The sequence below is a fragment of the Mauremys mutica genome, chromosome 9 (genome assembly GCF_020497125.1).
Source record: "Mauremys mutica isolate MM-2020 ecotype Southern chromosome 9, ASM2049712v1, whole genome shotgun sequence".
Taxonomy (NCBI): domain Eukaryota; kingdom Metazoa; phylum Chordata; order Testudines; family Geoemydidae; genus Mauremys; species Mauremys mutica.
This window is the reverse complement of record NC_059080.1, coordinates 40,659,109-40,802,116: the sequence shown is the minus strand read 5'-3', so window position 1 is coordinate 40,802,116 and position 143,008 is coordinate 40,659,109. Positions and strand designations below refer to the sequence as shown.

The window sequence follows — 143,008 nt, the reverse complement described above, 5'->3', positions numbered from 1 at the left end:
GGGCACCAGAGTCGTTCAGAACATAAGAGAGTCCAGGATGCTGCCGGGCTAGTGAGGAGATCCCACTGTCCATGAGGCTGAAAAGCGACTGTGGACATTTACATTCCCTCTGCAGTGTTAGCATTACTGTACTGAGTGTGTCCAATTGCTACAATGCTGGGTCTAAATGAATATAGTAATTCTGCCAATGAGCTCACTAAGGTACAGAGAGGTGGAGTGATTTGCCCAACATCACATGGTGAGTCAGGGGAATGGAACCCAGGAGTCTTGACAGCTGGCCACCTGGCTGTCACCACTAGACAACATGGCCTCCCAAACAGGGCAGGTACCAGAGGTTCATTTTGTGACAAGAATTCAGAATTGCACCCCCCATCCTCACCTTCCCCAAGGGTCTGCATCTGAGCTGGAGCTGGGCAGATGCTATTTCTTTTCCTGAGGCAAATAATTAACCAGAGAGCTTGGCAGGGATATATTTCCGGAGAAGGGAGCACCCAGAGCAAGTTGTTTCCTTGGCAACGGATGTTTCAGCTGGAGCAGAAATAATTTCCCTGCAGCCCTGCGATATGGATTGGCAGTAAGGGTGGCAACCGCTACCTTGGGGAGAGGTGAAAGTGCTAGAGCAAATGGGTAGGGAGGATGCAGCAACCACACCTCTACAGGCTTCATTGGCCAAAAGCAAAGGTGCAAGGGTGAGGGAAGCAGAGACCGGAGAAGAGTCCCAGATCAGAACCTTGTTGCAACGACACAGGCAGAGCCAAGTGTCACTGTCTCAGTGCCCAGAATACCCCGAATGTACCCACAGGGACGCATATATCTAAGTTTAGAAGGGCACTGAAAGTGTTAAGATCAGCTTAGAATGTGTTTTGCTTTTATTTCATTTGACCAAATCTGACTTGTTATGCTTTGACTTATAATCACTTAAAATCTATCTTTTGTAGTTAATAAATCCGTTTGTTTATTTTACCTGAAGCAGTTGTGATAAAGTTCCTCCTCTATCTTGGTGGGTCCTGCGCTTATTGGCGGATTTTGCTAGCCTCAGAGATCTTCCTGTGTTGGATCAGGAGTTGGGAGGTTTTGGGGGGAACCCGGGCCCGCCCTCTACCCCGGGTTCCAGCCCAGGGCCCTGTGAACTGCAGCTGTCTAGAGTGCTTTCTGGAACAGCTACACGACAGCTATAATTCCCTGGGCTACTTCCCCATGGCCTCCTCCCAACACCTTCTTTGTCCTCACCACAGGACCTTCCTCCTGATGTCTGTTAACGCTTGTACTCCTCAGTCCTCCAGCAGCACACCCTCTCACTCACAGCTTCTTATGCACACATCACTAACTGGAGTGAGAGCCTTTTTATACCAGGTGTCCTGATTAGCCTTAAATTAATTCTAGTAACTTCCCAATTGGCTACAGGTGTCCTAATTAGCCTGCCTGCCTTAATTAGTTCTAGAAAGTTCCTGAGTGTTCTGGAATAGTCCCTGTTATCTTACCCAGGGAAAAGGGACCTGCTTAACCTGGAGCTAATGTATCTACCTTTGACCACTCTCTTGTAGCCATCTGACCTGACCCTGTCACACAGCATTGAGTTTGAAGTGTTTCAGAGACTTCCCTTGGGATAACAAGCCCGGTGCATATCAATTTCTCTTAAATCGATGAACTCATATAAGGTTGCAGCATCCAGTGGGCATAACTGGACACTGCAAGACAGAGGTTCCTAGGGTTGTGTCTGGGTCCGGAGATATTGGCTAGTGTCATTCAGTTGCACAATCCAAGCAGCTTACATGCTAGAGGCTGTGTGTGAACAACCCAGGAGTGGGGGTTCTCACAGCAGAGAAGTGTAAGGCTGGCTCCCAGAGTCAAGGATTGGAGTGACCTAACAGATCACTGGTCCAGATAACAGTCAGGGGAATGTCACACCCCCCAAGCTATAACAGGCATTTCCTCTGTTCTGTGAATTGTGATTTTAATTAGGATGGTGGAGGAAGGCGTGACATCAGGAGTACAGGTATTGAAGGCTATGTGCTATTTAGGAAAGACAGAAATAAAGGCAAAGGTAGTGGAGTAGCATTGTATATCAATGATGAGGTAAACTGTAAAGAAATAAGAAGTGATGGAATGGATAAGACAGAGTCTGTCTGGGCAAAAATCACATTGGGGAAGAAAGCTACTAGAGCCTCCCCTGGGATACTGCTTGGGGTGTGCTACAGACCACCGGGATCTGATTTGGATATGGATAGAGACCTCTTTAATGTTTTTAATGAAGTAAACACTAATGGGAATTGTGTGATCATGGGAGACTTTAACTTCCCAGATATAGACTGGAGAATAAGTGCTAGTAATAATAATAGGGCTCAGATTTTTCTGGATGCAATAGCTGATGGATTCCTTCACCAAGTTGTTGCTGAACCAACAAGAGGGGATGCCATTTTAGATTTGGTTTTGGTGAGTAGTGAGGACCTCATAGAAGACATGGTTGTAGGGGACAACCTTGGTTCGAGTGATCATGAGCTAATTCAGTTCAAACTAGATGGAAGGATAAACAAAAATAGATCTGTGACTAGGGTTTTTTATTTCAAAAGGGCTAACTTTAAAGAATTAAAGAAATTAGTTAGGGAAGTGGATTGGACTGAAGAACTTGTGGATCTAAAGGCGGAGGAGGCCTGGAATTACTTCAAGTCAAAGTTGCAGAAACTATCAGAAGCCTGCATCCCAAGAAAGGGGAAAAAATTCATAGGCAGGAGTTGTAGACCAAGCTGGATGAGCATCTCAGAGAGGTGATTATGAAAAAGCAGAAAGCCTACAAGGAGTGGAAGATGGGAGTGATCGGCAAGGAAAGCTACCTTATTGAGGTCAGAACATGTAGGGATAAAGTGAGAAAGGCCAAAAGCCATGTAGAGTTGGAGCTTGCAAAAGGAATTAAAACCAATAGTAAAAGGTTCTATAGCCATATAAATAAGAAGAAAACAAAGAAAGAAGAAATGGGACCGCTAAACACTGAGGATGGAGTGGAGGTTAAGGATAATCTAGGCATGGCCCAATATCTAAACAAATACTTTGCCTCAGTCTTTAATGAGGCTAATGAGGAGCTTAGGGATAATGGTAGGATGACAAATGGGAATGAGGATATGGAGGTAGATATTACCACATCCGAGGTAGAAACCAAACTCGAACAACTTAATGGGACGAAACCGGAGGGCCCAGATAATCTTCATCCACGAATATTAAAGGAACTGGCACATGAAATTGCAAGCCCATTAGCAAGAATTTTTGATGAATCAGTAAACTCAGGGGTTGTACCATATGACTGGAGAATTGCTAACATAGTTCCTATTTTTAAGAAAGGGGAAAAAAGTGATCCGAGTAACTATAGGCCTCTTAGTTTGACATCTGTAGTATGCAAGGTCTTGGAAAAAAATTTGAAGGAGAAAGTAGTTAAGGACATGGAGGTCAATGGTCATTGGGACAAAATACAACATGGTTTTGCAAAAGGTAGATCGTGCCAAACTAACCTGATCTCCTTCTTTGAGAAGGTAACAGATTTTTTAGACAAAGGAAACACAGTGGATCTAATTTACCTCGATTTCAGTAAGGCATTTGATACGGTTCCACATGGGGAATTATTAGTTAAATTGGAAAAGATGGGGATCAATATGGAAATTGAAAGGTGGATAAGGAACTGGTTAAAGGGGAGACTACAACGGGTCTGTAGCAGGGTGGACCCCTGCTCCGGCCCTGAAGGGGTTAAAAACAGCCCTGGGAAGGGGCCGAGGCTTGAGAAAACAGCCTTTAGGCTGGGCTGATTGGGGAAGTGGCTGCAGCTGGGGCCACGCCCCAAACTGAACCAAGGGCCTTATAAAAAGGCCAGGGAAGCCAGAAGGACAGTCAGTCTTCCTCTGCCTGAAGAGGAAGAAGGGCCTGGCTGCGGGGGCTATAGGCAAGGTACCTAGAGTGAAGCAGGGCTAGGGAAAGGCAGAGGAGCTGGGGAGCTCCAGCCTAGAAAGCCCCAGGCTGCGGCCTAGCGAAGGGGCAACAGGTACTAGGGGTTGCAGAGGCAGCCCAGGGGTAGGCCAAGGCAGCAGGTCCGAACCCCTTTGCCTGTGATGAGTAAGCTGATACTGCAGTCTGCCCCAGGACGTGGGGCTAGAGACAATTGTTGTGTATTTGGTTGTCATGGGTTTTGTTACTATGGCAACTGAGTTAGACTATTAAGGGATAGCTCAGCCGGTTTCAACCGGCTGAGTGAGCTCTCTGTGTCTGTAACTAAAATGGAGGTTTTGGTTAGCTGTCTGCTCTCTGGCCTCAAGTGATTGCTTCCTACACCGGCTGCCTCAAGGATATAACACTGGTGACGAGGGTGGGATCCTGGTGCTGCTCCAGTAACAGAAGGAAGTAGAAGTCAAGGTAAAGACCAAACAAAGAAAAAAAGCTGCTTGTTTGCACTGACTGTGAAAGTGAAACTAAAAATCATGGCTACTCTGACCAGGCCCCTGGAGCCTTTTGATGAGAATACAGAGCAGTGGCATGTGTATACTGAGCGTTTTGAGCTTTTTGGTATTGCAAATGACATTACAGAAGCGAAGAAGGTGCCAATATTCTTAACTGTTGTAGGGGCTAAAACCTACTCTCTGCTACGCAGCTTACTACACCCTGTTAAGCCTGAGACTAAATCTTACAGTGACATTGTGGAAATCCTGGGGTCTCATTTCTCCCCAAAACCACTGGTAATTGCTGAAAGATATAGGTTCCACAAAAGAGACCAAAAGGAAGATGAAACAGTTGTACAATTTGTAGCCATTTTAAAAAAGCTAGCAGAACACTGTGAATTTAAAGAGATGTTAAATGATGCCCTGCGTGACAGGTTAGTGTGTGGCCTCTGCAGTGAAGCTATACAGAAGCGCCTACTGACAGAGGCTCAGCTTACATTACAGAAGGCTGTTGATATTGCTGTCTCCATGGAACTGGCTACAAGGGAGGCACAATACATCGGTGCATCCCCTAGGGTGCAAAAAGTGTCACAAGAACCGACCCACAAAACTGTGCAGAGTCAAGAATGTTACCGCTGTGGTAAGCCAGGACACCAGGCATCAGAATGCTGGTGTAAGGACCTGGTGTGTCGACACTGTGGCAAAAAGGGACACATTGAGTGTGCCTGTAAACAAAAGAAAAAGAGGCCTGTGGTCTGGCCGACAAAAAGAGGAACCTTGCATACCCTAGAGCAGACCCAGGATGATCAAGGTGACACCGCCTCACAAGAGGAAGTGCCACTGCATGTTTTGTCTTTGGCAGCGGGCTCACATGAATACTGGGTAACCCCCTTATTGGAGGGCAAACCTATACGCATGGAACTAGACACCGGTGCAGCTGTCTCGCTGGTTCCTGAGACTGTGTATAAGGAAAAGCTACAGCATCTTCCGCTTAAGGCAACAAAAACTGTTCTGAAGACGTATACAGGTGAAGCTGTGCCCATGTTGGGCACTATTGATGTTAAGGTGGAGCTCAATGGACGGGCGGCTAAATTGCCACTGTTTGTGGTGAGAGGTAACTACCCAGCCTTAATGGGTAGGTCTTGGCTTGGGAAGATTCAGCTGAACTGGGCAGAAGTGCACCGGATGACTAAAGAAGAAACCAGTCTAACCCCTATACTAAGGAAACATGCTGCTGTTTTTGGAGATGATTTGGGAAGTATGAAGGGAATCACTGTGACATTGAACATTAAACCTGGCAGTCCACCAAAATATCTGAAAGCCCGAACTGTGCCATATACCATCAGGCCAAAAGTTGAAGCAGACCTGGAGCGCCTGGTCACCAATGGAGTCCTAATACCAGTTACCCATAGCTCATGGGCCACTCCTATCGTTCCAATAGTGAAGAAAGATGGCTCTCTCCGGATTTGCGGTGATTTTAAAGTCACTGTCAACCCAGTGTTGTGTGCAGAGCAATACCCGCTTCCCCGCATCGATGACCTCTTCGCAGGCCTGGCTGGGGGACAAAAGTTCAGTAAGATTGATCTGAGTCAAGCATATTTACAGATGCACGTCGATGAAAAGTCCCAAGAGCTGTTGACTATTGTGACTCATAAGGGGTTTTATCGATACTGTCGCCTACCCTTCGGAATCACATCGGCTCCCGCCCTGTTCCAGAGGGCTATGGACCAGATCTTGTGTGGCTTGTCAGGAGTTCAGTGCTATCTGGATGATATCCTGGTCACTGGAAGAAATGAAGAGGATCACTTAAAGAATTTAGAGGCTACCCTACAAAGACTGGAAGAGTATGGCCTACGAGTTCGCAAAGACAAGTGTGAATTCTTGAAGCCCTCTGTTGAATATTTGGGACACATCATCGATTCTGCAGGTCTTCATAAGGCCCCTGCAAAAGTTAAAGCTATTGTGGAGGCTCCCCCACCTCGAAATGTAAGCCAGCTGCGCTCATTTCTAGGACTACTGAACTATTATGGAAAGTTCATCTCACAGTTAGCCACACTGCTAAAACCACTTCATGAGCTCCTTGGGCAGAACAAGGCCTGGAAGTGGACTGAAGCCTGTGATGTTGCATTTAACAAAGCTAAGGATGCATTGTTAAATTCTGAAGTTCTAACGCACTTTGATCCATCCTTACCCCTGCAATTGGCCTGCGATACTTCCCCTTATGGAGTGGGAGCGGTCGTGTCACACATTATGCCTTCGGGAGAAGAAAGACCTATTGCTTTTGCTTCACGCACTCTAAGCAAAGCAGAAACTAACTACGCCCAAATCGAACGTGAGGCATTAGGAATTGTTTTTGGAATTAGGAAGTTTCATCAGTACCTGTTTGGGCGAAAGTTTACTCTTCTTACAGACCATCGACCTCTGACATCAATTTTTGGACCCTACACAGGCATTCCCCCATTAGCTGCTAGTCGTATGCAACGTTGGGCATTGATACTTTCTGCACACACATATGAAATCAAATATCAGAAATCCACTCTACACGGCAATGCAGATGGCCTCTCAAGGTTGCCTTTACCGGTCAAACATCAAGATAGTGCCCAAAAGGAAATCTTCTACTTTGAACAGGTAGAGAATACACCCATCACTGCTACTCAGATAAAGAAGGCAACCCGCGTTGACCCAGTATTATCCCAAGTTATGGACCTGGTGATGCATGGAAAATCTCGACAAACCTCTCCGGTCTCACCCGACCTTGTTCCCTACATGTCCAGGCGGACGGAGTTATCGGTCCAATCTGGTTGTTTGTTGTGGGGGAGGCGTGTCATTATTCCACCACCCCTGAGATCACAGATGTTAGAACAGCTACATTCCGGTCACTGTGGAATAGTGCGCATGAAGGAAATTGCACGAAGCTATTTTTGGTGGCCTAGATTGGACAGTGCTATTGAAGAGAAAGCAAAAGCTTGTATGTCATGTCAGGGTGTAAGAAATGCACCCCAGTTGGCACCCCTACACCCATGGGACTGGCCTGAAAACCCGTGGCAACGTATTCACGTTGACTTTGCTGGCCCCCTTGAAGGAAGCATGTTCTTGGTGGCAGTAGATGCCCATTCTAAATGGCCAGAAGTCTCTATAATGCAGTCCACTACTGCAGAGAGTACTATTCAAAAACTACGAGGACTCTTTAGTCGTTTTGGTCTGCCAGAACAACTTGTGAGCGACAACGGACCGCAGTTCGTCTCTCAGGAGTTTCAAAATTTTATGAAGGCAAATGGGATACACCACATCACGTCAGCACCATATCATCCATCCACCAACGGATTAGCTGAAAGATTTGTGCAGACAATGAAAAACGCTTTGAAATCAGCAAAGGGACAACACTCCATTCAAAAGCGTCTGGATACCTTCTTACTTTCCTATAGAAACACACCTCATGCTACGACCCAGGCTTCCCCAGCCTTTCTAATGATGGGACGACAGCTGCGCACTTGCTTTGATCTGCTGAAACCTTCTGAACCCAGACAAACTGTGCAACATCAGCAGCAATATCAAGTCATCAGACGGGCACCCAGAGCAAAAGACCGAACCTTTAGCCCAGGACAGCCAGTTTTGGCTCGGAATTATACTTCCAGAGCTAAATGGGTCCCGGCCACAGTCATCACTCAAACAGGACCTGTTTCCTATACAGTCCGGACTGCAGAGAATCTTACCTGGCGGCGACATGTAGATCAGCTGTTGCCAGGTCATGCCAGTCTTCAGGACGCATCTGCAGTTGAGGGGTCTGACTTCACCCCTCCTGGTGAGACACCGAATCATGAGTCACCTGTTCCTGACTGTTCTCCTCCATTACCGCCGGCAGCTGAGATACCCCTTTGCCCAGCACGAGCTGATACCACCTCCTCACCTATTCGTGCTGCGGACCCTGAGCCCCTAGTACTTTCGGGTGCAACAACACCAGAAGTTCGCCGTAATCCACCTAGAGACAGAAGGCCTCCTCATCGGCTGGATCTTTAGTTAGGGCGAACCCACGGTTATGGGGCAAAATAATCCCCAGGGTTTAGCCGGGAATGGAGGCAGTCTACCCTCCTTCTCTAGTTTAGTGTGTGTTTTATTTTGGGGATGTTCTTATTAGGGGGGGAGGAATATGTTGTGTATTTGGTTGTCAAGGGTTTTGTTACTATGGCAACTGAGTTAGACTATTAAGGGATAGCTCAGCCGGTTTCAACCGGCTGAGTGAGCTCTCTGTGTCTGTAACTAAAATGGAGGTTTTGGTTAGCTGTCTGCTCTCTGGCCTCAAGTGATTGCTTCCTACACCGGCTGCCTCAAGGATATAACAACAATGACTGGCAGTAGCCACTACTGAGGCGAAGTGGGGATAGAAGATGGGGGTTCCCTAGGCAGGGGAAACCCAGAGAGAACGGGGTTACTGCTAGGGGGCAGCACCCCATGTAAAAGGGCACCAGGTCCAAGGCGGGACACGGTGGCCTGAAGACAGGCGGATCACCGGCCTGCAGAGGGCGCTCTGGACTGGAACTGAGCTAATTCCAGGAGTCACCAGCAGGAGGTGCCGCAGGGGTGAGTCGACCCGTCTACAGGGTCATACTGGGTGAACTGTTATGCTGGAAGGAGGTTACTAGTGGAGTTCCTCAGGGATCGGTGTTGGGACCAATCTTAATCTTTTTATTACTGGCCTTGGCACAAAAAGTGGGAATGTGCTAATAAAGTTTGCAGCTGACACAAAGCTGGGAGGTATTGCTAACACAGAAAAGGACCAGAATATCATACAGGAAGATCTGGATGACCTTCTAAACTGGAGTAATAGTAATAGGATGAGATTTAATAGTGAAAAGTGCAAGGTCATGCATTTAGGGATTAATAACAAGAATTTTGGTTATAAATTGGGGACATATCAGTTGGAAGTAACAGAGGAGGAGAAGGACCTTGGAGTATTGGTTGATCACAGGATGACTATGAGCTGCCAATGTGATACGGCCGTTAAAAAAGCTAATGCAGTTTTAGGATGCATCAGGCAAAGTATTTCCAGTAAAGACAAGGAGGTGTTAGTACTGTTATACAAGGCACTGGTGAGACCTCATCTGGAATACTGTGTGCAGTTCTGGTCTCCCATGTTTAAGAAGGATGAATTCAAACTGGAACAGGTTCAGAGACGGGCTACTAGGATGATCCGTGGAATGAAAAACCTGTCTTATGAAAGGAGACTGAAAGAGCTTGGCTTGTTTAGCCTAACCAAAAGAAGGCTGAGGGGAGATATGATTGCTCTTTATAAATATATCAGAGGGATAAATATCAGGGAGGGAGAGGAATTATTTAAGCTTAGTACCAATGTGGACACAAGAACAAATGGATATAAACTGGACACTAGGAAGTTTAGACTTGAAATTAGACGAAGGTTTCTAACCGTTAGAGGAGTGAAGTTCTGGAACAGCCTTCCAAGGGGAGTAGTGGGGGCAAAAGACATATCTGGCTTTAAGACTAAGCTTGATAAGTTTATGGAGGGGATGGTATGATGGGATAGCCTAATATTGGCAATTAATTCATCTTTGATTATCAGCAGGTAAGTATGCCCAATGGTCTGGGATGGGATGTTAGATGGGGTGGGATCTAAGTTACTACAGAGAATTCTTTCCTAGGTGCTGGCTGCTGAGTCTTGCCCACATGCTCAGAGTTTAACTGATCACCATATTTGGGGTCGGGAAGGAATTTTCCTCCAGGGCAGATTGGCAGAGGCCCTGGAGGTTTTTCACCTTCCTCTGCAGCATGGGGCACTTGCTGGAGGATTCTCTGAACCTTGAGGTCTTTAAACCACAATTTGAGGACTTCAATAACTCAGACATAGGGTAGGGGTTTGTTTCAGGAGTGGGTGGGTGAGATTCTGTGGCCTGCATTGTGCGGGAGGTCAGCCTAGACGACCATAATGGAGGCAGGTTTGAAAGCTTGAAGCCTCTGGTAATTGGCTGAGCCTTAATCAGTGGGCGGGGCATTCACTCAGGCCAGGGCTTTATAAAGCCACGCACAAGCGACCAGGGGCTGCTAACAGGGAGTTTCGCAAGGGAGTGTAGAAGGGGAGTGGGAAGGGAGCGGGAGTCCCTCGCCGGCAGTAACCCCTTCCCTGTGGCCCCCCCTTAAAATCCTAAAACCTATAAACCAAACTACATTCAAAACCTCTTTCTTTAAACCACCCTTACATTAACTAGGAGACAATGCAGGCAGAAGCCCAGCAGCAGGGTGGGGGCTATCCAGTTTATTGCACTGTGTGTTGCATGTATGATTACCTGCCCTGCGGGCGGTAGGCGTATGTGTGCAGTCGGTGCAAGGAGCTCCTGGCCCTCAGAGAGCATGTACGGACTTTGGAGGCCAGGGTAGCGGAACTGGAGGAGCTAAGAGAGGCAGAGAGGTATGTTGATGAGGCTTTCCGGGACACTGTAGAATTGTCCCACCTCCGCTCAGACAGCTCCTGTGCTGTTGAGGAGGAAGAAAGGCCCAGGGAAGCAGAGCAGTCGATGGGAGCAGAGGGAAACCTTCCCGTAGTTGGGACCCTCCTTCCAGATGGTGCTGGGGTTGCCTCTCGCACTGAGGTTGCCTCTCCGGGGGAGGGAACTCCAGTTTCTAGGAAAAGGCAGGTGTTAGTAATGGGAGATTCGATTATTAGAAATGTAGATAGCTGGGTCTGTGATGACCGGGAGAACCGTATGGTAACTTGCCTGCCTGGTGCGAAGGTTGCGGATCTCTCAAGGCATCTAGATAGACTTATGTGTAGTGCTGGGTAGGAGCCAGTGGTCGTGGTACATGTAGGTACCAATGACATAGGGAAGGGTAGGAGAGATGTCCTGGAAGCCAAATTTAGGCTGCTAGGGAAGAGACTGAAATCCAGGACCTCTATGGTGGCATTTTCAGAAATGCTCCCAGTTCCACGCGCAGGGCCAGGTAGGCAGGCAGAGCTTCAGAGTCTCAATGCGTGGATGAGACAATGGTGTAGAGAGGAGGGGTTCACGTTCATTAGGAACTGGGGAAACTTCTGGGATGGGAGGAGCCTATACAGGAGAGATGAGCTCCACCTAAACCAAAGTGGAACCAGACTGCTGGCACTAAACATTAAAAAGGTTGTAGAGCAGTTTTTAAACTAGGAGATGGGGGAAAGCCGACTGCTGCAGAGGAGCGTGTGGATCGGACACAGACTTCTCTTAGGGGAGAGTCTGATGATAGAGAATCTCCAGGTTATAGTCAGAAGCAGAGGACTGAAAAGTATAATGTAAGGGCCGGATCAGATGATAAACAGTCACATAAAAAAGAATCTGGCACATCAGAAAAAGGCAGGCTAATAAACAGGGACAAGTTTTTAAAGTGCTTGTACACAAATGCCAGAAGTCTAAATAATAAGATGGGTGAACTAGAGTGCCTTGTGATAAAGGAGGATATAGATATAATAGGCATCACAGAAACCTGGTGGACTGAGAGCAACCAATGGGACACAATCATTCCGGGGTACAAAATATATCGGAAGGACAGGACAGGTCGTGCAGGGGGAGGAGTGGCACTATATGTGAAAGAAAGTGTAGATTCAAATGAAGTAAAAATCTTAAGCGAATCCACATGTTCCATAGAGTCTCTATGGATAGAAATTTCATGCTCTAGTAAAAATATAACATTAGGGATCTATTATCGACCACCTGACCAGGACAGTAATAGTGATGATGAAATGCTAAGGGAAATTAGAGAGGCTATCAAAATTAAGAACACAATAATAGTGGGGGATTTCAATTATCCCCATATTGACTGGGAACATTTCACTTCAGGACGAAATGCAGAGATAAAATTTCTCGATACTTTAAATGACTGCTTCATGGAGCAGCTGGTACGGGAACCCACAAGGGGAGAGGCAACTCTAGATTTAATCCTGAGTGGAGCGCAGGAGCTGGTCCAAGAGGTAACTATAGCAGGACCGCTTGGAAATAGTGACCATAATACAATAGCATTCAACATCCCTGTGGTGGGAAGAACACAACTGCCCAACACTGTGGCATTTAATTTCAAAAGGGGGAACTATACAAAAATGAGGGGGTTAGTTAGACAAAAGTTAAAAGGTACAGTGACTAAAGTGAAATCCCTGCAAGTTGCATGGGCCCTTTTTAAAGACACCATAATAGAGGCCCAACTTCAATGTATACCCCAAATTAAGAAAAACAGTAAAAGAACTAAAAAAGAGCCAGTGAGAGATAAAAAGACTTCCTTTAAAAAGTGGAAGTCAAATCCTAATGAGGCAAATAGAAAGGAGCACAAACACTGCCAACTTAAGTGCAAGAGTGTAATAAGAAAAGCCAAAGAGGAGTTTGAAGAACGGCTAGCCAAAAACTCCAAAGGTAATAACAAAATGTTTTTTAAGTACATCAGAACCAGGAAGCCTGCTAAACAACCAGTGGGGCCCCTTGATGATCAAAATTCAAAAGGAGCGCTTAAAGATGATAAAGTCATTGCGGAGAAACTAAATGGATTCTTTGCTTCAGTCTTCACGGCTGAGGATGTTAGGGAGATTCCCAAACCTGAGCTGGCTTTTGTAGGTGACAAATCTGAGGAACTGTCACAGATTGAAGTGGCACTAGAGGAGGTTTTGGAATTAATTGATAAACTCAACATTAACAAGTCACCGGGACCAGATGGCATTCACCCAAGAGTTCTGAAAGAACTCAAATGTGAAGTTGCGGAACTATTAACTAAGGTTTGTAACCTGTCTTTTAAATCGGCTTCGGTACCCAATGACTGGAAGTTAGCTAATTGTCCGAAATAGATTGCGGTTCGATCAGCTTTATATTGGGAGAGGAAAATCAGGCAGGACCAGAATAAGGTGCAAAGCCAAGTGGCTGCGTTTATTTGGGGAAAAGTTACAACTTGGGCCAAGGGAGAGAGGCAATTTTTAGCTGGGATGTTGTTAGGCAATATAAACAACCCAAAAATCATTAACAGTACAATTCTATACTGCTCACTGCACCACACTGGATAGGCAGACACACCGATCACACAAGATGGGAATCGGGTTCGTCAGGGCGGTGCCCGGTGCAACACAGGAAAGAGACCCACAGGCCACTGCCTCAGCCGCCCTTGCTTTCACACTAAGGGTAAACCCAGAGTATGGTGCGGCTGCAGTTGGGCAGATTCCACTCACACAGACCGTGGGGACAGGAACCCCTTGGTCAGCTAATCCCCAGGTGGAGACAGCTCCCAGACACAAACACTCCGGACAAAGACAGAGCAGTGACTCACACACTTAAAACAGTTTACAATAAACAATTTATTAAAACCTTAGAACAACTATATACCTAGGCAATTGTGCAATTATGAGCTCAATACTTTAATCCTTAACACTGTGTACACACTTGGTACTGGGTTAGGGAGGGGAAAAATAGGAGGCTAGATAAGCCAACTGCCAGAAATTAGAAAACAAATACCGCACTCCAGGCGCAGCTGACCAGCAGAGCAGACACCAGAAGCATGATGAGGTGCCAGGAACAGGTCCAAGGCGACAACGAAGACGATACGACACGAGCTAGCTATACTGGGAGGAGACCCTGGCCGAAAGATTGATCAGGTCCTTCAGCTGACACGCAGATACTCCACACAGATTTTGGGGGGAAACCTAGTTTTATAGAAAGGGTCTCACTCACTCGTGTCAACATCTGATTGGTCCCTGGTTCCCCCTCCCTCCAGGCTCCGAGCTGTTGCCCTCCACGCCGGCAGGATTTGCACACGGCACACTGGGGTATCTGGGCAGAATTAGGTCTCTGTATACAGTACTCTGGAGTTGCTGGGCAGAACTAGCCTGACCTCCAGACGACCGGGCCCAAAAAGAGCGGGAAAATGCATACTACGGAGTTGCTGGGCAGAATCTGGTCTTTGCACACTGCACTAGCCTGACCTTTAGACGGCCCAACAGAAAAAAAAAGCAGGAAAGTACACACAGCACTTTAGTGTTGCTGGGCAGGATTAGGTCTCTGCCCTTTCCTATGCAACAAGAACCTGGTCCAAGATGGAGGCTGCCTTGTCCTTTTAACAGGACAAGATGGCCGTGGACCAACAATTGGCCATACAGAGCCATAACTGCGTATCAGGTTGTGACACTAATGTAACGCCAATATTTAAAAAGGGCTCTAGGGGTGATCCCGGCAATTACAGACCGATAAGTCTAACGTCGGTACTGGGCAAATTAGTTGAAACAATAGTAAAGAATAAAATTGTCAGACACATAGAAAAACATAAACTCTTGAGCAATAGTCAACATGGTTTCTGTAAAGGGAAATCGTGTCTTACTAATCTATTAGAGTTCTTTGAAGGGGTCAACAAACATGTGGACAAGGGGGATCCGGTGGACATAGTGTACTTGGATTTCCAGAAAGCCTTTGACAAGGTCCCTCACCAAAGGCTCTTACGTAAATTAAGCTGTCATGGGATAAAAGGGAAGGTCCTTTCATGGATTGAGAACTGGTTAAAGGACAGGGAACAAAGGGTAGGAATTAATGGTAAATTCTCAGAATGGAGAGGGGTAACTAGTGGTGTTCCCCAAGAGTCAGTCCTAGGACCAATCCTATTCAATTTATTCATAAATGATCTGGAGAAAGGGGTAAACAGTGAGATGGCCAAGTTTGCAGATGATACTAAACTTCTCAAGATAGTTAGACCAAAGCAGATTGTGAAGAACTTCAAAAAGATCTCACAAAACTAAGTGATTGGGCAACAAAATGGCAAATGAAATTTAATGTGGATAAATGTAAAGTAATGCACATTGGAAAAAATAACCCCAACTATACATACAACATGATGGGGGCTAATTTAGCTACAACGAGTCAGGAAAAAGATCTTGGCGTCATCGTGGATAGTTCTCTGAAGATGTCCACGCAGTGTGCAGAGGCGGTCAAAAAAGCAAACAGGATGTTAGGAATCATTAAAAAGGGGATAGAGAATAAGACTGAGAATATATTATTGCCCTTATATAAATCCATGGTACGCCCACATCTCGAATACTGTGTACAGATGTGGTCTCCTCACCTCAAAAAAGATATTCTAGCACTAGAAAAGGTTCAGAAAAGGGCAACTAAAATGATTAGGGGTTTAGAGAGGGTCCCATATGAGGAAAGATTAAAGAGCCTAGGACTCTTCAGTTTGGAAAAGAGAAGACTAAGGGGGGACATGATAGAGGTATATAAAATCATGAGTGATGTTGAGAAAGTGGATAAGGAAAAGTTATTTACTTATTCCCATAATACAAGAACTAGGGGTCACCAAATGAAATTAATAGGCAGCAGGTTTAAAACAAATAAAAGGAAGTTCTTCTTCACGCAGCGCACAGTCAACTTGTGGAACTCCTTACCTGAGGAGGTTGTGAAGGCTAGGACTATAACAATGTTTAAAAGGGGACTGGATAAATTCATGGTGGCTAAGTCCATAAATGGCTATTAGCCAGAATGGGTAAGAATGGTGTCCCTAGCCTCTGTTCGTCAGAGGATGGAGATGGATGGCAGGAGAGAGATCACTTGATCATTGCCTGTTAGGTTCACTCCTTCTGGGGCACCTGGCATTGGCCACTGTCGGTAGACAGATACTGGGCTAGATGGACCTTTGGTCTGACCCGGTACGGCCTTTCTTATGTTCTTATGTCCCTTCTGACCTTAAGTTTATGAATCTATGAATCTATGAATCATCCAACATGTGGTGTGAGCTAGACCTCCAATGGCAAGCCCAGAGACTGAGAGTAACTGGGGAATTCTGCTGAGCTCGGACAACACAAATTTGTGGTCATCACCGGCAACCACTCAGAATTAGAGATTTCAAAAAGAAAAAGCTGGTGTTTGAGATGGGGGTGGAGGTGGGGGGTGCGGAGCTGGCCAGGAAGGGCTACTTGGATGGATGGATGGATCTGACACAACTCATCCACAGCCTGTTGGAGTGTGCTGGATAAACAAGGGTACATCTGATCATCTCAACAGGGTGTAAGTTACCCCCAGAGTGATGCTACCACATTGTCTCAGGGGAGCAAAGAGGGAGACATTTGCTGGCTCACCTTTCAGGGGCACAATTCAAGAAGTGGGAGTGGGTTCCCAGGAAGGAGAAATGGTCAGAACTAAACAACTTACTTGACAGATCCCTTCCAAGAGCTGTGTGAAAAAGGAATCAGCTAAAGCTGCTCATGGGAGCTTTGAGATGCATACTTGCTCCTCCATGCATAGACAACAGCAGTTATGGGTGTTGGGGTGGGGTCTTTGGGAGACTCTGCATTCCAACATCTGACCCCTGTTACCCAATGTGGGTCTTTGTTCCCCTTTAGTGGCTGGACTTTATAAAGAGGTTTATAAGGACTGTCTACACAGAGACATTCAGGAACATTAATCCAAATTAACTAAAGGTGTAAATTTAAGTGGATTAGTTAAACCTTATTACACCTGTGTGGACACTCTTTTTCAGAATTAAAGTGGCCTTTTCTCAGGCCTTGTCTACACTACAAGACTATTTCGAATCAACTTAGTTCGAATTTGTGGATTCGACCTTATGAAGTCGAATTTGTGTATCCATACTAAATACACTAATTCGAATTTCTGAGTCCACATTCACGGGGCCAGCGTCGACTTTGGAAGCGGTGCACTGTGGGAAGCTATCCCACAGTTCCCGCACTCCCCGCTGCCCATTGGAATGCTGGGTAGAGCCCCCAATGCCTGCTGGGGGGAAAAATGTGCCGAGGGTGGTTTTGGGTAACTGTCATTATTGAACCGTCACTCCCGCCCTCTCTCCCTGAAAGCGCCGGCGGGAAATCTGTTCGCGCCCTTCTCTTGTCAGTTACAGCGCGTACGCCACAGCACTGCGAGCATGGAGCCCGCTGCGATCATCGCTGCACTTATGGCCGTTGTCAACTCCTCGCACCTTATCGTCCACCTCTTCCACAGTCAGCTGCTGAGAAATCGGGCGAGGAGGCTCCGGCAGCGCGGTGAGGACAGGAATTCACAGAGTGGCGCAGACCTCTCACAAAGCAGGGTATGCCGCGCCGTGGAGATCATGGTGGCAATGGGTCAAGTTCATGGTGTGGAACGGCGATTCTGGGCCCGGGAAACCAGCACGGACTGGTGGGACCGCATAGTGCTGCAGGTCTGGGATGAATCACAGTGGCTGCGAAACTTCAGGATGCGTAAGGGCACTTTCCTTGAACTCTGTGACTTGCTGGCCCCTGCCCTGAAGCGCCAGGACACACGGATGCGAGCAGCCCTGAGTGTGCAGAAGCGAGTGGCCATAGCCCTCTGGAAACTTGCAACGCCAGACAGCTACCGGTCAGTAGCGAACCACTTTGGCGTGGGCAAATCTACCGTGGGGGTTGCTGTGATGCAAGTAGCCCACGCAATCGTTGAGCAACTGCTCTCAAAGGTAGTGACTCTCGGAAACGTCCAGGACATCATAGATGGCTTCGCCGCGATGGGATTCCCAAACTGCGGTGGGGCTATAGATGGGACTCACATCCCTATCCTGGCACCAGCCCACCAGGCCAGCGAGTACATTAACCGAAAGGGCTACTTTTCAATGGTGCTGCAAGCACTGGTGGACCATAGGGGACGTTTTACCAACATCTTCGTTGGGTGGGCGGGCAAGGTTCATGACGCGCGTGTGTTCAGGAACTCTGGTCTGTTTAGACGACTCCAGGCAGGAACTTTCTTCCCGGACCACAAAATAACGTTTGGGGATGTGCAGATGCCTACAGTGATCCTCGGGGACCCAGCCTACCTGCTAATGCCCTGGCTCATGAAGCCCTATACAGGCGCCTTGGACAGTGAGAAGGAACTCTTCAACTACCGGCTGAGCAAGTGCAGAATGGTGGTGGAGTGTGCTTTCGGACGTCTTAAGGGGAAGTGGCGGAGCTTACTGACTCGCTCGGACATCAGCGAAAAGAATATCCCCGTAGTTATTGCTGCTTGCTGTGTGCTCCACAATCTCTGTGAGAGCAAGGGCGAGACCTTTTTGGCCGGATGGGAGGTTGAGGCAATTCGCCTGGCTGGTGTTTACGCTCAGCCAGACACCCGTGCCGAAAAACTATCCCAGCGGGAAGCGCTGTGTATCCGGGAGGCTTTGAAAGCAAGTTTCCTCGGAGAGCAGGGTAACCTATGACTCTACACTTGATTTTAAGAGAAGCTGATCCTGGGCCTGTGTCTCTATGTGTTGAGTGAGATCTGCGGTTACATACCCCGTTCTCCAAGTTTCCCCCACTTCCAAAACACGTTTTTAAACAAATTAAATGGAACAGTTATTTTTAATAAATCTTTCCTTTACTTTGCATTTCTGTTCAGTGTTTGAAACATGGACGCATACTGTGCTGGGTACGGTGTGCACTGATGTACAGACCGCTTGTACAATACAGTACGGACAGCCTCCTGCTCCTACATAGGTCTCTGGGGTGGGGGACGGTTTCAAGTGGTTGTGCATGTAGGGGTGGGTTTGCAGGAAGGGGCGAGTGGTGCCGTCTTTGCATAGGGATTTGGATGCAGGCTCTGGGCTGTGGGTTTGGGCGTAGGAAGGGGTGAGGGGTGTGGGGGAAGGGTGAGTATCTGTCCGTGGATGAGGGCTCTTGTTGGGGCTCAGGGCAGCGGAGAGGATCGCGCCTACGGTGGAAGTGCATGGTAAGGGCAGCATGCCTTAACATTAGGGGGTGGCAGGCGCTAGGACCGTGGACAAGCGTACACATCACAGAATGACACGGGGCAGCATACACCACACAGAGGGACCCTGGTGACTACTGAATGCAGTCTGTGTGTGCCCTGCAGTTGATCCTGCCCCCGATAGTCTGTACCCTGCTAATGTAGGCTATCCCGTGCAATTATAAATCCCCTGCCCCCCCCCTACATACACAGTCTTCTGACACGAAAGACGTGACGGAAAGAGTGAACAACAGCAAACAGCTTTTATTAATCTACTACATAGTGGGGTGATGAAACTTGGATTTGGGACTGGGTGATCCTGTAAGGGAAGCGCTTCTAAACAGTTATAGCGTCAGAGGTGTGTGGAACATTAGCGCTCAGCTGTGGTGCACTGACAGTTCTCACGGCCCCTACCGCCCCTCCGTCTTGTAATTTTCGGTGAGGGGGGGACAGGACTTCTTGGCGTTGGAGGGTGGTTGCAGATACAGTGCAGGGGGGCTCTCACCTCCTGCCTGCGGTCCTGTAGAACATCAACAAGGCACCGGAGCGTGTCCATTTGCTCCCTCATTAGCCCAAGCAGCGTTTGAGTCGCCTGATGGTCTTCCTGCCGCCACCTATCCTCCCGTTCGATGTGTGTGCGATGCTGTTGACATAGGCTCTCCCTCCACTGTCTCTGCTCTGCCGCCTCGGCTCTGGAACAGGCCATCAGTTCCGCGAACATCTCTTCCCGAGTCTTTTTCTTTCGCCGCCTAATCTGAGCCAGCCTCTGCGAGGGGGATGCCGGAGCAGTCTGGGAAAGAGCAGAAGCTGTGTGATGGAAAACAGTAAATGATTTCCTTGAACAGATACATGTTTGCGAACAGTGAACACAGTCTAGTCAGTTTCTCTGAACAAGACCATACAGGGCACCAAGTCTCACGAGATCTCAGGAAAAGTTCGAGATTTCGGAATACGCTCTCATTGGCGGCGCCATTGCACAGGAGAGAGGACAAGCGGGGAGAGACAGCATAATCCGTCTTGCAGACAGTCCTGGTAAGCCTTAAAGTAGATCATGCTTATCAGTTAGTGGATAGCTGTGCTCTCCTGCTAAAGGCAATCTGGAAAGCAGAAAGGCTGAGCCTTTTCCAGCCCCTCCCGCCAGTGCACGGGAAAGATCAATGTCTGCTTGTTCTCTGTGGCCTCCAGCACGTGGCTGTTAAGCGAGGGTCGTTGTTATGCAACCTAATTGTAAACCGTTAACAATAGTAACAATACACTAATTGCCCAACTTAGATGCAGCCTGTCCAGACCGACATCACCCTGAGGCGGGTCACTCGCAGTCAGAGAGAGCGGATGCTACTGGAAGCCCTGCACAGACCAGGACCATATGCAGCAATGCTGGTGGAGGCGATGATTCCTCTCTACATTAGGATCTCCTGGCACGGAAGAGTGTGCTTCCATGGAGCACAGAATAAGGCACCTCTCCCCAGGAACCTCCTGCGGAGGCTTTTCGAGCTGCTCTCTGAGAGCTTTCTTGAACTGTCCCAAGAGGATTATTGTTCAATCCCTATATGTGTGGACCTACTATTTATATAGTTTGACATGTAACATTTTGTATATAGTATTTCTATTTTTTCTATACCCGTTTTTAAAAAAATAAAAGTTTCCATGTTTATAGCACTTACCGCCTGATCCTTCCCCTGATTCTGAGTCCGGGTTAACAGGCGGGGAGGGTTGGTAGGGGATCTCTGTGAGGGTGATGAAGAGATCCTGGCTGTCAGGGCAAGCGGTATTGTGTTCGCTGTTGCCTGCGCCGTCCTCCACAAACCCTTCCTCATCTTCCCCATCGGCGAACATCGCCGAGGAACTGTCCAGGTACACTATGCCATCCTCAGAGTCCACGGTCACTGGTGGGGCAGTGGTGGCAGACCCACCGAGAATGGCATGCAGTGCCTCGTAGAAGCGGCATGTCTGGGGCTGTGCTCCGGAGCGTCCGTTTGCCGCTCTGACTTTTTGGTAACCTTGTCTCAGGTCCTTGACTTTCACGCGGCACTGCATCGCATCCCGGCTGTATCCTTTCTCTATCATTGCTTTAGAGACCTTCTCGAAGGTCTTTGCATTCCGCTTGTTGGAGCGCAGCTCCGAGAGCACAGACTCCTCGCCCCACACACCGATCAGATCCAGGACTTCCCGGTCTGTCCATGCTGGGGACCTCTTTCTATTCTTGGATTGGCCGGACTCCTCTGCTGGAGAGCTCTGCATCGTTGCAGGTGCTGCGGAGCTCGCCCCGATGTCCAGCCAGGACGTCAGATTCAAAGTGCCCAGACAGGAAAAGGAATTCAAATTTTCCCGGGTCATTTCCTGTGTGGCTGGTCAGAGAATCCAAGCTCGGACTGCTGTCCAGATCGTCAACAGAGTGGTGCACTGTGGGATAGCTCCCGGAGCTACTAAGTTCGATTAGCATCCACACCTAGCCTAATTCGAGCTAGCCATGTCGAATTTAGCGCTACTCCACCTGTCGAGGTGGAGTACCAAATTCGAACTAAAGAGCCCTCTAGTTCGAATTAAATGGCTTCCTGGTGTGGACGGTTGAGCGGTTAGTTCGAATTAACGCTGCTAAATTCGAATTATCAGTTAAGTTTATTTCAGTGAATACAGCTAAACTGAATCATGGCCATTTAAATTCTAAATAAGAATGTCCACATAGTGGTTTAATACAGTTTAACTAATCCACTTTAAAATTTAATTCAGATTAATTTTCCTGTCCTGTTTAGACAAGACCCAAGTCTGCCTCCAAGCTAATGGGTCTGGGTTTTCAGCACAAGAAATAGACATAGGTGGCGAGTTATATTCTTTTGTGGTGCCCGGGCTCCCGGAATATTCAGGGCTAAGGGCCCTGCTTCACCAATATTTGGAGCTAGGTCTCTCCCACGGCCCTGCCTGGAGCGGGCCCCAGCCCCCGCCTGCCACCCTTCCCTCCACGCGTCTTCCATGCCCCGCTGCGTCCCTGCCTAAAAGAAAGTGGCGCGCGCCTCTCCCATGCCTGCTTGTGCTGCCGGTGTAGCACATTCCTACACGGAGCAGCGTCCTATGCTACACCAGCTCCCGGCATCAACTGCTGTCTGCTGCCCCAGGGTCCTAGTGCCCCCATCTGCTAATGGCAGGGCAGGCTGCCCTTACCCTGCCCTTCTGCTCTAGCCCTGAGCCTCTCCAATGCCCCAAACCCTCATCCCCAGACCCAGCCAGAGCCCTCATCCCCCCGCACCCTAATTCTCTGCCCCAGCCCTGAGCCGCCTCCCACATCCCAAACCCCTCATCCTTAGCCCCACAGCCCTCACCCCTGCACACCCTCCTATCCTCAAACTCCCTCCCAGAGCATGCACCCCTCCCCTTCCCACACACCCCCTCCTGCCCCCAAACTCCCTCCCAGAGCCTGCACCCCTCACCCCCCTCCTGCACACCCACCCCCTGCCCCAGCCCAGAGCCTGCACCCAGCACCCAAACTCCATCCCAAAGCCTACACCCCTGACCCCTACCCAAACTCCATCCCAGAGCCTGCACCCTGCACCCCTCCTGCACCCTAATCCCCAGCCCAGGACCTGCACCCCAGACTTCCTCCCCCCACCCACACTCCCTCCCAGAGCCTTAGGCAGGTAGGGGGCAGAGTTTTGGGGGGGGCAGAGTTGGGGGAGGGTGGGTTCTGGGCACCACCAAAATTTCTACAAACCTGCCACCCATGGAAATAGAATCATGCTTTTAGATCCAGAGGTCCCTACTTCTGTCCCTATAAACAAACCCACTCATAGGTTGTCTTCTTTCAAGTGATTAATGAAAGACAAGACTTGTTTGTCATCTAGCTGTCATGCTGATCTAATGCCAATAGACATGCAGCGGGGCCCATCTGTACTGAGTTGTGCAGACTCCACTTGTACATCACCAAGTGCGGGGGTACTGTCTCCATAACAGACTCCTCAGCAGGGTCGGTGCAACCATTTAGGTGACCTAGGCGGTCGCCTAGGGCGCTAGGATTTGGGGGGCGGCATTTTCTTCAGCAGCAACCGTGGTGGCCGGAACTTTGGCCGCCCTGGTCGCCGCCGGCATTTAGGCGGAGGGAGCTGGGGCAGGGGAGCGCGGGGAGGGCCGCCTGCAGCAAGTAAGGGGGGGGGGCGGCATGCAGGGGAACTCCCCGCCCCAGCTAACCCCTGCTCTGCCTTCTCCCCGAGCACGCCGTGGCTGCTTCACTTCTCCCGCCTCCCAGGCTTGTGGCGCCAATCAGCTTAGGTGCCGCAAGCCTGGGAGGTGGGAGAAGTGAAGCAGCGATGGGGTGCTCGTGCTCAGAGCAGGGGTGAGCTGGGGCAGGGGGAGGTGCCTCAGGGCAGAGGGTTGGGGGTGGGGAGCTGCCGCAGGGGCTCAGGGACCGGGGAGGGTGCAAGGTGGAAGTTTTGCCTAGGGTGTGAAACATCCTTGCACCAGCCCTGCTCCTCAGTGAGTGTTATGGGCATTACTGTTTACTCAGTTTGGCATCAGGACCATCTACTGCCTCAGTTTACCTTCTGCCTCAGTCAAACATATGCTCCACAACTGAGGTTTTTGCTTTAACCCTCCCCTTGTGGAGTCTGTTTTTTTAACATCATATAACCGTTTAATCCAGAACTAATTTTCCAGCCTTTCCTTTGGCTTAATAGTCTGTTCAGTCCTTACCAAGAACAAGCCATTCTCAGGGCCCTTGGTCCTTGGTCAAGCTGCCTGGTGGGGGGAGGGGAGAGGGAGGGTTTCCCAAGATAAAATCCGCCACCAGTAAGAATAAATCCAAGGACATGCCCCTACAGGCAGCACATACTCAGCAGGTGCCTTGTCTACACTGGGAATTTGCTCTGAGTCTAACAATCAGTGACTGGCAACTGACATAGCTGCATCAGTGCATCCTCCTTTTATTAACTGACATTAGGGCTGCATTGCACTAGGTTTTCTACAGACACATAGTGAGACACTGTTTCTGCTCCAGGCAGGAGGGAACTCCACCAGTTCAAATCACAGTTTTCTTTGTCTGTGCTTGGAGAGACACAGGTGTAACTATATCAGTGCTGACCATTGATTGCTGGTAATTCCCAGTACAGACAAGGCCCAAGGCCTGAAGAGCGTCTGGCTCATTTGGAGGAAGTGATAGAGCCATATACTGTATCTGGATTTTTTTTCTAAAAAGAACATTATAGATATTCATGTTAAGAATGGGATGAACGAGCCTGATGCTTCAGGGCATCATCAGCTGATCACCTCCAGGGTGGAGGTTAGGGAGGAATGTCCAACCCCTTGCCAGTCCTCCCAGCACAGCAGTACACAGCATCCCAGAGGCCTGGTTGGGAAATTGGGAGGTTTTGTGCCAAAGGTATCAGCGCCACTGTGAGAGGCGGAATTCCAGATTGGATGGCCCCCTGGTCAGACTAGATACCAGACCAGATTGGTCTGATGAGGTTCCATCCCTATGATTTCTGTCTAATCTAATTCAGTATTTTTCATGCATCTGGAAGAGGCTTTAAAAATGATGTCATTGCTAGAGCCAATGCCGCTGGGATGGAAAATCCCCTAGTTTGGGGGAATCCCCAGCAGAGATTGATTTGATCTCCCAGAAAGTTACTTCTGTATCCCAGTCCAATTTAACCACAGCCACACAGTTGAAGCCTGTTATGTAATTAGGGGTATTTTTAAATCCAATGATATTGATTCCACATTCCATGACCAACTGTATTGGTCATCTCCTCCTGCAGAAGAACCAGCGTGGCTTTACCTGCTGCGTTGCTCCAGGGTCCTGTTGTCAGAGGGACTGGGAGTGCTGTTAGGTAGGGCTTGGAGTTAGTATAGCCTCTGTAACCAGTCCTACCCATTTGGGATGTGGTCACAGCTGGTCAGCATTACAATGGCTATCTCCCTAGGTTCCTAGTGTGACATTGCACTCCATATGTTTTGTGGAAAGATGCTTATAAGTGTGAATATGATGTAACTGGAATATGCTTTATGCAAAAGATCTCTTGTAAAGTATCATTACAAAGCTTATAGTCTACTGAATATATTCCTCCTATTTGTATGTATGTATCTTTCTTGTATCTGAAGCTAGAAATATGAACTATAACTCTGAGGTCCTATTTTAATTATGCAAAGTGTGGGCCATTAATGGTGGTTTGGAAGCTTGATGGCTCCCATTGACTAGGACAATTGGTTGTAAATGGTCTGTTTACTTGCAAACCTTCCTGGGTGCGTGCAGGCCAGCCTTGGAAGAATGGTGGCTGGGGGTCTCACAGGACATGTGAACATGTCACCTTATACTGGAATGCATCTTAAACCTGACGCTTTTCCATTTAGAAGGAGTGGTGGGGACCCAGAGAGACAAAAGATTCCCGCCTTGTGCCAAAGCTATAAAAGTCATGAGAAAACCCCTAATTTCCACCTAAGAGGTCTGCTAACAAGGACTGTACCAGGGGAAAGGATTGGGCCCAGACTAGGAAGGAGTCTAGTCTATGAAAGAAGCTTATTGGAACATCTCTGAGGGTATGTCTACACTACGGGATTATTCCGATTTTACATAAACCGTTTTTTAAAAACAGATTGTATAAAGTCAAGTGCACGCAGCCACACTAAGCACATTAATTCAGCGGTGTGCATCCATGTACCGAGGCTAGCGTCGATTTCCAGAGCGTTGCATTGTGGGTAGCTATCCCATAGCTATCCCATAGTTCCCACAGTCTCCCCCGCCCATTGGAATTCTGGGTTGAGATCACAATGCATGATGGAGCAAAAACAGTGTCGCGGGTGATTCTGGGTAAATGTCGTCACTCAATCCTTCCTCCGTGAAAGCAACGGCAGACAATCATTTCACGCCCTTTTTCTCTGGATTGCCCTGGCAGACGCCATAGCATGGTAACCATGGAGCCCGTGTAGCCTTTTTTCACTGTCACTGTATGTGTACTGAATGCTGCTGACAGACGCGGTACTGCAGTGCTACACAGCAGCATTCATTTGCCTTTGCAAGGTGGCAGAGACAGTTACCAGCCCTATTGCACCGTCTGCTGCTTTGGAAATTGGCCATGATGGTTACCAGTCATATTGTACTGTCTGCTGCTGTCATGGGTGCTCCTGGCTGGCCTCGCTGAAGTTGGCCGGGGGCGCATGGATAAAAATGGGAGTGACTTCCTAGGTCATTCCCTTCTTTATGTTTTGTCTAAAAATAGAGTCAGTCCTGCCTAGAATATGGGGTAAGTCTACTAGAGAACCGGAGAGCACAGCTGCTCCAGGTCAGAGCCCCAGATATCCTGCAGAAATGATGAGCTGCATGCCATTCTAGGGGGTGCCCCTGCAACAACCCCACCCGTTGCTTCCCTCCTCCCACACCCCTCCTGGGCTACCGTGGCAGTTATCCCCCCATTTGTGTGATGAAGTAATAAAGAATGCAGGAATAAGAAACACTGACTTTTTAGTGAGATAAAATGAGGGGGAGGCAGCCTCCAGCTGCTATGATAGTCCAGAATCTCCATTAGACATGAAAGGGGGGAGAGGGCAGAGGAGCTCAGCCTCCAGCTGCTATGATGAGGACAGTTACCAGCCCTATTGCACCATCTCCCAGGACTGAATCTCCAGGACACAAAGCTTAAAAAAGGGAATGACCAGGAGTCATTCCCATTTTTGCCCAGGCGCCCCCGGCCAACCTTACCGAGGCCAGCTAGGAGCACTCACAGGATGATGACAAGACCAGCTATCAGTCATTTTGTACCATACCATCTGCCGGAGGGGAGAGGATGCTGCTGTGTAGGGCTGCAGCACCCCGTCTACCAGCAGCATCCAGTAGACATATGGTGACATTGAAAAGAGATAAGAAACTATTTTTTTCCCTTTTCTTTGGGGGGGGGAGGGGAGGTAAATTGACAACATATTCCCTGAACCACTGGTGACAATGTTTTTGACCCTTCAGGCATTGGGAGCTCAGCCAAGAATCCAAATGCTTTTCGGAGACTGCAGGAACTGTGCGATAGCTCGAGTCCTCAGTCTCCCCTCCCTCCCTCCATGAGCATCCATTTAATTCTTTGGCTTTCCGTTACGCTTGTCATGCAGCAGTGTGCTGAGTCCCTGCTGTGGCCTCTGTCTATCATAGCCTGGAGATTTTTTCAAATGCTTTGGCATTTTGTCTTCTGGAACGGAGCTCTGATAGAACAGATTTGTCTCCCCATACAGAGATCAGATCCAGTATCTCCCGTACGGTCCATGCTGGAGCTCTTTTTGGATTTGGGACTGCATGGCCACCCGTGCTGATCAGCTCTCCACGCTTGGCAAGCAGGAAATGAAATTCAAAAGTTCGCGGGGCTTTTCCTGTCTACCTGGCCAGTGCATCCGAGTTCAGATTGCTTTCCAGAGCGGTCACAATGGTGCACTGTGGGATACCGCCCGGAGGCCAATACCGTTGAACTGCGGCCACACTAACCCTAATCCAACATGGCAATACCGATTTCAGCGCTACTCCCCTCGTCGGGGAGGAGTACAGAAATCGGTTTTAAGAGCCCTTTATATTGATATAAAGGGCTTCGTTGTGTGGACGGGTGCAGGGTTAAATCGGTTTAATGCTGCTAAATTCGGTATAAACGCGTAGTGTAGACCAGGCCTGAGGGTGGGATATTATCTGTAAACAGTTTCTTAATGGATTAGGCTTAGACTTGTGTGTTTTTTGCTTTATTTTGCTTGGTGACTTAATTTGTTCTGTCTGTTATTACTTGAAACCACTTAAATCCTACTTTTTATACTTAATAAAATCACTTTCATTTATTAATGAACCCAGAGTAAGTGATTAATACCTGGGGGAGCAAACAGCTGTTCATATCTCTCTATCAGTGTTATAGAGGGCAGACAATTTATGAGTTCACCCTGTATAAGCTTTATGGAGATTAAAACGGATTTATTTGGGGTTTGGTTCCCATTGAGAGCTGGGTATCTGGGTGCTGGAGATAGGTGATCTGCTGAGGAGTTTTTGGTTAAAGTCTGCAGCTTTTGGGGCATGGACCAGACCTGGATCTGTGTTGCAGCAGGCTAACGTGTCTGGCTCAACAAGGCAGGGTTCTGCAGTCCCAAACTGTCAGGGAAAACAGGCTCAGAGGTAATCTCAGCACGTCAGGTAACTGTCCCAAGGGGGTCTCTGTGACCGAACCCATCACACCTAGCCAGCCCCCATCACCAGCTGAGCACCTTATGGCCATCAGTGGAGTTTAGCCTTTCAAGAGCCCTGTGAGGTAGGAAAGTATTATCCACATATTACAGATGAGGAAACTAAGGCCACTGTGTGGCTTAATTGACTTGTCCAAGGTCACACAAAGGACATGTGGCTGAGCTGGGAATAAAACCCAGGTCTCCAAAGTCTTGGCTAAGTGTCCTACCTACTAGACGATGCTTCCTACCCAATAGCTGGAGAGTGTTCTTTCCAGAATCTTGATTGGGAGTTTACCAGCCCTCAAAGAATCTACCTCTGGGTTTACACTGAGCCTGCTGCTCACTGAGCCAGGATTTAGGGAGAGCAATCCATCCTGCATGGCTACCCCAGGCAGTGCAGTTGTGATCAGTAAAGCTCCTAACAAATCGGAAGCTGATCAAAGGATGGATGTTTAAACATGGTGCATAATTAGCCAATGGAGCTCATTGCCACAAGATCTCCTGGAGGCCAAAAGCTTAGCAGAATCCTCCCTAAAAAGGAATGGTTTTTTATATGGCTAATAGGAACATCCAGAGTTATAACAGGAAGGATTAACAAAGTAATTGTTTTGGAAGGGATATAAACTTGCCTGCTTCAAGGCATAAGCCCCAACCTCTGACTAAGAGGGGTTGGCAAGAAACTTTCCCTGGGGACAGGTTATCCCATAACTCCCTTCAGGGGCTTTCTTGCACCTTCCTCTGAAACAGCTGGGCCTGTCTGCTGTCAAAGCCAGGCCCCTGGGCAAGATGAACTATTGGTCTAATCCAGGATGCCAGTTCCTAGCAGGTCTCAGTGCCTTCACTTAAGGTTCTCCCTGTACACAGCCAGGTTTTGGATGGGTATGGGAGACCTCCAGGGGAAATCCTATGCCAGATGATGGCTAGCAGGTGATCCAGAAAATGGGGCTCTCTCTTCTGAGTTAGCACTGACTATATGCCAAAGTAATAACCCACTGAGGAATGCCTCCCTTCCCCCGCTGAACCAGGCTAAGCTGAATAGGAACAAAGCACCATTATTCTGGAATAAGAGCGTCCACACATGGAGTTAATCAGGAGTGGCTATTCTGGAATAATTCCATGCATAGACAAGCCTTAATGGCAGGGGAGGAACGCAGAGTCCTTGGTGCAGGCAGGAAGGGGAAATGGGGGGCACACAGCATCCCTCACAGGGGAGGAGAATGGGGGAAGGGTACATGGAGAAAACAGAGTCCCTGGCATGTGGTGGAGGGGCACACAGAAGGGGAGATGGGGGACACACAAAGCCCCTGGGATGGAGGATAGGGTAGGGGAGTTGCAGGGAGTCCCTGAAATAGAGGGGGACAGCAGGATGGCACACGGGGAGTGTGTGCAGGTGGAACAGAGGGATAGAAAGAGTGTGCGCCACTAGCTTGGCCTATACGGGACCCCTCATCAATTACTCGTTAACATCTCGACACCAGCTAACAATCACCCCTCTGTGTCACTGCCTTTGGAAATACTCCAGAGAAGCCTGCCTGGTTTCTGTTCAGACTGAGGCCGGATCACATGGTGTGGGGGAAACTTGGCACCAGTTTGCTTTAGCAAAGCATGGCTTCTACTGAGCTCTGGCATGCAAGAGACATTTAGTATCAGCTCCAAGGTGAGCTACCCACTTCCCTGTCTGAAACTGTGTGAGGAGCTGTGGTTTGGCCTTCAGCACAGAGCTAGATCTCCCTGGGAAATTCCCACTTCCAGGAGGTCTTCACCTCACTTCACTGCAGTCCAGGATCCCATCAGCTGCTTTGTGCCTTGGGGTTCAGATTCTGAAGGCAGGTGGGATGAGGCTAATCCAGAGCGGAAGGTAGGAGGAGAGAGCAGCAGGGAGGATTGGGCTGCAGGATGCAGTGGGGGACTGACAGCTGCTATTAGTCAAGGACCTGTTTGTCAGGAGTGCTGCACACTCTCTAGCGCCCACTGAAATCCACTGGAGCATCAGCTGCTCAGCACCTCTGAGGCCACGTCTACACTACATACTGTGACACAATTAAGGTCGGTGTACAGCCACTGCAGTTAGCATATCGCACACTTAGTACTGCGTGTACTCACCAGGAGTGCTCGTGTCAATGCAAAGTGTGGTGCACCATGATTAGGTATCCCAGTGTGCCATGTACAACCATCTAGTGCAGTGCCTTCTGGGAATGTTTCACAACGTGTTGTGGGATAGAAAGACTCGCCTAGGGATCTCTGGGACTTAGGGATCAAGTTCCAACCATGCATCTTATGAATCAGGTCTTGTTGCTTCTGTGCCTTGGATTGCAGAGAGGTAATTCTCCCACAGTGGACAAAATAACTGCATTGGCACAAAGTGTTAGCACTGCATGGAGCTGGGCACAGCGCTTGAAGTGTAGGAACTGAAAGCCATGCTGCAGGAACTGTGGCAATTGGGACAAGCAATCATCTGGGAGAGCCTCCTTCCCACAACCAATGAAATGTGTTGCATCCAAATTAGCTCTAGAGTCAGTGTGGTGCCTGGTGGAGTCACCTGTGATATCACAATGCTCTAGGACTCTGAGCAGACATAGACTCATGCCGTACTGTAGCCGAAAGCCCAGACTGTGATCCCAGTGATAACTGAACCTGGTGATATTCAGAACAAAAATTGCTCTCAGCCACTCTGCTAGCTGTTTCCATCGCTTCACACTGATTCAACAGACATTCTAGGCCTCAGAGTGACACACACAGCAACACTCCTGGAATCTTATGATACAGACTATGCCTGGTCGCCTATGGGCATGCCACCCTCATATGATCACTGTCACAACACAGCCTCGCAACACCCACTTGGGATTATGAGATGCTTGGATCCCAGCAGGTGGGACAGATCCATGGAGATTTGAACTGTGCTCTGAATAGCAGCTGAGATGGTCCTAGGGGCATTGTGCTAAGGAGCACGGCTCAGATACTCAAGCGATATTTAGGCACCTAACTCCCATTGAAATCAAAGGGTGTTAGGTGCCTAAATACATTTGCAGTTCTGGGCCCACAAGCCTAGGGACTGATTCTCAGTTATATGAGGCTCCTTTATGCCACTCCAGCAGTGTAAAGGGAATGTAAGGTAGGCAGAGATGGCTCCCTAAGGATCCCCTGGTGCAAGTCCCCATCCAGCACAGAGTTGGCATGAAGGCTCTGCACCAGCCCCTGGCATAATGGGGTGGGGGGATTGCAGACATGGCCAGGATGCACTGGACTATTGCTTTTCCCAGCTCTCCAGGGCTTATAGGGACCATGAAAGGGTGGGTAAGTTAGCGCAGCCTTGAGGCTGCTCTAATTTGCACCAGGGCCTGAGTAGGCTCCTGCACAGCCCAGAAAGCAGGGGCTTCCGTGCCCCAAGCAGTACTGGAGTAATTGAGAATCAGCTCTAGAGAATGCAGTGTCCTGAATGTCCGTCCCGTCCCAAGAAGAAATAATGGCATTCCCCTTTAAGAGGCGGGGCCCAAACAGAGCTGGAGGAACAGGACAGAAAGGGTTAAATGTGAATACAAAGTGTCTGTATTTATATATATCTACAGACAGATAAAAAAACAAGGCCAAGACTCTTCCAGCCCCTCCCTCCCTTTGCGGCATTGCTAGAAGACAGGGGAGGGGGGTGACTCCCCAGCTCAGCGGAACAAGCCACACTGATCTATTTATAAGCTGCACATGTGTGGGTGGGTGGTCTGGTGGGAATTGCCTCATTCATCTTGATACTCCCCCAAAGCCTGGAGGGTTTGTGGGTGGTGGAGACCTTGTTTCTCTTCCCTCCCCCGTTGATTCCACAGCCGCTCCAGCGCGAAGAGTTATTTACCAATAAGGGCCGTCACAGAGCGCAGGGCTCCAGGAAATGGTGCGGGTGCTTCTGCATTTTGGCTGCGTGCGCGCTCTCACCTCGGAGGCTGCTGAGTTGGAAATTCCCAGCCGCGGCCACTCATCAGATGCAAAACCCCTGGGTTGCTCCTGTGTGACTTGGACAGGAGAGGAAAGCAGAACCCAAAAGCAGAAACTGGTGGCTGTCCGGCTATCATGTGCTGGGAGTGGATCAAAAGGCAGCAAAGCCAGCAACCACTGACCCACATCATGGATGGCCTGGCTAGTCGCTGCCTAGATAGTGCTGGTAGTATTCATGTTCCAGTAGCACTTAGAGGCCTGGCCCAGATCTGGTTCCATTGTGCCAGGTGCTGTACAGTCACACAGTGAGTGACTGGTAGCTCCTGTCCTAAAGTAGAATGATCCAGTGGTTAGGGTAGTAGGGTGGGAATTAGAGAACCTGGGTTCAGTTTTCTGCTCTACCCTTGGCAAGTCCCTTAGCCACCCTGTGCCTCAGTTTCCCACCTGTACAATAGGGACCATGGAGCCTCAGGGAGCCCTACCTCACACAGCTGTTGGGGGCAGGGGCAGAGCTGTAAAGATTGGGGGCAGGATCCGGTATTATGGTGAGGGGGCAGAGAGGAGCAAGCAGCGGATTGGGGTCATGGGCAGAAGAGGCAGTGTGAGAGCAGGGCTTCGGGGGAAGAGACAGTGTGGGGGCAGGGCCTCAGGGGAAGGAGCAGCATGGGAGGTGGAGCCATAGTTCAGGTCCTAGTGGATCCCAGTTTTAGGGGGTTTCCACTGTTCCTGGTGCACACTGCAAAATGTCAGGGCTTGGACCCAAGTCACAGCAAGATTTATGCTCTGCCCCCCTTCCAGCGCGGTTGTAGGGGTTCTGAGTGCTTGCTGACCCAAGTCAGACTGATCTGTGTGTGGACCAAATGGGGGCTTGAGCTGAAACTTGGGTCATAGCCTGGGCTTAGTGTACAGTGTGGATGTACCCTCAGCGTTTAAGCAGTTCCAGGTTTCTGTTAAAGGAAGCTTTATTGGCACCAGGTGCTCACGACATGGAAGGTCCCTCACAGGGTCTCAGGGGAGCAATGTCTCTGCAAATGCTATAAGCAGCAGCAGTTAAATTGGGTGGGAGCGGGGGAGCAGAGGGGGCACAGTTTCCCTCTCCACCTGCTCCACCTAGTGGAGGGAGCACAAGGATACCTCTCCCCAGTGAGTGTAGGGAGAGCTCCCTCCCTCTACACCCCCACTCCTTCTGTTAACCCCTTCTAGGCAGTGCTGGAAAATGCCCACACTTGGGTGGGGTGGAGAGTCCCTAGGGAGGGCCTGAGCCACAACCCCAGAACCAGTCGCCCCTGAACGTAAAGACAATTGGGATCCAGGATCAGCTGCTAGAACCCATCTCTAGATTTTACCAGCCTACTTAGCTTTCAGCTGTCCTTGGACTGGACCCACCCTGGTTCAGTGTGATGGTCCTGGGTGCTCCTTCCACTAAGTGGCCCCTGCTGGGGAGGAGGGAGAGTGCTATACAGATGGTACTGGGGATGGCCTGGATCACACGGATTGCCGAGTACGTGGAGCAGCCAAACCTACTGAAAATGCGTCATTTACTGGAGTTTCTTCTCATACCAAAATCCCGAGCAGTCGTATCACTTGGGGTTGGTATGATTGTCCTTTGTGGCAGCCGAACCTTTATGCCTTGTCAATATACACTCTTTGGCCACCCACTGACGCCCCTTTCTGCTTTGTGGTTAATTTCACTCTTACCCACACCTAGATTATTATCACTGGGTAACTGGGCTGCTTTCTCCACTCAGAACTCTTTGCATCATCATTGGTTTCAGTTGTTTGCTTGCTTGTTACAGTATGTGGCGGATGAACTGTGTGAGAAAAGCAGAGGGTCTAGCACACCTCAGCTGAAATCAATTTTCATGCAGTTGGTATGACAGGGCTTACAGTGCACCCTTCAGTGGCCCGGCTTGATTGGGTTTTTTTCAGGCCTTGGACCCCTTGCAACTCTGTCCACTTTAAGCACCGATTGTGTCCACATGTATGACAGGAATTGCATGTGCTCTTCTGCGTCTGGGACTGGAGCTGGGCAACTAACTGATTTTTCAGTTCACTGGGCAATTTCAAAATGTCAAAACAAATTGTTTCAGGCTGGATTGAAAACAAATGTTTTTTTTTTAATTTCAGCCAATCAAAAAGAAAAAAAGTAGTTTCAAGTTGAATGAAGCATTTCACTTCAATTCTGACCAATTTTCAATATTTTTGACTTGAAAATAAAATTAGAGAATTTGAAACGAAAATTAATTCCAAATGAAAAATTGAAAAATGAAAGCTTTATTTTGAAGATACCCGCATGAAACTCTTCAATTATTTCAGATTTTGGGAAGTATTTATTTTCAGAAATGAACTGTTTGGTAGAATCAACAAAAATTCTTGACGTTTTGGTGTCATCAAATCTGCATTTTTTTTTGGAGATTGGCAAGTGTCAGCTAAAAAAATGTTGCTCAGCTATGAAATGAGGATGAGTTGTGTGTCTGCACCTGGTGTATGAATTGTGTGGAGTCTATAGCATGCAAGTATAATTTGTGTAATTTGTGTGTGCACTTGTGCCATTGCACCTCTGCATGAATTCTGTCTGTGCATGTGTGTGGGCACTGTGCGTCCCTCTTTGGGTGTTGTAGGTACTACTGTATGTGTGTATGAATCGTGTCAGAGTCTGCCTGTGGGTATGCGTTGTATGTGCGTGCGACTTGTGTGTATGAACGTGTGTGTTACTACACATGTGTACATTTGCATTGGGCGAATGCGACTGCATCCTGTGTGAACTGTTATGTCGGGAAATTCTCAATGAAAATATTCAGGGTACAAATATAGCCCAAAAATGACGTCCCTGGAAAATGTAACAAGGGTCTCCGCTCGCAGACCCCTGGAAAGGCCAAAGGTGGGATGTGCGCGCATCTCGGGGACCTTGAGTTTCTTTGCAAACTTCCCACTGTTGCGACACTGAGTGCGTGGGCAGACACCCTCTGCCCTTTGTGCGCTGGGGGGGGTGGGTAATGGAACAGGCTCCCTGCCATTGAAAAATTCACCGGCGCTGCGGGCGTGAGTAACTTTCTCTGCTCACCCAACAGCTGACGATGACTCCTCTTCCTCGGTGAAACTCCCACAGCGCCGCCGAGCGAGGAGCGACGCTTCCGGGTTGCGATCCGCAGCGGGACCCACGTGCGACGCCACCGACCCGGAGAGAGCGGGGCGCTAGGGGCGTGACCTTAGGGGCGTGCCCCGCGGCGGCTCCTTGCCTGGCACTCGGCTTCGCCCCTCCAGTGCGCCGGACAGCTCAGCCCCAGCATGGAGACGGGCCCCCTCCTCGCCCTGCCGCCCGACAAAGCAGAGCTCCTGCCTGAGCTGGATTTCTGCCTAGAGCAGGGCCCCGGGCTGGCCAGACCCCAAGACGCTCTGGCTCTCAACAGGTAGGTAAAGCTCCGGCGGGGCCGGGGGCTATTGGGAGGGGGCGTGTGGCGGGGGGAGGAGGTCTTAGGTCCCATCAGAGCTTTAGCCGGGAGGGAGCGACAGGCATCAGCTGTGACCCCCCTCTCCCCGGTTGTTGGAGGGGGGAGCTGGGAGCGGGCAAGGGAGCTGGGAAGTGAAACAAGCCCCAGGGGCTGCTTTTACCACCTCTTAACGCCCTGCCCTGTTCTTCGGCGCGGGGGGCCGGAGAGCCCCTCCAGGGGGGCCTTTTAAACGGGTGCTTCGTGGTGCCTTGAGAGCAGCAGGAAGTTTGAGAGAAGGGCTGAGGCTGGTGGCTGTGTGTGAAGGGGAGACAGGGAGTTAGGCTGCCAGGTTATGACATATATACAGAGCAGAAGGGGTGTGTGTATATACATAGATACACCCAGGCATGTAACCAGGCCAACAGGCACTGGTTGGCGGTTGTGGCCAAAGCTGTGACATCAGTGCTGCTGTGAAACAGGTGTGGACTGGGAGTTCTGTTCTGGATGGCTTGGCAGCTTCCCTGCTCACTGCTGAACCCCAGTGGCTGCTAACATGGTTCCTGTGCTCGCTGGCCCCCAACACACACACCTCCCCAAGGATCACAATATAAACCCACGTTGCTGGGAGGTAGCTGGAGACCAGCTCTTTGAAGGAAAAAACAGTCTTATGAATCTATCAGGAAGACTGTGCTAGATGGGTGTTTCCAGCAACCATTTTTAAAGGGCAGCCCGTCTCTGAGAAGTAACTGAACCAGTGGCTCTGCGCACATCTCTGTTTGTCTCAGTTGGCTTGGTCTCCCAGTCAAGAGATGAGTTTCTGTCTGACAGTCTTACAAACCTGGGAATCACCCTGGGCTCTTTCTAAATTGTGCATCATCATCACCCGTAATAAGGATTCGAGCGAAACTTAGTTATTAATAACAATAATGACAGATGAGCCAGACTAGAACCTCACTCAGCTTCCCATCGCTGTGGTGGCTTGGCGGAGCAGAGCATTGTCATTTGCAGGAAAGGCATCTATCTAGGTATTTATTACTGTACTCAGATCTGATTCTCAGTACACACAGAGGACAGTGCTGTGGGATTAGAGGGTAACTTTTCTCTGTAGTTATGTTCCTGCTCTTAACCACCCATCAAACACTTCTACCTAGCATAGCTTCAAATGCAGCATGTACAGGAGCTTGCTGGAAGTTGGGATAACATTTCAGGGAAGTAAATTGTTTTTGATCAACAGCTCCACTCTGAGCAGAATGACCCAGATCCCCAAAGGAATGTAGGTACCCAGTGATTTACATGGGAATGAGGCACCTAAATATCTTTGAGAATCTGGGTCAAAACCACTATAGCTGGAATTTTAGGGACACAACTAGGACCAGATTTTTAAAGAGCTAAGCATGTTGGGTGGATGTTGAGTCCTGAAAATCTCAGTCTGAAAATCTGGCCTTAGACTCACACTGGGAGTTCCTGGCTGCTGAACTGATCCATATTTAGGAGCCAGAATGGGAATTGGCTTGAGAATCTGGCCCCATAACAAACATGGCATCGCAGTGCATTGGAATAACCTGGGACGGCCATTATACTGCACTAGATACACCAAGATTCACATTTTAGTTTACTTTACAATAGGGGCCACTAGATAGATTGATAGAGCCAGTTCCTAAGCTGCTATATATCGGTGTCATTCCAATTACTTCAATGGAGTTGTGTCAATTTACAGCAGCTAAGGATTTGGCCCATAAAATTTTATTCACACACACACACACACACACACGCTTTTGTTCAGGTATTTGAAGATAGTAAATAGCAGCTTTCTGCCACATGCAGTGTTTGTTACTGACCTGAAATGCAAACAAAAATGACCAGCTACATGCCTCTGGGCAGATGGAGCCTGTACATTCTGCATATCAATGAGCAAGTGATTTGCATAAACCCTCTGTGAAGTATACACAGAGCCAATGATTGGTGAGTGTGGTAACCTCCAGGACCTACAAGCATTGTTTAGGTGGCCCATTGTTCTCATAGACTCAAGCAGGCCCCGTATTCACACATCACCCTGTTTTCTTTCATACACAAGATACCACACAATCACCAGAGATTTACATTATCATTATTTCGATTGCAGTAGCAGGTAAGGCTCCCAGGCAGGGACCAGGGCCCCAGTGGGCAGGGACCATCTGTCTATGCAGGAGACTGACTTTTCTCAGAGGCTGGTCTAACTAAGGGCCATCACAAGCTACCTTCCACTCCAAGTGCCAGGTGGAGTCGGGATTTGGACTACTCCTACCTGCCCTCTCTGACACACACAGAGCAGCATCAGCATTTAAAAACAAAACCCAAACCAAACCCCTCCCAAAACCAACCATTCCACTGTGCCCACAGTTCTCCTGGGGAGAGGATGTGAGAGAGAACAAACCACATGCTTAATGCATGACTGGAAAGTCAGATACTGCGGTGATGAAGGCAGGACAAGGGCCTCAATAGAACTGTGTGTGTGTACAGCACCTGACATGATGGGGTCCTGGGGCGTGCTTGGGACTCCTTGGCACTATCGCAATACAAATGACAATTGCTCTGGACAGACAAATAACACAAAAGCAGCCTCTGCCCTAGGCAGCTCACAATCTGGGATTTAGACAGAAGGTGGTAGGTGAATGGGCAGTCATGGAGGACAGGTTGGGAGAATAAGATTCCACTAGAGACAGGTGAGTACGTATAAGTTAGTAGTCAGGGAGGTCTCAGTAATCGCAAGTGACCATTTGCCTAAGCAGTGCCAGCTGGGCATGATTTGTAGGGATCAGCAAAGGCAGATGTTAAGAGGCTGAGGTCATGGGAGAAAGAAAAAGAAAACATGGGGTGAAATCCTGGCTCCATTGACTTCAATGGGAGTTTTCCCATTGATTCCACCATCACCAGGATTTCTCCCACAACCCCTCCAGTCTGGGATGGCAGTGGGAGCTGCTACTGCAGGGGAGAGGAAATCGAGTGGCCAGCTCCTCACCCCTCTAGTTTCAAGGAGGCCCTGGGAAGGAAGGTTGGTTTTTGTTTCAGGCCAGTGTGGTGACACATTCCCAGTTCCAAGGTGCCCAGTCCCCAGCCAGCCTGCCTGCCAAGTTTTGTTCTGCTCCACCTGTGACATTTCATGCAAATGGTTTAACAAGATCATGTGTGTGGTTGAAAGGAATTTGACTACGCATAAGCTTTTATGGTCAACACACCCTGCCCTGAGCAGTGGCTGGGGTGGGGGCTTGACAATGTGGGGGAGTGGGAATCCGAGTGAGAAGCTGGCTGGGTTGCTGCTGGGGCTAGGGAGGCATGGGGGGCTGACTGCTCGGTGAGTGCTACAGCAGCCTATAGTGGCCAAAAGATGCAACTGCAGAAAAATCCTCCCAGAAGAATGTGAGAGGTGTCAGCTGAGATGCAGGAATGTGTGACAGGGCTGCCTAATGCATGGCTGCCATGTGAGCTGTGCAACATTTGACAACCCTGTTTGTATTTATTGTTACTGCTTGTGCTGCAGACACAGCTGGAGGCCCCTGCGCCATTGTACTGGGTTCTGTGCAAACAGGTAACAAAAAATGGCCCCTTGCCTGGAAGAGATGACACAGGAGTGACTGCAGTGCTTGTAAAAGGTGCTGCACGGTTGGGTAGCCCTGGAGATTGATGTCCTATTGATCCCAAGAACAGAGGCAGCAAACGCAGGCAGTGTCTAAGATTCCCCACTAGTGTGCATCATTCTTGCCCTAATGGCACCATTAGGCCTCTCCACGCTAGGTGTGTGTGTAAAACCTGATAGCTAACACATCATAAAATCCTAGTGCAGCCACGGCACGTGGTAGTTGGTGCCCAGGCGAGGCAAACCCTAGCAGGGATTTTAGGGGACACCCACATTGCGATTCCGGTAAACTGCTACTCTATCCTGTCTACACTGGGATTTGAACACATAAGCTAGTATTAGTGTAAGCCACTCCCACTCAAAGCGGCACTGTGTGTGTCACCCCCTAGTGGTGGCTGTGTCACATACAGGGTGATCTCTGGCTACACCCTGACTAGCCCAACAAGGCCTTTTAGCTCAGGCAAGTAGAGGCTCATGCCTGTATATCCAGAGGTGCTAGGTTCTTTCCCTATTGCCAACAGCCCACTCATTTTAAAAACACCTTTTATCCTGGTGTGGACAGACCCTTTGAGAATGACAGGGGAATTCTTCTTCATAGCCAGTTCGATCTTTGTCCTCCTTGCTGGGACTGCCTATAAGGCATGTATGTGGTGTGTGTGGGGGGAAAGGGTCAGTGCTAATTGTAGTGAGAACTCCCTCCCCCCCCCCCCAAAAAAAAAACCCAACCCACATCTAGGCCTCTCCTGTGACAGTGCATAATCAAAGGGCTCACTGGACATGCACTCACTGATCTGTTCAATATGCATTGACATTTCTTACCTTTCAGCTTTTCGCTGAACCCTGTGGACAGGGGAGTCATTGTCTAAGCCTTCTGCCCATAGCAGGGACTGAACCTTACAGCCCAATCCAAAAATCGAAGGCCCTCACATGGGTCCTACTTCTCAGATTGGACTGGTTTATGCCTGGGCAAATAACCCACAGCGATGCTAATCTAGCTAGAGATGTAGTCCATGCTACTCCCATGCAGGGTGTGCTGGGGGGAAGCTAGCTAGAGTGCCTCGGAGAATATGCAGAATTACAAATAGACACCGTGACATCATTGCAATTAAAGCTCTGGCACCTGTCAGGGGGGATTTCCCAGCTCTGGTCTCCAAGGCTATTTGAACAACAACAGAGATTCATTTGCACAGGTGAAATCTTACCTGCAACCAGCAATTATTTAGTTCTTTCCAATCACAGGTTCCAGGGCTGATACTTGAAGGACTTGACTGTTCCTGAAATCATAGGTAGTATTAACACTGCTCAGCACTGACTCCGTGCTTTACTGCACATCTTCAAAGCACCAAGGTGGCTCTGATCCTAGTAGATCACAAGATGCCAGATGATAAAATCACATCACTCTGATTAGAATCCTGTTTCACTTACACAGAAAGAGAGAGAGCCAGATCTGCAAGCTCTCATACGTATAAGTTGGCTTTATTTTAGTGCGTCTATTTGTGTGACTGAGGGTTACCCACAAGAGTCAGGGTGTGCAGGACTGGTCCCATTACATCATGGTAGTAGTAGCTGATATTTAAGGAACTGATGGGGTGAATGTTATATGCTCTTTCTAAGCAGAGACCCAGGCTGCTTTTACAGGGCAGACAGAATTAAGCCCAAATTTAAAAAAAACTGACCCCGTGATTTTGGGTGCTCAACATGAGACACTGTGGCCTGATCCAAAGAAGTGCTGAGCACTCGTAACTCTACCTAAAGTGAGCGGGGGATGAAGATGCTCCGCACTGTTGAACATTAAGCCTGAGGTGTCTCAAACTACAAGCCTGAGTTGAAGCCCAGTTTAAATACAGTTGTGGTTCAATGGGGCTTGATCACAGGTTGGCAGCGTAGTGTGTGAAGGGCTAACCCTATGTGAGTATCATTCAAGAATCCTAAACCTTCCCTCAGGTTGAAGCCTGGTGTGTCTAATACACATAAGAACCCCACCACCATGGATCATCCTCTGGGATCTTCATTGCCAAAAGCACAAACTTCTACCACTCGCGCTAGTTAGTAATAGTAGTAGGCCACTATTCTCTATTCAGCCAGCCACTAGAAGGGAACATACAGTTGTGCCAGACAGCGTGGATAGTACTAACCATACCTACCCCTCGTTTCCTCTGGTTATCTCATCCCAGCCTGCAGATGGTGCCTCTCTGGGTGTAACACACTGGCCAAATTGTCGTTAGAGTGGGAGATGGGCCGAAGCGGCACCCAGATTCCATTATACCCTTTGGGACGTTTGGGCATGTTGGGGTGTGGATTTGGCTCAGGCCCATCTCCATTTACAATCCCACTTGACCACATTGGAGTTTAAATCCTTTTAAAGGGTGGTTGCTTACGGTAGTGTCAATGGTGCCTAAGAGACAGATTTCCAAAGGGATTTAGGGGCCTCAAGGTGCAGATAACAGGTGTGGCACCTAACTCCCATTGAAAGTCACTAACTCATTAGGTGTCTATTTGCCCCTCAGTTCAGAGCCAGCACCTAGCTCACCCTAGCCCTCCTTGAATGTTCATGTGCAACTCCCAGGAAAGGGAGATAGCTACACACGGTTACATCTCCCTACACACAGCAGTCTCATGACAGCTCCCAGCTAGAGATGGGCTTAATCTGCCAGCCCTCTAAACATCTGAACTAACGTGCCCAGAACACACATGCCAGGAGTGAACAGTCAGCCTTGAGCGGAAACAAACCATGCGGCCTTGTTCGTACTAGGACAGTGAGATATGTAGGATTTAAAACTCAATCTAGACAAACTAGGGCAGCTCCCTAATATAGGTTCACCAGTGAATTACCGATTTAAGCTGAAATCGATATAAGCAAGGGTTAAACCAGTTTGTGTGTGTCTGTATTGGGGGTTTGCACCCATTTAACTGGCTCAAGATTTTCTTAGGCAAGCACTTGAGTGCTCATTGTGTCTGGAGTGAGTCAGCCAGGGACAATGCAGAGCCAGTGAGAGAAATTCCCCTGGTCCATCAGGTTTGATAGTAGGATCACCAAACTACACTCACACTCACACTCACACTTACTTCCCTGTTAGTAACACACCTTCTCCCACCAGGTATGTCACTGATTATTCCACTGACAGGCTGCGTGAGAACAAATTACACAATGAAGATTGAGCTCTAACTGATGTACTTACTGACTTCACAATCCCCTGGGTGCTGGAGATCAATGCAGATGCACTTTGGAGCTCCCTCACACAACAGGTTGTTGTAGCACAACACAGCCAGGTACCCAGTCAAAGTATTGTCACTTGCATCATTACCGTGATACTCCCCCCATGGACTCAAGTAGAGAGGCTATTTTTAGGGATAGGAGGGCTGGTTTGGATGACATGAGAACCAGCGCCAAGCCTTTGAGTTTTGGTAGAAACGTGGAAATGGGGTCTGGATTTCACACTCCATGTTTCCAAAAACAAAGTGTCTTTCCTTGTATTACTGGCCCCCTTCCCCTGTCTCTGGAGTACCCCTGCTGGCCTTCCTTGCTGTATTTCCCCCCCCCCCTCCGCCCCCACACATTTTCTGCCTCTTCCCTTAAGCTGCCTCCCTCCAGCCAGCCATGCTAGCATGGTGTAAGTAACAAAGGAAGGACGAGGTTCAGCCACTGGGAATAAGGACTTGGAAAACCAGCAGAGGATATCAGTGCCAACTGCCTGGACTCTGCCTGCTACACCTGCTGGGAACCCAGACTCCCATGCTCTCTTATTGCCATGGTTTGAAAGACCGAGTATGAGAATGTACCAGCTGATGACAGCCCGTCCCCTTTGTCAGGTTCCTCTCATCAGCGACCGGGGTGAGAAAACAGACAGCACCCACCAGCTCCAAAATAAACCAAAACGCAGCTCTGTTCCTTTGCCTTTGGCATGTCCCCAGTGCGGTCTCCATCCCTGCAGGAGAAATGACTCTGCTGATGCTACTGCGGGCAGGGCAGAGGGCTGGGCATCATGGCTTCTATCCGTATCTCCCTGCATGAGGTCAGGCCCTGCCACTCTTTGTGCCTTTCTGTTTCTCATTGGAGTCACAATACCAAGTCCCCTCTGTAAAGCGCTTTGAGATCCCCTGCTGGAAGATCTCCTCCAATCATTACTGCCGAGGACTCTCCCCATGCAGGACTCCACAAGGGCCACAAGCTGGCCAGACTTTGTGTCACCAAGGGATGATCTGGCAAGTGATCCAAGCCCAGGGGCTGCCCTCCGTTTGCAGTCCCATGCTGTTAACAGCAAACAGTCTGCTTTTTCTTAACAGCGCTGTTATTTCAGTATTGTTACACCAGGTGACAGCATCCCAGGGCACAGGCATCATGGCAGGGCAGCATGGGAGAAGGTTGCTGTGCGGATAAGGAGAGGTCTGCAGTCCCCATGGAGATAAAAGGATCTCTTCCTCCAGCACTAGGTTAGCTTAGAAGCCAGGAAATAAAGGTTGCATTGGCTAGCCACATAACTAACAAAGGTTGGCCCCTTACACAGGAACCTTTCCACCCCAGTGGACTTTTCCTGCCCATTTACTGGGCTCATTAGCAAGATTTGTAGTGAGTGCGCCTTACTGGAAGTATGATTAGGGGAGCTTTCCACCCAGCAGGGGGAACCCCATCGTTGCTCAAGTAACTGGGAGCAGGGTGGGTTTTTCAAGCCCTAACTGTCTCGTGTCAGAGTTTCCTGTCACTGAGGCCTGTGCATCCTGTATCAGCATCACCACTTCCTTCCGCCATGAGACTGGCCTGGTGAAGCTGCTGCCTTGGAAACAGATTCTTGGGCAGAGGAAGCTGTGCTGCCAATAACGTAACCTCTGAGTTTTAGGGGTGGCTGGAGGCACAGGGCATGCGGGGGAGTCTGAGAGGTATCTGAGTACCTGCTTGCAGAGGGCCTGCTGATTTTGAGAACAGTGAGTGTGTGGGGGAGGGAGGAACCTGCTTCAGTGCTACCCCTCAGCACACCTGCAGGATCACAGTTCTGATCAGCTCCAGTTCCCAAACCCCGCTTCCCATTCTTCTGATAGATCTGGCCCAGGCTCTAATGACTGGCTGGTGTGTGGTCTAAGGACCATCCTAGAAAGAAGTGAAAGGCCTGGCTCATTTCTAAGAGTTGCCAAGTGTATGAGACAAATGCTGTTTGCACTGAGCACTGCCTCGATGGAAAAGACATTACCAGAAACGCTTCAGAGAGATCCGGCAAAGCATCCCCATGGTCAATCCCACCAAAGGACCCAGGAGAAAACCCTGACTGAAGAATTGGGCAGTGAGACTTTGGACGTGAGATCCAACATAAACATGGTGGTAAAGATCCCGGAGTTGAGCCTGCACATCTGTGTTTAAGTGCAACACACACATAGCCCATCCTGTCCAGCCAGGTGGCCTCGTAGCAAATGCAGAAACTCAGTGATGGGTAAGGTGGGTTTCATGCCCAGGAGCTTGGCTACGTGGACTGAACTGGCATCCAATACACACATGCATTTGGTACCTGGAGTGGGAGAGACTTCATCCATGCTCCTGATTTATTCCAGTGAAGATACCTGGGTGAGATTGGGCTGGTTTGAAGGGGAGTTGGGAATGGAACACAGACATTTCAAGACATCCCCATCCCAGGGGCATGAAGGGAAAGAGTCATGACGCTGTCCACTTGCAACATGCCTGGTCTGTGTGCATGGCATTGTGCCTAGGCCAAGGAAGCAATATAGGTTTCACTGGGCTGCAAGCAAAGGAGGGAGGATTTGTATCCGTACATGTGAGAAACAAGCCCAGAAACATTAGTAGAGCCATGGGCTCACTGCACCAATGGGCTGTTGCCTTTGGCAAGCCCACAATGCACCTATCTCTGGAAGGCAAAAGCAATAGCCCACAGTAGAGATTCCTGTCTGGAGCATGGGCATCAATGGTAGAAATACTGCTTTGGTACTAGGACACTTTTGCTAGGCACAACACATATCTTAGAAATGCAAGAGCTGGGTTTTCTCCCTGGGAAGACACACAAGCTTGGCAGTGCCTTAAGGTCTGGGCACTCATCAGCTCAATTTGCACCTTTTGGGACCCAAAGGGCAAATTGGGATGACACACTGTGCTGGATATTAGTGGGTGTGTTTCATCTGAGAGAGCGGCCATCGTTAGTGACCATCGGGGAAGCTGTGCCTAATGAAAACACTGTTGCAATTTAAGGCATTCTTCCATCAACACCTGAATGAATCCCAAAAGGCCTGGGACAGCAGTAATTGAAGATTACACTGGAATATGGTCTAGCACTTGCTATATTTGGCCAGCTAGTCCAAGGGACAAAAGAAGGTTGCAAGGTCTCACAATACATAAACCAGAAGGACCGGGAAAGATGGGTGAATCTGCCTGGCAAACTTTTGGGATTTCCAGCTCCCTGCTGGTACAAAGCAATCCTTTCCAGACCTGGCAGGCCAAGAGATAGCAGCCCATAACGTTCTTCTGATTCTCATCTTGCTTTACCCCTCAGAGTTGGTTTTAGTGCCCTGATCTCAAGCCCTGGCCCATTACTGAAATTCAAACCTCTCGGTGTTTCCACAAAATGCAAATATATGTTAATATTTGTACTTCTGCTCCAATTCCCCCTTCCAGCGAACTGCGAGGGGCTGTTTGAGTCCCACGAGGCAGCTGCTGCTGCTGTCCTAAGCAGTTCCAGTTTCAATCATCAAGGGCAGCTGAAATAATGAAATAAAGTGGAAAAAAGAGATCACACTGTGATTTCCACCAGGCAGTTTTCTCCCATTGCTGATGGTCCCCAGCTAGCTCAGCTCATGGTAAAGACTGTGGGGCTGCCCTGCTGGCACTGAGAAGGGATTTGACTTTGATTCATAACTTTGTGACCGTTCCCCTCCCCACCCTTAGAGGTAAATTTGCAGACAGATCCTCTCCTGCTTTTGGAAGCATGTGGGGAAAGGAGATAGCTATTCTGTGCTCAGTGACAGAGAGGTTTAAATCTCTTTGTCAGACATGACAACACCTCTTGGACAGAACCACTTACTCATAAGCAGATGGGTTGTTTTTTTGGAAGGCTACAAGTAAAACTGTTTAGGAGCCTGAACAAGTTAAAAATGGATCCTTTGAAATCTTAGGGCTGGGGTGTGTGTGTTGGATTTATAGAGATTTGAACAATACCTCTGGTGTCATCAACACCCATTGACCCCCAAATGTAACCTGACACTCCAGCTGTGTCACGTGCACTCTACAGTACCCCCATAGCATAACTGCAAAGGCACAGTGATGCTGTCTAGGTTACAAAAGTCACATGGAGTCAGTGAGAGGACATTTCACTACAGCACTGTGCTGGGCTGCGGGGTGGGTAGGCTGGGTGTAACTGTGCCTCAGTGGGTCACAACTGAGAATACCAAATTCAGGACAAACTGCCGAAAAATAGGGCAGGACCCACTCCCCCCCGCTTTCAAACTGGTGATTATTCTTCCATGAGATATGCCAAACCAGCAACTTTCTGTTTCACCACACTTGCTAACAAGAGTCAGAAAAGCAGTTTCCTTAGGTAATCCAGTCCTTGTATCACCACCAAAAACACTAGCCTTATAGATGAGTGGTTCTTTAAAACCAATTTAATCAGATAAAAAGTTGTTCTGATCCCAAAGGACAAGCTACACACCCAGGTCAATATATAAGTCAGCTCTAACCCAAAAATGATGCCGTTGCCAATCCTTTAGCATCTAAAATCTAAAGGTTTATTTATAAAAAGAAAAGAAAAGAAAGGTGAGAGTTAACATTGGTTAAAGGAATCAAATACATCCAATAAATGCAAAGTTCTTGGATCAGGCTTGTAGCCCTGATGGAATAAACTACTGGCTTGACAAGTCTCTGGTTGCTTCCAAATCATTGGAAGGTTCTCAGTCCTTTGGTTATAATGCTCCCATTAGTATAAGTCCATAGTCCAGAAGTTTGATGGAGATGTTTCCAGCGCCTTTTATAGCTTCTCTCAAGGGAAGGGAATCCCATTGTTCTTACTGTGGAAAATTACAGGTAAAAGATGGAGTTTGGAGTTACATAGGCAAGTCACATGTCCATGCATAACTTGGCTTAGTCATAGCAGAAAAGTCCATTAAGTGTAGATAGGCATCTTCAGTTGTAAGTTAAGTGTTCTCTAATGTGCCATGCTACTTGAATAGTTCTTTCATAATGTGCTGGCTAAACACCTTGTTGGCTAAACACCCAGAAGCAAACACCTTAAAAATACAGGTACATAGTTAGTATTCCTAACTTCAGCTACAAGAATGATACATGCATACAAATAGCACCATCATATTCAGCAAACCATAGCCTTTCCATAGACATCTTACATGCCACATTTTGTACAAGATTTGTTGCAGTTATATAACAGTGGTAGCAACAATGATCTACATAGTCATAGTTCAATCAGATAACCTGCAAAGCCAGTTTGACGTTAACACACTGAGAATTACTGTACAGGATGACAGTGGGTAGGGCGTGCTCATTAGCCGTGACCTGTTGGATCCCACTCACGGCTCCACTCGCAAACCTTCCAAGGGACAGTTTCTGGTGACACATTGTTGTGTGCGAGGGCCGAGGGGTGGCCCTGGGAGATGTGAGGACTCAGCAGCTTGCAGAATGAGGCCTGCAGGAGCGAACCTAGGCTCATAGTGTCTCAGTCTCACACACTTCTCTCTAGCTGAATTCCCCTTCAAAACCCCTTTTCAATGAAGTTGTTTATGCAAATCTAACATATGCAAATGCCACTTACCAAGAACTTCCCCAATTTGTGTGTGAAATCAATGTAACCTACTACTTTGAGCCCTCCTCAGTATGTGACTGTGTTCTAGTGCACAAGGAATGCATCAGAGAGAACTTGTTCTCTAGCTGGAGGCTTTGAGGAGCCTGCTAAGCTAGGGTGGGTCACAGTCCCCTATGTTGACACCCAGGTAAGGGGAGAGCTTTCCATGCACAGATCTAGCCCTGCTGTGTTTCTTGGGTGCTGCTCCTGGGAAGCCAGTGTGGGGGGAGAGCAGGGCATCAGCTGGGACTCTGATGTCATTCCCTGGAGAGGACACTGATGTGAGCATCAGGGCAGTGCTGGCAGGATGCCTGCACAGGGAGTGGGTGGGGAGGGGCACCCTGGGGTAAGGGCCCCAGAGAGGAGTAGGTGCTGCATCCAGGGCCACTAGTCTGGAGCCAGACACCTCAGTGAAGAATGGGAGTTGGGCCTGTTCCTTCCTCTTCCCCTTGTTGACTTTCCTCCTCTCTTGGTGATGCTGGCAGGGAGGGTGACCCACGAGTGCTCAGTGAGCCTGTCATCTCCAACCAGCACGACTCAGAGGAGATCGTCACCTACATCTCAGAGAGCATGACGGTGACCTCGGCTGACGAGGAGAAGCTGCTGCTGCTCAACAAGAACACGGAGCTGCGGCGCATCAACAAGGAGGTGAACAAAGCGCAGGCACCCCCCGCCTCAGCTCCCTGGTCCATAGACCGCCTCACGCAAGCTACAGGCAGGGGTGGCTCCAGGCACCAGCACACCAAGCGTGTGCCTGGGACAGCAAGCCATGGGGGCGCTCTGCTGGTCGCCGCGAGGGCGGCAGGCATGTTGCCTTCTGCAGCATGCCTGTGGAGAGGCCACTGGTCCCGCGGCTTCGGTGGACCTCCTGCAGGCGTGCCGCCGAATCTGCGGGACCAATGACCTCCCGCAGGCAAGCCGCCGAAGGCAGCCAGCCTGCCGTGCTTGGGGCGGCAAAATACCTAGAGCTGCCCCTGGCTACAGGCGTGCTCTGAGCCTTCTCTTCATGGCTGGTGCACACCCACACCCCATCTGTCCCCTGCAGTGTGATGAACCCTCAGCCCCTCCTCTCCACTGCCCTGTACTGAGCTATGCTATGTCAATCAGGGCCAGCCAAAGGGAAACTGTTGATCCTTCCAGGGTTTGCCCATGATAGCGAGGACCAGACTCAAAGATCCAGAAGGTCCCTTCCAGTCCAAATGAACAGCTCCCTCATTATCTCCTTGGCTAGTGGGGGTGGGGGCAGAATAGCTCCTGCATGCAGGTGTACAGTCCTCCTCACGCACTAATAGCCCTTCCAGATCTGCCCCTCTTCCCAGTAGCACTGTGTGGGTCTGGCTGTGCTCTGATCTCCAAGTCATGCCCCACGCATATCACAGTAGTGGGTGCAAGTACATCCCCATAGGAGCCACGTCTTCATCGTTAGTATCTTCCCTCCCATGGGACCATGCAGCTGACTGGTCAGCACCAGGTGACAGTGCAGTCACATACTGGACTTAGAGTACAGAGTCCAAGGCAGCAGCACTGGCAGAGGGTGAGCTCCCCTGTATCAAATCAAGCTGTGATCCTGCTGGATCTTGTCTGCCAGCTGGTCATTGTGTAACACCGACAGACCCCGGTCGTCAGCGGGCAGGATCCAACCTGGGACCTATGGAGCTAAATGCATGAGCCTCTACTGCATGAAGAAAAGCCACATGGCTCTTAGCTAAGGCTGTAGCAGGCTCATTAATCTCTAAGTGGTCTCAGAGCCACTAGAGGGGACAAATCACCACACTCAGGAGATGTGTGGGTTACAATTGCATGAGCTTAACCACAACCCCCAGAATTAATGCTGAGCACAGCTCGCCCTAGTCTACACCGGGTACCATCGTGTTCGCTACCATGACTCCCTAGTGTCATGTACCAACAGGAGTCAATGCTCTAGTGAAGACAAGTCCCTAGACTTACATCTCCCAGGCTCAGTCCTGCTCCCATGGAAGCCCCTTGGGGTCGGGACCTTCCATTGTTACATGCCTAGGAAGTGCCCTGAGGCTAGAATCTATAATAATTAAATAGCCCATAGCCAGAGCAGAGTTGTTAGGACAAGTGTCCTGGGCAGGTCCTATCCCCAATCCCTTCTGTCCCCATCATCTCCCCAGAAGCTCCAACACGAGAAGCTATTTCTCACTCGGCCCAGAATGGCTGAGTGACGTTCACCTGTGATGGATTAGCGCACGCGTAACCTGTCGGGGGTTAGTCTGGCACAGAGAACACTCGCTGCCTGTGTGGACAGAAGGGCAATTAAACTTACCCGTGGCTTTTCTGTCCCATTCTTGCAGCTCATGAAGCTAAATCAGGAGTGGGACCAAATTTACCATACCACTACCCTGGGGCTGCAGCAGAAGATGGGGGCCCTGCAGCAGGAGGTGGTTATCCTCAAGCAGCAGACGGAGAGGCTCTCCATGAAGCTTGAGCACGAACAGGTGAGCATAGGAGCCCCTGCTACTTTCTCGGCATGCAGCAGAGCACCTAGGGCTAGGCTTGTATTGAGAGCACATGCCGGCACAGGGGAGGGACTAAGGCAGCAAATCCTGAGACAGTGCCTTGGTGTAGATCTTCAAGTCAGCCAATCTCCTCCCCCCGAGTCTTACTTGGCAGGTCAGTTTTTCCGTTGAGTAGCAATATTCTCTTGCCTCCCCCAGCGGCTCTTCCCTACTCCCCCCTCAAAGCAGAGCAGCGCCATGCTGTGTTCATGCAGAGAGACTACGTGGTGTAGAAATGAGGCCCCGGGGTAGAGGCACCAGCCTCCCCTGCAGTCAGAGTTACAGCGGTAGGTGAGCCCCTGGGTTACTGCACTTCTCTTGCACTGGGAAAAGCCCTGATTCAATTCTGTCTTAGATGACAAGAGAAGTGAATCTGATGGGCCTTTGCCTAGTCCTAAAAATACTGGTGGCAGGAGGAAGGGATACATAATACCCAGCTTGTTTTCCAAACCTACTCTCCTCATCTCTAATATCAAATTCCTCAGGGAGTCATACCATCTAGAGGAACTGTACGGGGACAGAGAAAAGCCCAGCGAACGTGATTCAGAGCCCACAGAAGACACTTTTTATTTAGCACTTTACAAAGAAAGTCAGTATCATTATCTCCTTGTTAGGGAAACTGAGGCACAGAGAAGCAGAGCAACTTGCCTAAGGTCATGAAGCTGGCCACTGCTAGAGCCTTGTCCAGTGTACTACCCCCTCGGTGACACCGAAGACACCAGCGAGTTAGCTGACTGTGAGGCAGGTGGGGAGGTAAAGGACATAGGTTTGCTGCTTGCGAAAGACACACTGCAGCTCCCTTTTTAGCATAGATTTCCAGGAAGTAGCTCAGTAAGGCTGAGCGGAGAAAGATCAATGAACAGAAACTCCTTTCCTACCACATGTGAATTTAGGATGCTGCAAGTAGCATCTAGGGCCTGTCTGCTTCCTTTGAATGTTAGATGCTGTTCTGACTGTGTCCATCCCCACTGCAGAACAAGAGGGAGTACTACGAACAAACCCTCATCCAGGAGCTCAAGAAGAACCAGCATTTACAGGAGTACGTGAGGCAGCTAGAAGGCAGACAGCACCATGGCAGGGAGAAGAGGACCTCGGCTGTAAGTTCATTGTAAACCCTCCTCCTCCTCCTCCTCCCATAAAGGAGTCTAAGAACGGGGACTGTACCAAAGCTGCAGTGTTACAAACACAACTGAAAATGATTCATTGGGCTGGAAGAATCCAGCTTTGTTATTGCACAGAAAACAGCCACCACCTCCATTTTCACTCAGGGAGGGCATCCTTTAGACCAGCTCCTAGCTGTAGACTTAAAGGCCACCTGTGCTTGGAATTTGTCATATTGCTAGGTGTGAAAGACACCAGGTCAGTGCTGATGCACAGCCATGGCTTTGACGGTGTCCCGGAGCCATGCAAGTTGCTGCAGCATGTAGCCAACTCTATTAACAACAACGCACTAAGCAAGTTTAGGGTGACCAGATGTCCCAATTTTAAAGGGACAGTCTCGATTTTGGGGGCTTTTTCTTATATAGGCTCCTATTACCCTCCACCCCCGTCCCGATTTTTCACACTTGCTGTCTGGTTACCTTAAGTAAGTTTGACTCAGCCAAAATTACTGAGATTCGGGATGCAAAAATCAGAATGAAAGAAGCAAAGAAATATTCTCAGCAGCACAAAGAGTCCAGCTCCCACCACAATCCCGTCCTCTAACAACTGGGGACGCCCTGGTGCTGAGAGTGGGTTTAGAGGATATGGAGATCAGAACACTCAGTCTACACCAGCATTCTCTGGGTGGGGTTAGAACAAGTGGGGGAGAATTATTGACAATGTATATGCCTCATCATGTGACCTCACCAGCCGGTCAGCACCTATAATTTCTCTTTCTTCTCCTGACTTTCCGTAGGACTCCGGTTACATCTATCCTGGCTTTGAAGTACAGATAACCACACCTAGTACAATTGCACCCAAATGTGCTCCAGAGTTTGGCTGGCCAGCATGGATGGGGATCCAACTGTGTTAAAACAACAGTACTCAAACCTGGCTAGGAATCGAGGCTAGATCCAGGCTCCCCTATAGCTTGGCCCCATCCACATGGGCCAGCCAAACTGTACTAGATTATTTCAGCTACAGCCATGCTGAAGCTTTCAAACACTGCTTGAGAGCCAGTGCAGACATCTTATGTTGTTATTTGTATTAGAGTAACGTCTATGGGCCCCAGGCTGTGTCCCTGTTCTGCTAAGCCCTGGCCATACACAAGAGAGTTTACATTCTAAACAGGAGGGGAAACTGAGGCAGAGTGGGGAAGTGACTTGCCCACGGTCACACAGAAGGTCAGTGGCAGAACTGAGACTAGAATCCACACCTCCCAACTTCCAGGCCCCACCTATCCACTGGACCAGCTGTTTCCATATATCATACAATAGCCTTATTTTGCTAAGCCCATTGTTTCAGGTGGTTCTTAGATGGAGTTGCTGGTAGCAGAGAGATGTGGTCTTGAACAGTTCAGTTGCCCTCCTGTTGAAACAGCTCATGATCCAGAATTGTATCTGAAACAAACTGAAAAATGCAGAGGAGATTCAAAGCTCCCCGGAGAGACTGACAGTAAATGTAGGTCTTCTGGAGCAAGCTTCTCTGGTAGCACAGAACACCTTTGTTAGGCTGGGCACCCGGAGACCTTAAATTTATCTTCATGCTTTTCTTACCTGCTGACTCATGCATGGTACCATCTCCTACCATGGGCATGACTTAATTTAGGGCTTCTCAGGTGTTTCCATATCACGGTGCCACATGCAGCCACTCCAAACTGGCCTGTCTTGCTGGCTCCCTGAAGGCTGTAGGCTGGCTCCTGCAGCAGTGCTACAGGAATGGGAGGGTGGCTTGTGAGGCTCTGCTGCCCAAGAATGACTTTGCTATAACAGATTCAGTGTCAAACATAGCCCCACCCGGCCCCTCCCCCTATTGTCACCTAGAGACCAAACTACTGTCCCTTATCCTAAAGTATTGTGACCAGGAAGAGAATGAAACACCCAGGGCCCAATGTACATGTGACCATTTAGCATTTCTAAGAAGCTGGTCACCTGTGCGCTGGATGATGCCAACAGCTGACCTTTAAGCCTTTCCTTCCTTAGGGCTCTGAGGTATTGGTATCTGTGCCCTGGGAGGAATTTGTAGATGCCCAGTTCCCACTTCCCAGGAAGAACTTGAAGGAGAATTCACCCAAAAAGCACGAAGAAGCCAGTCAGAAAGTGCAAGGGGGTGAGACCTACAAGCCCAGGAAGTGCAAGCACTTGGCCCAGGTGAATAATAGCTCGGATCCTGGGAAAGAGGTGACTGACCTGAAGGACCAGCTGGAGGCCTTGAAATGCCAGGTAACCAGGGGTCAGCAATGTGTCCGTGGTAAAAATTTTGAAGTCTGTGGTAATTTTTCAAAAAATGGAATGACAATGACATAACACCCCCCACCCCAATGTCCGTCACTAAGTACCATAATTTTGTCAAGTGTCCATCGCGAAGCATGGCGGTGCTGACCCCTGCAGGTAACTTAGCATCAGTCATGAAGGATGGGTGCTCATGGGGAAAGGGACTGCTGTGAGGAGGAGGGGAGAAAAGAGAACCTCACTGAAATGTTTGCTCAGGCAGGTGGGAGAGGGAGCTAGTCTCAGGCGAACATCCAAGACTGGTACACTACTCCTCTCCAACCTTTTGCAGGAGGAACTGAGTATTGGCGCTGTGCTTTGCTCCTTCACCAGCTCACACCACCCCGCTGCATCATTTTAATCCCCCATCCTCCCAGCTTGGAGCAACCCTGGAAGCACCACCTTGTTAGAGTTCAAACAGTGTTGGTTAGTTGCTAGCGCGCTGGAGCATGACTTGTGAGACCTGGGTTTTAGTCCCAGCTCTGCCACTGGGTTGCTGGGTAACCTTGGGCATGTCACTGTGTCTCTCTGCTTCACTTTCCCCATCTGTAAATTGGGGATAATGATCCCTAAGTGCTTTGAGATGGCTATATAAGAACAAGATAGTATTATTGGAGTAGCAAAGGGAGGACATTAGCATGACCAGTCCCCAAAAGGTGACAATGACTTTTGCATGACAATTGGCATAAGACTGTAGAATGATCATCCCTCCCTAGTGTACTGGCCGGGTACCCGGCCGTGACAGGGCTTCCAAGGCCCTACTGACAGGCATCTCTTCCTGCTTTCACAGACAGAAATTTATGAGGCGGATTACAGGACGGAACATAAGGACCGGGAGCGAATCAAAGCAGAGAATGAGAAGCTACGGAAGAAGGAGGAGGAGATGAGGCAGCAGATGGCACTTCTGCAAGAGCAAGTGAGTCCCCTGAGTGCACTGGTCAGCCTGTTAATGCAACTCAGCTGCAGGGAAGGAACAGCAACAGCCAGCAACTAGGCTGTATTTGAGGCTCTCTCAATGGGGGCAGAATGGATTTAGGAACATGGGGCTTGCCATACTGAATCAGATCACTGATCCTGCTGATTTAGGCTCCTGGCTCTGGCATTGACCAGTGCCTGAAGCGTGAGAAAACGGGGAAGACTCTCCCTGATATACCTTGCAAGTTTTTCTGCCTCCAGTTAGTGTAGCTGTATGTGGAGGGGAATCCTTTCTGAACGCTGAAGGGACCACCCTAAGCATGAGACGTGATTCTCCATATTGTCTCTTGGTTTGCAAGTTACAACTGTTAGCAGGTTCCATTTTCTTATAGTGCGGTGAAGATAGAAGAGCACCTTCCCACTCAACAGATCTGTTCCTGATGTGTATTTAGAGCCACCACTGAGCACCAGTTGGTGCTGTAGAGATTAGATCTGCTGCTTTTGATGACAAAAACTTTACCAGGGAGCTGACACAGCTACCAGGGAATGAGCTGGGGTTGGGTTCGGCTCATGAATCACCAACTTTGTTAGTTAAGGTCCCTCTAAAATAACATGCTCTGTCCTCAGTTTAGAGCTGAATATTCCCAGTAAATACAACAGGTGCAGAGGAGAACTCTGCTTGACTTTCCAATCCCAGCACGAGGCTGAACTGGCAGTTAGAAAGACATCCCTTTCCTTGTGAGCAGTTAAATGGAGGAACCAGCCACAGTCCGAGTGTCCTTTCAGCTCCAGGCTACTTAAAAAATGAAAAAGGTTGGTTTTTGAAAATGATGTAAGAAACTCATTCCAGCCAGTCTCTTCTTACATCTGCAACCTCCCCCGATCTTCAGGGTTTAGCGAGTCTGTACCAACCGTTCATCGCTGCAATGCACTGCCAAGCTACATGCAGTTTAATGGCACAAGGCTGCCTGTCCCACTTGTCCTGAAACACTCTCTTGAAGCCAGAGGATTCTCACTAACCAGGGATGTGGATGCTACAAGGGGATTATTTCCTAATCCCTGATGCTCTAGCAATCTAGAACATAAGAACGGTCATACTGGGTCAGACCAGTAGTCCATCTTGCCCAGTATCCTGTCTTTCAACAGCAGCCAATGCCAAATGCTTTAAAGGGAATAAACAGAACAGGCAATTATAAGTGACCCGTTCCCTGTCGCCCAGTCCCCGCATCAGGTAGTCAGAGGTTTAGGGATACCCAGAGCATGGGGTTGCATCCCTGACCATCTTGGCTAATAGCCATTGATGGACCTATCCACCATGAACTTTAGTTATTTTCTGAATCCAGTTATAGCTTCAGCCTTCACACCATCCCTGGCAACGAGTTCCACAGGTTGAGTGTGAAGAAATACTTCCTTATGTTTGTTTTAAATCTGCCACCTATTAATTTCATTGGGTGACCCCTAGTTCTTGTGTTATATGACGGAGTAAATAACACTTCCTTATTCACCTTCTCCACACCATTCCTGATTTTATAGACCTCAATCATGTTCTCCCCTCCCCTTAGTCATCTATTTTCCAAGCTGAAAAGTCCCAATCCTTTTAATTTCTCCTCATATGGAAGCTGTTCCGTAGTCTGATTCATTTTTGTTGCCTTGCCCGTCTCTGTGCCTTTTCCATTTCCAATATATCTTTTTTTGAGATGGGGAGACTAGAACTGTACACAACATTCCAGGTGTTGGTGTACTCTGAATTTAAATAATGGAATTATATTTTCTATCTATCCCTGCTAGCTTTATTGACTTCTGTTGCATATTGTGGATAGTTTTCTGAAAACATCTGCTCCATGACTTCAAGATCTCTTTCTTGAGTGGTAACAGCTAATTTAGACCCCATCATTTTGCATGTATAGTTTGGACTATGTTTTTCAATGTGCATTCCTTTGCATTTATCAACATTGAATTTCATCTGTGATTTGGTTGCCCAGTCACCCATTTTTGTGGACCAACACAGCTGCAGGGGAATGAGCTGGGGTCAGGCCTGGCCTATGTATTTATATAGTATCCAATCACTCTGCCAAGTGCTAGGTAGCTGAATAGCTGAAATTGTTATTCTGATCTTTGGAAAGCACTGGCCACTTGGGAAAACAGATCAGAAAAGAGGGGATAGGAATTATTCCCTCCCCAAATCAGCGTGGTTTTACATCCCTGCCAATCCTCCCCAAATCAGCATGGAGTTTAAACTGTGTTCAAAATTGGTTCATGGTTTTAGCTGCACAATAGCTAGTGCCTCAAGTTGCACAGAGCTGGCCAGAGCCACCTCTGGGCTCACCTGCCTCTCCCTGCTCATTTTCGTTTTTCTTTTGCCTTCCCTGTAGCTTAAGATCTTTGAGGATGACTTCAGGAAGGAGCGGTCGGACAAGCAGCTGCTTCAGCGCCTCCTGAAGAGCAAGGCCAGCCCCAAGGAGCCCATCCTTGTTCATCGCTGCAACAGCCAGGAGAGGCCAGTGGTACCCGCCTCACCTGCGCACTCCACTTCCTCCACATCCAAACGAGGCAACTGCAGCAAGCACTGTGAGAAGCACAGCCACAAGCAGGGAGAGTGTGCCAAGCACCACTCGCGGGATGCTGAGGTGCAGGCATCCCCATTCAGCAGAGACTACTAGGAAGAAGAGACATACATCTTCCAGGCAGTACTTCTTAAGCTAACGTACATGGTCTCTCCAGCAGCCATCTGCTGCTGGGTGCATGTCTCCAGCCACAGGAACCAGCACTGCTCTTCTGCAGAGGCCATCGAGATGCTTTCAACACCATAGATGCTTTCAGCAGCCACGCCTTCCATTGGTTATAGCTCAGACCAATCAGGGCTTGAGGTTTCGGCAGCCCCGTAGAGCAGAAGCCCAAGTTAATTTACTTGCTTCCTCCCTATTTTTCTCCAAGCTACTGAAATAAGAATGGAAGGTTTGTACCTGGATTGGAGCTCATCTCTTAGAGCCATCCAAGCAGCTTCACCTTGCTCCTGGGCATCACCTGCTTAAATCCACCTTGCAAGTAATTCTGGGGCAGGGAAAGCAGCACATGTGTTGCCCCCCACATCAAGAAGAGTGTTGAGAACAAAAGGCCCTTGGACGCTGTGGGAGTGATTTTAGTGTCTGAAAAGGGCTCACCCCACCCTATCCCACCTTGAGTCCTTAACTGTAAGTCATCCTATATTCTAGCAGTGCTTCCCAGTGCAGCTGCTGCTCCAGCAAAGAGTTTTTCAGTGCTTTATCCAGTTTCTCACGGGATTTCAGCAGCTCCCCACTGCAGCCTTAAACTCAGCCAGCAAGGACTGGGGACAACTGTTACCTTTATTTATTTTAACCAATTTCCTGGATCCCATAGAGTTGGTACTTATATATATAAGTGATTTAAAATAAATACAAATGCCTTCATTTCTTCTGCTTTCTATTTGCTTGTAAGATACAAGAGTAAAGACATTCTTCCCTTCATTAACAAACAGTTGTGGATTTAGGAACCAGCTCCACAGCACTGGAGATAGATGCTATTTACCTACAATGGAAGCAAAGCATGGTCAGCAGCAGGGCAAACTTCCCCAAGCCTGCCCCGAACAGTCCCCTGCTAGGGGAGAATTCCGGCTGCATGGCCTCTCTCTGCCTCCTAAAGAAGTGGTCAGCAGGCAGCTAGTTGTGGCCACACTAGTCTGTTTGTGAGGTAGACTGTTGTCCATTAGGAACTGGACTGAGAACAACTAGTTACAGACTTGGGTTGGCTAGGTCCAGACCACTGACCTATGGCTAAAAGCCCCAAATTCCACTAAGGCATTTAAAATCCTGTTTGAGGCAGATCAGGCTCTCGTGATCCTAAGTACTGCTAACAGCTGAACCAGTTAACTTTGAATGGCAGCCACTGACTGGGCAAGGTTACCTGCTTTCCAAAGCAATGCCAGGAGGATTTTATTCAATGTTATTTGTGACACACAAGATATGCATGTGCTTACAAGATGAATGGACATCTCTACTCAGATACCACAGTGATAAAGCATCATTGACCTTGGTGTCAAGTGTGTCTCAACCTTGAGTTGCATCATAGCCCAGCACCTCCCATTAACGGTTGGCAAGGTTCAGTTTTCCTGAATGCCATCTTCCTTTGCTAGTCAGCAACATAAGAACGGCCATACTGGTTCAGATCCATGGTCCATCTAGCCCAGTATCCTGTTTCCCAACAGTGGCCAATGCCAGGTGCCCCAGAGTGAATGAACAGAACAGGTAATCATCAAACAATCCATCCCGTCACTCATTCCCAGCTTCTGGCAACAAGGGACACGTCAGAGCATGGTTTTACATCCCTGCCAATCCTGACTATTAGCCATTGATAGACCTAGCACCACTAAACTGGGCTGAGCTTGATTTTTTTTTTTTTGTCCCAGAGCAGAGCCATCTATTCTCCAATGCCTGTCTCTGCAGAGTATACATCATTTTGCACAGATACCTCAATACTCCACTCTGCCCATCTGCCTTGGCAGTACAAAGGCGGTGTCAGCGTGGCTGCTTCCTAAGACGTTGGTTTTTTTTAAAATAATTAGATGAGCCTTTTCTAAATGATTTTTTGCCCCCGAACTTGTATCGTGGCAGTTGAATACCAGCATGACAAGTATCTCAGAATTGCTTATTAAGTAGAAACGCTTTATTAAGTAGAAGAGCATGTGTCCCCTTCTTCCCAGCCGTTACCCTGCCTCTTGGCATAACTCCTGTAGTCTTTTAGAAAGATGCATTTTCCCAGATAAGTATGTTCAAATGCCACACAAGGTGGCAACACAAACCCAAAAGATTCAGTTACACAACTAAGCCTCTCCTTCAATGGCCATCTCAACCCATTTCCCTCACTCCATTTTATGCTAAACCCAACAACACTTTGTGATCCTCCTGCAGAAGGATGTAGAGGAGGGCAGAGTCCTTCACAGAAATTCATTCACACTCACAAAACCGCTGGGAGAAAGCTGTCCTTATCTGATGTTACAGATGGGGGAAACTGAGGCATAAAGAGACATGTGACCCACCCAAGGTCACACAGAGGCAAGGACCAGGATCTGGGAGGGTGGGCACATTAGTCATAAATTACTGTCCCTCCCCCCCCACAAAACCTGTGGATTGAAGTTGTGATTTGGCCATTTGAATCTCAGTTTATGATACAGCCACTCAGCCCCTCCAACTGGATCATTCTGCTGGTCAGAGACCCTTCTAGCCCAGCCAAATGCAGCACATTGCTAATAACTCTTGGTGTGCTGAGCATGCATGCAAGTTGTAAAATCAGCACAAATACAGCCTTCCTGATAACACTGCTTACATGCCACCCTTCAGTTCTGTTGGAGACAGCACCCCACTATTTGCATAACCATCCCAGGCACAAAAGTCGCAGCCATACGCTCACTAGGATTCCCCATCTCCTGCCCTATTGTACTGAAAGCCTCTTACTTTGCTATGGAGTTGTTCCCTATATGAAACACCTGATTTAACTATCAAGGAGGTTGTAAATTTCCTCCTTGCACTAATTATACAAGATCTTTCAATCAAATGTGCTTCACAAACTTCATACAGACAGAAATGCAGCCACCTCTGGGATAGAGCACAGTAACCCATCAATACAGAGCACACTGTACAACAGAGGGACATGGGAGGAATTTGGGGCAAGGATACTGCAGCAAACAGCAACAGAACCATGTGGAATAGATGAGTCCTTGATTAAAGTCACAAACCATGTACAGCATGGAACTTCAGGAAGGACAAAGGGCTGAATCAACACTGATGGCAGAATGATAAGGTGGTTCTTTATGTAGAGTACTTGCAGGTTGAGTCCTAGAATTTTTTACATCAAACATGTAAATAGTTCATTTGCCCTTCCGCAGCACCACTGAATAGTAGCTTGTTCTTTTCTATATACCCAGAGTCTACTGCTTGTAATGCCCTGAAATAAGAAGTCTAACCAGGTACTAGTTTAGGCCCAACAGTTGCTGGTGAAAGTCCGAACGTGGTTTATTGTTATAATAGTGACCATTTGATAGTTCAGCAGAGAGCGTGTCCTGGGCCAGTAAGTCTTTGGATGGCCCACATCCACTCATCCAAAAATCAGCAGCAAACTCAACGCCAGTTCTAATGGCACAGTGAGAGGCCAACCCATACAGGACTTGCTAATCTTCAAGTACACAGTGGGGAAGAGGAGGCGATGCCAACTGTTCAATAAGACCATGGTAAGGGTGGCTTATATCAGGAAACAAGGCACTATCACCCAACCAGAGATGCTGCTTTCAGTGGTTTGTACTTCTGATCATCACAGGAGATAGGGAACAAGAACCAAGCTAGAATTTTAAGCACCCTACCTACTAATGGGAAAAAAATTGCAAACTATGTTTGCCGCATTTCAAGGACAATGACCAGCCTTTGACATCCATTAAATGCCTACAGCCCCATCCTATACAGCGACAAGGGGCTGCAGGAGCAGCTTTATAAAATAAAAGGGGTTCTCTGAGAACCACCATACACACCTGTGTGATCATCAGATCAGTTGATCTTGCAAAATTCTTATAGGAAGTGAAGACTCATTTTTATAAGCCACATTTAAAAAAGGGTAAGAGTTCTACTTTGGATAATAAGTCTTTTCCTTGATGCTGTAGCCTAATTCAGAACGCAGGGGGAAGCAAGTATTTACAGAACAACAAAAAAAGTGATAGCACTAAAACTTGTACAAAAAAGACTATTATAACCTGTATTTTTAATTTAGAAGGGAACAGTGAGCCTATGACACCTGCCCCAGCCTCAGCCCTGGCAAAACTGTCTAGATTAAAGACAGGTTGCACAGGAGCATAGAGATGAGATAACGTGGGAAGAAAGGGTCAGGAGGAGCAGCTTGGAAGGAAAAAGTTATTAGCTACCCAGGTACACTGGGGTTTTAGTGAGGATTAAGAGTGTTTTTATATAGCCGGTATCTGAGTGGTTAACCCAATGCAGCATGGTATTCATCTTTAACCTGTTCCCTTAGCATGCAGGCATCACAGAGTAATGTTAAATCCTGCATATACCTGAGACACAAAGGCAACAGAGAGTAGGGTGACCAGATAGCAAGGGTGAAAAATCAGGACAGGGAGTGGGGAAGTAATAGGCACCTATATAAGACAAAGCCCCAAATATCGGGACTGTCCCTATAAAATCAGGACATCTGGTCACCCTAGCAGAGAGCCTTGTAAAATTTAGTTCCTGCAACATGATTTGCATTTACATCTTTCACCAAAACTTCTGTTCCATCCACGAGGTGGAGCCAGGCTAGCCACAGAGGTACTAAAATGGTGATTTAAATGCTGTTAGAACAGCTGTGCGTGAGGAGCTGATCTGGGTCTGTGAAACACTGCTTCTGTAACAGCTGCTGTTTCAGAATTTCAGCCATCATGTGGCAGGGCCTCACAGATGCCAAAGCTAAACACTGCCCCCCTGCCAGCAGCACTCTAGCGCTGACTAAGAGTGCCAACAGATTTTAAACTAATGGTTGCTATTGGACTAAATGCAGAAATAAATACCATCCAACGTACTGACAGATAGAGTAATCCAGTAGCAATTCAGCCTTTGGAGCAGCTGGGGGATGGCACCATTCAGAAAAGTAAGGAAAAACCACCACAGTTTAGTCCACTTTCATCACAATTCAGTGTGCAATTCGCACCTGTTAAACTGACATAAAAGCCCTTCCAGCTGAAGGATCCATGTCCAGTATGCTTTGGCATACTAGCATGAAAAGTGCATGTGTCAGTAGCCTGGCAGCCACAGAATAGCAGCCTGTTTGAAAGACCCCTTACTAAGCACAAGTGCACCTCGCATGACTTACAATGCCCCAGTTAACACCACTGTGGGTTTCTATCATAACACCTGCCCTGAGAAGTTTACAGTGTGCAAAGCTGAGCACTGGGCTTCATTTCAGGCTCACACTGATCTGTACAGTAAACAGATATGTGGAATGAGGAACAGAACTTATATCACAGGACCACTTCCAGGGCAGATAACATTTTCAATATTGTTCTGCTTTCACATGCTAGCCACAGCCTCATTAAGCTTTCCTGCATGGGAACCAGAGATAAACAGTTTTCAAACTCAGAGCTACTTTTCCATTTTTTAGCATTCATTTTAGTAATCATGGAAAAGTAACTGTGGAACTTTCTACTCCCGCCATCATCTCATAATATTTCATCCTTAGAGGTCCAGCATTCAAACATTTTCCCCAACACACAGCTCCAACCAGAAGAAAGTACTATTTAGCTGCATCAGGGGATGGTGAGATTAAATCTAAGTCAGAATGACAGATGCCTCAGCCTTCAGAGGAGAATGTTCAGAATTTGTAGCTACAGGCCATTTTCTGCTTCCTCAGCAATGTTTGAAGTTTGCAGAAGGAAGGCTCTCAAGTACAGGGTCAGAATCCTTCTTGCTAATTGTTTGGAGGTTTCACTAATTGAAGTTCCCTGAATTCAGCCAGCATGTTAGCATAGCAGATAAGCACTGAGTCCATCTGCTTTGTCAGAAGAGCACCGAGGACAGTTCTTGGGTGGAAAAAAAATCAGGAAGAACTCCACTGATTGAATTTAGAACAGAGATCGTAGTCAATAAGGTGGAGGGAGGCATGGCAATTTCACTGCTTGCTGCTAGAAGTAGGGGCCAGATTGAGTTTGTAGTGGCTGGTATATGCCACACCAACACTTCACATTCCTTGTCCTGCCACTGTCCTCCATATCCTTCTTCCCAGAAGCATTACAGACAGCTAAGAACCTTTATTGCACTTTCATAGTCCAGTCATAAGTCTCCCAGGTACTCAAATGCCTGACTCTTTAATATACACATGGGTAATACACAATTCCACTCTTGCTGGGATGCTGGCTTGACAGCTCTTTGGATTGAAGATCGCGCTAGTCACACAGGATCTTTATATAAACATGCCGGTTGAGTAGGCTGTTTGGGGCACTAGTATAAAATAATGCAAAGATTTAGAGATGTTAAAAATTTTGGGGCATCCTATTAGCTTGTCTTAAGCGAAGATACGCACTTCACATTATAGTGCTCACATAAACTTACCGTCTACTAGCTTGACTTTGAGGCAACATGACAGAATGAGGGATTATATAAAACAAGTGCCACACCTCTTTTAGACTCAATACGTCCTCTTTTTCCTAGAGTAACATCACTGTGTATGCAGAAATAATTGCTCAAAGGAACATCAGCCCATTCAACAACTCTTAGAGGTTATAGATTTTCCCAATTGACAGTGCTTTTGTTTTCCTATGTTTAATGGAGAATCAAGCACAAGTCCAGTAAAACAAATTAGACCATAATGTAGAGTCACATTGGTGTCTAATATTGTCAGACTGCCTTTTTGAGATCACAGATGACTGAGTGCAACATTTTCAGCGGGGCAATGAGATCTGTTATCTCATCTGACTTCTATACACTTGTCCCTTGCCCTTCTCAGCATCTCCCTGCTCAGAAGGAGGAAGACCTGAATGCAAGGACTATGATCTTGTTAAGTGGGAGTATTACTTTCAGCTACTTCCATATAACAAGGATGATCTTCATTCTGGCAAGCCTAAAATCATAGAGAAAAAAAAAAGAAAAGATTAAGATGACTAATGAACCGTCATTCTCACTATGACTCTTCTGGATTAAATGAATTTGTACACAGTAGAAACTCTCTCTCAAATGGGTATCTGGTTAAAAAAGGCCCAGGTAATAAGAAAGGAGAAATGCAGCTATGTACCTGTTTGCCTGTCCAATGGCAAAGCTTCACAACACTTTAAAAGGAAAAAATAACCACTTCCAGAGCTCTGGGAATCAAAAGTCCCTGGTAGCAAAAATTTATTTTCATGACTGAAGACAAGGAGAAATTTATAAATGTATCCTAGCAACTTGCTGATAAAATAGTAATATTCCATCCTTGTGATTTATATGATCATCTGGAATACAGGAAAACATCCACAAAGGCTTCAATGTGCGTGACTATGGCAACTAGGCTTATCAGGCCAAGTGCAAATCACCTGCCCTTGCATCTTCCCCAACCCCTAGTGTGCCAGGAAGTCTGTCTTAAAGGTCCACTGTGTAAAGTATCATCCAAGTGACTAGTGTCCAATGTTAAAAGGAGAAAAAAAATAAAGAAGATTGCGGTGGTAAGCAGCACACTCATTTTAAAGCCCACAAAGACACCCACATTGTTAGATTCTCCTAAAAAAACTGCAGTTCCATCTTTTCTCCCCCAAAGACCATGTGGTTTGGCCAGTGTTCAGCGCATGAGCAGACTGTGCTTTGGTCCATCCACTCTCTCCAGCTTCTCAAAGTGTTTCCTAGCGTTGCGGATGTTGATCAATGTAGCTGCAGAAGCTAGTGGGAAGAAGGGGCAAGAGAGGAAAAAACAGAAAGGATGTGAGTAATTAGATCACCAGGAGTTAAAAGCTGCCTGGAAAGGTTAGCTAGGAAGGTTCCCTGTAGTGTAAAACGCAGGAGTTTTGGTTCACAGCAGCAGGACTGAAGCCACAAAGCTCTGTGTGGTTTTGGTTCGTGTTTCCCCTAAAGCTCCATAGCTATAGGTTTCACCAGGAATGAAACAAACAAGGCAAGTTGTCGCCTTTTTTAGCACTGACAAGGGAATATTTTACATTGACCAATGTCAGATTTCACTGATCAAACTCTAGAGAGGAAAACTAACATATGGAAACAGGACCTTTCTTCCTAAAGGGCCCAGTGCTTATGAAAAAGTACCACTACTCTAAACAGTGAGCTTTACCAGATCTGTTCTGCTACTCCCAGGCCACTGAGGATGTAATGTAAGGGGCACAGCAGGCAAGATTGGGTTGCTGTGCTGGATGATCCCAGAGTGGTGCTGTCTGACACCCAAAGGGAGGTATACTGTACTGATGCAAGGTTTCTTAACAGGAATTGTGATTATGGAAGGAAGTTGCTTTAGCTTTTTCTTAGCTTCCCATCTGTGGGCTTCCAAAGGATGTCACAGCTGGTAGCAAGCCCCCAGTCTGGTAGGATTAAACGCATGGGGCTAACCAAATACAGAAAAGTAGTTTTTAAAAGGTATTTTCTGCTCAGGGAAGCCATATGCCGTATGGCTGTCTCACTTAAAATCCTCAAATAGTGTAATACAAAAAGCAGTTTCATAGCGAGCAATAGGAAAACATGTTACCAAAGAAGATACAAGGGCCTGCACTCTTTGGCTGTAAGCAATGTAATTTTACCCATAAATTGCTTCTTGAGTTAAAAAGGAAAATGCAGCCATAATTGGAGAACTAACAAAGCACAACAATTCACCTAGAAAATGCTCAAATTCAAAATTTAGGCCCAAAACTCATAGCCCAGCTGCCAGATTAGATCTGGCAAAGAATATTTACTGTGTTCAGCTCCACTAGAATAGACATGTTAACTGACATTGCCTGAATAAACTCCCATCCGTATTAATCACCATGTTGAGAAACAGCAGAGAAGAACTTGAGTTGCAAAGTCTGGTGCTGTTTGCACTACATGATCAAGCCATCTTTTAACCCATGTTCCCAAACCATGGTGCAGCACAGTTAACACGTGTTAGTCCTATCCACAATTCCAGAATTAAACTGTTTCAACTGTCCTGGGGGCTTAGCTGATTATACAGTGTAGATGGGTGCTCATTTATGGTATCAAGAGCCAAATGCAAGTTTAACTAGCTCTTGGTCCCTTTCAAAGCGACACAATAGACGCCTATGCTCTATTAAACTTACGTATGGAAGGATCAGACATGACCACCATCACATATGTATTTGATGTGAAGATGTCAATGAAAGCAGCAAAGTTAGAGTTCCTGACTTCCATGCTCTGGAAAGAAGCAGCCAGCTTACTGTAAGGAGGAAAGAAAAGTGAATTAACTCCTGTTATGTGACCATTTCAAAAGCAAGTGCTTTATTTACAAAGCACCTCATATCTAGAGATCACTTTAGTCACATCATGTGTACATAACTGCACAGCTTTGTTTGTAAAATAAGAACTAAGCCAGTATGTGACACTAGGTTGTTGGTTTTTGACAGATACAAAAATCTGTGGCTCTATTTTTGATTTACTTCATGGTTACAAAACTTGAATACACTTTAAGCAAGGCCCTCTGTTCAGTACCGACTAGCCACGGTAGGTTAGTGTTCTCTTTTTACATTTAACTCAATAAAAAAAGCTTTTGCACTGCACAATAGCGACTGCCACCTGTTTGAGTTTGCTACATCCCAACAGTCAGTGTCTCCTGACCAGTGCACACTGGAACCATTCAGCATAGACAGAAAGTCAACAATAGCAGAGTGACTCTGGGGACCAGCAACAGAAGAGAGTAGTAAACTGAAGACTCTGAAAACAGCCTACTAAAGCATGCATGTAGCTATTCAGCTGCTCCTACCCTACGAGTGTTCTAAATCTTTTAAAGTATTAGGGATGGAAGGGCAACAGTGGAGCAATTTTGGGGGGGGGGGGGAACTATTTCAAAGTTTAACTTTGTCTTATGTCTTCTGCCTTCCTTTTGTGACTGTTGCTAAATTTGTTTGAGCAAGTGCTTCCTCTCTCAAAACCAGCTTTTTGGTTCTCGCGCCCAAAACTAAGTGTTCATCTTAGGTTTGCAGTGCCACAAAGTGTTGTCATTAACTGCCAGTAGGTCACAAGCTCAGTACTATAACTTCTCTGCAGAACCCAAAAGAAAATGGATGGGAGGAAAAATGTTTCAGAACAAACCTCTTCCAATGAACACCAGAAAAAAAAAATTGATGAAAGGCATGAAATACCGAGTCATGATTAGACAGGATACATTCTAATACCTCTTTGAATAAGAGAACTTCTCTGGTGGCCTATTATCCATAGAACCATTACTCACTTCAAGGCCAGGATGCACTACAGAGAATTTACAAGGCAGTCTGGTTGACACAGTTATCATTTATGTCTAGCCAGCATAGATGGACATCAACACAGACAAATCGGGCTGATGGCACTCACACACAGTCTAGAGATTTCCATTTCTTAGTAACGTGACTACACAGATAATCCATCTCACCTGCAGCTCAGCTTGAACTGTTTAATAATATTGCTGATTTTCTCAAATCTGTGGATATCGCGCTGTTCTTTGCACTGATAATGGGAAATAACCTGCAAGGGAAATCACTATAACTCAGCAATCAAAGCAGAAGTTCCCACCTACCACCACATCTCGTAATGAGTCCCGAGGATCTTCTCTTCCTCGCATTGCAATTGCCCATGCTTCAACATGCCCCCACAAGAATAGACAGAATGTTTTTAGAAAGTTGTCAAGAACGCAATTTAAATAGTTTAAATTATTAAATTTAAAAAAAAATCTGATTGCATATTCAAACAAACATGCATGTATCTGGACTCAGCAAACCCTCACACTGTATGCATGTGCAGTATGATTGCATAATGATGTTTTTGAACAGTTTCTTCAAATATTTCAAAAGAATTTCTCCTCGAGGAGGACTAAGTCCACAGGGAAGTTATAAAGATATGAGTGTGCAGAAAAGAGAATCTAAAAATCCAGAAATTTATATTTTTTTGTAAAAAAGTCACTTTTAAGCTGTGAGCATGAGAAGCTTCTGTCCCAAAAATAGCTGTTTTCAAGAGTTATGTGAAAACAGGGGTGTATTACAATGCTGTCAATCACGATGATCATTAATGCCATACTCATTTACAAAACCCCTCAGAAACTAGTAGAGCATGTTGGAAGATGGCAAGTATTTACTAAGAAAATTTTCGAGACATATGTGGTTCCCTAAATTTTCCATTACAAAAACCCCCCAAAAAACCCCACAACAAAAAACCAACCCTTCCCCGCCAAAACAACAACTTTGTTTGTCGAAAAGTTTCAAACAAAATAAATTTCTACAAAAGTTTTCCTTTAAAAGTAGGACATTGTGTCAGGAAGAAAGTTTTGAGGAAAGTTTTCACCCAGCTCTCAGGATTAGGTTTATATTGGATCAGGTACTCAGCAAGACAGGGACTCTGAATGGTTAAAGTACCACCTGGGAGGAAGTGAAAATCTGCAGATTTTTCAAATCAGAATAAGGTTTTACCCTTGCGTGGTACAGAAGGAAATTCTCTGAAAATTCCAAGAATGGACCAGGCATTGGGGATGTGAAACTTCCTTACAGACTGGAGGAGGTAAAGGTGAATCATGCATTTAACAATGCTCACAGCCTAACTGCTCTGAGAGGGTGTTTCAGGAATGTCACAGGAGTACCTGGTTCATGTCAAAAGCAACAGAATTAGGCATTGTCTACACAGGGAACTTGCCCTGAATAGCTATTCCACCATAACTCTCCATGGGGACACAGGTTTCAGAGTGGTAGCCGTGCTAGTCTGTATCATCAAAAACAATGAGGCGTCCTTGTGGCACCTTAGAGGCTAACAAGTGTATTTGGGCATAAGCTTTTGTGGGCTAAAACACACTTCACCCATGGGTTTTAGCCCACAAAAGCTTTGGCCCAAATAAATTTGTTAGTCTCTAAGGTGTCACAAGGACGCCTCATTTTTTCACGTGAACACATTTATTCCACACTGAGTGCACCTTTGTTTGGTTTAGCTTAATCCACATAAATAGCTATTGTGCTTTAAATTCATATCCTACCTTATTTCAGAATAGCTTCCCTGTGTAAGCAAGCCCTTACTTCCTTTGTCATAAAGGCACTGAATGAAAAGTTCTGCAACCTGGAACTTCCACCTAGCATGCGTTATGGTCATCAACCCCACCTGAATCCTTTGCACCCTACAGTGTTTTTCATACAAGGAACCCTAAGCAATTTAGAATCATGAATCTGCCCCCTTAAGGGACAGAGCAGAGGAGCAAATGGACCCAGCAAAGAGCAGGGATGGCAGTTCTCACCAGGAAAGTGGCTCTCTCAAACAGAAGAACTTCATCTGCTTCTATAATCTGAGCAAAGTTCCTCAGGTTCATTTCTAGTTGCTGGACATTAGGAATCAGCTGATAGACTATACTGGACCAAGCCTGTCAGAAAACAAAATGTACAGTGAGTACTATGAGGATTGCATAAGGGCGTCCCCATCCTCCCTCTCTTGTTATGCAAAGTGCTTGTAAGAGTCAGCGAATTCAGGCTACAGTCAATGATAGCAAAGACATGAGTTATGCAAGCTTCTCCCATCTCTCTGTGCCCACACACTTCAATTATGGTTATGGCCCTCACTCGTGTTCCAGTCACACACTTTTTCTTGAACAATCTACCAGCCATGTCAAATTGTGACACGGGCAAAAATCTTGCAGGGACTAGTCTGATACCATCTAATTGCCAGGTGATGTCTGGGCTGAATTTGGACCCATGCTCCCAGGTAAAGACTCACAGTTTTCCATTTTCTTGCTTGTAAATAAGCAGATCTCTGCTGTGTACCCATAGAAGTAACAGCAGAAGACTCTGAACCACTGCCTTAACTCAGGGACTGATTCCAAGAGGTGCCAAGCACTCAATTACACTCAATTCATTTTCAATACAAGCTCTTATAGGACTATATCTAGAATGATGCAGTTCTGCCTCTGGGCATGTCAATATGAAGCATAAACAAGAGTATCCACAATGACTGACTGGCTGCAGGGATCCACTTAAGAAGAAAGGTTAGCCAATCTGTACCTAGTTGGCTCTCAAATGGGAAATGTGCTAACTGCCTACAGTATGGGACCAGTGTACACACTAAAGACACAGAAAAACTATTTTCAGGAGGGTGTAGCCTGGACCAGCTTCATTCAGGCTGAAGCCACATACTGTATCCTGGGGCATTCTCTGTACTCATGGATAGATTTTAAAAGGTGCCCAGCTTCACCTCCCATTGAAGTCAAAGGGATTGCCAGAAAATCAATGCCTGTGAATGTCAGTCTAACAAGAAGGCTAATGGGCTCTCGCCACCTTTGCCCATTGAGATGGTTGTGGCACATCTGTGACACTTGGAGAACCGTAATTTGCTCTCAATTTGACCCATTTAACATCCATCACCCCAATATCTGGAGAGAGATCTTAATAGGTAACTGGGAGCCATGAAGGTAAGGAAAGTTTAGGCTAGATATCAAGACAAGCTTCCAGTGTATGAAGTAGTCTCCCAGGCAGATGTGGAAGCCCAATCACTTGAGTCACTGAATACCTGACAATGTCCTAGAAAATATAACATGGAAACAATTCTGCACTTGGCTGAACACATTATTGTGTTAAGTGGGGTGGAGGTGCCTTCTAAATGAATTGGGCAGAGAGTGTGGGCAATGTTAACAGGAAGATATAGGACTATGAACCATAATACTGATGGGAGAAGCCAGCAATTTAACTGCCATCAACCCCAGCCCTTGAACAGCCAGAATGGAACCACCTGTTTCAGAAAACATTTCCAAGTTAAAGCTATGGAACTCTGTAGCGACTGACAATGCAGTTTACACAACAGGAGAGCAGGAGGAAGACAAATGGAAATGCCATACATGAAGAAAAGCAGCCATTCAAACCTTATAAAGTGTTTCATCCCAGATGGACGTTCTAAAGCATGCACACTCCAGGGGGCGGGACAGTCGCCTCAGGTCTTCCTCCCTCTCTTTAAAAATCTGGAAGACAGAAGTTTGATATTTTTAGATCAACGATACTCAGATCTCAGTGGTACAAGAGCCAAATCAGCGATTAACATTACCCAAAAGAGCAACAGTAGTGTGAATTCATTGTTTCATTTACTATTTTTATGTATCTAATTTTTTTCTTGGTTATTCTGACCAAGTATTATTTTATCAACAATTGGTTAATAACACAGTGAAAGCATCCTGGCTGGTTAATAGCTTAGATTGGTTAATAATTAAAATCACTCAGTGTTTTAATATCATGTGCTGCAAAGAGCCACAAGAGAGACATTGAAGAGCCACTTGCAGCTCCCAAATCTCAGTCTGAGTACCACTGTCCTAGACGAAACACACACATTCCTGTTTTTGGTGAATGCTTCTGCCGTGGTTATTTTACCGCATTTATAGTAAGAATTTTGCATTTCAAAACAGAACAAGGGCGCACAATGTTTTCCAATGCCAAAGCAGCTGAGGATGCTGCAGGCCAGGATGAAAGTGCACTAGCAGAGCTGCCTGAGGGACCCACGACTGCAAGAACAGGGGGCTGCAGATCAAGACGGAGTTACATCAGCAGAGCTGGGTGAGATCTCAGGACTGAAAAATTGTGGGTGCTACAGGTTAGGAACCAGGTGAATTGGCAGATCTGTGCAGGAGAAGTGTGCACAATTGCTGCTTGTACATGCCTGGCTCTGGCAATGATCATTAATCACGTTATATTTCATGAGTTCTAAATTCACTCTTAGGCCTAGTCTACACTACGAGTTTATCTCGAATTTAGCAGCATTAAACCAAATTAACCCTGCACCCGTCCACACAACGAAGCCCTCTATTTCAATATAAAGGGCTCTTAATATCGATATCTGTACTCCTCCCCGACAAGGGGAGTAGCGCTCAAATCGGTATTGTCATTTCAAATTAGGGTTAGTGTGGCCGCAATTCGACGGTATTGGCCTCCGGGAGCTATCCCACAGTGCACCATTGTGACCGCTCTGGACAGCAATCTGAACTTGGATGCACTGTCCAGGTAGACAGGAAGAGCCCTGCGAACTTTTGAATTTCATTTCCTATATGCCCAGCGTGGAGAGCTGATCAGCACAGGTGACTATGCAGTCCAAGAATCAAAAAAGAGCTCCAGCATGGACCGTATGGGAGTTACTGAATCTGATCTCTGTATGGGGAGATGAATCTGTTCTATTAGAACTCCGTTCCAACAGACGAAATGCCAAAACATTTGAAAAAAATTCCAAGGCCATGATGGACAGAAGCCACAACAGGGACTCAACACAGTGCTGCGTGAAACTAAGGAACTGAGACAAGCATACCAGAAAGCCAGAGAATCAAATGGAGGGGGGGGCGGTGACTGACGACTGTAGCTATCCCACAGTTCTCGCACTCTCTGAAAACCATTTGAATTCTTGGCTGAGCTCCCAAAACCTAAAGGGTCAAAAACACTGTCGCGGGTGGTTCAGGGTATGTGTCATTGCCCCTCCCCCACCCCCCGTGAAAGCAACGGGAAAAAAATCCTCTCTTGCCTTTTTTCAATGTCACCGTATGTCTACTGGATGCTGCTGGCAGACGCAGTGTTGCAGCGCTACACAGCAGCATCCCCTTCCCTTCCCTTGCGGACGGCAGACTGTACAGTAGGACTGATATCCGTCATCGTCGTCCCATGAGCGCTCCTGGCTGGCCTCGGTGAGGTCAGCCGGGGGCGCCTCAGCAAAAATGGGAATAACTCCAGGTCATTCTCTTCTATAAGTTTTGTCTAATGGAGATTCACTCCTGCCTGGAATATCATGGCAGCTGGAGGCTGCCCTCCCCTCCCCCCTTTGATCTCTGCTTGCAGAGGCAATAAAGTCAGTGTTGTTTCTTATTCATGCATTCTTTATTACTTCATCACACAAATGGGGGGATAACTGCCACGGTAGCCCAGGAGGGGTGGGGGAGGAGGGAAGCAACGGGTGGCGTTGTTGCAGGGGCACCCCTTTGAATGGCATGCAGCTCATCATTTCTGCGGGATGTCTGGGGCTCTGACCCAGAACGGCCGTTTGCCTCTCTGGTTCTTTAGTAGCCTTGCCTGATATTCTAGGCAGGACTGACTCTCCATTAGACAAAATTTAAAGAAGAGAATGACCTGGGGAGTCACTCTCATTTTTGTCCATGCGCCCTCGGCCGACCTCACCAAGGCCGGCCAGAAGCACCCATGCCAGCAGCAGATGGTACAGTAGGGCTGGTAACCATCTTTGCTAATTTGCAACGGCAAGGTGATGCTGCTGTGTAGCGCTGCAGTACCTCATCTGTTAGCAACATCCCGTAGACATATGGTGACGGTGAAAAAAGGCTGAACAGGCTCCATGATTGCTGTCCTATGGCGTCTGCCCGGGCAATCCAGGGAAAAGGGTGCAAAATGACTGTCTGCCATTGCTCTCACGGAGGGAGGATTGACTGACGACATTTACCCATAACCACCCGCGACAAATTTTTGGCCCCATCAGGCATTGAGATCTCAACTCAGAATTCCAATAGGCAGGGGAGACTGCAGGAACTATGGGATAGCTACCCACAGTGCAACGCTCTGGAAATCGACGCTAGCCTCGGTACATGGACGCACACTGCTGAATTAATGTGCTTAGTGTGGCTGCATGCACTCGACTTTATACAATCTGTTTCCAAAAATCGGTTTCTGTGAAATCTGAATAATGCCGTAGTGTAGACATACCCATAGATAGGGCCCTACCCTAGTGTGAAAAAACACATCATGGACCATGAAATCTAGTCTCCTCCGTGAAATCTGTTTTTTGTATACTTTTACCCTATACTATATAGATTTCACAGGGGAGACCAGCATTTCTCAAACTGAGGGTCCTGACCCAAAAAGGGGTCTCAAGCCTATCGTAGGAGGGTCACATAATTGCCATCCTTACTTCTTCACTGCTTTCAGAGCTGGGCGGCTGCAGGCTGGGCACCCAGCTCTGAAAGCAGCTCCACTTCTTCCCTGCGGCTGGCAACAGTGCTGCCTTCAGAGCTGGGTGCCCAGCCTGCAGCCACCACTCTACAGCCACCTAGCTCTGAAGGCAGCACAGAAGTAAGGGTGGCAATGCTGCGACCTCCCGACAAAAGCCTTGCGACTCTTCCCCCCGCAACCCCCTTTTGGATCAGGCCCCCCAGTTTAAGAAATGCTGACTTAAGAACTTTACATATTTATCTTTTGCTGTTTTTAAATACATATTCATGCTTTGTTCCAACACTGAAATTTAAGATTTAAATATCTGAAACCGTGAAATTCAAGGTTTTTAAAATGCTATGATGGTGAAATTTGTGAAAATGGGCCGTGAATTTGGTAGGGCTCTGCTCATAGACTTATCAATGTGAACAAGGACTTAATAGGTGTTCAGGTTAAAAGAGGATGGGAAAAAACCCTACAATCAGAGGCGGATTAATGATTTTGTCGCCCCTAGGCCCTGAAATAATTGCCGCCCCGACTCCACCCTTTCCCCACCCCCATTCCAACCCCTTCCCCAAAATCCCCACCCCAACTCCACCCCCTCCCTGCCCCTATTGGATCCCTTCCCCAAATCCCCACCCTGGCCCCACCTCTTCCCCCAGCACACTGTGTTCCCCCTCCTCCCCTCTTCCTCCCTGCCCCGTGAAACAGCAAGCGCTGGGAGGGAGGGGAGAGAAACAGGACGCGGCGGCGCGCTCGCGGAGGAGCCAGAAGCGAGCTGGAGTGGGGGGGCGGGGAGGGGAGCTTCTCCGTAGGTGCTCAAATTTGCCGCCCCTTCAAATTTGCTGCCCTAGGCCTAGGCGATAATACGCCGCTGCCGACAATGAAGTGTGCTGCATTAACTAAGATGCCATGGATTAAGCAAAAAGAACAGGAGTACTTGTGGCACCTTAAAGACTAACAAATTTATTTTAGCATGAGCTTTCGTGAGCTGCAGCTCACTTCTTCGGATGCATAGAATGGAACACACAGACAGGAGATATTTATACATACAGAGAACATGAAAAGGTGGAAGTATGCATACCAACAGGAAGAGTCTAATCAATTGAGATGAGCTATCGGACTATCAATTGATTAGACTCTTCCTGTTGGTATGCATACTTCCACCTTTTCATGTTCTCTGTATGTATAAATATCTCCTGTCTGTGTGTTCCATTCTATGCATCCGAAGAAGTGAGCTGCAGCTCACGAAAGCTCATGCTAAAATAAATTTGTTAGTCTTTAAGGTGCCACAAGTACTCCTGTTCTTTTTGTGGATACAGACTAACACGGCTGCTACTCTGAAACATGGATTAAGCAGTCACTGCATAACCGCACAGTCCCACTCCTTACTCCGCTCTTATAGGTTATGGTTTAAAAATAGCTGAGATGGGTCAAAATAAGACTTCCCAAGACATCAGAACTTAAGAAATCATTACAAAAGCAAGGTAAACAGCTAGCAGTGAGCCCCTGGTGTGGAAAAAGTAAATTATTCATAGTAAATTCACTAGCAAAATCCAGACTGTCTGTTCCACCCACATCTATGAGGCAGGAAGTCTCAGAAGTGGACATTAGGAATGAACAGGGATAGGGAAAAATAATTTCTGTCCCAGGCCACTGTGTTAACATGCTGAAGATTAACAGCATTTTGATTTCTTTGAGGTTTCTCCTCTCTTTCTCTGATATTCCAATCCACAAGAGACAGGGCCGGCTCTAGACCCCAGCGTGCCAAGCGCACGCTTGGGGCGGCCTGCCGCCGGGAGGGCAGCAGGCAGCTCCGGTGGACCTCCCACAGGCATGCCTGCGGAGGGTCCGCTGGTCCCGCAGCTCGGGTGGACCTCCCGCAGGCATGCCTGTGGAGGGTTCGGTTGTCCGGTGGCTCCGGTGGACCTGCCGCAGGCACGCCTGCGGATGCTCCATCGGAGCCGCGGGACCAGCGGACCCTCCGCAGGCACGTCTGCAGGAGGTCCACCGGAGCCGCGGGACCAGCGACCGGCAGAGCGTCCCCCGCAGTGTGCCGCCCTCCTTGGGGCGGCGCAATTGCTAGAGCCGCCCCTGACAAGAGACCCCAACCTTAAGAAGACATCTGAGATTCGTATGCTTAAAAAGGGCCCTAACATGAAAGCTGACCCATGTCACAGAATTTATCTTCCTGATTTCCACAAGCTATTTTTAATTTGTTTTCAGGAGCATGAAAGCAGGAAACATCCAGAAACCTCCTGACTATGTAACCCAATACACACAAAAGATGCCAAGGTCAACAATTTGGCACTACTTTCAAGTCAGGTCAACAGTTAGGCCCAAGCAGGCAGACAGAATCTCTGACTCAAAGGAGATTAGCAGATACTACAAAGCAGTTCCTACTAGAGGGGTTGCAATGCTTTCAAGTTGTGTCACTGCATGATTCCACTCCCCCATGCCCTTCCTCATTTCAGGGAATGCTTAGAATTTACACCCACCAACTGCCTATGGATACTGATGTTAATAGTTACTGGACAGCAAACTGAAATATCAAGCATCACAGCCCTATGGAACTAGCTTTCATTTAACTTATGCAGAGTCCAGGACATTCCTGACCCCTTCCTGGGGAGGATGGAAGGTAATATTCAAACAAGCTCCAGAAGGAAAATGCTTTAAGTTACAGCCAGATCGAGCCAGAGTGACAAAATGAGGCTCAGAACACTAGCCAGTATCTGCTGAGTTATGAGCCAATTTGTTTCACTGAAGTTTGTCTACCCAGGAAAGACCAGCCTGTGGCTTCACCCACATGGCCTTCTTGCTCTTTTCTGAGCCCTTCGTTGCACATCTGGATAGAGATGTATCAAGCTGGAAGTGACAAGAAAGAGTTCAGTGTGTTGAGTAGGCTAGACCAGACCAGCGTTTCTCAAACTGGGGTCCATGGGCCCTGCTGATCAACTCCTTCTCCTCCCCTTCCAGTGCCTCCTGCATGCTGGGGAACAACTGTTCCCGGTGTGCAGGAGGCACTGGGAGGGAGATGGAGGAATCATGTCTGGGGTCACTGACCCCACTGATCAACTCCTCCCCCTCCCTCCCAGTGTGCAGGAGGTGCTGGGAGGGAGGGTGGCACTTGGGGGAGGGGGCAGAAAGAGGCAGGGAAGAGGAGGGGCAAGGGTGGAATGGGAGCAGGAAGAGGTGGGGTGGGGCTTTGGGGGATGGGGTCTGGGACTGAGCAGCAGGCTTGGGGGTCTGTGGCAAAAATTTTAAATCAAAACGGGGGTCCTCAGGTTACTAAAGTTTGAGAACCACTGCACTAGACCAAAGAAGTAATCTCCAGGTCTGAACCAGGTTGATGATCAACCGCAGAACTAGGGGTGTGCATGTGTCAAAGAAATGTATCTAACCCACAAAGTTAGATGAGAAATTAACACCAGGAGCTGGGTATAGCTTTCTGGCTGAAAGATTACCATGGCCCAGACTGAAGAGCAAGCTCAGCAGCCAACAGCTCCCACTGAGGACATTGGGGAATCTCACTCGTCCTAGGAACAACAGGAGCTGCTAGGCACTTTGGAACTCCATCCCTAAGTGTCGCTGCAGGTTTTGCACTGAGCCTTGGAAATACTTGGCTGTACTTCAGCCAGCCCGTAAAGAGACTCCATCTGAGCAAGAAGGTAGGTCAGACTTCATAGTCCATGGCACCTTTGCTTACAACTGTCAGTCTCTGTGTTGGCTAGTGCCAACTGTGATGTGGACATCTGTGCACTAGGATTGGAACTGAGACTTCCCCAATTTAAAACACAGGCTAAACAGCTGACACATGGTAACTAGTTTTATTCAATACACAGCTGAGCTGGATTTGAACCAGCAGCATAGTAGTGACAGAGTCCATCACCTAATCCTTTGAAGTACAGCAGGGAGGTTAAACCTTTTGGGTTTTTCTTTGTCCCCCATATCCCAAAAATTGGAAACGATGCTAAAACTGACACCATAAAGGAGAAGATTACAGGTAATTTGGCATAGAGAATCTCTCTTCTATGTAGGCCATTAGACAGGCATTATACAAAATGGGCCAGGAGTAGCATGGGGACTATAGGTTTGGAGGTTGGGAGCAACTCAACTTTTCAGAGATTTTCCCCACATACAAACCTGAAAAAAGCTTTCTGGAGAACGTGCTGGTGTAGCTAAGTTTAAAGTGAAAGATGGCAACATCATTATGCATACTCTCTGTTACAGAGCCCACACTGATAAGGCAATGCTCAGCTCCTTACCAGATCACGCTGATCCTCCTGCACTAGATCCATCTTGTGCACTAGGCAGAAGATCTTGGCATCAGGAGAGTTCTGCAGGATAGCCTCCAGACACGACTGGTAGTAGTGCATGTCCTTCTCCAACTCGCGACTCTCCACGTCAAAGACGTAGATCAGGACTTCCACATTGCGGAAGATGTTGTCCCGCTGGCTGGTGAAGTAGTTCTCCATGAAGGTGTCTTGTCTGAAAAGGGGCATAGCAGCAAGGCAAAGGGACTCCAGTTAGATCAATCAGACCAGCATGGTTTACCCATATGTCTGCATTGCTAAGAAAGTCTATTAGGTATGAGGACTGAGCTATCAATACAGCAACTATAGAGACTGAAGTCCTCTCCTTAGCCACAGAACACGTACAGCATGGACAGTGTAAGCTTACTCTTCCAAATGAGCCTGATCCCTGCTCCACTTGAGTATATCAACTTTTTATATGAAAGCAAGTCCATTCATCAGAAGGCTGTTCAGCCTTTATGCCTTTCCTATCTCTGCTGAGTGTCAACAAGAGGGCTCCTTCTATGGACAGCTACCCACCAGGAATGATAATACCATCCCCAATTCATTTAACAAAAACTAATGGTCGAACACCACCACTTTGGTCCCATCTGAAGCAATGACCCCAAAACAAAAGATTCTGTAATCCATTTCCAATAATAATTTCTGCAGCCCTAGAGGTAGCTCATCCATGTTGCAAGGCTCAGAGACATTGTCTTGACAGGAGAAAGAGGCAGTGAGGGAAGGGAGAGGCAGTCTACTCCCCCTGTCCCACGGAGAGGTAACTTTGGGCTCTATGATTATCAAGTCAGCCCCCTTCACCCCACCCCCATGTCTGAGTTTATGATGTGGGGTTTATTAATTATATGGTACCATCTACAGTTCTATAAGCCTTCATCAACAGTTCACTTGATGCACAAAAAGCATTCCTACCCCACTGTAGCTAAAAGGACAGCCTCCTAACGTAACACACCACCATCCTAGTTGCCACAGCCACCTCCATGGGTTTCATAAGGAAAAGAACAGACAACACCTACCCTCCACAGTCCCACAGGTTCAGCACCAGGTTTCCCAAAAATCGAACATGGGAGTGCTCCACATCAACTGGAAAGAGACAAGAGAAGTCTGAAACAATCCAACAATCCAAACACAGAACAACTGATAAGGGAGACTACTGGGAAGTTACCATCCAACACAGTTGAAAACATGATCTGTGGTGACTCTTGAAAGCCCAGAGCTGTAAGTGTGGAATTCCAGCTACTCAGCTTTACTAGGTATATTCTGCCATGGATGAATATAGAATCATAGAAATGTAGGGCTGGAAGGGACCTCATGATGTCATTAAGTCCAGCCGCCTGTGCTATGGCAGGACTAAGTAAACGTAGACCATCTCTGACAAGTGTTTGTCCAACATGCTTTTAAAAACTTCCATTTATGGAGTCTCCTTTGGAAACCTATTCCAGAGCTTAACTAACCTTATATTTAGAAAATGTTTCCTAATATCTAACCTAAATCTCCCTTGCTGCAGATTAAGACTCCATGTCCTACCTTCAATGGATATGGAGTATTGCATATTGCAGAATCATCCATGCAGAGGTCTTTCTGCTAAGACCACTGAGCCCCACTCTCTAGCAAGCAGTTTATTACTGCCCCAAATCATCTTGTTGGCATAGAGAAGTCAGGTCTTCTCTGGAGGGTTCATCAGCCATTCTGAACACCTTGAGAGCAGGCAGGGTCAGTGGAAAAGCATTAGCTTGTAAACTCTATTTGCATCAACATTTAGTCACCTTCTGGCCCACAGCTTAAAGAGAAAGGATCATTCCACCTCACCCACATCTGAGGTACTTTGGCACAGATTTTCAGCCAGACGCCTCATGGAGGGGCCCAGCAGACATAAGAGACACCCTATTACTCCATCCACAGAGGAAAGGTGAGAGTCTCAGTGGGTAACTGCCTTGCATCTCTGTGCAGATCGTCTTAAATGTTAACCCGAGTTCCAGAGCAGATGCTTTAGGAGTCAATAAGAGACCAAGCTCTTACTTGTGGCACCAAGGCGCCGTGTGTCTCTGGCGATGTAGTTTGCAAAGATAATGGATCTCATGCTGGTCTTTCCAGACCCACTTTTACCCATCAACAGCACCTGGTAAGGAAAGGCAAGAGAAAAAAAGAGTTAAACCACAATGAATACTGGCTTCTCCATGGCTCTTTAATGGCTAAATACTAATGGTGTAAAGACAAAAGGCTTCAGTAGCCCCATGCACAGAGGACTTGTGCATATTGTGATTTGGCCCCCTCAGGAAAGGCTGTCAAACAAAAGCCTGAATGACTGGAAGACATGTGTTCTTAATTCCTTGATATTCATGGTCAATGAGCCAGCATTACACACTATAAAACTCTGTCACTTTACATGCTTTCCACACAAATGGACCACTCCTCTTTTCCTTGGCTTTTGCTTTCTTCCTTTCCGCCAGTCAGATCACACTGTGGGAACTGCATACCCTGTCCCTAGTATTGACTGTATAGTTGCCTAAAATCCAGAAGAAAAGTAACTGCGCTTCTTGAAGCTTATTCATTCTCATCTTGACCCCCATGCCAATAAAAACCAATCACAACGCATGAATGTGACACAGAGGAAGTCAACCCGAGCTCATTTCTGCTAGATACATTGAGAAGGCACTCTGCAGAGTTCGCAGCTGGATTTCAGACATCCAGTGAAGAACTACATTTATTTTTGAAGTAATTTTTAATCTTTCACTTCCCCAGCCTCCACACATGTTCTCCAAACACACCGGCACTTCAAGATGAAAGCTTGCTCTTCCTGATTCATCAGAAGCACAAAGTTTTGATGAGCCAAAAACGTTTAAATCACAAACATTAAAAAAACAAAAACAAAAACAAAAAAACCCACTTCACTAGACACGAACACTTGAACATTCAATGTCCTCTGTCCTCCCCTCACCACTCTACTTATGTTTTGTACTGTCCACCTCACAATACAAGAATCAGATTCTCCTCCCTGACTGTGAAATAAAATCCAAGTCCAGCTTTTACACGTGAACATGCTGGAAGGCAGAAAGAAGTTTAAAAGCAGCCGGGCCAGTATAATTTGACTACCCAATACTGCTACACAGGAGGCACAGATGCAATCCCAATCTCTTGCTTCCCAGGTCAGCAGGCCATGAAAGAGCAGGAGATACTGTGATTAGGTTTTTGTTTTTTTGGGGGCAGGGTGGGGAAATCATTTGAATGGCTCAATAGCAACCCTAAATGATTTGATAGCAGCAGGGATTGGCTCACACTATCAAAAGAATCAAAGTTCCAGTCCCAAAACAAAGTTCTGCCTTTGGCAACACCTCTAAATCCTATTATAGACAACAGGGTTTAAAAAAAAAAAAAGATGCAACTCTAGGCTGAAGCTGTCCTACAGAATCTTTGACTGGCAATGGAGTATAAGTCAGCAAGACACCCGCTTGACTCTCAGATCCCAGAGTTTACAGATCTCAGAGCATGCTTTACAACTAGAAAACAAATCTCAGACAACCAATTGACATGGAATCCTACTTTGCCATTTTTAGTCACTTTTTATAGGCTAACTAGTTCCCTTCCAAAAGCAGCTCACCACATGGTTAAGGCACAAACTAGTTGAAATGCTCCCACAGCATAACCGAGTTCAGGATAACAGGCTTTGGTGGACTTTGCAGCAGAAGAATGGCAACATACTCTTCTTCAAACAAAGAAGTAGACAGGCCCTGTAATGTGTCTCAGACTCTTTGAAGCTAACCCCTAAGTATAGTGTTTTCTGGTGATTGCATATAAGAGGCCAAAAGGAGAGATACCTGATCTTGTTTCACAACAAAATTGGTGAAGAAATGTCTGTATGAGCCATCAGCCTGTTGTAATAATTAGGCATAGCGCTATCCAATTTAAAATAGACTCTAAATTCAAAGGTGTGAGATTCCACCACCAATCCCCCTGGTGGCTTTTCAAAGGGACTAGACCCCAATATGTGGAGGAAGAAGAGAAATCTGATCCAAGTAAAACAAACAAGAGTAGTCACATTCTTTAGTTAACAATCTTAGGCATTTCTAATACAGTTATCACTGTAATATCTACACTCCTAATTCTGAGTAGAGGAGCTATATTTCCATCGTTGGCTCCCAATCACTATCCAAGACAACCAAACTTCCCTCTCCAGGTAAGATATCACTTGAACCCCTCAATGCAAATATAACCTCCCAAAGCACATTTCTCTGATAGAGATCAGGAGTGTTTCATTACATATATATGAACTAGAGTATAACACATTTTCTCCCCTTAACACAAAATTTTTACCTGAGTATTTGCCATGAGTGAGGTGTTTCAATTAGTGATTACTGTGGAGGGTTCCACTTTGCCCAAGCCCAGCTGCACTGATTATCAAAATATTTGAGAAATACTCATTTTCAAGTTCTATCATGTTAACTGAAGGACACAGCAACCATCACTACCACAGGATGCAAAAGAGACTTTGAATATTAATGGTCACTTGACAATCATGAAGATCATATCATGAGACTAGCGCAAGCACTCACACCAGAAGGTATCTGATGAGCACTTTGGGATCTCAAAAGGTATTTTTATAGGTTCAAAGGGGAACTTGATCAGCATTTGCCAATGTAGGCAGCAAAGAAGTAGAGGGTGTGTAATCCAATTCTTACCTTTTTCTTCATGGCTGTGCTTGGCATCACCCACCTACAGATTTAAGACAAAGACAAGCATCCCTGTTACACTGCTGTACTTTCCTCTGTCCAGTTAACAACTTCATCCCAACCCGGATAACAGGGCCAGCTACAGAAGGCACTTTACAACTTTTGTCCCAGGCAAGAGCTGAAGGGATCTTTAGGAAAAAACATCCTATCACAAAGAGATCTTTAAAACGCCCATGCTTACAAGTCTCTTAGTTATGTCTATTTTCACTTTTATTTTAATACATAAGCAAGATAAATTCAGTGTGTGGTGGAAAGTAGCCCCCCAACACTGCCGGACACCCTCCACAAGCACGTCAAACTCCTACTACATACATACATACACACACACTCTCACTCTTTCCATTCCCCTGCAGCACTGTCAATTAGCAACACTTCTATTCCCACATATAAATTAACCCCCACATTAGTGTTCCACATATTACCCATTCTCTAAACCCCAACAGTAAGTAGTTCCAGCCAAACACACAAACCACCATGACCCTTCCCATTCACCATTAGCCACTCATGTACATACTAACCCCAAGACAAACTGGCCACATGCTCCCACATACCCTAATATCCCCCATTATCCTCTAACCACCCCACAAACTCTGACATTACACCCTAAGCAAATTAATCTTTAGCCCTATACTATCCCCCCAGTTACACCCTAAACAATGTTCCCCCCACCCCAAGTTGTTAGCCATTCACACACTGAACCCTGCTAACTCCCCCTTAATGTCAGTGATCCTGCTCTACCCCATGTCTTTTAAACCCAGTTACTCATACCCCCCAGTGAGATCACATGACCCCAGCCACACTGGCTCCCTCCTAGTCACTGCATCCCCACAGCAATCCCATACTCTACTCCCTTGCTCCCACTCCCCCCACGCCTGTCTCCCCCACACCTTGCTCCCCCTCCCCCGCTGCCCCCGTTACCTCTGGCTCTGAGCGCGGCGCCTCCCGGGCCGACCCCGCGGTGGGGCGGGGGGTCCCTGCTCTGCGCCCCAGGCCGCGTTCCTGCCGAGCGGGGGCTGTGCGAGCGCAGCGGGGCGGGGGGGTCTCTCCCGGCCCGCGCCCGGCGGGGGGTCCTGGGGGCAGGGCTCGGCGCGCAGACAGAGCCAATCCCCCCGCTAGTCCCCGAGGCCTCGGCCTTGCCTGAGCCAGCCGCCCGGCGGGGTCTCCCCTCCTTCGGATGCGGCCCCCGGGACACCCCCTGCGCCCCTGGCTCACGAGACTCGGGACTAGGCTGCCTCAGCTGGTCACGTGAACAGCCACCCAGCCCTCTCCGCCCCCGCCCGTCAGGTGACTGAAGGCGGAAGGGCGAGAACTGCCGCAGGGCCGCCAAGGGTGGGGGAAGCCAGAGCGGCCATCTTGCGTGGGGGCAAACTGCCCATAAGTGAGGCATTGCTTCAGTACTAGGCATGGTCACTGGGGGCGGGGGGCAGCACCAAGCCCGCTGATGTCAATGGGTGTCATGGGTGCTCAGCACCTTGCAAGACTGGGCTCAAGTGTACGACTGCAGAGAGCCTGGTGTGCATGTAGGGTACAGACTCGGGCCTTGGCTGCATGACTGGGGCACCTGTGGTATACAGTGTGTAGGATGCAGACTCCAGCCCCATCTATATGACTGTGTATGTGGTGCGGGATTGGGCCCCATATATTTCATTGGGGCATATCTGGGGTGTGGCATATGCAGTGCATATCGTGTCCTGTGTGTATGATGGATGCATGTATGGGGTGCACTATCAGGTCACATGTATGATTAGCATGTATCGGTTGTAGCTGGTGGGGTCCAAGATTGGGCCCCATGGGAATGATTGGAACATGCATGAAATAAATAGCACATGGAGTGAAGGACTGGACACTGTGTGTATGATTGGTGCATGTACCATCAGTTCTCAGGGGTATAATTGGTGCATTTGTGGGGGCATAGTGTGTGATGGGCAGGATCCAGTTCCATGTTCATGACTGACACCTACTTAGGGTGTAGTAGAAGCAAGCCCCACGTGTATGATTGGCACATGTACAAAGTGCAGTATTAGGTTCAGAGTGTAGGATTTACACATACATGGGACATCAGGCATCAGGTGTAGGATCATTGCAGGGAGGGGGAAGAATTGCAGAATCAGGCCTCAAGTATACATATTAGAGATGGGCCTTAGCTGAAAAGTTTGGATCCAGATTTTCCCAAGATTTTGTTTGGATACAGAATTTGTCTCAGCCATTAAAAAGACATTTCCAAACATCAGCACCATTTGAGGGTGTTTGGCGCCAAGATTTTGATTCAGCCCATGATAGAGACTGGACCAGTCCAGTTGCAAAATTTGGATCCAGGTATATGGGTGTCTCAATCCAGGACTTTAGTTCACACCCAACCTGGGAGCATATTTATTATTCCATCCAGTACCGCAGATAATACAATGTAACCTATGTCTGGGGTGAGTACAGGTGTATGTAAAGCTATGCTTGTTATAATCCCGTGTGGGCATGTCTAGATGGTGTGCATTAGGGCAAATCAAGCTGTTTAGACATGGCTTGTGCATACACACTGCAGGAATGTTGCAGGTTTGCATTTACCAAAGACTCAATATTATTCAAGAATCGTCAATTTTTCCCCATATGATCACTTTTCTTCAGTTTAGACACAGAGGACAATTTTACCTCGGGTGATATGATTAGTCCTAATGACTATCGCCACTATAAGAGAGTGCTACAGTCATTCATAGGCTTCAGAGTAGCAGTCGTGTTAGTCTGTACTTGTGGCACCTTAGAGACTAACAAATTTCTTTCAGCATAAGCTTTTGTGGGCTACCACTTCTTTGGATGCATAGGTTTGTTTGCTAGAGCCAAAGGCAAGTAGAAATGGACTTAACCGATCAATTACAGTATGAGAAAAACAAATGAAACAGCAAAGTACAACTATAAGAAAGGCAGATACAATAACTTCTTAACGCCTCCCATATGGTCTAGCGGTTAGGATTCCTGGTTTTCACCCAGGCGGCCCGGGTTCGACTCCCGGTATGGGAAGTTTCACTTTTTCCCCATATAATTACATAGTTTCCAAAATTATATTTAATCGGCACACTAACCCCCGCCCCCCAACAAATACTCCGCTTTTTAAAGGGCGAACCATGGTGCTTTAAGCAGGTAAAACCCGCGCAACATGGGCTTGGAAACAAGGCGCAAAGCCGAGACGCTGGCGGCATGTGGCCACTAGATGGCGATGATGCGTCGGTCCATGCAGGGATGCATAGCCCGAGCCACTCAAGGGACCTTCTGGAGCCCAGCTGGGCACAGGCTGTGTTACAGATCCCTGCTCTCTCTTATTGCTGGAATAGGAAGGGACTCTTCAGAGCTCTGACTTTGCAACCTGAGATGCAGGTAATACCAAATACCTTCGCTGATTTTCTCTTAGTACCGGTGGGTTTGGGATAAATGAGTTTAGTTTATTTGGCAAACTGCCCATACTGGATTTAAGGAATCTTGCTCAGGTAGATTTGAGGTACTTTCACCCTTCTTGGTACAGCTCCCCCAGGAGGGATATTGAAAGGGATCAGGAGACCAGTTCCTAAGTTTTCCCCAGCTGCAAAAATCCATCCCAGGTGGAGGTGCTGCATCTGGAAATGCTGGCTGCTTTCACCTGATCTCAGGCACGGATCATGTTTGAAAGCAGAAACAGTTTATCAGCCCTGTCTTCTTTGGATCCATGCAGAACCTGCATTATAGATTTTTGCAGTGGTGCCCAGGAGGAGCCAAGGTCATGGAAGAGAACCTCGTTGTGCTAGGAGCTGTACAGATACAGAACCAAAAGGCGCCTCCCTCCCGGGGCTTAAAATCTACATACATGAAAAAGAATCCATAGTAATATACATACATAAATAAAAAGGAAGAATAATCTTGGCCATCCCCGGGGCAGATGTTCTCAGATGTGAACACTGCTCTACTGCCTGAGCTCCTGCATCACTGACAATGGAGAGAGAGCATTTCGGCCCTTTGTATTTCTTGACTTTTAAATGCAACAATACTTAGCACTTCTTTACATTTTCTGAGTGCTTCACTAACACTTAGGTCTGGTCTATACACAGTTTTTGTACTGATTTATCTGCGTAGGCTGGGTGTGTGTGATTTTATACCAGGAGAGTTATATTAGTACAACCCCTAGGGTAGATACAGTTAGACAGATAAAGGTGTGTGTTACTGTAAATATATGGTAACGAGCCCTGGTCCATATATGTTTTTTGTACCTACTTAATTATTTCAATTAAGGGTGTGATTTTCTACCAAAACAGTTAATCATTATAACCTGTAGACCAGGTCTACCCTAGGAGAGTTTGCCAGCATAGCTATGCTGCTTTGCCGCACCAGCACACAACTTGTACTGGCAAAACTGCACTTTTGGTCATATAGCTTATTCCAGACCCCTCTAGCAAAATGAATAATACCGGTAAAAGTGCCATTTTACCAGTATAACTGCTTCTCCACTAGGGCTGCTGCTGACACAGCTACATTGGGCACAAATCACACCTCTGACTGACAGAGCTATGTTAGCAAAGCTAGTAATGTAGGCCTGGCCCTAGTGTGGCTGCTGGTATAAAGGTATTTTAATACAAATGTATGGAAAAAAGCTAGACTGGCATTAGCATCTTTATACTGGTATAACTGTGTCTACACTACATGGTTGTACCTCTTTAACTATACTGGTGCCACTTTTGAGTGTAGCCATGTGTCACAGATCCACAGGATCAGTGCTCAGACTCAGAGGCTGTAAAGCCACAGTAGGGACCATCATGATCAGTCTGACCTCCTGCAATTGTAGGCCATAGAACTTCACCCACCACTCCTGTAATAGACCCATAACCACTGGCTGAGTTATTGAAGTCTGAAAATCATGATTTAAAGACTTCAAAGTTACAGAGAATCCCCCATTTAGATTAGTTTAAACTTGCAACTGACCCATGCTTAATGCTGCAGAGCAAAGCTAAAAACCTGTAGCTGCCAATCTGACCTGGAGGAAAATTCCTTCTCAACCCCAAATAGGCCAATCAGTTAGACCCTGAGCATGTGGGCAAGACCCACCAGACACCCAGACACCTGGGAAAGAATTCTCTATAGTAACTCAGAGTCATCCCCATCTAGTGACCCATCACCGAGGTCATTGGTGCTATGGCCTCAGTTTTGGAACAGTCTCTAGGACAGAGGTGGGCAAACATTTTGGCCCGAGGGCCACATCTGGGTGGGGAAATTGCATGCAGAGCCATCAATGTAGGGCTGGGGCAGGGGGTTGGGATGCAGGAGGGAGTGCAGGGTGTGGGAGGGGATGCGGTGTGCAGGAAGGGGCTCAGGGCGGGGGTTGGGGCACAGGAGGAGTGCGGGGTGTACAAGGGGGTTCAGGGCAGGGGGTTGAGGTGCAGGAGGGGTGCAGCAGGGGGCTCAGGGCAGGGGGTTGGGGTGCAGGAGGGGTGCAGCAGGAGGCTCAGGGCAGGGGGTTGGGGTGCAGGAGGGGTGCAGCAGGAGGCTCAGGGCAGGGAGTTGAAGGGCAGGAGGGGTGGGGGGTGCAGGAGGGGTGCAGGGTGTGGGAGGGGGTGCAGTATGCAGGAAGGGGCTCGGGGCAGGGAGTTGGGGCACAGGAGGAGTGCGGGGTGTACAAGGTGGCTCAGGGCAGGGAGTTGAGGTGCAGGAGGGGTGCAGCAGGAGGCTCAGGGCAGGGGGTTGGGGTGCAGGAGGGGTGCAGGGTGTGGGCTCCGCCCAAGCACCGATTACCTGGAGCGGCTCCGGGGTGGCAGCTGCACGCAGTGGGGCTAAGACAGGCTCCCTGCAGGCCCGGCCCTGCGCCGCACCACTCCCGGAAGCGGCCAGCACTGGTGGTGGTGGGGGGGGCAAAGGGCTCCACGTGCTGCCCTCCCCTACGGGTACCTCCTCCGAAGATCCCATTGGCCACGGTTCCCCATTCCCAGCCAATGGGAGCTACGGGGGGCGGTGCCTGGAGGCGAGGGCAGCGCACAGGGCCTTCTGCCCCCCATCCCCCAGGGGCTGCAGGGACGTGCAGGGCCGGCCCACAACATTTTGGCACCTGAGGCAGGGGGCTCAAATGACACCCCCATACTCCCTCGCTTGGGCCAAAACTTTTAAAGGTCTCAATTCTGCCTTCTTCCTGTTCTACTTCTCTCCTGGCACTGCTCTGCTACCTACCCCAATAAAGGAGAACTAACTTAAAATGCCTTATTAAAAAATTTTAAGTAACACTTAACTTTCAAACGCCTGAACAGCAAATGTAACTTTTCTTGTCTGCATAGTAAACACTGGCATTTGTATCTGTTTGACTAATCAAAGAGGTGCTTTCCGTGCCTTTTTGGTTGCAAAGAGTTGAACTGCTTCCTGAAGGTCCACAGTCTGGGCCAGCTCATGCTCTATTGAGATGGTTGCAAGGCCGACCAGCCTCTTCTGTGTCATTGTGGAGCGTAGATGTGTTTGTATTACTGTTCGTTCAGGACCGTCACAGTCAGCGGGGCTGTGGAGAACGAGTCGCCATGTCTCACACAATTTTGCTTGTTCAGCCTACCAAGAGGCCAGAAGGGAGAACGTATGCTGACTATGAATCGGTGAATGAGTGCATGGAAGGAGTTTGTAAAATGTATGAAGAACATCTGAAGAGAATGAATCCCAACAGCCCATCCATTACATATGACATCAGCCAGTTGTTTGATTTTATTGATGACCTGGCAGACTCAGCTGTCTTGTTTACCGTGCTGACACTCAGACATACCAACCCTACAATAAAGACTGGATAAAGGAGAAGATCTACGTCCTCCTCCGCAGACAGGCTCAGCAAGCAAGCAAATAATGGGGCAGCCTCATTATGGGGTTTGGGGAGGGCTTGGACAACAGGTGTGTACAGTAGTAGAAGTTTTGTATTATAGTCATCCTGTTGTCATCTTGTTAAACTCTAGTCAGGACTGAATGTATTGTTAGCGATGCAAGGATTTTGTTCAGTTTGAAACCCTTTTTTTAGTGTAAATGAAGAAGAAAATGTAACATCTTTGGCAGGGATTTAACTTTGTTTCTCTCTGGTTGGCTAACAATCCTACTTTTGTTCAACCCCCTAGGGCTGTTCATATGCTTTGCTAGATTCACTGTATGTGCCCTTCTGCGGGATATCCAACTATTAGTTATGTCATTGAGACAAAAGACATAGTGGAAAATAAAATGAATACTCTTTAGTTAAAAAACAAAACAAAAAAACTTCAGCTTGGAGAAGCTGCGTTCTCGACCAGCAACTGTTAAAAGAAGTGTTAGACGTATGCACAGAGCAACAAAAGCATTTGGAAAGAGGGTGGTCATCTTATTTGTGCACCTATATTCCAGAATAGCCTTTGGAGTTGATCCTGCTGAAATGTATCTTGAAAGGGCTTTCAGTTTATCACCTAAATCACTCTCATCAATATCGCTCATGTCATCATGTGTCAGCACTGTCTCTAGTGCCCTGCATTGCTGGTGTAGGTCTTCTTCAGGTATAGTGAGGAGTTTTGGAATATCATACAACATCCCAAATATACTGCTGTGTTCCTTGAGCTGCATGAAATGTTCTTCAACTGACTGTACTGCACAATCTAGCACCTGGTTAAAGAATTCAACTTTGAATTGTTGTTTGGGATCTCTTATGAGATTATCCTGTGCCTCGTAATCAAAATGTCTTCTTCTTCGGTGACTCTTGTATTCTTGAATGGATGGGACAATAGCTTCAGTGTGAAGTTCCTCTGCCAACTTCTGTGCACTCTTCAGAATATTTTGAAATCCCTCATCTGACCGGTAAGACTGTAGGTATGACTTTGCTTTGTCCAGTTGTTCCATTGCTCCAGCTATATCAAGGTCAACACCTTGGAGTCTCTTGCTGACAACATTTATTTCTAACAGTATGTCATGCCACAACACTAAGCCACACAGAAATTTGAAGTTATGTATGTTTCTGGTGATTCCATTTCCCTCTGCCACTGTTCTCCCACAAATGTCATAGCATTATCCTCCATAATGGCAACTATGGCATCATCTGTCTTCCCAATTTGGTGTTTGATAGGCTTTATTGCCTCCACTCGACTTTCCCATTGTGTGGCACTCAGTGGTTTCAGTGTCAGAGAGGATGTTCCCAGATGTTGCTTCAAAATTTCCCATCGATGAGTTGATGCAGAGAAAAATACAGATGCTTTGAATTACATTAAAAAATTCAGCAGCCTCACTAGAAGCTGACGCTGCATCACTGACAACCAAGTTCAATGAATGAGAACTCTATGGGACAAAAAAAGCTCAAGTGTTTAACTCTCAGATCCGTGTCTGCACTCCTCTGTTCTTTCCTCTCATGTTGGCACCATTATCGTAGCCCTGACTTCTAAAGTCAGCCACAGGTGCCAACTTTCCTTGGCTCCGGAGCAGGGGCGGCTCTAGGAATCCGGCTGCCCCAAGCAGGGCGGCATGCCGCAGGGGGCGGGCTGCCGGGCACTGGGGTCTAGAGCCAGCCCTGCTCTGGAGGGTGCTTGCACCCTCCCGCCCCCAGCCCCACACCACCTCAGCCCCCTCCCTGCCCCTATTGGACCCCTCCCCAAATCCCCAGCCCCACCTCTTCCCCGAGCGCGCCGTGCGCACCACGTTCCTCTCCTCTCCCTCCCTCCCAGGGCTTGCCACGCAAAACAGCTGTTTCGCGGTGCAAGCGCTGGGAGGGAGGGGGGAGAAGCAGGATGTGGTGATGCGCTCAGGGGAGGAGGCGGAGGCAGAGCAGAAGTGGAGGTGAGCTGGGGCGGGGAGCTGCCGGTGGGTGCAGAGCACCCACTAATGTTTCCCCATGGGTGCTCCAGCCCCAGAGCACCTATGGAGTCGGCACCTATCATGTCAGCTATCGCAATTCCTGTACCTTTCAGCTTCTTAAGAAGCACATTTGTCATACCAGCTCCTGTAGTATCATCAATGTCAATAAATTCTAGAAAATGCTCTCTGACAGTCACCATTGCAGGGACATTTTCACTTGGTTCTGTTGTTGTTACAAAATGCACCATTAAAGTCATTTGTTCCGTATGGCTGATGTCAGGTGTGCAGAATAACAGATTAATATCTTGCTGACTTCAGATCTGCCGCAATCTTCTGTTTGACTTTTGTTGCCAGTAAATGTATGATCTCATTTTGAATTGTTTTTCCAAGGTAGTGGTGTGTGTACATTTCTTGGGTGGTGACTCTTCTTAGATGCTCCTGGAGTACAGCATCAAACTCAGCCATCAGCTCCACAATTTTAAGGAAGTTTCCATTGTTTGGTACACACATCTGATCTGAAGTGCCACGCAGTGCTAGGTTTTGGGTAGCAAGCATTCTCACAATGGCAATGAGCCTTTTCAGAACATTTTGCCAGTAAAGAGACTCTGATGCAATCTTCTCTTGATGCTGATTATCTACGGTGGCCTTTAATCTTAGTCTCATCCAAGCTCTTTCCACCTATGGAATGCTCTCTGGTGATTTGCTGCCTTCTCATGGCATGCCAGATTTCTAGCCAGATTTTTCCAGTCCTTTGTTCCTGTAGAACCCAATGTGGCTGGAACATTAGACTGGAAGAGTTTGCAACAAAAACAGTATGCAGCATTCTGGGTTTTTGAGTACATAAGCCATGGCCTCTCCACTTTGTCACCATTGGGGATTTGACGCCAGTAATGTGTTGGATGGAAACTTCTGTTTTCATTGTCTTTGGGGTACATGAAGTTTTTCACTTGCTGTGGCCCATGCAGTACAAGGAAGTCCCTCAGGCTACTGCTCAAGTGGGTCCACAGTCCTGGATCATCTAGACTAAAGGAACTAAACTCAGCAGCAGCTGTTTCTTGCGCTTCAACCACACTCTTCTCTGATCTACACTTTTCTTCAGGAATGTGCATGGTTACACCATTTGAGATGGAGATATGGATGCTGCAGTAGCTGCTGGGTCACCTGCACTCTGACTAACTGGAAGATCAGGCATCTCCTCACCACTCACATCCTCACTGGGGCCAGAAGGCTCACCGTGAACATTTGTGTCTATGTATCTCAGGAGAGCTCCTTCCTGCTTAGATAGAAAAGCTTCCTTTGCTTGCTTTCTTTTTCTGAATGCTGCCCCAGAGGGGCGTTTTCTTCTTTCACTCCTGACTGCTGTTCTGTGCCAGCTATTGTGTCTCTCAACACATAATTAAAGGGGACAAATGAGCAGGCTGGTAGCAGGGCCTGAGTGAGGGACGATATCAGCGTCTTAAGGGCCTAACTGGCTCCTACTACTTCAGCTGACTGCCTGTTCTCTTCAGGTGGGTTCAGGAAAGCAGCAGAAAACAGGAAGCTGCCTGAGAAGCTGGTGTTAATCAGTCCAGGCTCCTGGGGGTGCTAGAGAGGTACATAAGAAGCTCCTTCTTCTATCTCTCCCTGCCGCTCCTGCTACTTTCTTTTATTCCCTCTCACCTTTTCTCCTACTTGCCTGTTATGTCTCTTGTGCCCAGGGTCGGCTCTAGGCACCAGCCCTCCAAGCATGTGCTTGGGGTGGCACTTTCTAAGGGGCGGCACTCCGCCCCCCCTTTTTTTTATTTTTATTTTTTATTTTTTTGCTTGGGGTGGCAATGCCGGGAGCCGGCCCTGGTGCAGCCACTCGCCCTGTCAGCGCGCAAGCTGGGATCCACGCCCCCTGCCCAGCCCGGCGGCGCCCTGCACAGCCCACTCAGGGAAACGCCGCACCACCCTGGGGAGACTCAGAGCGGCAGCGGCAGCAGGACCCCTCCTCCCTTCCTGCATCCTGGGCCCTGCCTCCCTCCCTCCCCGGCTCCTCACACATTCCGGGAGCCCCTCTCGCCGCTGCCGCAGAGTGTGTGAGGAGCCGGGGAGGGAGGAAGGGAGGCGGGGTCCCCTGGAGCCGAGCCCGGCCTGCGGCGGCGGCGAGAAGGGCTCCCAGAGTCAGGGCTGCCCGCGGGGGGGGTGAGCAAGTGGGGCAATTTTCCCCAGGCCCCACAGGGGCCCCCATGAGTATGTCGGAGGCTCCCCCCGCCTACGTCTTCCCTCATCCCCCGCTGTCTCAGCTGGTAAGGGGGCGGGGCTGCGAGCTGCAGCTGAGCGGCGGGAACTCAGGCCCCGCTGGAGACACCACGCCGCTGCAGCGCTGTCCGGGAGAGGGGGTAAGCGGCATGGTAAGGGGCTGAGGCCAGAGCTGGGCACCCCCCCGACCCCATCCCCCCCCAGCCCTGACCCCCAGCTCCGAGCCCAGCCCCTCTGAGCTGGGCACCCTCCCGACCCCATCCCCCACAGCCCTGACCCCCAGCTCCGAGCCCAGCCCCTCTGAGCCGGGCACCCGCCCCGACCCCATCCCCCCCAGCCCTGACCCCCAGCTCTGAGCCCAGCCCCTCTGAGCCGGCCACCCCCCAGCACCATCCCCCCCACAGCCCTGACTCCCAGCTCCGAGCCCAGCCCCTCTGAGCCGGACACCCCCCAACCCCATCTCTCCACTGCCCTGAGCCCAGCCCCTGTGAGCCGGGCACCCCCCAACCCAGAGCCCAGCTCCCCACCCAGCCCTGGGCAACAGCAGCCCATTGGCACCAACCATCACCATCACCCAGCAACAGCCCATTATGTAATTGCAAATGTAGACATACCATTAAAGCATTTAATGTTTTTAAATAATGTATTTAGTGTATTTTCAAATTATTACAAATTAATTTTTGAATGTATTTCACTAGTTATTTTTTACATTTCCAAATACATGTTACTATAGTATTGCAACTTTTTTTTATGGAAGGGCCCCCCGAAATTGCTTTGCCTCAGGCCCCCTGAATCCTCTGGGCGGCCCTGCCCAGAGTGTGTGAGGAGCTGAGGAGGGAGGGAAGTGGGGTCCCCTGGAGCCGAGCCCGGGCGGCGGCGAGAGGGGCTCCCAGAGTGTGTGAGGAGGTGAGCGGCCGGTTGGGCTCGTCGGTGCTGAGCAGGTAGCCCCGCAGCCAGAGATCCTCACCTTCCCGCCTGCCGGGGCTGGACCAGAGCACCGTGAGGCTGAAGAGCAGCAGGTCCGGGGGGCTCTCCAGGTCCTCGGCCGCCAGCATGTCAGGGGTGAGGGGGGGTGAACATGAACTGATCCACCTCGGCCACCAGCAGCGCCGCGAAGCCCAGGGAGGGGGCCGTGTTCTCCGCACTGCCACCTGGAAGTACTCCCACTCCGCGCCGCCCAGCAGCTCCACCTGCATGGGGACAGAGTCGCAGCTGGGCCAGGGCTCAGCTGCCGTGTGCTGGTAGCGGATCCCACGTTTTGGGGGGAGCCCAGTGCTGGGGCGGCAGGGAGTGTGTGGGGGGAAAGAGAGAGCCCAGTGCTGTAGCGGCAGGGGGTGCAGGTGCGGGGGCACTGGTGGGCAGGGGGGGGAGCTCAGGGCTGGGGGGGGGAGGGGGCAGCCAAAATTTTTTTTGCTTGGGGTGGCAAAACACCTAGAGCCAGCCCTGCTTGTGCCCTCCTTCCTCCAGCACAGCATTCCACCATCTCTGTGCATCTAGAGCAGAGAGAATACATATGCACCAGCAGCAGACACAATTTTCTACACCAGGAGTCGGCAACCTACGGCACGTGTGCCAAACACGGCACGCAAGCTGATTTTGAGTGGCACGCTGCCGCAGTCCTGACCCCCAGCCCCACTCAGCCCCCCCGCCCACCACTCTCCCCTGCAGGGGCAGGAGGCAGAAGCTCGGTCCTGCGGCAGCCAAGTTCCCCCCTCCCCCACTTCTTCCCCCAGCGTGGCGCTTTCCTGCCCCTCCCCCTCTCCTTCCCTGCACCAATCAGCTGATGGCCCTAGCAAGGGGGAGGGAGGAGATAGAGAGAGGTAGGGACGGGGCCTTGGGGAAGGGTGTGGAACAGGGCATATCCCTTCCAGCCCCCTGCCCTGAGCCGCTCAGGGCAGGGGGCTGGGAGCACCCCTACGAGCCGAGCACCCCAGCCCTCTGCCCTGACCCCCCCCCCACACTCAGTCTTCTGCCCTGCACCCCCCACACCTCCAGCCCTCTGCCCTGACCCCCCCACATCCCCAGCCCTCTTCCCTGACCCCCCACACCCGCACTGCCCTCTGCCCTGACCCTCCCACACTCCCCAGCCCTCTGCCCTGCACCCCCCCACACACACTCGGCCTTCTGCCCTGCACCCCCACACACCCCCAGACCTCTGCTCTGACCCTTGAAACTTCCCCACCCCCAGCCCTCTGCCTTGCACCCCCCCACCCCTACCGCCCTCTGCCCTGCACCCCCCACACCCCCACTGCCCTCTGCCCTGACCCCCCCATCCCCAGCCCTCTGCCCTGCACCCCCCACACCCCCACTGCTCTCTGCCCTGACCCCCCGCCAGCCTTCTGCACTGCACACCCCCACTGCCCGCTGCCCTGACCCTTGACTCCCCCCCCAGCCTTCTTCCCTGAAACCCCCTCCCCAAGGTCTGGGGTCCCGGCTGCAGGACCCGCTCAGCAGGCTAGTGGTGTAAGATCAGCATTTTAATTTAATTTTAAATGAAGCTTCTTAAACATTTTGAAAACCTTGTTTACTTTACATACAACAATAGTTTAGTTATATAATATAGACTTATAGAAAGAGACCTTCTAAAAACGTTAAAATGTATTACCGGCACGCAAAACCTTAAATTAGAGTGAATAAATGAAGACTCGGCCCACCACTTCTGAAAGGTTGCCGACCCCTGTTCTACACTCTGGGTCCTAGTGGTACCCCCTGCACACCCCACCCCCCCAGTCTGGCACCTGAAGCGGCCGCCTCAGTTCGCCTCATGGTAAGGCCAGCCCTGGGGACGTGGTGCTGGCCACTTCCAGCAGCGGCGTGGGGCCCTCAGCACCATGAGGGTGGCAATCCCGCGGGCCGGATCCAAAGCCCTGATGGGCCGGATTCGGCCCACAGGCTGTAGTTTGCCCACCCCTGCTCTAGGAGGAACCCCTTCCATGTGCCCAGGGCCGGCTCCAGAGCCCAGCGGGGCAAGCACCCGCCTGGGGCGGCCCTTTCCCGGGGGGGCGGCCGGCTGGGCCGGCGGACCTGCCGCAGTCATGCCTGCGGGAGGTCCACCGGAGCCCCGGGAGCAGCGGACCTGCCGCAGGCATGACTGCGGACGGTTCGCTGGTCCCGCGGCTCGGCTGGACCTCCCGCAGGCATGACTGCGGCGGCTCAACCGGAGCCGCCGGACCAGCGAACCGCCCGCAGCTGCGGGAGGTCCAGCCGAGCCGCGCGACCAGCGGACCCTCCGCAGTCATGCCTGCGGGAGGTCCGCTGCTCCCGCGGCTCGGGGGCGCCTCCCGGGCATGACTGCTTGGGGCGGCCGAATTTGTAGAGCCGCCCCTGCATGTGCCAGATCCCCAGTGGGGTCTCACACTTCCTCCAAGGTAAGCCATGCATCTTCACTGCCTCCTTCAACTGGAGCTCTGGGCCTGCAGCACTCTTGCTTCACACTGTGAGCACTAGTCAGCAAGTCCAACTGAGACAGACCCCCGATGGAGACTTGTTAACTCTCAGGGACTATTGCATCTCGCCAAGCATTTGTAGTGACACTCACTGTCATAAACATACAGCTAAGGGTAGCATAAAATCCTTTCTTTACCTGTAGAGGGTTAAGAAGCTCAGATAACCTGGTTGGCACCTGACCGGAAGGACCAACGGGGAAAGAAGATACTTTCAAATTCGGGGGGGGGGGGCGGGGGGCATTGTTTTGTGCTCTTTGGGTGTTATAGACTCATAGACTTTAAGGTCAGAAGGGACCATTATGATCTAGTCTGACCTCCTGCACAAAGCAGGCCACAGAATCTTACCCATCCACTTCTATAACAAACCCTTATCCTATGTCTGAGTTATTGAAGTCTTCAAATTGTGGTTTAAAGACCTCAAGGTGCAGAGAATCCTCCAGAAAGTGACCCATGCCCCATGCTGCAGAGGAAGGCGAAAAACCTCCAGGGCCTCTGCCAATCTGCCCCGGAGGAAAATTCCTTCCCAACCCCAAATATGGTGATCAGTTAAACTCTGAGCATGTGGGCAAGACTCATCTGCCAGCACCCAGGAAAGAATTCTCTGCAGTAACTCAGATCCCACCCCATCTAACATCCCATCACAGACCACTGGGCATACTTACCTGCTGATAATCAAAGATCAATTGCCAAAATTAATTGCCAAAATTAGGCTATCCCATCATACCATCCCCTCCATAAACTTATCAAGCTTAGTCTTAAAGCCAGATATGTCTTTTGCCCCCACTACTTCCCTTGGAAGGCTGTTCCAGAACTTCACTCCTCTAATGGTTAGAAACCTTCATCTAATTTCAAGTCTAAACTTCCTAGTGTCCAGTTTATACCCATTTGTTCTTGTGTCCACATTGGTACTAAGCTTAAATAATTCCTCTCCCTCCCTAATATTAATCCCTCTGATATATTTATAAAGAGCAATCATATCCCCCCTCAACCTTCTTTTGGTTAGGCTAAACAAGCCAAGCTCTTTGAGTCTCCTTTCATAAGACAGGTTTTCCATTCTCCGGATCAGTGGTGAGCTGCAGCCGGTTCGCACCGGATCGCGCAAACCGGTTGTTAAATTTAGAAGCCCCCTTTAGAACCGGTTGTTCCTGGAGGGACAACTAGTTCCAAAAGGGCTTTTAAATTTAACTAAAGCTCTAGCAGCTCCTTACCCTTCCCCAGCCCCAACTCACCTCACTCCACCTCCTCTGCTGAAGCTCCTCCGGCTTCTCCTCCCCCTCCCCAGCTTCCCGCGAATCAGCTGTTCGCGCGGGAAGCTGGGAGGGCTGAGAAGCAAGCAGCGCTTCCACCAGGTGAGCGGGGGTGCCAGCGGGAGGAGGGCTCCAGGGGGCGCGCCGCTCGGGAGGTCGTAGCGAGACTCTGGGGTCGGGCGGCTGGGCTCCTGCCCCCAGGGTCCAGCTGCGACCTCGGCCGGGCAGCACGGCTCCTGCCCGGGTCCGGCCCCCGGGTCCGGCCAGGCGGTGCGGTTCCTGGCCAGGTCCGGGCGGCCCGGGTCCAGGCGGCGCGGTTCCTGGCCGGGTCCGGGCGGCGCGGTTCCTGCAGGTGAGCTGGGGCAGGGTGGGGCGCGATGAGGACTCCAGGCGCCGCCCGGCCCTGCTCCAGCCACTGCCCGGCCCCGGCCCCAACTCCGGCCGCACGGCGCGGCTCCGACCCTAGCCCCAACCCCGGCAGGGGTAAGAGGCCAGGGCCAGGGCCGGGACTGGGGCGGGGGAGGAGGGGTTGGATCGGGCAGAGGTTCTGGGGGGGCAGACAGGGGATGGGGAAGGGGGGGTTGGGTAGGCACCACGTGGGAGTTCCTGGGGTCTGTTGGGATGGTGGTGGATGGAGTCGGGGCAGTCAGGGGACAGGGAGCGGGGCAAGTTTGGCAGGGGGTGGGGTCCTGGGGGGGGAGTTAGGGTTGGGGGTCTTGGGAAGGAGTGGTTAGGGGACAAGGAGCAGGGCAGGGGGGTTATGGTTGTGGTTTCTGAGGGGGGGCAGGACGTGGGTGGGGGGTGTACTCACTGAGCGGTTCCCTACCGGGTCTTCGGTGGTGGGCCCTTCAGCCGCCGGAGCCGTGCCGCCGAAGACCCAGTAGGGAACCGGTTCCTAAGATTTTGGCAGCTCATCACTGCCCCGGATCATCCTAGTAGCCCATCTCTGAATCTGTTCCAGTTTGAATTCATCCTTCTTAAACATGGGAGACCAGAACTGCACACAGTATTCCAGATGAGGTCTCACCAGTGCCTTATATAACGGTACTAACACCTCCTTATCTTTGCTGGAAATACCTTGCCTGATGCATCCTAAAACTGCATTAGCTTTTTTAACGGCCATATCACATTGGCGGCTCATAGTCATCCTGTGATCAATCAATACTCCGAGGTCCTTCTCCTCCTCTGTGATCAATGGTTCCATGTCTAGTTGGCAGCCGGTATCAAGTGGAGTGCCCCAAGGGTCGGTGCTGGGGCCGGTTTTGTTCAATATCTTCATTAACGATCTGGAGGATGGTGTGGACTGCACCCTTAGCAAGGTTGCAGATGACACTAAACTGGGAGGAGTGGTTGATACGCTGGAGGGTAGGGATAGGATACAGAGGGACCTAGACAAATTAGAGGATTGGGCCAAAAGAAATATGATGAGGTTCAACAAGGACAAGTGCAGAGTCCTGCACTTAGGACGGAAGAATCCCATGCACTGCTACAGACTAGGGACCGAATGGCTGGGCAGCAGTTCTGCAGAAAAGGACCTAGGGGTTACGGTGGACAAAAAGCTGAATATGAGTCAACAGTGTGTCCTTGTTGCCAAGAAGGCTAATGGCATTTTGGGTTGTATAAGTAGGGGTATTTCCAGCAGATCAAGGGATGTGATCATTCCCCTCTACTCAGCACTGGTGAGGCCTCATTTGGAGTACTGTGTCCAGTTTTGGGCCCCACACTACAAGAAGGATGTGGATAAATTGGAGAGAGTCCAGCGGAGGGCAACAAAAATGATTAGGGGGCTGGAACACATGACTTATGAGGAGAGGCTGAAGAAGAGAAGAATGAGGGGGGATTTGATAGCTGCTTTCAACTACCTGAAAGGGGGTTCCAAAGAGGATGGATCTAGACTGTGCTCAGTGGTACCAGATGACAGAACAAGGAGTAATGGTCTCAAGTTGCAGAGGGGGAGGTTTAGGTTGGACATTAGGAAAAACTTTTTCACTAGTAGGGTGGTGAAGAACTGGAATGGGTTACCTAGGGAGGTGGTGGAATCTCCTTCCTTAGAGGTTTTTAAGGTCAGGCTTGACAAAGCCCTGGCTGGGATGATTTAGTTGGGTTTGGTCCTGCTTTGAGCAGGGGGTTGGACTAGATGACCTCCTGAGGTCCCTTCCAACCCTGAGATTCTATGATTCTATGATTCTATGTTACTTCCAACTGATGTGTCCCCAATTTATAACTAAAATTCTTGTTATTTAATCCCTAAATGCATGACCTTGCACTTTTCACTATTGAATTTCATCCTATTACTATTACTCCAGTTTACAAGGTCATCCAGATCGTCCTGTATGATATCCTGGTCCTTCTCTGTGTTAGCAATACCTCCCAGCTTTGTGTCATCCGCAAACTTTATTAGCACATTCCCGCTTTTTGTGCCAAGGTCAGTAATAAAAAGGTTAAATAAGATTGGTCCCAAAACTGATCCCTGAGGAACTCCACTAGTAACCTCCTTCCAGCCTGACAGTTCACTCTTCAGTACGACCCGTTGTAGTCTCCCCTTTAACCAGTTCCTTATCCACCTTTCAATTTTCATATTGATCCCCATCTTTTCCAATTTAACTAATAATTCCCCATGTGGAACCATGTCAAATGCCTTACTGAAATCGAGGTAAATTAGATCTACTGCATTTCCTTTGTCTAAATAATCTGTTACCTTCTCAAAGAAGGAGATCAGGTTGGTTTGGCACGATCTACCTTTTGTAAAACCATGTTGTAATTTGTCCCAATTACCATTGACCTCAATGTCCTTAACTACTTTCTCCTTCAAAATTTTTTCCAAGACCTTACATACTACAGATGTCAAACTAACAGGCCTATAGTTACTCGGATCACGTTTTTTCTCTTTCTTAAAAATAGGAACTATGTTAGCAATTCTCCAATCCACAAAGACAAAGAGAGAGACCAAGCAAGTAATCCAGCTCCTACTGAAATGATACGTCTAATATTACAGAAATAGTAAGTAATAGCAAGGAAATGTGTTAGAGTATCTTTTGTTTTAGCTTGTGAATTTTCCCTGTGCTAAGAGGGAGGTTTATCCCTGTTTTTGTAACTTTAAAGTTTTGCCTAGAGGGGAAATCCTCTGTGTTTTGAATCTTTTTGTTACCCTGTAAAGTTATCTTCCATCCTGATTTTACAGAGGTGATTCTTTTATCTTTTTTTTAAAAATAAACTTCTTTTAAGAACCTGATTGTTTTTCAGTGTCCTAAAGACCCAGGGGGTTTGATCTGTGCTCCCTTTGTAACCAATTGGTTAGGATATTATTCTCAAGCCTCCCCAGGAAAGGGGGTGTAGGGACTTGAGGGGATATTTTCGGGGAGGTAGGGCTCAAAGTGGCCCTCCCTGAATGTTTGTTTAAATCACTTGGTGGTGGCAGCGATACCAAGGGCAAGGAAGTAATTTGTGTCTTGGGGAAGTTTTAAACCTAAGCCGGTAGAAATAAGCTTAGGGATTTTTTCATGCGGGTCCCCACATCTGTACCCCAGAGTTCAGGGTGGGAAGGGAACCCTGACATTCACACAGCCCAGTTGGGTTTATTAGTCATCTGGATCACAGCATAGGAAGTCCTTAGGTTAGCATAGAGGAATGTAGGTTAAAGCAAAGTCCATCCTGGGGAGCCCAGCACCCAGCCAAGCTGTACGCCATTGTGCAAGCTCTGTATGACTATCAGTTTGATCTCCTTGGGCCAAACCCCAGGTCAGAGCCTCCCAACTGTCTCCAGCAGCCAGCACTTATCCCCCACCTCACCTCTCTCCAGTCCTTTGTTCCTGAGCTGGGGAGATGTGGCTCAGCCCCCCTACCCCAGGTGGGGAAGTCTATATCTCTCTGGGTCATCGGTTGCTAGGTATCAGTGTCTGGGCAATTGGATTTGCCATTGTCTTCTCAGATGCTCCAATGATATGGGGATTAAGGCCCAGATAGCTAGGCAACACCTGTATCTATGTCTCTTAGCTGTGTCCTTTCCCACCTGCCAGGTAATAATGCAGCACATCAGGGAAACTGAGGCACACACAGGCTTCTTAAAAATATTACAAAAAATTCCCACTTTGTCTCACCATTACTGTAAAGCACTATACCACTATAAGCACCTTTTTATTTTGCAAATACAGAAGTGGTACAATAAAGATGGGGAAAAGTTCAAACAAAGTATACAGTGGGAAACTAAAACAAGCGTAAAAAACCAAGGAGTCCTTGTGGCACCTTAGAGACTAACAAATTTATTTGGGCAAATAAATATTGTTAGTCTCTAAGGTGCCACAAGGACTCCTCGTTTTTTTGTTTTTTGGGTTTTTTTTGCTGATACAGACTAAAACGGCTACCACTGAAACCTAAAACAAGTGTATAAGTCAAAAAGAAAATATCAAAAGAGTCTAAAGGACTGAAGAGAAGAATAAGGGGGGATTTGATAGCTGCTTTCAACTGCCTGAAAGGGGGTTCCAAAGAGGATGGCTCTAGACTGTGCTCAGTGGTACCAGATGACAGAACAAGGAGTAATGGTCTCAAGTTGCAGAGGGGGAGGTTTAGGTTGGATATTAGGAAAAACTTTTTCAGTAGGAGGGTGGTGAAGCACTGGAATGGGTTACCTAGAGAGGTGGTGGAATCTCCTTCCTTAGAGGTTTTTAAGGTCAGGCTTGACACAGCCCTGGCTGGGATGATTTAGTTGGGAATTGGTCCTGCTTTGAGCAGGGGGTTGGACTAGATGACCTCCTGAGGTCCCTTCTAACCCTGATATTCTATGATTCTAAGTTGGAATCACAGGCATTTTCATTGTTCAAAAGCACTGAGGTCAGCGGTGTGGCATCTAGGAAGTCCTCACGATAAACTAGCCTGACCACCACATCTCTGACATGGTTGAGCTTGCACCAGAGATAGGGTGGCAGCTCAAAGCCAGGCAGTCTCTCATCAGGCTGAGTGATAAGGAAGGAATTTCTTACAGAGAGAGCTGCTGGTTCCCATTCTGCTTGTCGCAGTGTGGCCGCATCCACTGTGGAGATGGTTGGTAACATAGTGCAGATTGGTCTTCTGCTGGTCAGTCAATGGCAAGGTGCCTCCTATATATCTTTGAAAAGTGGCAGTTACATCTTAATATCCATACAGCTGTACCTACACTGGGGGGTTGTCCTCGGTGTCTTCAAGCATTACAGAAGCACAAAGTATATTAGAAAGAAAGAAATAGAAGAGAAGGTTGTTAATTTGACTTATTTCTGGCATTGTGAATTATGGCTGAAGAGCCCTCATAAATTTCACCTTCTGGCTAGATCTGAATTAGAGGAGTCACTGTTATTTCCTTCCCTCCTCCCTGCTGCTGGACATGGGGCTGTCACAACTTCTTTCAAGCAGGGTGGTTAGCCTGGGACCACATCCAGGCAAAATTTCTCTGTTTACAACTCCCATTGTGAACAGGTGAGTTCCATGTCTGGAAGGTTCGAGGGACTGGGCCTGTAGGCCTAGTCTAGGTTAAGATTTAAAGGAGTGATGTCAGAACATGTTCTAACATTTGAAAAGTCTAGTGTAGACAAAGCAGTGTAGACTTTAACACATGTTAAACTGATCCAGTGAAAGCCTAGGCTCCTTTCTAGGCTTCAATTTGACCAGTTTAGCACATGTTAAAGGCAATCTACACCAGATCTTTCAAATGTGTTAGAATGTGTTAGCTAAGGTTCTACCATCATACCTTCAAACCCTAACCTAGACAAGTCCTTTTTAAAGACTAAACTCTATTAGATTTGAAATATTTGGATGGTCACTGCATCTGTGTTCTCTTATATGCAACAAAGTTTGAGTTTTGTTTGACCGATGTAGGGTTGTGTGAAATAGTCACCTCGAAATCCGAACCCCTCTGAATTGGAGGTGTTGGCATTTCATTTCCATTTCATCAGAATGATCTGATTTCATCCCCAGAAAGTCAGCGTTTGAGGGAGTGTATCAGAATGGTCTGCCCCTATAAGAGTCAGGGTGCTTGGGGCCAGCCAACCTTGTTCAATGATGAGACCCATCTGGGAAGGGATCAGATGATGCCTATAAAGGGAGCTCAGCTGGAAGGTAGGCTGTGTCCTGTGACTCACCGCTGGAGCAGAGAGCATTCCACAGGGAAAGGCCTCTGGGTCCTGGGGTCCAGTAAACCATGCCCTGAGGGAAGGGCCTGAAAGAAATCTGAACATGGAGTTGGTCCTTCCTGGTCTGGGGGAGACAAACCAAGAGCATTAGATGGGAGTTTACTCAAAATTCAGGTTATCTGGGAATGAAAAGCTCAGTGTTCTTAAAACACCCAAAATCTCCTTCAGACTAAGGCCAGTTTCTGCCTGAAGACATACAAACACATTTGTGAGGAGAGTGTTAGCTGGAGGCTGGGCAGTTACATCTCCCCTGAGGCTCATCCAGTCTGGGGCAGTTCCTGTTCTGGCCTGCAGCTCGCAATCCACTAAAGCAGGGGTGGCCAAACTGAGCCTGAGAAGGAACCAGAATTTACCAATGTACATTTCCAAAGAGCCACAGTAATATGTCAGCAACCCCGCCCCGCCACCTGCTCCCAGGACCTCCCACCCACCCACAGCTGCTGATCAGCGCCTCTCCCTTCCTCCCCGCACCTCCTGATCAACTATTTCATGGTGTGCAGGAGACCATGGGGTGGGGAGGGGAAGGAGTGAGGGCACGGTGGCTCAGGGGAGGGGGTGAGAAAGGGTGGAATGGGGGCAGGGCCTGTGGCAGAGCCAGAGGTTGAGCAGTGAGCAGCCCCTGGCACATTGGAAAGTTGGTGCCTGTAGCTCCAGCCCCAGAGTCGATGCCTATACAAGGAGACGCATATGGCTCCGGAGCAACAGGTTGGCCACCCCTGCACTAAAGTAAGGGGGTAGGAATAATGACACTCCATTCACCTCTGTGCCGCATTGTCCCAGGGCTCTTCAAAATTTACCAGGATGTACTGGGGAAACCCTCACTCCCCGCTACCTCCCAGCAACATGATTTTTCAGACCCCTGGCTGTAAATGGAGCCTACGTGTATGTGGATATCTAATATAGCAATCAGTCAACAAGCTAAGACTAAGAGTGTGCTTGGAGCAGAGAGGTTAGAGACCTTTGCTTGCAGTGGGAAAGGTTACCCCTGAAAATGTTAGGGTGCAGCCTCATACAGTTTCATGTATAGACCCTGAAGCAGTCCACTAAAAATGAAACCATCCTAAGGATGGATTGTGTGGTGCTAAGCTCTGGAAGGCATTGGGAGCCTTTCTTTCATACACTGATTCTGTATTAAAGAACAAATTAGTATATAGATCACACCAAGCATGGCCAATTACCTATGTGAAATTAACCAATCCCTTCCAAAGTGTCCTGTCCAAGAATGCACTGGGTCTGGTGTAAAACCCAGGCTGGATTCTTCATTCTTCTTTGGTTATTTTAAAGTCCTCGTCTGTGGCATGGAAGGGAGATCATTGTGGTCCCATAATCTCCTGGGACAGCTGATACAAAAGCAGGTTAAGGGCATGTGCTTTGAGCATCTAGAACTGATTTCACAGTCTGTCTCTGAGCCTGTGCTAATCCCGTTTCTTAATGGGAGTTCTTTGTTTGGCTCCTATAATAGGTTTAGCGTTTCATACCCATGGTCTCCCAAAAGCTCTTAATTCAGTAATGAGCTACATGCTGAGAGTGCAATCAGTGTTCAGGCAAACGTGGCCACCAGCCCAGGCTCAGCCACGGCTCCCACGTGGCCTTAGACCTTGAGTCCTTGTTAGTGAGAGAGTCTGGGACACTAAGGTTAACTCCTGCTCTCTTCTCAGAGCCCTGGGGACTTTAACTGACACCATAAAGGACCGTGATGCAATGTCTGCTCTGAGAGATGGTGCCTCTAAGAGTCCATTACATGGACTCTTAGCAGTGATGAATTAACCCTTTTTGTCACTAAAAATATTCCCTGTACACTCCAGCACACACCAGCCATGTGAAAACCAAATAAATGGACACCTTTTCCTCTCGTTCCCCCTTCATTTCTGTTTGTCTTTAGCCTTGGTCCATCCAGCCCACAGTTAAATCAACCAATCCAGCTGAAAATATGGGTTGGAAGTGAGATGAACAACTCTCCCCTAAACATAGGGGGCCAAATGCTCCGCTAAACTCCATTGGGATCAATGGAACTGTCTCCACTTAGGGCAACAGAGAATTTAGCTAAGTGGCTCTGTTGTAGCGCTTTAATATCCCAACCCACAGAGGTGAAATGTGGATACTGCAGGCAACACTGGATGAAACAGGAGTTGTTTAGTGACACTTCACATTGAGCTGGAAACTCTTGTGTTTGCGGGAGAATGGCACCTGCTCTCTTGATAGGCTGCTTTAGAGCCCCAGAGGAAGCTGAGTCACAAAGAGGAGTAATACACCCCTCCTGCCACGGGGTGTCAGAGTTGGACAGAGTTGGGCTAGGCAGCTCAGGAGTCAGGGATTTAAGAGTTTCATTTAAAAGGAAAGGGATATGGTCACATTGTCACCTTGTGTTAGGGCCTCAGTGGTGTCAGGTCACGCTGCAGGTAGGGGATTTTCCACAATCCAACCCACATTCAGGATGTTTTGTTTTTGCCTCTGGCACAGGAGACAGCAGCGAACATCTGGAGCATCCAGCAATACTCAGGACGGGTGTGAACCAAAGGATTTAATGAAGCAATCTATGTACATAGGCCTTGCTTCTGAGCATGTTAATGCTCTGGACAGCTTGTCCTGCCTTGAGGGAAAGGTTGCTTCCTTCAGAAACAACAGCTGAGCTGCTAGTATTCCAAGGCATAGTTCCAATTGGCAAAAGAGTGATAATTCACATCTGTCTTTCAGAGTAGATATAAAACCAAGGCTCTGACCTTGTGAAAGTTAAAAAGCCCAGGAACATTTAACGGGGGCATCAACCCCAATTCTGTCTTGTGGAACATGTCTGTGTGGACATCCCCATGTCATTTCAATCAGAGATCTAATCACAGAACTGGAAGGGACCTTGAGAGGTCATTTAGTCCAAGCCCCTGCACTCAAGGCAGGACTAAGTATTATCTAGACCATCCCTGACAGGTGTTTGTCCAACCTGCTTTTAAAAATCCACAATGATGGAGATTCCACAACCTCCCTAGGTAATTTATTCCAGTTCTTAACCACCCTGACAGTTAGGACGTTTTTCCTAATGTCCAAATTCGTCCCTTTCCTTCCTGAAAACTGTTGCTTAGTGCTTCTGGCAAATCATTGCAGCTGGAAACACTGCCAGTGGTACTGCATGGAAAGTAATGGAGTTATGTCAGCTGCTGCACTGCACCCCAGAGGGTGCTGCACTTAAGAGCTGAGTGAGTAATCCCTACATATATAGCCAGGGCCAGCTCTACAGTTTTCGCCGCCCCAAGCAGTGCACTGAATTGCTGCCACAGACGGTGGGGGCAGTCTGTGTGCCCTTACGGTGGCAGGTGCGTTTCCACGGTGGCAGCAATTCAGCGGCAGCTTCTATGTTTAGCTGAAGCCGCCCCGGACTGCTAAACATAGAAGCTGCCGCTGAATTGCCCTCACCGTGGAAACGCGCCTAACGGCGCACGGACTGCCCCCGCCATCTGTGGCAGCAATTCAGTGCACTGCTAGGGGACAAAACAACAGGGACTGCCGCCCCTTGCAGAATGCCGCCCCAAGCACCAGCTTGGAATGCTGGTGCTTGGAGCTGGCCCTGTATACAGCATGTAAATCACTTTGGGATCCTTCCAAATGAAAGGTGCTCTATAAATATTACAATTAATAGGCTTGTAAAGGGGCAAACAACCCCTTTCACTTCTTTCCTGGGTCTTCATAAAACTCAGCCTCTACAGTCAGGATTTGATGCGGCAAATATCCAATGAGGGGGGACCAGGGCCGGAGCTTCCATTAGGCGACCCTAGGCGGTCGCCTAGGGCGCCAGGATTCGGGGGGCAGTATTTTGTGCGCTCCCCACGGGGCACGCGGGAGCTTCCGGTTCCACTCCCATCACACCGCCGAAGAAGGACCTTCTGCCGACATGCCGCGGAAAACAGCGGCAGGCAATTGAGCAGCTCAATGACTGCCGCTGTCGCCTGTAGCATTTCGGTGGAGGGTCCTTCTTCGACGGCGCGATGGGAGTGGAACCGGAAGCTCCCGCGCGCCCCGCGAGGAGTGCACAAAATGCCACCCCCCGAATTCTGCCTAGGGTGCCAGAAACTCTGGCGCCGCTTCTGGGGGGGGGGCAGGCCCCAGGCCTCTGTGCCAGTCACCATTTGTGTCATTCAGCTGGCCCCAGGCCCCTGTGCCAGTCACCACACATGCCCCTTGGCTAGCCTCAGGCCGCTGTGCGAGTCACCACTCATGCCAATTATCCCCCCTGAACCTCTTCTATTTGTTATATCTCAATCCCACCTCCTTTGTCTCTTCCCACTGTAAGGTTGGTGGGCAGGGGCTCCGCCCAGCACATTGTAGACACTGTTGCAGTTTAAACACCAAACAGGGTCAGCAGACAGCCAAGCTTCCCCCACACCAATGTGCCTCAGCAGCAATGTGGGGCCTGTTGATTTGAGACAAGAGTTCAGTGGTCTCCATGGCCCATTCTGTCCTTGGTCTCTCTGCTGAGGCTGCCAATCTGGGTGTACTCTGTATTGTCAATGTCCCATGATCCACTAGGACCTGCACACAATCTGGAGGGGATTGAATTGCTACAACGGCTCTTCTGACTGAGCCTAGGACTAACTCGAGCTCATCTTCTTCCTCTCCCGGTGAGGTCAGCATGCGCTCGTCTCTCCGGATGGGAGCCAAAGACCTGTGTGAAGGCAGCTGTGAGGCTGCACAGCAAAATTACAGATAGCCAGGAACTACAAAAGCCCTAAGCCAGCAGCACCTGGTGCTCACCTGCATTGCACATGCTCTGTGCATTCTGCAGCAGCAAGAGTAACCAGCAGGAATAGAAAAGAGCATATGTGAAACATCCGCATGTTGGGAGCTTGCATTTTCCATCTCTTGGCATCTCATCATGCTGCTCTACATTACACCAGAGCAGGAAGGCCAACCCCAAATATTCAAAAAATGAAGAGTCAGCCCCCCCAAAAATAATAAAACTGGCTTAAAAATCACAAGATTTCTTTTCTAAAAAATTAACTTTTTGGTTCTTTTTCCTTGCTTTCTGGCTTCTGAGTCTTCAGAGTGCATTTTCAAGCTTTTCTCCACAACAACAGCTTTTTAAATGGAAGCTGAGATTCTTCTGCCATCAGATGACTCCAGCTGCTAGGGTGTGAAGCAAAACACTAGGTACCACGAGACTTGAGATCAAATCATCGCAGCTGGCAACATTGCCAGTGGTACTGCATTGAAAGTAATGGAGTTATGTCAGCATAAAAGTGAAGCAATGGAGAATCAGGTGCCTTCATTGTGTGATTTTAACTCTGTAACCCAGTGCTGCATAAACACTAGCTTGATTTATTAGGTTTTTTTGTTTCTTTAAAGAAGAAAAATATGGAGCTCCCAGTCTTGCGGACATACATACATATAGACTCCCATCTCTGTAGCTGTTCAGCTCATGGAGCTAACAAATTCTCTGGTGTCATCAGCACAACTTTAGGGCTCTATTTGACTTGCAGAGCTTACAGGCTTTCTCCACTTTGCCAACAGAGTTTTTAAATTTTTTGAACCAGCTGGTGTGTTCTTAGGACTAAGTTCTGCTCAGTGCTGAGCACTGGGGGTGTTGAGGTCACTCACTCAGCACCCATATGGTTAAGACCTTGATCCTGAATTTAGATCTGTGTTGCAATCACTTGTGCATGCATAGAGCTCTGTGTGGGCACAAATATCTACTCATGTGTAACTGATTGCAGGAGCAGGGTAGATTTCAGGACATGTTTCACCATTTATGTTAAGGGCTTGTCTACACAGAGAAATAGCCTGGAATAACTAATGTGGAAAAGTTATTGCTCTTTAAATTCACACCCTTGCTTATTTTGCAATAGCTTCCCCATGTAGACAAGCCCATCGTGTGTGGGTTTCAGACTTTCTTGTCTTTGCTAAATACAAACCAGGGCCTATATTTTCAAAAATTGCTAGTGATTTTTGGGTGCCCAATTGGAGGGACTTTAAAGAGCCTGATTTGCAGGCAGAGCTGGGCACTCATCTTCTGAAAATCCGAATGCTGAGACGGGTCACCTTAAAATCAAGGCACACCAAGCATGTCATTTTAAAATGCAGGTTCCGTTTTTTCCAGATCAAGCCAGACCCTTAGTCCTCAGTGACATTAATGGCAAGTTTCCACTTAGAAACTGAGTGATTTTGTTTTTCTTTGCATCTCCCCCCGCTCCCATTTGTCCTGAATTTTTTAGTTTGATTTAATTAGAAGAAATACATAGCATTGTACCAGCAGAAGTTACAGCTCATGTAATCAGATTATGAATTTATCCTAAATACTCTGATCTGTGTCTTAATTGTGGACTAACACCCTCAAGGAACAGACATGGAAGGAAGCAGGACCTGCTCTAGGCACCAGCTGAGCAAGCACGTGCTTGGGGCAGCACATTGTAAGGGGTGGCCAATCTTGGGGTGGCAGGGGGCACTCAGGTTTTTGTTTGTTTGGTTTGGCGGGACGGTGCTCGAGGGTTTTTTTTGTTGTTGTTTTTGTTTCAGCAGTGTGGCGTGGCACTCCTGGGGGGGGAGGGTGTGTGTTTCGGCAGGACGGCACTGGGGGGGGGGGTGTTTCGGCAGGGCGGTGCTCCGGGGGGGGGGGTGTTTCGGCAGGGCGGTGCTCTGGGGGGGGTGTTTCGGCAGGGCGGTGCTCGGGGGGGGTGTTGCGGCAGGGCGGCAGGGTGGTGCAGCACTCAGGGGAGGTGTTACGGCGGGGCTCTTTTTTTTTGCTTGGGGCGGCAAAAAAGTTAGAGCCGGCTCTGGAAGGAAGTCAGTGTTTTCAAACAGAACAATTTGGGATTTACTGGTAGAAATAAGAACTACGGGAAACATGAAACCTACCGAAGTAAGCTCTTTGGCAGGTGGTTTTGCTTTTTAGTTTGTTTTTGACATTATGAATTGGAGTCTTGGGAGGGAAGAAGGCACTGAGAAAAGGGTATTTTACTGACTGGTGAAGTCCCCCACCTCCTCACCTCTCTGAATAGCGCGAAATCATTTCTGCCCAGAACACTTTAAGCCCTCTTTACAAGGGCTCTCAACTGTAGGAGGATGTAACACATTTTGGGTACTTTTCAAGACTTGTCCACGCTGTGTAATGCTGACAAGGGCCCATCCCCCAGCTCCTGCCCTCAGATGCCTCCACATACCATTAAGCGATATATCCATTCCCTCTGCTACCACCCCAAGTCCGACTGAGCACTCTTTCTCTTGCGTGCACACCTGCATGCACACATTTTATTCTCCTATCCCTTGCACACAGTCCTGGACACCTTTCTTTCCCTCCCTCCCTCTCGTAAATGCTTCATCCTCGCTCTGTCTAGATTCCCTGCGAATCACCGCCAATAATGGCTCTGCCTTTTCCTAATACCCCCCCCGACACAGCACTGCCTCACCAAGGTATTATTACACCCAGACACCCGCCCTGATTTTAGCCCTTTCTGCAACCCCCACTACCGAGTCACCAAGGTTTTCATCCTTTCTGCCACACCCCACGCCCTCCAGGACTTTATTCTCTTCTGCAAATTCCTCCACACCCCGGGTTAAATACTCCTAGGCCTCCGATCTATAACCCCCAGGGTGCCCTGCACGGGCCCCGTCTGCAGGATCCTAAGCGATCGCTCGGTGCCGCGGAGGGTATCGTTTTCCAGCCCGACGTACGGCGTTCTTTCCGGGACACACGTTCCACTCCATTCACAGAAACCCCCCTTCTTTCAGCCGCCGCTTCTTGACAGCCTGCTGGGGTTTGGTAGGCGTGCCCCCGCGAGCGGCCCTCTGATTGGTTTAGAGCGAAGGAGGGGGCGTGGCCGAAAGCACAAAACTTGCCGCGCCTGTGTGAAAATAGCTTTTAGAATTTAGTCAGTTTCATATTGTGATCTATTGTCTTTCTCCGCAGAAGAGAAGAGCGGTTTTTCAGCTGATCATGGAGAACGTGAACAATGCAGGTTAGTGCTGCCTTCTTCTGTATTAACTTCCCCCTTCTACTGTGAGTTTTTACAATTATATTTGATCACTGAAATGCAAATGTTTCTATTCATTAATGTATTTGAAAACTCTTACTGACCTTTTCTGGCTGTTTGTTAAAAACCTCGTAGCGCTTTATATGTTTAACCTTGCACGTCATCCTTAGAAAATCCAATTTTTAAAAAGCGATCATATCGAAGAGGTTGGTGCATCGGTTTGAATGCTATAGTATGAATTGGCTGCATCACTACCTCTGATCTTAGTGGGGAGAAATAATTGTTTAGTGTATTTGTATTTTTAAAAGATCTCCCTTCATCCTCGTTTTATAGAACTTCTCTCTATTCAATATAATTTGTTGCTATAGATTTTTTTTAAAAAAAATCACAATAAAGCATCATAAATAGTGTTAAATAACTGAAAAAAGGTTTTCTTGAAAACAATTCATATCCAAGAATTATTTCCACATGCTATTTTAAAAAATCCAATATGCTGTGTGTATTTTTGATTATTTGCCCTTAACCTAAAACCTGATCAGAGATAAAATGCCAGAGACTTGCTGCTTTATTTTTAAACCAATTACAATGAGCTTGTTCTTTCAGCTCTTCATTCATACTAAAGAGGGAAAGGTGTTATCTTAGATATACATGTTGTATGTGTATTTACTTTTAGTTTTTGTACACAGTCAATGAAAAAGGAGTGCCTACCCTTTGCCTTAAGTAATCCTTGAGCTATTTTAAAAATGAAGTTACACATAGACTCTTCTCCCAATAATTCATATAAATCATCACACAGCAACTAAAATATATCTCTCTGATCTTTATGATCTTGCAACAGTATCCTCCCAGCATCTCTCAGCCCCAGAAAACAAATGCACTTCAGACCAAATTTCAAAAGGAAGGAAGAAATAAATAAATGTCCAGGTCACAGTTTGTCATGAAGAGACATTCCTTTTCTCTTATTGAAATAGTAACAATGTGAACAAAAAATCAACTAAAATAATGAGGAGTCCTTGTGGCACCTTAGAGACTAACATTTATTTGGGCATGAGCTTTTGAGGGCTAAAACCCACTTCATCAGATGCATGGAGTGGAAAATACAGTAGGCAGGCTGCATTTTCCACTCCATGCATCTGATGAAGTGGGTTTTAGCCCTCAAAAGCTCATGCCCAAATAAATGTTAGTCTCTAAGGTGCCACAAGGACTCCTCGTTGTTATGCTGTTCCACGAAGCTAGTGTAGCTATTTTCTGGATTATAACTCACTGTAACTTAACGTTTCATAAGAGCAAACTTCTATGTGGAACTGTTTTCACCCTTTGGATAGAATTTTGTGGCCTGATCCTCAGCTCATTGATTGGCTTCAATGGATTAAGGGTTTCAGGATCGGACTGTGTTGTTATACTTCTTCCTTCTTCTCCTCCTCATGAATGTTAAAGGATGGGTAGTAGCTCTTGTGGATTTGTGTCCCTGCATGCAGGGAGCCGTATCCATACACAGCCACATTTTGATTAAAATCCCCCCTCCCCCAATTTTTTTTTCTTGATAGTGTACTGATAGTGAGCGGCAGCTCCAGCTCCCAGACTTAAAGGGTACAGAGCAGCGGCTGCCTCATTGAACCACAAAGCCCATAGCTCCTCTCTCATGGGCAGGCAAGTCAGCTGTTAACCCTGATTCCTTCCAAGACTGTGGGGGGGAAAAAACCCATCTTGGGATCATGCTCCTGTAAACTGTTTACTAGCCATTAATTATTCCAAGCAGCAACTTCTCTTCGGCAGCTTTCTCCCCATGAAGCCTATCTGCATTGCATTTCTGCCCAGAAGAGTAAATACATGTTGTACAATGGAAGGAAAAAAAGTAGACTGCTTTACTGAAGACTAGGGAAATATTCTAAAGGTTTCCCCCTCTAAACTGTGGTGAGAACCACAAAACAAGTTATTTATTAGGGACTCTCAGAGAGCCAAGATATGTCACTCAGCAGGCGCTCTTGCAGCACAATTCTACCTCCTCTTGCCATACTCTAACTAAAAACAGTTGCTGGTCTATAGAAGTTGCATTGTGTATGTTTCCTGCCATCTGCAGATAACCTGTGTACCGTTAGCCTCATTCTTGAAACGGCACGAGGATCGGGGCAGTAACCGTTATCTCTCACTCATGTGCACACACGTGCACATGCCCGTGCACACCCACACACAAGTCAGGCTTCATTACATTCTCGATTATCTTGTCTGTGCTTGTGTTTTTTGTAAGTGGTTTTAATTTTAAGCTGTAAATGCAGGAGGAGAATTTTCTGATCTTTCTGAAAGTTGTTATTCGTGGGTGATCGTTGAGAGCTTCCAGTGGTACTCTAAATAAATAGCCATGAATTTACAAAGATAGGGCTGGATCCCAGCTAAGCTAAATCCAGAGTAACTCAGTGGAATTAAACCTAATTTACCCCAGCATAGATGAAATCAGAACCCAGCTTGTGGATCTCAGTAGCTCACCAGGATCCATTTCAGTTGAGAACGTCAGTTCTCATACAGTTCAGAAGGGTGTCTATATTTACAAAAAAAAAGTCTGTCAAGAAAACCTCAGAGGAAATGAGCACACAGACAATAGGCTCTTGTATGTGATGCTAAGGATGTGATTGAACTTGAAGTAGCGGCAGCTCCAGGCACCAGTGCTCCAAGCATGTGCCTGGGGTGGCAAGCTGCGGGGGGTGGGGCGCTCTGCCAGTCGCTGTGAGGGCGGCAGTCAGGCGGCCTTCGGTGGCTTGCCTGCAGGAGGTCCGCCAGTCCCGAAGGCAGCCCGCCTGCCGTGCTTGCGACAGGGGAAAAAAAGCTAGAGCCACCCCTGACTTGAAGCCAGCAAAGCAAGAAGGTTGGTTGATGGATAAAGGAGCAGGATGGCTTTCCATCTTAAACTTGCCCTAATCTTCATGAGTATTGCAGGGGGTCTCCAACTCAGAGGAGAATGTATTCCATACAAAACCTAATCATGACAAGCTTTTCCTTGCTCAAGTTGGCTTGCATCAAAACCTTTGGGTCCCATAAACACATTCTATTGTGAGTTGAGGAGGGAGTGCGTGTGAACAGAAGAAGCTTTCAATAGTCTTTCAGAGATCAGAGCAAATGTTTATATTGTAAACTCTTTGAAGCTAAGATCTTACTTTAAGCTCTCTCTGCAAAGTGCCCAGTGAGCAATTAGCTACATAGGTTTCCAGCAGTTGAGGATCTGGCCTCTTAATGTTTGTGAGCCAGCCAGCTACTATGGTGATGGGCCTATATATAGGTGGCTAGAGAGACCCAGCTGACAGGCTTGTTTCTGCTCACACACCAGCTTCCCAGTGGAGGGACTCCTGACTTACCCCACTCTCAGGGAGAGCAGAATCTGGCTCTGTGTAGTGTAGAGCAGTGGTCTGTAAATGCGCTGAAGAGTGGCCTCTCTTGCAATCCTGTGGTGCATCCGCTCAGCTCTTCTTTCTGCAAGTTTGTAATGTTGCTTCTTTATTACACTCCAAGGCTACTCTGTAAGGTTTTTTTTTTTTTTTTTTTTTTCCCCCAAGGCCAGCTGCATTGGGGAAAAATGGCAGTGGGTTAGTGTCCTCCCTGCTGTAACTCTCCTGAAGGCAATGGAGTTAAACCAGGAAGGACTTTGGCTCAATGGGTCAAAGTCAGTGGTGATGTGACTTGTAGCCAAACTAATTGTCACAACCAGACACAAAGTGCTGATGAACCAGCTGGTGGGATGTCCAGGGCTGCCCGGAGGGGGGGGGGCAAGAGGGGCAATTTGCCCCGGACCCCACAGGGGCCCCCACAAGAGTTTTTCGGGGCCCCTGGAGCGGGTCCTTCACTCGCTCCGGGGGGCCCCAAAAACTCTTGCGGGGCCGGGCCCAGGAGCTTCTGCTCCCGGTCTTCGCCGGCGGGGGGTCCTTCTGCCCCGGAGCGGAAGGACCCCCCATTGGCAAATTACCGCCAAAGCGGGACCTGCCGCCGAAGTGCAGCCCGGTCTTCGGCGGTAATTCGGTGGCGGGGGGGACCTTCCGTTCAGGGACCCGCTGCCGAAGTGCCCCGAAGACCCGCAGTGGGGGCCCCCCGCTGCCGAATTACCGCCGAAGACCGGGCTGCACTTCGGCGGCGGGGGGCCCACCGCGGGTCTTCGGGGCACTTCGGCGGCGGGTCCTGGAAAGGGAAGGGCCCCCCGCCGCCGAAGACCCCAGGCCCCCGGAATCCTCTGGGCGGCCCTGGGGATGTCCACTGAAGTCTGTGGAAGTAGCTCTTATTTGCTCCCAGCTGCATTTGGCACATTCTTGCTGGTGGAGCTGCAGAAGCAACATGCTCACTCCTCAAGGGGGAAGAAGAATCTTGCACCATGCATCAGCGACCCTGCTGCTCCTTAGCTGGCTAGAATTGCTGGTTCTCTTACAGCCCTCCTTAGCCAGAAGGCTGATGCCCATAGCAGTTGGGTGGAGTGAGGCTGAAAAAGTTCTGTGAGGGGTGGGGAAGAGTTGTCTGTCCCGTTACTGAAGCTGGTGGCTTGGGGTCTGCTCAGACACATCCTGGAGTGCATCTGTTGCTCTGCCCCTAGGCTGGGATGACCATACAACTTTCCCAGCACTCCCTGCTGCTTTTCATATGTTGGTTTTTCTCCTACAGAATTGCCAAAGTTTACAGTCCCAGCTCCTAGCTTCGCAACAAGGAAGTCAAATTATAGAGGAGACTCTGCCAATTGTATTTATATTGCTTGATTTGCACGTTGATGGAGGGCTGGTTCTGGAAACTCACTCGGCTCCCCAGGAATAAATACAGGGATCCTTTAAAATCCTGACAAAGTTTCCTCTACAAATTTACATCCCTTGGTTTTTCCCCCTCCCTTCTCCCATGCCCATTAAAAACCACTCAGAGGAATCCAATGAACTGGTGTGATCTAATTCCAATCTCACGTTGGTGTAAACTGGGAGTAACTGTTGAAATTGGTGACATACACTGGGGTAAAGCAGTAAATGAGATCAGAGTCAGGCCCAGGGTCTATCTCAGACTTTCTGCTGCACAACTGCATCTGCACTGTTGCTGACATAGTTTCAACTATTCTGTAGATAGAGCCCTTGTGTCCTCAGGTCACACTCATGAGCACTATTGCAAATGAGTGGCTGCACAGCCATTGGCTGATCAGGACATGTTGGCCAGTCAATCACAGGGATAATTGAGAGCAAGGGGTTGATGGTCATATCTGACCCACGATGCTGAGATCATAACTGGGATTGGCTGCTGGGGTGTCCATGGCGGGGAATGCTGGGGGTAGATAAAGGCACACTCAGGCAGCAGCTCCTCCTGTGTTCCATTATGTATGTGGCTAAAGGTGGCCATCCTATGGGAACACTCTTCTGCTCTATGGATCAGTTCAAAGTTGCTTTTCTAGTCCCTCCCCCTTACTCAGATCCAGGGCCTGACTCTACTCACTTTCACATGGGCTCTACACTAGGATAATGTCACTGACTTTAGGCTCCTAGTCTATCTGCTCTGCTCAGTGCACTGAATTCCCAGTTCTTCCCCAAAATCTGGCCACTGTTGGTGCAAGAGCCTTCTCCCATGCAGCTCCTACCACCCATGTCCTACCACCCTGTCTTCTCCCCATGTCATCTGATTTCCAAGCTTCATAGCAAACCTCTTTCCTCCTTTGCCCCATAATTTCTCTCTCTTTCTGATATCCTGATCCTCCTTCCCACCCTGCCCAGAAGCACTCCGAGAGAGGGGGGGGTGCGTGTTGCCTCCGAATGATTCACTGGGCTGATCTGTTGAATCTTCAGTGCTGCCAGATGACCTCAATGACCTCCTGAGGGAGTTCGACGAGGTGATTGAAGACTTTGACAAAGGTGAAGTTTGTCAGTATGAGCAGCACCTGGAGGAGCTGAAGAGAAGGACTCTCCCCAGTGTCTATGACAGCGGCATCGATGAGCTAGAAAGTGAGTTTTGGGGGTTGTTGGTGCAGAATAAAAGGAGTCATGGTGCTCACCCGGGGTGGGGTGTTGCATCACTGGCGAAAACCCACTGGGAGAGATGAGGGGAACTTGTCTGCCTCCTCCATTCCCCACCCAACCGCTGGCTGTCTTGCTGGAGATCCCTTGAATGTGGCTGCAGGGCTCCGGCAATTTTACCTCCCCAACTGTCTGTGGCTGCACCTCCGTTTTGTTCAGTGATTCAACTTCCAGGTCATTCCATCTTTGAGCATCCCCATGTTGGCCACACATTCATGGGTCTCTTCCCTCTAAGGCTTTATTAGGTAGCATCTGTGCTTACTCTGAGGGGCTGTGAGATCTGTGTGCCTGACAGGCGCATCTTTAAAGTCAAGGGTTTGTCAGCCTCTGCATTGTATCCCCCTTGCGAGGGGATTTAATGGCTTCACTGCTGCATAACATACCAGGGTCTTGGGCCAAAACCCACTTCTCTGATCTTTCTCTGCCCCCATGTGCCTGTGATAATCCCAGTGAAGTTCCAGATCGCTGTGTTTCACCATCACACCCAGACTGCAGAGGATCCCATTAGATTGAATTTGGCCCCTGCTGGGCTGGTAAAAGAGCATTATTCACTTTTGCAGCTGGGACTTGTAGCAAGAGTGGTGCAGTTCAGCAGCTCAGCTGGCAGAAAGTGGGACCCAGCAGATAGATTTGGGAATCCATGTTTCACCATGTTGGCCCCTGTCCCCTGCTGGCATATTTATAATGCCCCTGTGGCCCTTGGAGCTAGATGATGCCTCGGTGCAGTGACTGATCTCATTCTGTCTGCAGGTACCAGCACGTCTCCGGGGAGCAGTTTAAACTCCAGTGAGGAAGATCTCAACACGTCGGCCAGCATTGCTAACTCCAAAGGTAAGACCAGGACAGATCTCCATCAAAAAGTTCTCTTCACGGGGTACTCTGGGGAATTCTATTTAAAGAACCCTCATAGTAGAAGTATCCAGGATCTGAGCCCATTCCCTCAGCAGTGGCCCTAGAGAAATTGAATGCATTAAAGGTAAGGTGCATTCAGATCAGTAACCGCAGCGCATCCATGTTTTTATGTGGGAATCTTGGCTAGCGGGGTATGTTCTGTGAGGAATAGAGTAGAGTTGACTCCCTCTGAATTGCAGAACATGCGTGAAGTTACCGAGCTATGTTTCTGATCCAGGCTGGAATCAGATCTGATGGGTCCATTCGGCACTCATGGATCCCAGCCCAGAACCTTGTTACTGAAAGGGTCACCCAGCCCTGGCACTGACAGAGGGCTCAGCAGAGGGTGATCTCAGAAGCTGTGCCTTGCATGGCACAGGAACAAGAGCAATACTTGGGTCTGTAGCCCTGATTTTTCCTTCTACATCAGAACGCCACTGACTTGCATGGAGTCACTCCTTACTCACTCTAGTGAAAGTGAGAGGAGAAGGGGGACCTTGCCTCTAAGCTGTCAGTTCCTCCTACTATTCAACCTGAATTTTCCTTCGCTTAAGTTCAGCCCATCAGTCCTGGTGACACCCCTTTGGGCCACCCTAAACCCAAGAAGCATGTTGGCTGGGTTCAGTGGCTGAACTGGTTGTGCTAATGGGGATACAGGCTAGTGGTTGCGGAAGGACCTCTAAGAAGGCTTGTTCTGGGGTGACATCCTGTGTCCCCTGTAGAAATGAGACCAGAATCTGTATGAGGATTCAGAGATTAGGAAGAGTCGCCTACACACACTTCCACTCCACAATAAAAGGACCATGGCTTAGGTGTCTGATGCTCTCCCAGATGTCTCTGGGGATACCACCATCATTCCTCAGGCTCTTCAATTCCTAGTCAGGACTTTGGAAAGACTATCCCCAGAAAAATCCATCCCACATTTTGCCCTAAAACAAGTGTGTACAGTGCAGGGCTTTGAGAGATTAATAAGTGTTCATGCAGGGCTGATGTGATCAGTATAGATCACAGTATATGCACCTTACTGTGAAGTTTCGGTGCTTTGGTTTAAGGCATTCCAAAGGACCTGGGCAATAATGCCAGGCAGAACAATCATTTGTACTCCAGACTGGCCATCAGAAGTACCCCACAACCCAGTTAGATTTCACATGAAGGCTATGCCTACACTACTAGCTAGGGATGCGATTCCCTGGCTCATGTACACATGCTCACCCTAGCTCAGTGAGCGCTGGCATGCGTATGAAGAGCAGGGTAGTTGGGTAGCCCAGGTAGTAACAGAGGAGGCACGCCTGAGCCATGCTGAGTGCAAACCCACCTTAAAACAGCAGGTATGTACTTGGCAGGGCTCAGCCACCTCTGCTGCAGCTACCCATGCTACCGGGCCTCCGCTGTTGCAGCTGCATGGAGTGAGCACCAGTATGTGTACACAAGCCGGGGAATCACACCCCTAGTTCATAGTGTAGACCTAGTCTCAGGCTAATCTATAAACTACATCCCAGATGTTCCAAATCCTTGTGACAAGACATGCCAATGGATGATGTTCTGAAAGCAGTAATAGAGCATGGCCTGAGCAGCCATGGGCAGAAGAAGCTGAGGAGAATCCCTTTTGTGACCTGCACTGGGATGAGTGTGGCATGCCAAGCATCTGACCACGGATCTTTTTCCTCTGTTAGCTAAGCTCGGGGACACACAGGAGCTGGAGGAGTTCATTGCGGATCTGGATAAAGTGCTAGAGGGTATGTATGGAGTCTTGATCTCTGCCATGTTTTGGTGACCACTGAAAGCTAGATCCTCTGCTGCTGGCCATCAGTGCAGCTCCCCTGAAGTCAATAGCACTATGGCGACTGATCCAGGCTGACGATTTGTCCCTAGGCATGACTGTGTCTGACAATGCCTCTCCCCGTTCTCCACACTGTGCCATCCCTTGCAGGAGCTCCGGCTGTCCTGTGGCGGCTGCATCCTTCTCTTCTCTAACGTTGGGAATTGTACCTTGACAGAGAGCATGGAAACCTGGCAGGTGTAAATTCTGGCCTGCTGCCTCCAGGGTTGCAGAGCCCCTGGGCTGGAATGTGGTGACTAGGCTACAGTGTATCCTCCTGGGTTAGTCTGGCACAAGGCAGCCATGGCGGGGAATGTAATCTAGTGTTTAAGGGTTGGATTTCAATGGGAGTTAGGTGCCTGAATCCCCTAGAGCAGTAGTTATCAAACTTTTGTACTGATGACCCCTTTCACACAGCAAGCCTGAGTGTGACACCCCTCGCCCCCGTAAATTAAAAACACGTTTTTATGTATTTAACACCATTGTAAATGCTGGAGACAAAGCTGGGTTTGGGGTGGAGGCTGACAGCTCACAACCCTCCTGACCCTCTGAAGGGTCCTGACCCCAGTTTGAGAACCCCTGCCTTAAAGCACCACTCAGCTCCCATGAAATCAATAAACCTGGGCACCTAACTCCCTTAAGCTTGTTAGAAACACCAGCATTAAACACTAGTGGAATCTGGAGATCTCAGGTGAAATCCTGGCCCCACTGGAGTCAGTGACAAAACTCCCCCGACCTCAATGGAGCCAGGATTTCATGCTGGGATTCCATTCTAGTCTCTTCCACTCAGCTGCTGGGGTGACCTTGGGTGAGTCTCTCCTTTCCTCTCTCTGCACCACCCTTTCCCATCTGTCAGGTGAGGGTGATGATCCTGTCCTGTCCTGAGGGAGGTGGCTGAGGGGCCTGACAGATATTGGTGAAGTGCTGGGCGTGCCACACGTGATAAATTCTAGTCTCCATCATTCAGGACTACATTGGCCCAGTGTATTCAGGGCAGCCCTGGCAAGCTGCTGCCCAAGCTCTGCACCCCTGTTGCTTCCTTGCAGCCCCCCTCTAGCCTGAGAGGAGAGGGGAAATGACAGCACTTCCTGATTACATTTGTCTTGTGCTGTGCTGGTGCTGGCAGGAAACCCCCCAGAGAGAGCTGGCCCAGGCTGGATTTCCCCTCACTCCAGCAGCCGGCTGCGCTTAAAACAAATCAAACCAGTATGGATGTCCAGCATATAGGATAATCTGTGGTGCACAGGACAGCAAGCTGGGGCTGGGTTGCTATTGAACAAACACTGACCTCTGGGCCTGTAACACTGGCCTTTGCTGAGCAGAGTGAGAGATCTTTCCTGCAACTCTTTGCCTGCTGCATTGCTCCCTGCTAATGAAACCTGGTTGGGGAGGGGTTACATATGCTGGTGGGAGAGGGTTTCTATCTTCATTTTTGTCTAAGGGAAATTCTTGCCCTTTTCTGCCCTCCGTATGCAGGGATACTGACCGCAACCTCTGGCCCACTTCTCCTAGAATGAGTAAAAAGCTGCAAATCAAATCCTTTCCCATTCATAACAGCTCACTTGGGAGAGAGGGAGTAATAACAAAATGCTGCTCTCCTCCAGCACCTGGCACCCAGGCATCTCCACGCACTTTACAGGATGGCTGGTTTCCATCTTTACAGATGGGGAGACTGAGACACAATTAAGGCCCAAACTTTCAAAAGTCATTTTTTAGTGCCCAGCTTAAGGCAGTTAGGGTCTGACTGTTTTTTCAGATGTGCTGAGCAGCTCCCCTGGAGTTCCTTTGCTGCTCAGAACCCCTGAATGTGACTTCTAGGGTGTGGGGGGGGAAACACAAGTTGGCACCTAAAATCAGTTGGTCAATGTTGAAATGTTGGCTGTTAACCCCAAGCAGAGCCAAGAACCAGATCCAGGAGGCCCGATTCCCAGTCTCCTGCTTTAACCACTACACACACAGCCTGGCAAAACAGGGTTTGGGTTTCCTTTGCATTGGCTGAGTTCAGTGGCCTAACAATACATTTTCTTTGCCCTGCAGAGATGTGAGATGCTGTCTCTGGCCTGGAGTTCTGAGAAGAGGTTATGGCAGATCTGAGATGTTTCTCACTGTTCCACCCCATCCTTTCATGTTCTACTCTGGAAGAGCAGGGTCTCAAATTCATACCCCATGGGGCAAGGATAATACAGGCACACTTCCCATCTGCAGAGCAACTGTCCAGCAACGACGACAGACCTGAAGTGCAAATCCATCACGCCTCAGAATCCTGGCTGGTTTCCTTCTGCCTCATTTGATTGTCCCTCTTCAGACAATCAGCATAAATAGCAAATACTGATTCATCTCAGGGTGGGGCACCTGCGGGTTGGGATTTTATTTTTAGGTACTGGCCTTGGTGTGTTTCCTTCTGCATTTGGTGGGCTACTAACCACAAAAACTTTCCACTTTCAAGGCAAAATTTCTCCAGCTGTTACCCACAGCACTCCTTCCTCCTCTTCCCAATGTATTGTCTCCCTGTCTCTGAGGGGAAGGGGTTGGGTGGAGCGTTCTGAGGAGATATCTTTACTCTAAGCAGAATTCCAGGTGCTGGAATTGTAAGCCACGGTAAGCTACCCCTGGAGTCCAGAGTCCCATCTGTGATGAGAAGGAAAGCAGGGTGAAGCCTTTTATTTCCCAGCTCCATCAGGGTCCTCTCTGAGAAATTGTACAGTATTTCCTGGGCCTGTGGACAAGGTTTTTTTCTCTGAATGAACCTCCTGAAATACTTTAACACTGCAGGGCTCTCTTTGGCATCAGTGGTAGCTCTACTGGCAAATACCACCTGCAGCAATTGGGGGGGGGGGGGGAGGGCGGTATCTCCATTTTAAAGTTGGCTAAGTGTCTGCTCATGCTCTAAGCACCTTCCCTAAAGGTTTATGATGGGCTAGGCTAGCAATTGATTGTCATTTATTGTAGTCTAAGAGTAGAGGGAGACCCATACTAACCCTCTGGATCTCCACTAGAAGGTATAATGGGACTGTGCAAACCACCAGAGCTGAACATCCCTCAACTTTGGATTTGGGTCACAGCTCTACAGTTGACCACACTTAATTTTGTGTTGATCTATATTGACCAAAGGAGGCTGTTGAAGCCTAATAAATAACCTTTAATAATGATGCCAAGCCAGATCTTCAGCTGCCATAAATTGACATCTCTCCATTGACTTCCATGAAGCAATGTCAAAGTACCTCCAGGTGAGGATCTGTGCAATGAGGTCTCTCTTCAGGTTCAAGAAGATAGTTATTGCCTAAATCAGAGGTTTTTCAACCAGTAGTCCATGAACCCTTGGGGGTCCATGAACTATGATTTCCAAAAGGGTTCACACCTCCATTTGAAATTTTTTAGGGGTCTGCAAATGAAAAGAAGGTTGAAAACTACTGGCCTAAATAAGCAGACAATGGTTCTTACTTTCTCATAAATTCCCAGCTGTTTACTGGATGTCTTCAGACCCTAAGTGCCTCTGCCATGAATGCTTGTATTCTGTTGTACATATTGTAAAATAAGGATGATTCTTAAAATTTTTATACAGACGTGCATGTATTTTATGAATAAAAGGATTTTGTGGAGCCTTCACTCAGCGTGGATTTGCTCTGTGAATGCTGCCTCCAGGGCTTTCCCATTCCTGGAGTCGCAGAGCTGTGCACTCAAGTAATCTTGTAGTTATAGGATTGCACCTAACCCCATGGACAAAGGATCTGTGATGAGAGCTGGGGCTAAGTGATTCTCCCACATGGGTTATGTTTGACCCTTGGGTCACCCTGAGAAATATCGCAGCATTCAGACAGAAGTAGCCAAGCAACGAGGATGCTTGGAAAAAGTCTTCAATGGGCATGGTGTCTTTCATGCAATGACTGCATCCTCTGACCCCTGGATTCTTTATTACAGCGGAGCAGTGACTGTGTAATAGTTGAGGCTGAGACTTTTCTTTTTTTATACAAGCTCCAAAAATGACATGCTGAGTCAGATGGTCTTGAAAATTATCGTGCTTCAGGGGAGTGTTAGCAGTCCAAATCGGAGTCCATTTCACCAAGGGCTTCCTGAGATACAACCCCCTAAATAATAAATCAAATGACACCCCAATGTTATGGTTCTTATACATTTGCCCACATATGGGGTTCAAACAATACCTCTGATCCTCTGCAAACTGCTGTCACCTCCTGGGGTCTGTTCCCCCCGCTAGTCTCTGGCTAACCACTGCCTCTTTGAGGAAGCAGTTTAAAGAGCTGTTTGGGTTGATGAGCCAGAGAAAGGCACTTGCATGTCCGCAGCAGGACAGGGCGTTGGAGGCACACCTAAGTGTTCACAAGCAGCCTGACCTCAGAACGTGTGACACAAGATAGCATGCAATGGCCATTAAACCCAAACAGCACCTATGCTACTGTGAATCTGAGTGCTGCCCTTGTCAGCTTTCTAAAACGTGTGTTGTGCACCTGAGTTCTCTAGGCCTGCTTCAAGAACTTCACTGCTGATTTACAAGCCAAGAAACTTTCCTAGGTAGACAGGCCATGTGGCGGTGGGGTGAAGAATCAGATTGGAGAACAGGAGTGTAAGACTGCAAGGGACAGGATGAGGAGTGAGTGGGACAGGCTGTGCACAGATGAATGGGTGTATGGTTTTGAGTCCGTGTGTCTGAGAAGGGGTGGGTGTGGGGGAGGTGTGAACCCTGTGTTTAGGAGGCTGGCCAGCTCAAGTCAGGCCTCCTACAGCTGGTGCCTTGGAGTGGGTGGCTCTGATCTCACAGCTGAGCTAGTGGGAGTTCTGCAGCTTGGACCAGCTGAGTTTCACTAGGAGTTCGACCAGGCGGTGCTTGGGCTCAAGCTGGTTGGCTGTGTGTGTGTTTTAAGGGTGATTTTAAACAAATGTTGCATACTGAACAGGACACTAAACCTTGACACGATCAGAGGAGATAATCAGTGGAAGGGCAGAGTGCCGGCACCAATTTATAAGGAACCAAACTGATGTTAATCATCAAATATTAGGAACATGGGGACTCTGGAGGGAGCTGAACTTGGATTTGGTACTGGAAGAAATGTGAACGAGTGCTGATGCTGCGGATAGTTGGGGAAAAGCAAAGACACGGGGGGGACAATAGCATTTTCTCTCAGGGGCCGTGGAAGGGATCTGACCACTTCTCACATTTCAGTTCTCTGTTTTAGTCTTTGTCTAGTTCTTCCCCTTTTAACCCCCCACAAATTTAAACCTTACTTGAGAGGACTGAGTCACCTTCCTTCGCTTCTTGCCACCTTTGTCTTTGTTAAAAGGAGGATGAGCCCAAACCAAACCCCCAGACCCTGAGTTGCCTTAAAGGTGTACGTTGGCAGCACTTGCTTCCCTGACTTCAGTGGCGCATTACTGATTTACATCAGCTGTAGCTCTGGCCCTTGAGCTGGGTGGGGGGTTAAACCTGGATCCCAGCTTGGTGTCCATTGGCTTACAGAACAGAGTGTCTCCTGGCAAATCATTTATTTGTACTACTGTAGCCTGTAGGAGCCCCAGGCATGGACCAGGCCCCACGGCGTTAGGTGCTGTACAAACACAGAACACACAGATGGGTTCTGCCCCAGAAGCTGACTGCCTAAGGGTACATCTATACTCACCCTCAGGCAGGCAGGTTCAGAGCTTGGCACCACTGAATTGGGCTCATGCTGCAGGGCTAAAAATAGTTAGATCTAAAAATGTGTAGATGCTCCTGCTAAGGGTGGAGCCCATGTTCTGAGACCCAGTCCCATTGCCAGCTTTCGAGCCTGGGCCGTAGCCTGAGCAGGAACGGCTACACTGCCATTTTTAGCCCTGTAGCATGAGCCAGAGTCAATTGCCCTGGGCGCTGCAACTCCCTGCCAGGGACATTTTTGGGCAGTGTAGGTTTATAGTGCCAATTGCCATAGCAGATGTCTCGGCAAAGATGCATCCACCTGCATTAAATACCACATGGGAAACACTGCAAGGACCCCAGAGCAGTGGGGGGCACCACTAGGCAGGTAGGGCACTGCTAGCATGGCTCAGTGAGGCTCCTTGGTGCGTGGGGCACTGCACTAGTGATGGGAGATATGGGGCTTTTTCCTGGGGGCTGCTCACTGAGATGTGGGGAGGAGGAGACAGAGAAGCAAGCAGGCCCTGCCAGATCTCCAAGACATTCTGCAGGACACTGAGGGCATCCCCAGTCCACTGAGGGATGCTCAATGAGGCTGCGGTGGGGGGGGGCAGCTATAGGCCACTGAGGGCTGCCTCACAAGGTTCAATGGTCACTTCGTTCCTCTTGCTGCAGCTGAGCCCCAGATTTCCGTGGCTCGAGGGGGTCTGACGTGTTGTGATCACAGTATGATTTGACAGAACAAATTGTTCAGACTTTGGGGGCTGGTAAAAGGGGCACTGAATACATCAATATCCACATGGCTGGGATACGGACTGACTCCGAATAAACATGTTCACATTAAACTCCTGCTTCTCTTTATTTCATTGCACAACAGCTTGAATGAAAGGGACTTGTCTCTCATTTAAAATGGCCTGTAGTGAGAATCCGGGGGCCCAATTCACTTCTCACAGCTCCTCTCACCCAGTGTAACTCATTGACTTAAATGGAGACCCTCCCAACTGGCAGTGGGATAAACTGGAGAAGAATCAGACCCCCTGCCCTGGAACTCATCTTTCTGCCTATGGATTTTAGTTTGACTGTGCTTGGAAATACAGGCATATTGGTCAGTAAGCATCCCAGATTGCTTTTTTCTGAATGAGTCCCATCTAGTTGCTTGTGCTTAAGAACAGACCTGGAATTTCCCTCATTTCCTGCTTGCAGGGGCAGCCTGATTTGCCAGAAGATAACAGGACTTCTATAACGTTGCTGCCTCTGTGTTCTCACAGGGAGCACTGTGCCCTTGATTACACCTGTGCAATCTCATTGCCTGCCAATGATAACCTCAGTGGCAGCTGGGCAGCTCCCTTGCCCTCGGTGTGTTTGCACACATGCAACTGATTGGCCCTGTAATGGGAATTTAATCAATGATCCCATTGAGGCTGTACAATGGAGATCAGAGCTCTGCTGAGCTGTACTGCTTCTTCAGGACTTTACAGGGATCAATGCTATTAACAACAGCCCTTAGTTATTAGTCAGGAGCTAGTGCTCAGAATGCACCCAGCAGGTCTAATGACCCCTGTGCAAGACTGTGGACTGTGCATCACTCAAGCTCTAATTTGAGGATTTCTGCTGCACTTGCGGGATGCCTAGGCAGGTGATGTCCTCTGCACAGAGCTGAGCCACCCCCTGGGAGTAGATCTGGTGAGTAAGCAGTCTGACACAGTCACTTGTCAAAGCATAACCACAAACTATAGCTAAGAGTTTCCCTTGAAAATAAATATCAGCATCACTTTCCCCTCAAACTATTTCTGTCCCCTTCTAGCTATATGTCATGATGCCCTGTTCCTGATGATTTCCAGCTGATAAAGTGAAATGATGCACAATTATATTTGATAAGAAGATGTTAGTAGAACTGGAAAGCAAGGACATTTTTAGAGTGCATTTGCCATCAGCAGTTAATTGATGGCATTAATGTTCTTTAAAGCCTCTAATTATAATATTTGTCACGTGATCTGATAGATCCATTTCTAATTACATCCCCCAAAACTACACTAAAAGAACCTTAAGGTTGCAAAGTCAAGCACTTGGAAGTTAGGAAATGCCCAAATTAAGGTTGCTTGTGCAACCTTAATTTATCCTTCTTGGACATATATGCATTATGATACAGTCTTTAATTATGGGATCACATACTATTTTTTCCACAGCACCTCTGTCTTTTTTAGAGCACAGGATGGCCAGTGCTCCCTGAATGAGTAGTTATTTAATAAGTTTGTTTTATCCTTATTGCTCAAGGTGTGGACTCAGCTTATTTACTGCACACCATCCAAACCCTGCTCTGAATACAGAACAATTCATTTCCTCTTGGGCTTTTCTATCATGCTCTCACTGTACTATTTTAGTTCCTCGCAGACATTAAATGAATTTATCTTCACACACCTCTGTGATGTGAGAGGGGTGGGTTAGCCCCATTTTACACATGGGGAACTGGAGCATGGAGTTCAAAGCCAAAATTGTCAAAAGTATCCACTCATTTTGGGAAGCCCAGGGCCTGATTTATCAGTGTTCTTAGCATTACACAGCACTTTACATGTTCGAAGCACAGCTCCCAGGGACTTCATCTGTAGCTGTGAGTGCTCAGCATGTCAGTAAATCAGACTCCTGCAGGCCACCCAGAAAGTAATCGATACACAATCAGTGACCCGCCCCTGTGGAAATTTGTAGTTTATAAGACTGGCAGAGGCAGGGATAGAATCCGGTTCTCCAGGGAGGTATTCAACTGCCCTTACTATGAGACCATTTTCTCTCTCCTTGCAATCCCCTGCCTCATTCACTGCACACCTTCCAACTTCTGCACAAAATGAGGCAGGGATCTTACAGACAATAGTCTCCTTCATGGTATAGCCCTGATTTATCCCTAAGACAGCTCCATTGAATGGCACAGGGGTCCTGTGGGAACAGCAATATGGATGTAATTAAAGGCTGTATCATAATGCATACACGCAAGGACAGAGGGGGGCTGACTTAAGGTTGCACAGACAACGAGTGCAATGGTTTGTGGATGGCCCCTGCTGAGGCCTTCTGCAGCTGGCGTGAGGTTTATAAATATCCAGCAGTCACTCACTCTTTTAGAAAAAAAGGATCTAAAGTGTATTTAAAAAGGAACTGACCAGTGCTCAGCTGCAGATGGGAACGTGAGCGTTGTGGTCTGCTGGCGGGGGAAGGAGAGCCTTTAGACTACCTAGTTCCTCCCTGATTGCACAAACCTTGCCTCTAGAACATGGGAACACCTGCTTTTTCATGGCTATCCTGGGGCAGGGGAGCACATGGGACGAGGGGGCAGCAGCTAGCATGAGCTGTGTGTCCAGGTGCAGGGACTAGGGCAGCTCAGCTGCAAGCACAGCTGGTGCTTCCTGTACCAGGGACTCTAACCTGGAGTCATGCAGGCAGCCCAGCTACAAAGCAGTCTAGTCCTGAGCCCTGTAGCAAGCAGCAGGCCAAATGTATGCCAGGTGTTGCTGTGGATTTATACCAGTTTGCAGGCCTCCAAGTGACTCTAGGGATCTGCCACCATCACTATTAAAAAGGTGCAAAGATGAGCATCCATTACAGAAAACTCCCACAAAGTGAGATCATTGAACCTTAAAGAACAACAATTGCTATGGCCCTATCTTATTTCCCTGGAGGAAGTGTAGCCTAGTGGCTAGAGCATTGGCCTGGGACTCAGGAGACCTAGCTTCTAGTCATTGATTTGCCATTGGCTTATCTTGGACAAGTCATGTCACCTCTGTTTCCCATCCCCCAAATGGGTGTAATGATAGCTCAGTGGTTTGAGCATTGGCCTGCTAAACCCAGGGTTGTGAGTTCAATCCTTGAGGGGGCCATTTGGGGAACTGGGGTACAAATCTGGGGATTGGTCCTGCTTTGAGCAGGGGGTTGGACTAGCTGAGGTCCCTTCCAACTCTAATATTCTATGATCATTGAAATCAACGAGTCTCACCACTGACTCCCATAGGCTTTGGATCAGGCCTCACGTGACACTGAGCTCTCCTTTGCCCATCAAATACCATAGATCCAAAAGCCATTCGGCAGCTGTGTGCTCTTACAGAGAAAGAGCGAGTCTAGCTCTGGGGAGCAATGCTGGATCAGCAGTCTTGGGGTCTGGGTGCTGCTAGTCAAGGTGCCCTGCAGTACTGTCCCCTGCCACTGTGCCACAACATTCCCCTGGAAGGAGCAGCCCTAGGGACAAACAGTGGCCTATGGGGGGGATGAAAGGATTCCCATGTCTGGGGCTCTTAAAGCGATCCTCTGGGACGGAAGTCGCTCCGCTTGACCCTCATTTCCAGAAAGGCCCATTTATACCATTCCAGTTGTGTAAAGGGGCCTTAAAGTGGGAGTGGAGGACCTACTAGACTGCCAGAGTGGTGTGGATGGGCCTGGATGTAGATGAGAGTCAGGCCTATTCTGGCCAAGACTTTCCCAAAGTGGCGAGTTTCTGGGTGGTTCATTAAAGGGGACGACCTTTCAGCAGGAGGATGCTCGGTGCTTTCTGGAGATCAGGCCTCTTTATGGTATCCCAGCTCAGGCACCCCAAATCCCTAGCCATGCCTGAAAACTTGGCCTAGCTCCATGTCAAAGATCACTACTGGCAAAGGGCCATGTGTACAGGGGAAGTTTGTGCTGCCTCTGGCCATGTTGTGCCTGATTTGAGGATGAATCTGTCCCCACGGCTGCTGCTCTAGTGCCTTTCAGCAGTCACTTAAAGGACAACAGGGCAACTTAGAGGTGGTCAGTGAGACACAGTGAAAAGGCTGCAGCAGCTTCTATGAAAGGTCAGAAGCTGGGTCTAACTGTGGGAAGATGCCATGCTCAGAGATGCTCAGAAAGCTGCCTGTGGGGTGCCAAGCAACTGGAAGAGCAAAGTGGATTGGAAACACAGAGTGGTGAAAGACTCAACACTTGGGCTATATCAGCTGGGACTGGGCAGAGCACTAGAGAGTGTGTTATAGGGACCCACCATGCACTGGGAGGGGTGGGTGGGATGGGCCAAATGTCACCTAGTAGGTTTCACCACTTCTGTGAGTCGTTCCATGTAGTGGCATCACCACCAACACTATCTCTGCATACCCCACCCACATCTCCTGCCCCCTTAGTCCTGTGACTGCAGCTAGTAGCATGTGGGAAAGTATTTAAAAACTTGTCTCCAGCAAGGGTTGGAAACCAGACCTCTCCCTACTGGGCTTGCCTTGCTATGCATGTTATGCAGAGCCGGTGAGGTTAGCCACTTCCTTGCATCACAGCCACACATGATGTCAAGTTTCCCAGAAGATATCTGCTATACACACAGCGCAACGTGACCTGAGGAGTTGCCAAGCAACTTCTTCTATAAATATACACAAGCCCCAAAGGTTCTTCTCTGCAGCCCAAAGCAGCAAAATAGTAGGGGCAGCAAAATGTGTTAGTGATTGTTTACCGGGTGAGTTGCTGGGAGGGGTGGCTGGTTTTGCGCAGGGCCTTTGGCAGCACAAACCCTTGAGTCAGTGCTGAAATCCGTCCTTTAAAACATAAAAACTGAGCAAAGTCACCCTAGGACCTGTGGACAGTGCTGGGTTCTTTCTGGCTCCTGCATGTTTTGTAGTGATAAAGACCCTGCAGGGAGTATCCGTCACCATTCTGTTGCTGGTGCACGAGCCAGAAGAAATGGCGATCTTTTCTCCCTTAGCTGTGCTGGCTATGCCAGGCTAGCCAGGTGTAAGATGTAGGAAAACTGACATTTGTCATTAACATCAGCAGATCTAACCCTGAATCCATGCAGGCAGAAGGGACATTTTTACAGCCTCCTGTGATCACAATCTAGGGGTACAAACAGGTGTTTGCTCTTAAATGGGAAGTGCTCTTCGCTGTCGTGTGTGGCTGTCCAGCGGGGCATCCCACCCAGCAGGTGTCTGCTGTACCTTCCTTTAGAGCCGGTCGAAACGTCTCACGGTTCAACAATTTGATGCAAAATCTCCACAAAAAATGGCAAATAAATAAAATTGAACAAATTTTGGGGAAAAACTCTTTTTTTTGCCATTTGCCCCGACTGGTTGACATTTTTCAAATTTGGATGAAAATTCTCCTTGAAATGTCAAAGAAAACAGCCAAAACTTCAAATAAAATAAAGTAAAAGCCAGTGAACCAACTCTCCCTTCCTTTAGCATCTCTAACATAAGGCGTTAAGACATGTGCTGTCCTTCCAATGAAGGGCACCAGCAGCACATGTGACATCCTGTTTGCTATTGGTCCTCTTTCTTTATGGTCCAATGTCTACTCTCATTTATTAACTTCAATAGGGTTTGGACAGGCGCTTATTGCCTACAACTTAGGCCCTGATCCAGCAAAGCCCAGAAGCACATGCTTAACTTTCAGCTACCGAGCAGACCCATTGATCTCATAGACTCATAGACTTTAAGGTCAGAAGGGACCATTATGATCATCTAGTCTGACCTCCTGCACAATGCGGGCCACAGAATCTCACCCACCCACTCCTGTAACAACCCCCTAACCTATGTCTGAGTTACTGAAGTCCTCAAATCGTGGTTTAAAGACCTCAAGGTGCAGAGAATCCTCCAGAAAGTGACCTGTGCCCCACGCTGCAGAGGAAGGTGAAAAACCTCCAGGGCCTCTGCCAATCTGCCCTGGAGGAAAATTCCTTCCCAACCCCAAATATGGCGATCAGTTAAACCCTGAGCATGTGGGCAAGACTCACCAGCCAGCACCTAGGAAAGAATTCTCTGCAGTAACTCAGATCCCACCCCATCTAACATTCCATCACAGACCATTGGGCATATTTACCTGCTAATAAAGATCAATTAATTGCCAAAATTAGGCTATCCCATCATACACCCCCACCCCCATAAACTTATCAAGCTTAGTCTTGGTTTCAGAGTAGCAGCCGTGTTAGTCTGTATCCACAAAAAGAACAGGAGTACTTATGGCACCTTAGAGACTAAGGCCTGGTCTACACTAGGACTTTAATTCGAATTTAGCAGCGTTAATTCGAACTAACCGCTCAACCGTCTACACTAGGAAGCCATTTAATTCGAACTAGGGGGCTCTTTAGTTCGAATTTGGTACTCCACCCCGACAGGTGGAGTAACGCTAAATTCGACATGGCTAGCTCGAATTAGGCTAGGTGTGGATGCAAATCGAACTTAGTAGCTCCGGGAGCTATCCCACAGTGCACCACTCTGTTTACGCTCTGGACAGCAGTCCGAGCTTCGATGCTCTGAGCAGCCACACAGGAAACGACCCGGGAAAATTTGAATTCCTTTTCCTGTCTGGACAGTTAGAATCTCATTTCGTGGTTGGACATCGGGGCGAGCTCAGCAGCACCGGCAGCAATGCAGAGCTCTCCAGCAGAGGAGTTCATGTAATCTCTGAATAGAAAGAGGGACCCGGCATAGACTGACCGGGAACTCTTCGATCTGATCGGTGTGTGGGGCGATGAGTCTGTGCTTTCGGAGCTGCGCTCCAACAAACGGAATGCAAAGACCTACAAGAAGGTCTCCAAAGCCATGATCCAGACAGAGGATACAGCCGTCATGCAACGCATCGCCGCGTGAAAACCAAGGACCCCAGACAAGGCTACCAAAAAATCAAAGCGGCAAACGGACGCTACGGAGCCTGCCACCACTGCCCCACCAGTGACCGTGGACTCTGACGATGGGACAGTGTCGACGGCCAGTTCCTCGGTGATGTTCGCGGACGGGGAAGATGAGGAAGGGTTTGTGGAGGACGAGGCAGGCGAGAGCGCTTACAACGCTGGTTTCCCCGACAGCCAGGATCTATTCATCACCGTCACGGAGATCCCCCAACAACCCTCCCCGGCCATTAACCCGGACCCTGAATCAGGGGAAGGAGCAGTCGGTAAGTGCTTTAACCATGTTAACTTTTATTCTTAATATAACAGGAATCTTAACTGTGTGAAAAGGAGGGCTCTCTATATATGGGGATAGAACAGAAATCATCCTTGGAGATCTCCATGAAGCTCTCCTTGCGTTAATTGAAAAGCATCAGCAGGAGGTTCCTGAGGAGAGCTGCCTTATTGGGTGCTCCGTGGTAGCACATTTTTCCGCGCGAGGCTTTCATGAGGTACTCAGGGAGCACTGCCTCCCCGAGCACGGCTGCATCGGGCCCTGGTTCGTGCTAGCTTTCACGCAGCATGCGCTCTCTATCTCCTTCAGTGACCCTCCTCAGGGTGATTTCGCTCGGAGAATCCTGCATCTAATTAGGTTAATTACTGTAATTTTACGCCTGGACCAAAGTATTTTTAAGAAATCTACGGACAGACGGCATACCACAGACTCAGCACGCAGCTGCGTGACGAGCGTAACGGAAAGCCAAAGAATATAATGGACGCTCATGGAGGGAGGGGGGAATGAGGACGCAAGGTATCCCACAGTTCCTGCTGTCTCCGAAAAGTATTTGCATTCTTGGATGAGCTCCAAATGCTTCTAGGGTCAAACACAGTGTCTGCGGTGGGTCAGGGCATAGTTCGGCAATTTGCGCACACACCCCACCCACCACCAGAAGTGAAAACAATCCTCTGTTGACTCTTTTACATGTCACCCTATCTTTACTGAATGCTGCAGATAGACGCGATGGTGCAGCACTCAACACCAACATCCTTGCTCCCTCCCCCCGCCATGGGTGGCTGATGGTACAAAACGACTGGTACCCGTCCTCATCATCAGCCTATTGGCACATGGGGCAGTGCAAAAGGGCTGGTAACCATGCCGACTAGCATCTGTGAGGTCGATCAAGGGCGCCTGGCCCTAATTTTTGATGGCTGATGGTACAATATGGCTGGTAACCGTCCTCATCATTGCAACAGGGGGCTGAGCTCCATCAGCCCCCACCCTTCATTGTAAATAAAAGATTCAATTGCCCCTGGACTAGCAGAGGGATGATGGGCTCCTTCATCCACACTCCTTAATGTCCTGCCTGGACTATCATTGCAGCTGGAGGCTTCCTTCCACTCATTTCTCACAAACAAGTCACTGTGTCTTATTCCTGCATTCTTTATTACTTCATCACACAAGTGGGGGGACAATGGTATGGTAGCCCAGGAAGGCTGGGGTAAGAACGGAATGAACAGGTGGTGTTGTTGCAGGAGCACCCTCTGTGAATAGCATACAGCTCATAATTTATGCAGGATCAGACACAGAGCGGCTGTGCTCTCTGGTTCTATGATACAGTGGTTCTCTAGTACACTTGCCCATAATCTAGGCAGGACTGATTCTATTTTTAGATACCAAAAAGGAGAGATTGACTCAGGGAGTCATTCCCAATTTTTGCTTTTGCGCCCCTGGTTGCTTGGCCAGGGGCACTTATGACAGCACCAAATGGGGCAGTGCAAAAGGACAGGTAACCATGCCCATCTTATTACCATCTTATTACCAATTTATGGTATGGTAGATGGTACAATATGGCTGGTAACCATCTCTGCTGTCATGCAAAAGCAAAAGCATGCTGCTGTGTAGCGCTGCTGGCCCGCCTCTGTCAGCGGCATCTAGTACACATACGGTGACATACACAAAAGGCAAAACAGTGTCCATGGTTGCCACGCTATGGCGTATGCCAGGGCAATTCTGGGAAAACGGGCTTGAAATGATTGTCTGCCGTTGCTTTCCCAGAGGAAGGAATGACTGGCGACATTTACCCAGAATCCACCGCGAAAATGATTTCTGCCCCAGCAGGCACAGGGGTCTCAACCCAGAATTCACAGAGACAGCCTAGACTCAGTTAATTGTTCGCAAAAATGTATCTTTGCAAGGAATTCACTCCCTGTTTCCCATCTCACAGCTTCCACTGTCTCCAGACCTGCCACAGCATCCCCCTCGCAGAGGCTGGCGAAGATTAGGCGGCGAAAGAAAAAGACAAGGGACAAGATGTTCGAGGAACGTATGGGCTGCTACCTAGCAGAGGCGGACCAGCAGAGCCAGTGGAGGGAGACCGTCTCTCTGTGCCAGCGCTCACACAGCGAACGGGAGGAGAGGTGGCGTGAGGAAGACAAGCAGGCGACTGAAACAATGCTTGGACTAGTGAGGGAGCAAACGGACACGCTCAGGCGCTTTGTGGATGTTCTGCAGGACCGCAGGAGGACAGAGCCCCCCTGCAGTGTATCTGCAACCGCCCTCCCCCGCCACAAAGTCCCATACCCCCCTCACCGAAAATAATCAGGAGGAGGAGCGGCCGGGGACGTGAATACTGTCACTGCACCACAGCACAGTGCTCAAGTACCCAAAAGCTCTCATACCCTACAGTTGCCGAAGTCCTTCACTTCCAGACTCACAGTAGTCCCAATCCCAGTCCCATCCCCTAACTGTCTACTTAATTAATAAAAATGATTTGCTGTTAATTACTGTTTCCGTTATGTTTTTTCAAAGAAGACTGTGTTTGAATGGGGGGCGTGGGGAAGGGGGTGGTTAATTGCATAGGACAGTCACCTTTCCCAGGGTACAGACACGGGGGCAGGATCAGCAGCGGGTCACACACACGGTGCAGTCAGTAGGCAACCTGGTCGGTTTTTGGAGGTGGTTTCCAGGATCTGTGTGGGCGGGGGAGATGTGACTTTGCAGCGGGGGAGGGCGGTTACAGATCTTATACAGCGGTCCTTGTCCTGGACCGCTGAGTCACGCAGCTGAGGAATCTGTATCCGTCCTCCTCCACCACAAGGTCACATATCCGCCCGCACACAGAATTCCATAAAGAGGGATGGCAGGCTCCGTTGAAAGAAGCATTCCGGCACTGCGGACCGCTCTAGGAGCAGGAGCCTGTCATTCCTTGAGTTTAGAGGCGGTCTTTACATCACCGCACACCCTACCCAGCACAGCCTGCGTCCCAGTTTCAACCCTTTCACGAAAAGTCATGAATAAAGAAACCTTTGTTAAGTAATAATGGGACATGTATTTTATTTTTACTCGTGTGCTGGAAGTGGGGGTAACGGGGTGAACGGGGTATGTAACCGAAGAGGAGAGTCAACAGTAACTGGGTAAAGAAACAGGGGCAGGTTCAGCTTCTCTGTAAAGAAACTGAACAGTCACAGGTCACGCTGCTCGCTGCTCGCTGGTATTTGAAGAGTTCCTTGTCGCTGTCCCAGGCGCCTGTATAGGGCTTCATGAGCAAGTGCATTAGCGGGCAGGCTGGGTCCCCGAGGATGACTATAGGCATCTGCACATCCACAACAGTTATTTCGTGGTCCGGGAAGAAACTACCTTCCTGCAGGCGTCTGAGCAGCCCACAGTTCCTGAAAACACACGCATCATGAACCTTGCCCGGCCACCCGACGTTGATGTTTGTAAAACGTCCCCTATGGTCCCCCAGTGCTTGCAGCACCATTGAAAAGTAGGCCAATTTCTCAGCAGCTGACTGTGGAAGACGTGGACGATAAAGTGCTAGGAGGAGAAAACGGCGATGATTGCAGCGGGCTCCGTGCTTGCAGTGCTGTGGCGTCCGCGCTGTCACTGACCAGAAAAGTGCACGAACAGATTGCCCGCAGGCGCTTTCACGGAGGGAGGGAGGTAGGTTGTGATTGACGGTTCAATGACGACACTTACCTAAAACCACCCTCGACACATTTCTCCCCCCAGCAGGCATTGGGGGCTCTACCCAGCATTCCAATGGGCAGCGGGGACTGCGGGAACTGTGGGATAGCTTCCCACAGTGCACCGCTTCCAAAGTTGACGCTGGCCCCGTGAATGTGGACTCAGAAATTCGAATTAGTGTATTTAGTATGGATACACAAATTCGACTTCATAAGGTCGAATCCACAAATTCGAACTAAGTTGATTCGAAATAGTCTTGTAGTGTAGACAAGGCCTAACAAATGTATTTGAGCATAAGCTTTCGTGGGCTACAGCCCACGAAAGCTTATGCTCAAATACATTTGTTAGTCTCTAAAGTGCCACAAGCTTAGTCTTGAAGCCAGATATGTCTTTTGCCCCCACTGCTCCCCTTGGAAGGCTGTTCCAGAACTTCACTCCTCTAATGGTTAGAAACCTTCATCTAATTTCAAGTCTAAACTTCCTAATGTCCAGTTTATATCCATTTGTTCTTGTGTCCACATTGGTACTAAGCTTAAATAATTCCTCTCCCTCCCTGATATTTATCCCTCTGATATATTTATAAAGAGTAATCATATCTCCCCTCAGCCTTCTTTTGGTTAGGCCAGGGGTCGGCAACCTTTCAGAAGTGGTGGGCTGAGTCTTCATTTATTCACTCCAATTTAAGGTTTCGCGTGCCGGTAATACATTTTAACGTTTTTAGAAGGTCTCTTTCTATAAGTCTATATTATATAACTAAACTATTGTTGTATGTAAAGTAAACAAGGTTTTCAAAATGTTTAAGAAGCTTCATTTAAAATTAAATTAAAATGCTGATCTTACACTGCTAGCCTGCTGAGGGGGCCTGCGGCCGGGACCCCAGACCTGGGGGGGTTCAGGGCAGAAGGCTGGGTGGGGGTGGGGTTCAAGGGTCAGGGCAGCAGGCAGTGGGGGTGTGCAGTGCAGAAGGCTGGGAGTCCGGGGATCAGGGCAGAGGGCAGTGGGGGTGTGCAGTGCAGAAGGCAGGGGGTCCGGGGGTCAGGGCAGAGGGCAGTGGGGGTGTGGGGGGTGCAGGGCAGAGGGCTGGGGGTGGGGAAGTTTCAAGGGTCAGGGCAGAGGGCTGGGGGTGTGGGGGGGGGCAGGGCAGAAGGCTGAGTGTGTGTGTGTGGGGGGGTCAGGGCAGAGAGCTGGGGTGCTCGGCTCGTAGGGGTGCTCCCAGCTCCCTGCCCTGAGCGGCTGGAAGGGATATGCCCTGTTCCACCCCCTTCCCTATGGCCCCGTCCCTACCTCTCTCTGTCTCCTCTACGGAGCTGCCTGCACGCTGCCGCTCTTCCCCCTCCCCCTCGCTAGGGCCATCAGCTGATTGGCGCAGGGAAGGAGAGGGGGAGGGGCAGGAAAGCACCACGCTGGGGGAAGAAGTGGGGAGGGGGGAGCTTGGCTGCCGCAGGCCCAAGCTTCTGCCTCCTGCCCCTGCAGGGGAGAGCGGTGGGGCTGAGTGGGGCTGGGGGCCGGGACCGGGACCGCGGCAGCGTGCCACTCAAAATGGGCTTGCGTGCCGTGTTTGGCACGCGTGCAGTAGGTTGCCGACCCCTGGGTTAGGCTAAACAAGCCAAACTCTTTGAGTCTCCTTTCATATGACAGGTTTTCCATTCCTCGGATTATCCTAATAGCCCTTCTCTGTACCTGTTCCAGTTTGAATTCATCCTTCTTAAATATGGGAGACCAGAACTGCACACAATATTCCAGATGAGGTCTCACCAGTGCCATGATCTCCGAGACATGCAACACCTGCTGCGTGGAAAGGATGCATGCCCCTTACCCTGCAAGAATTCTTCGCCCAGGGTGTACCTGAGCATGATAATAGCTTCTGTTCAATTTCACAGGGCAGAGAAAATGTGTTTTTAAATATACAGACTGGAGAGTGGGAAAGCCTAAAGCAGCCAATAAATGGGTCAGATAAGAGCATCCCTTTCTCATGTCTGTGGTGGACATGGTGCAAAGTTTATCGGCCCTGATTGCATCCGCTTGACAGCAGCATGTGACAGGCCAGGTGTTTGCTACTCCCTACAAGCCACATAGTTTCCCCCACCAACCGGGCTCTTCACTGGAGGGTGGGGGACAGCTTGTGGGACACTCCCAACAACCAAACAGCTCTGCAGAGAGAACAGAACTATTTAGACTTTGTTTAAAACTCCACAAGACCTCTGAGATCTCAGTTTTGACCCTAGCCTGCCCCTGGATCTCCATTCCTGAACCACTTTTGGCCAAGATCCAACCTACACCTACCTGCGACCCACGCGCCAAACACTAGGCTTGATTATCAGAGGCAGTGCCAGACATCAGCAGCTTCAAAACCTATAGATAAAAATGTTCTAGACGGGCTAGGTATTGTTACTAGCCAGCTGCTGATACCAATGGTGCACTAAGGTAACTTTTAATTTCACTTCTTCTTTGGAATTAGGACTCTTTCCTAACCGTCTCGTGACCCTTGTGATCAAAATCCCCGTTACCCCCTTAGGAACAAGCCAGGGAGGAAATCCCCACTGCTATGGTTCTCTTTTTCCACATTGCGAGGTCAGAGGAGGGAGTCACCCACTGTCCTGCCCAGACATTTCACAAAGAGACAGAGCTGTTTCCTAGCACCTTGAAATGCTGCCGTGCAACAAGGTGTGTTGTCTTGCACACCTTCCTGCAGAAGAGAGTGAAGCAAAAGGTCGTCTTCTGTAAAGCACTAAAAAGGAAGGAACTCCCTCTTCCCTTCCGTTCCCTCAAAATATCCTTGGACCAGCTCGTCTTTATGTAGGGGAGTTACACCAGGGATAAGCCTGGCCCCACAGATCAGCAGCCCTTGCTTGGTTCCACTCTTATCTCTGAGCCTGAATGTTCCAGCTCCCAGTCTACACCAGCACTCGAGCAGTGGGCTGGGGGTGCCATGCTTCAGGTGACATCACTTGGGTCTCTATATCTGTTCTTCCTGGGATGGCCATGTGGACATAAGTTGAAGTTCCCCTGGAAACCCCAATGACCTGAGCTACACCCGCTCTTGTTTAGGTCAAGGGCACAAGAGGCTAGGTGTGATCTGCTGTTCAGGACAAGGCGGCTGTTGATCCAGGATGTTTCTATCTTGCCCTGAGATCATCAGTCTGGAGACTCTCTGGCCCCATCCTCAAGTATTCACAATATTAGAAACTTGTGTCATTTCATCACTGGGGGCCAGGTCAAATCTATCCCAGGATGGTGTCCCTCGGGATAGAGAAGAGTAAAGATGCACTGGGTCTCCTGTAGTTGGGGTGCTGCACCCACACCCAGACCCCTTGGTTCCCTGCCTGTCCCCTTGCAGACTGGGGCACACAGCTTGTGTTGGGCAGTGTCGCCCCCTGGGGCCTGGCTGGGACCTCTGCAGTCATGGAGAGGATTGCTGACCGCAGGCTGCAATGCCCCCATATCCCTATCGCCCAAGTCAGTTGCCTAAGTGAAGTCAGTTTGCAGGAGCTCTCTCCCTCCTATGGACTCTAGCAAAGAACCACCACCTGTAACTGCTTGTCGGCAGTCTCAGCAGAGAGGCTGAGGATTGAACGGGGCACAGAGACCTTCTGATATGGGGGGCCCCCAAGTGAGAACTGAGGGGCACAGACTCACCCTTGGCAGAGCAGGCTGAGTGGGGGTCATATGGCCCTGGACCCATCAGCTCTGCAGAGACCTTTACTCCCCAGGCTGTCAGCCCAGAGCCTTCCACCAGTGCCGAATGGGCTGTTTGAAGGTAACAGATAACAGGGCAGGTTGCTTGTAGCCCCGTGAGCTCCTTCAGAGGAGACAGAAGTGACATAAACCAC

General features: G+C 48.6%; 3 protein-coding genes, 1 non-coding gene and 1 pseudogene across 5 annotated transcripts; 4 read left to right on the top strand and 1 right to left on the bottom strand.

Annotated features, from left to right (window-relative positions):
* Positions 1–35,192: 35,192 nt before the first annotated feature.
* Positions 35,193–59,240, top strand: LOC123377845 (TNFAIP3-interacting protein 3-like). The gene is made up of 7 exons (XM_045031161.1): positions 35,193–35,589; positions 48,492–48,654; positions 50,325–50,468; positions 51,503–51,625; positions 53,651–53,890; positions 54,729–54,854; positions 57,226–59,240. Exons 1-7 carry the CDS (start codon positions 35,468–35,470, stop codon positions 57,511–57,513), a joined length of 1,206 nt encoding a protein of 401 aa, XP_044887096.1. The 5' UTR covers positions 35,193–35,467; the 3' UTR covers positions 57,514–59,240.
* A 5,470-nt stretch (positions 59,241–64,710) lies between these two features.
* Positions 64,711–84,720, bottom strand: LOC123378084 (ras-related GTP-binding protein A). The gene is made up of 10 exons (XM_045031566.1): positions 84,382–84,720; positions 83,413–83,446; positions 80,756–80,855; positions 79,753–79,819; positions 78,689–78,911; positions 71,381–71,476; positions 69,770–69,892; positions 67,931–68,022; positions 66,627–66,742; positions 64,711–65,247 (listed from the first exon to the last, which is right to left on the bottom strand). The coding sequence occupies exons 2-10, from the start codon at positions 83,437–83,439 to the stop codon at positions 65,150–65,152; spliced, it is 942 nt and encodes a 313-aa protein (XP_044887501.1). The 5' UTR covers positions 83,440–83,446; positions 84,382–84,720; the 3' UTR covers positions 64,711–65,149.
* A 1,680-nt stretch (positions 84,721–86,400) lies between these two features.
* Positions 86,401–86,472, top strand: TRNAE-UUC. The gene has a single exon. It is a non-coding gene; the product is annotated as a tRNA-Glu (tRNA).
* A 3,453-nt stretch (positions 86,473–89,925) lies between these two features.
* LOC123377810 lies at positions 89,926–90,653 on the top strand (annotated as a pseudogene).
* A 22,480-nt stretch (positions 90,654–113,133) lies between these two features.
* LOC123376928 (regulator of cell cycle RGCC-like) lies at positions 113,134–125,587 on the top strand. Of its 2 annotated transcripts, XM_045029210.1 has the most exons (6): positions 113,134–113,249; positions 119,051–119,206; positions 120,029–120,109; positions 121,843–121,905; positions 122,100–122,186; positions 124,026–125,587. In XM_045029210.1, the coding sequence occupies exons 1-5, from the start codon at positions 113,228–113,230 to the stop codon at positions 122,141–122,143; spliced, it is 366 nt and encodes a 121-aa protein (XP_044885145.1). In that variant the 5' UTR covers positions 113,134–113,227; the 3' UTR covers positions 122,144–122,186; positions 124,026–125,587. The 2 variants fall into 2 exon arrangements, with proteins under 2 accessions (XP_044885145.1, XP_044885146.1); XM_045029211.1 differs by lacking the exon at positions 122,100–122,186.
* The last annotated feature ends 17,421 nt before the right edge of the window (positions 125,588–143,008 follow it).

Excerpts from the sequence above, each read along its gene's own strand:
- LOC123377845 (XM_045031161.1), top strand. The coding sequence starts at position 35,468 with ATGGAGACGGGCCCCCTCCTCGCCCTGCCGCCCGACAAAGCAGAGCTC. Across the intron at positions 48,655-50,324 it reads TGCGGCGCATCAACAAGGAG|CTCATGAAGCTAAATCAGGA; the intron begins GTGAACAAAGCG and ends CCATTCTTGCAG. Across the intron at positions 54,855-57,225 it reads TGGCACTTCTGCAAGAGCAA|CTTAAGATCTTTGAGGATGA; the intron begins GTGAGTCCCCTG and ends CCTTCCCTGTAG.
- LOC123378084 (XM_045031566.1), bottom strand. The coding sequence starts at position 83,439 with ATGCCAAGCACAGCCATGAAGAAAAAG. Across the intron at positions 78,912-79,752 it reads AACCTGTGGGACTGTGGAGG|ACAAGACACCTTCATGGAGA; the intron begins GTAGGTGTTGTC and ends GCCCCTTTTCAG. Across the intron at positions 66,743-67,930 it reads CAGTTCAAGCTGAGCTGCAG|TAAGCTGGCTGCTTCTTTCC; the intron begins GTGAGATGGATT and ends TCCTCCTTACAG.
- LOC123376928 (XM_045029210.1), top strand. The coding sequence starts at position 113,228 with ATGGAGAACGTGAACAATGCAG. Across the intron at positions 113,250-119,050 it reads GGAGAACGTGAACAATGCAG|TGCTGCCAGATGACCTCAAT; the intron begins GTTAGTGCTGCC and ends TTGAATCTTCAG. Across the intron at positions 120,110-121,842 it reads CAGCATTGCTAACTCCAAAG|CTAAGCTCGGGGACACACAG; the intron begins GTAAGACCAGGA and ends TTCCTCTGTTAG.